This window comes from Hippichthys cyanospilos, chromosome 11, assembly GCF_059441005.1.
Source record: "Hippichthys cyanospilos isolate Australia breed blue-spotted pipefish chromosome 11, RoL_Hcya_1.0, whole genome shotgun sequence".
NCBI classification, from domain to species: domain Eukaryota; kingdom Metazoa; phylum Chordata; class Actinopteri; order Syngnathiformes; family Syngnathidae; genus Hippichthys; species Hippichthys cyanospilos.
The window spans coordinates 19,055,588-19,199,766 of NC_142379.1; the positions used below are offsets into that span (position 1 = coordinate 19,055,588).

Below are 144,179 nucleotides of genomic sequence, written 5' to 3' on the forward strand. Positions count from 1 at the left end.
GCCTTAATCTAGCTTGATGTCACAGCTGGTCGGTGTGTTGTGAAGACTTTGCAAACTTTATCTGTTAGACATGGCTTCTAAAATTGCAAGTGGCGGTAAAGGAAGAAGTAAGAGGATGACGACAATAGAAACGAAGCAGGAGATAATAGAAAAATACGAAGGAGGCGCACACATAGTTAACCTTGCTAGTGAGTATGGCCGTAACCGCTCGGCAATCTTCTAAGGGCAAGATTTTCCTTGCCAGGGGACAGACCTCAGTCAACAACAAAATGGAGAGGCTTCTTCTATTATGGATTAAAGAGAAGGAAATCGCCGGTGATATGTTCTTGTTTAAGAAAAGTTCTCGTTTAAGAAAAAAATAAATGAATTCTGCGGGTTCGTCTCTGCTCCCTCCATCTCCAACCACCACCAGCTCAAGTCACGTCGCCCCAAAGGTAAATGTCATTTTTCCTTTGTATATTTATGTTATTTAATTTAACTGTACAGTAGATTACGTTCCTAATTTTTAATATGTGTATAAAGTCGTGATGTTTTTACCTAAGGTTTTTCATGTGTTGCACGCATTCACTAATTAACATAGGTTTGGATTACCCGTCATACGAGCGATTCGAGTTACGAGCGTTGTCGCTGAACGGATTAAGTTCGTAACACGGGGGCCCACTGTACTGTATTTTCTGGACTATAAGCCGCACCGGTATATATATATATATATATATATATATATATATATATATATATATATATATATATATATATATATATTACTTTCCACAACAGTGCAACACCTACCGTAATATAACACATGTCCGCATCATCACGGGGGTGTAGTGGGGGGTGATGCTGGAGTGGCTTCGCTTTTGTTATGGAAAGTGTAATTGCAATAAAATAAGAATTGTCTTTTTTTTTTCTTTTTTAGACTAAGCTGTAATTCGTATAAACGCTGTACAAAATAATTAACTGTTGTTGAAAGTTGATTAATATTGCTGTTTTCTTTTGTTCATGTTAAAAAGGAAGGAGGTTTATGTCTACTTATACAATCTTTATAGATAGCAATCTTTTTTATAGTCAGCACGTTAAGGTTTTTTTTTTTTGGGGGTGGCAAAAAGTTTTCTCTTTGCTAGGGGGCGCCTTGGCAAAATATAATTGAGAAGCACTGACATAATACAACATTATCAGTGCATAGTGTCCATTTCTGATACGACAGTAAATGTGTAAGGACTAACTTTTACCTTAGGAGACCAATTTAATTCGCATTAACAAAATATCTAAAAATCATTGCCATCACATCTAGCAAGTGAACAACATGCATCGGAGGTTTGAAATAAAGAAATGAACACAATACGTGAACACAATCTTGCTTAACATTTATTTTGAAACCTAAAGTAAAAATGTTATGTATAGAGTTGTTAATTATGAAGTCATTTTGTTTAATTTTTCTTTTTGGGTGTGATTCGAATGATTTAGCCAGCGACCTATGTATGCAAAGTAGTGTCATTGTTGACCACTCTGATTGATTATTGGCAGTACATGCAAATCAGTGCTTAAGATACAAAGGCATTATCTCGTAAATTAAGCTCAGTAAAACCTATTTTGGGACTATCTGGGACTTAGTTCTGCCTATATTACAGATGTATTGTGGTTATGTGTGGATACAGCTTTATGAATCTGCATGGCGTGAGAAACAATGTCTTCGAAGTTATGGAGGATGAAAGAGCAGCGGCGTGGATGCCAGCATGTGCATGTGCTTTCTTTCAAGCCTTACTCTGGTGTCATGGACTGACAGATTGTCGGTCTGTCACTGATGGACGCATGCTTGGTCAACAAACACGAACCAGCAAAACGATGTGAAATGCCCACCTCTAGTGGTGTCAAAGTGATGACGGAAGCATGGGTAAAATAATACGACATACTGATGACTATTGTTTGGCTTGACTTGGAAAAAAAATTCAGGCTGACAATAACAGTTGGGGGTCCTTGCGTTAATAAATGTGAATGAAAGACCAGCAACATTTGTCAATTTTTTTTTGAGTTGTGCTGGGTAACAGAAACTCAGAGCAGCAGACATTACACCGGCATGACTAGACAAATAACAATTGCATGTTCCTAACTAATTTGGCATCGTATAAAAAGAGAATTATCATACTTCCCATAAGGTGTGAAATGTATCGAGTGTGAATGGTGATTTGCCGTAGTTGCCTTGAAACTGACTGGCCCAGAATAGGCTACAGCTACCTCCTGGCCCTGATGAGGACAAGTGTTTGAAGATCGTTGGATGGAATATAAAATATTTTTTATTATCCTTCAAATGGGTTTGTATAAGTAGATGCCTCTATCAATAAACAGTTGAGTAAGCAGAGAAAATGCGTTGAATTAAATCAGTGCTTCTCAATTTCGTTTCCCCTCTAGGAAAAGAAAACATTTCAGAACAGTCCACCATGCGCCACGGTGACTATAAATATGATCATCTATAACGATTCTACGAGTATATCTAAAAGTGTATCCTTTTTAATATTAACAAAAGAAAAAATGCAATATAAATCAACTTTCAACAAACAGTAACTTTATATTTTACAGGTTTTTTACAGATAATCTGTAAAAAAAACAAAGTGCATCAATGCCTGAAATAAAACAAAAGTTGTCAATCCTGAATTAAACCAGATCCATTTTAGACATTTGACGCTGAAAAAATAAGTTATAAATAAAAAATAAGAGCCAATTTCTGAAACACTTGAACATGAAACAAAAGGATAAAATGTGCAGATTTTTTTAAAATCCCAATCAATGTCATTTAAACAAAAAACATGTTGACAGTAGGTTAAAAAAGAGTGTTTATCACACTGCAGACTTTGAGAATGAGAGCGACACTGCATCACCTGGTGCTGTGGATGAATGAATGTGGATGAATTTATTAGCGTTATTCAATTTTAAAATTGTTAAAAGTGCCCTGTTTATTCACCAACAGATTCGATTTGACAACAAGTATATTTGTTACTTTTCAGCTAAGCTGAAGTTTAGAAAATTAAAATTGCAAATTGCATGCCTCCTTTTAGTAAACCAGGTAGATTACCAATTATTTAGTCCAACACACCATTTTAAAATAGAATGTCGCTTTAGCTTTGCTGGCTTCATTGCCTTGTTAGCAAGCAATTGTAGACACAAAACGCATTTTGACTAATTTAAAAATTATTGCATTTTTAAAAATTGATTCAATCCCCGATACTTATGTATTAGATCACCTATCGTATTAAATCAGTGCATCGCAGATTTTTTTTATAATTAAAAAAAAACTCAATAAAAAGCTACATTGCCGATGGGATAAAGGTTTCTTGCATGCCAGACAGGCGAGGAGTAATAAACGCACTTACCACAGACACTCTTTGGACATCCAACTACTGCAGTACACTTATTTACCTACATCTTAAATGATTAAACCTTACACAGTAAATGTAAGTTGAAGTGGCTGGGGTCTCACGGAGAGCTGTGTCTGTCATATTAGCCCACGTAAGGAAGTCTGGTTAAAGTGAACGCTGTAGAAAACATGATAAAAGTCACAGTTTACACTTGAAATTCCAATTCATTACAAAATAAATCTAGGTAAGAAATTTCCTACGGTGAAGCCACGTTCCTCGTCCAAAGAGCCAGCGTGTTTTTTGATTGACATTGAGCTGTTTGCCTTCATCTACATAACAGGAAATTTGGGCGGGAGTAGATTACAAATCCTGCCCCCATTGGTCCTACAGGCGTCACTTTAATTAGATTTCTGTGTGGCGCTACTCCTGCCCCAAATTCCGCTTCTGGTTGTAAGAGACCAGCACCAATCTCAATCAAAGAAATGCATCTCTTACCTATATTTCTTTTGTAATAAATTGGAATTTCAAGTGGAAACTGTAACTTTTAACATGTTTTGTTTTTTTTTGCTTTTTTACAGGGTTCACTTTTATTTGATGTTCTGGTGCTGCTAATATGCTAATATGGCCACAGCTGAGACTACAGCAAACTGGATGGGGAGGGTATGACAGCAGTTACTGTATAGCGTTTAATGATTTAAGCTTTAATTAAATTAATGTACTTTAGTAATATCTTTGTTGTCTGGAATATGTATAGTATGAATGGTATGAAGACTTTTCACATTATTAAATCTGTGGGTGTGTGTGTGTGTGTGTGTGTGTGTGTGTGTGTGTGTGTGTGTGTGTGTGGGGGGGGGGGGGGGGGGGGGGTGGCTATATCACGGTTTTCACTTATCGCGGGGGGGTGTCCTGGTCCCAATTAACCGCAAAAAGTGAGGGATCACTGTACAGCCCAAATTATTTCTTGGACCTCCTGCAGTCAGGTCACTGACCCCACTTTGAGAACCACTGGTATAGCCTACTCACACAAACAACTATATTATGTACATTGGTACAATCAAATGAGATCAAAAGGAAGATTTACAAATATAATAATGTCCCTGACAGACATACTATGGTACAGTAATTCTCCTTGATACAGTAGATAGATGTGCCCAGGATACCTACTGTACTACGTTTTTTTGTTTGTTTGTTTGTTTTGTTTTGTTTTGGTGGGTAGGAGGCCGCATGGTTATTTCTGCTGTCCTTACCATGCAGTGCGATTCATTTTCGGGCCTCCTGCGAGCACTGAGTCAAAACCCGAATGGATGAGCACATAATTGATTCATTGGTTGGATCATTGTAGCTCCTTTGCTATCGCACATCCTCTGCTGGGACATTTTGAGGATTGGGTTGGTGTTCAGCAGAGAAGAGCTGTCTCTCTATCCTTGCAACCTTGACCATGTTGAGCTTCAGGCTACAAGTGTTATGATCGCCCGCCAATATACCAAATTAGATGTGGGTGATAACTTTGGTTTTGCCTCCAAATTTCAAGACCTCATCTATTGTTAAACATTAGTGTTGATCGTAGTGCAGATGACCTTTCCTACCTGTCAAAATCACATTCATTCATGATTTTAACATCAATATATCTGTCTCTTAATGTCTCACTTTGTAACACCTCAGCTGCGATTCTTTGTATTTGTCCCCCTGATTACTTCTCTCAGATCTGCAGTTGTGTAACCCGCCTCCTACCTCCTGCCAGCCAATCTCTATTTGGTTCCTTATATCCTTAGAGATCCATTCCATTCCAAGCAACCTCCTCCTCATCACCATCTGTTAGCCTGGTTGTTTCGTGTGACCCATCCAGGGGGTTCCATCTGTACCTACTGGCTTTGCTCCACTCATGGTGCTGTCTCATTAGGTTTAGGAAACATCATTTGAGGTTACTGATCATGAAGACAAAAAAAATAATAAATATTTAAAGAATATTTCAGTGGCCCACAGTATGAACTAAAAATGACATTTGCGCTGGCTAATATTACTAGTATTATGATGATGATGATGATGATTATTAATATTAATAATAATAATAATAATAGGGTATAAATAGTGTAGAGCTTTCTAACTATGCAAAACATAGAAATACATTTATATAGCTTGTCCCTTTATTTAAGAATAAAAAAAATCTACAATTTATCTTCTACTGGTGAAAAAAAAGACCATTCAACTTTTAAAACAAAATTGGTTTCATCCACTGATGAATGAAACTATGACATTACAGATACTCAAATAACTTTCAAAAATAGACATCTGACTGTGTTACAGCCTGGATAAGAATGAAACAAATGAACACACGAACACAGATGCCTCCTCTTTCGTGGCTCAAGCAAGAATCACTTTTATCCACTGGATATAAGAATTGTTACAAAACAAACTTCAGTACACAGAATACAAACACAAAACTAAACAGTATTAACCTGGGCAACCTACTGTATCTTTAAAGGAACAATATTTTAGATAATAAACATCAATCTGACTTCAACTTTCTGTTCACAAAATGTCCGTTCACACGTTATGGTCGCCGAGGGCGATTTCGGCCGACATGGCGCCAAGTACAAAAAAACGATTCGAACACACTCAAAACGTTGCTGTAATTCAAAACGAACTTTTTCTTTCTCTTCTCTCCACGCTTCTTCATGTCAATGAATGTTTTCAAAGATAGTTTCATACCTGGATAAGAATGAAACAAATGAACACACGAACACAGACGCCTCCTCTTTCGTGGCTCAAGCAAGAATGATGCCTCCTCTTTCGTGGCTCAAGCAAGAATGAGGCATCTGGCCGTGAGTTTCCGCGTTCTTCCTGTCCAGCAGACATGAACAATCGATCAGTCAGAGACCACACTAGTTGATCGTCAAACCCATTGATTGTGACTAATACAACTCAATTATTATTACACATGCACAGTTGTACATAAATAATCATTCTAATACAACTCAATTATTATTGCACTTGCACAGTTGTACATAAATAATCATTCATTACAACTGCAGCTTGTTCTGATCTGAATGTTGGGATGGGATTCCGTTGCTGTTTAGTGGCGGTGTGAATCTGATATCGTGGGACGATGTGCCCCAAATTTTGAGAACTTAAATAATCTCATAACCTTTTTTAAATATTAAATCATGAATGTTGTTTTAAGTGGTTGGATCATTCCTATTTTCTGGATATACGTTACACCTCATGAAAGAGGATTTTGAAGTGAGAGTTGTAGTAAAATTCAACAAGTTTTTTTCAATAGCCTGCTTGTTTTTGTTTTGTTTCTGGTGCCTCCAATGGTGACTAACCATGACATACGGCATGTTGGAAAGCAGTGAATATAGCTATAGAATATAGACTCCCATAGTGTAGAATCTACACTCCAATGCCTGCCACACACATGTACAAAATACATGTATAAACACATGTATAAAATAATATCATGTGAAATAATACATTGCCAAGGACAAATTCATAGGAAAGTGTGCATGCATGAAAAATGAACCTATGCTTAACAAACGGCAGAGCTACAGCTACAGGGATAAACATTGGCAAGCTCGTGTTACTTTTCAAATGAGTAGTGGCGTGATGTTACAATATTTAAATAATGTACTGCGTTGTACTTGGTATGTGCAAATGCTAATGTAACTACATAATACAGAAAAGCCCTAAAACTTTGCATACAGTTGAGTGGAGCATTAAACCGACAATCTTTGCATTGATTCAAGATTCAAGAGTTTTATTTTCATATGCATAGTAATACCACAATATAAAATTATTTTTCTGTTCTCTCCCCCGAGCACAATACATTGCATAACTGAGCAAATAATAATGTAGGCAATAAAACAAAAATCTTTCAAAACAAAACAAAAAAACAACAACAAAAACAGTAATAGAGCAAGAATGGCATTAATAATGAACCACTAATAAATGAATAGATTTACATTCTGAGCATATTGCGGAGTAGATCGAGTGGAAGAAACTGTGTACATATGAGTAAGATGCACTGTGCGCAAGGTTTGTAAGGTACATGAGTGCATGCAGTAAAGTGATGAGGCAGAATGGTGTGGCCCTCAGGGTCCTGGAGCGTCTGCCTGATGGCAGCAGTTCAAACAGGTTGTGTTGTGGGTGCGTATTGTCCCTTATGAGGTTGCATGTCCTCCGCAGAACCCTGGTGTGATAAATGTCCTGCTGTGAGGGGGGGCTGCTCCACAAATGCGTCGTGAGGTCTTGATCACATGCTGGAGAATCTTCCTGTCTTGCAACGGATAAGTTTCATAAATTATATGATGTGGCTGGTGAAATGTTTGACTCCTAAAGCAGCTGATTGAAAGCAAAATATGGCTTAACTGCCTCATTTTCACAAAAAATATAACAGTTACAGAATGCAATGGAATAGTTTCCCCACATGTTGTTCTAATTCTAACACAGTCAAGGAAATCAAAGAATATATTTTTGTCTTTGTGTTAAAATATAATTTCAGGGCTGTATATTTGTAGACAGCACAGCTATGCTAAAGGAGAAACATGGTTACATCTTGATATTGGTGCTCGTGCATTTGAAATTTGACAGACTGCTCCTTTGCCACGTTGAGCATTGGAGATTGAAGTATTTGACCGGGACTTGGACAGCCAGATTATCAACTGTGCAAGCCCATGTAGTGGACTTTGCGCACGTTGCCCAACAACAGCTGTTTCTCCTTACACCATGTCAAGAATGAAAAGAGACACTTCAACTGGCATTGAGTGAAATCAGCGGTTTTTGACCTTACAATTTCCCGAATTATCCTTTTGAATTTAGCATGCTCTCCCAATTCCCACATGCCTGTAGAAAAACCTGAAAGAAGTAATACCAACCTCAGTGTACAGTACACATTAAGGCGGCACCTTGTGCTGTAACATGCGTTGGCATGAAAGACACATCATGTCAATAATATTTTTCTTATTTTCATTTTATTTTGATTCTCTTTTCTAAAGACCTCATACACTACGGCCTACAAAAAAAAAAAAGAAAAACAAAACAAAACATTTCAAGTGGACTTTTTCTGCTTTTTCTTAAAGAAATCCTAAATCAAGTGCAAATATTTTTCCTCCAATTTTTTAGGGGATGAAGGTGCATCACTTCTATTTTTAGGGACACGGGAGACGGTGCATGTTCCAGGGACAGCATAGTAACTACATTGGGGGGACTGTTCCATGCATGCCTTCCCAGCCACATGATGCTGAATCTGCAGTACAATAACTTGCTTGGGTTTGGTTATTCTCTTTGTTCTTGGGTGCGCTATCCCAAAACACTAAACATTTAAATCAATGAGAGGCAGGCACATTGTTAGTACTGACAGACTGTCTGTCAGTTTGTCACAGACGGATGCCCATTTTGCTGACGGACCGACGAATGTAATGAATGCCCAAAAACAACAGCGACTTAAAAATCTCAGAAGTGTACATTTTTACGTCTGTCAGTCAACCACACTCTTTTTTTTTTTTTTGCTTATTTAATTATAACTCAACTGTATACAATCTCACTGACCAAGAATTAAAGGTAATGTTTAGAATCAAGTGTTAAAAGATTTGTTTGTTGTTGTTATTTTGCTTTTTAAAAACGTTTCATATGAAGAAATTACTTTCTGATAAAATAGGGCATTCTTGGATTAACGATGGCTGAGTGAGGTCTTTGTGGGAGCTTCACGGGTGCTGAGAGGCTCAATGAGGACATGTAGTGGTCCTTATTGAAGCACACAATACAATAACACAAAAATATAATTTGTAATCAAAACAATAATTACTGAAAACATGATCCTCTTGTGTCATTTTTGTATGTAAACCAAAGTGGATCTCACCAATACTTTGTTTTACTTGTAGCGTATGTGACAGATGAAATGTAGACATATGTGCGCAAATGTTAACGAAACCGTCTTTTATAGTTGTAGGGCAGACACTTATATAGAGAACTGCAACTCACATTTGTTGAATATGATGTCATGCAAAATAATGCCATCCAGTAGACATGAGTGGTAATTGCCTTCTCATAATCTGCCGGTCGCGTTGCATTTCCATTTCCTGTTTTACTTTCTCTGTGCGTCATTCGGCTCGTTACGGTGACGTAGTGAATGACAGCGTAAGCTCATATTCATAGTTTATTATCATTTATGTTGATAACGCACGCTACTGCCTATGTTTACTAAACGATGAGTGTTTATTCTGTTTATGTGTTCGTTTGTGCAGAGGTTGCACTTTATAGTTAGTAGTTGTTTGTTAGTTGTTGCTAACCCGCTAATGTCAGCTAAAAATACAGTAAATACATAGATTAAAGTTCGGCAAGTGTTTATACAGTATGTTAGTTGACTGACTTTATCATTGTTGTTGATTTATTATTCAACAGATACTACATGATACACCATACATGAGCCAAAATAAACGTGAAGTTCAACATGATGACTTGCGTACTCTTTCACCGGAGTCCTGGTGCAGGTAACCAGTCCTGAGAACAAATTCTCAACAAACTAAGTAATCAATTAATATACAATATTGCTGTATTTGAAATGTAATGCATTACACTACTATTGCATTACTTTTATATCATGCTCAACATCATGACTGGAAATATGGATTTGCCATTCTAAAAGTAGTTCATTACACTCATTACACATACAGTGAAATGTTGGCGAAAGCATAAAACCAGTGCAAATCATTTAATTTGTATTGTATATCTTTAAAGACAAGTTACAAAATATATATTTTTTTATTAGAATTTTAATCCATTTATTACTGAGATTCACTGTATAATGAATCATTGTTTATGCAGTAGGCAATAGTAGTTAGTACGTTTCACAATTTCCATGTTAATATTCATATTCAAGTTCAGTTGGCTAGGTTGGACACATATGTTGAAAAAATAGATGGTTTCGGTGGGGCTAAAGTTAGCAGCAGCTAACCTACAGCATTGTTAAGGTGTTTAACGTAATGGCTAACATGAGTTTTGTATGCTATGATATGCTCAGAATGAAAGTCTATTCATTTATTTGTGGTTCATTATTACCGCTCTAAAAGGTTTTTGTTTTATTGCCTACTTTGTCATTTGTGCGATTATGGAATGTAGTCTGCTTGAGATCATGAACAGAATAAGAATTTCATTGTGTAGTATTACTATGCAAATGACAATAAAACTGTTGAATCTTGAATAATATTGAATAAAATTGTAACTCATCGTACATGCATACTTTCTTTTAAATTAGAAGTTAACCCTGTAAAGTAACCCTAACCCCTTTTCCTTTATAAAGAATGCCAAACAGCTGAGATTGTCTTACTTTCTGTCAAAGTTGGTACAGTGAAATGAAAGTATCATTTATATTACTTTTTAACGAGTTCATTACAGGAGTTGCTGTGAAATCTTAATGATACACACGGCCCAAATAATTGGCTTGCTGACTGGGCTTGACAAAAAAAAATAATAATAATCAAAAATACAAAACCTACATTCGGAAAAGCAGAACAAAACAATGGAACTGGCAAAATCCATTGGGACTTGGGACACATGGCTCAAGACCGGGAAAGTCCTCGGGCATCGATTCACCCTATCCAAGAAAGAAAGGTTTCATAACAAAGTTCCTTGAGCGTAAAAATAGAAGTTGTTGATTTTTATTGCCCAAAGGCTGTTATCCATTCTTCGTCTTGTTTTATAATGACATGCTAGAAGAGTTGACACCATAATAGCAATAGTTAATAATACCAACTCCATATTTACAGCGATACTACATTCATCACATATACTTCATTGCTTTTGTCTACACACTGTAATGTTGACGTACATTGACTGGGGTTTGGGTACAATAGCTGTTTTTTCTTTCCTCTTCATAATAGTTGCATACCTCCAGTGATGGCTTGGCAAAGATCAGAGAAAGCCCAAGAGCACAGCATGAGTCATACCAGCTGATCTGAGATCTGAAGTTAATCCTACACTCCATTGTACTGGAAAAGTAACAGTGATTTGAATTCAGTGTTGGTCAGAATATGATGTTGATTCGTTCTTCAGATAAATAAGTAATCAAATAAATATATTACTATACGTATTGTACTGTATTGTACTTTAATGAAATGCATCAGATGACATTAAAAACACATGAATTCAAGTAAAGTAAAAGTTAAGTGTTGTTTAATAAACAAAAGAGAACAATTCCTTACCTTACCTTGGAGAACCAATAGAGGCAGCTAAGGTTGATAGGTAGATAGTAGCCTCGTTCGAACGACAAATGCTGCGTTCAGATGGTGCGCGTCGTTTACGCTTTACCCGAGGCGTTTTGTCACAAGGTCAAAATGAAGTTCACTTTTCACGCAACGGTATCACGCGAGGGGAGGGGAGTGAGCTTGCTGTGCACTTTAGAGTGGATCTGGAAAGGAGAGCATTGCTGAGAATGTTCACTTTTCCGGAAAATGGCAGAGCCAATATTTTCTCCGACAGCACCTTCATTATTCTTTTTTTAGACTGCGTGTCCCTCGCTTTCACGGCAATACCAAAAAAAACAAAAAACATTTCAATGTCGCAATCAAGTGGCCAATACCGTGTTAAATACTGTACTGTCAGTGCTGCACTATCATTAGCTTAGCACAGTAACTATGGTTCAACAACTGTTAAAAAAGGAAGGAAACGCTGCTCATACCAGTTGTCCCAAGTTCTCCCTTCCGCATTTTTACAAGCCAGGTGAGTGCTCTTGCTTGGCTCCGTTTTGGATTGAAAGCTCAGTTGGATAGCTCCCGGTGACCGCAAAGCAGCCGCCATGATTCGTTTCTGCCCCCTGCTTGAGACGTTGAACGCTCCCAAAGCTGATTGGCCGACGCATCGCTCCATCGCGTCCTTCGCGTCGTTCGACGAGTCAGCGCGCCTGTTGCGCGAACTCCATTGACTACAATACAAAACCGTACGCTCTTCACGCTCCATCTGAACGCGGCAATAGTCCAAGCAATCGGCCAATGTTCTTTGGTGGTCACCGTTTTTAGACCGCTTAATAATATCTAATTTCATGTCCATGGTGATGGCCTTTCTTTTCTTTGATGCACTACCATCAGAAAAATCTGCCAAGCTTCGTAGACATAACGAAGGGCAAAAAAATATATCAAAAATATATCAAACACATGAGAAGAGAACCACAACCTAACAGACGCCATCTTCCTCGCCCACAACCACCACAAGCGTATTCATTCGCTAGAAGCTACTTCGCAATTGTTTACGTTGCTTTACGACGCGTTTGTCAGTGCACCCGTAACCTCAAAACATCATAAGTCGTGACCATCATTACCCGAGGACCCCGTGTACTTCAAAACTGTAATGCATTATTTATTACTTATTACTGCCATTTCAAAGTAATTAGTTGTATTACAACATTACTGTATTTGTAATGTAATTCATTATACTACTATTGGCACCACTTTCAAGCTAAAAATGAATTGTAATGCATTACTTAACTGTCATTTGCAATGAGTACAATATTACTATTTTTTTTGCGTGTGTAATGTACAGTAATACATTACCGCGTTACAGTAAAAAGTAATGCCATGAGGCTCTTCAACTCCACCCGGGGCAGTAAAAGCTCACATTAAACTCTAAACCTCATACTCTGCACTGCACTATTCACTTTATACAAGCACCTTAATTATACTTGCACTAGACTCCAACGATTCACACTATTCTGTTTACACTGTTAACAAGCATCTTAAGTATACTTCTGTACTGGACTTATGTGTATCTTTGTGTATTTTATTTCTCATATTTTATATCTCGACTTGAGGATACTGCTGGAAATGTGAATTTCCCTACGGGGATGAATAAAGTATCTATCTATCTATCTATCTATCTATCTATCTATCTATCTATCTATCTATCTATCTATCTATCTATCTATCTATCTATCTATCTATCTATCTATCTATCTATCTATCTATCTATCTATCTATCTATCTATCTATCTACTTACATTACGTTTGTAATGCATTACTCCCAACACTGTTTGAATTGATTTCTGAATATTCACAACACTGCTGGACAGAATACCCACATGGCTCGCAAAGATCCAGGAACGGCAAATTGTAGTTAACCATAAATGTCGATATCCAACACAGTGGACCCAAGTCAACCCTGTTTTATGGTTTCTAGAATTGTTTTAGTCCTTTTAAGAATGGTTTAACTGACCATTTTCTCTGTACTTTGTTGGCAGGTCGCTTTTTCAGCTTTTTGCTTTTCTTTTGTGTTTTAAATTATTCCTAATTGTGTTATTATCATTCCCTGTAAATGATACACCAGCAAAAAAAACAAAACAAACAAAAAATGTAAAATGCCAACCGCTGTTTTCTTGCCCCATAACTATTCATTCATAATCCAGTCCATCCAGTTTCAAGTGTTACTCTGTGGCTAGGCACAGCTCACTCTTTTCTGTCAGGTGTATGAAGAAGTTTGAGTTGTGGACAACTGTCAGGTTCACCTGTTAGACATTTGAGAAACTATGCACAAAGAAGGAGAGAAGGCATTCTTTCTTTCTCATGCATGAGGAGATTGGAGAGACTGCCCAATGTACAGGTCTCAAGGTACAAAAGTCATACTGGGCAACACATTTGCAACAATCTAAAGAATTGCTTGATGATGATGACGGATGCAGTTTAGAGGCCATGCTGCTATCTTCTTCCTCAGGAACATCAAGCACGACCTCGTTCTGCTTTTGCCCTTTGTTCGGGTCACGAAGCTGTCTCTTGCAACTACTTGAGACGCGTCAAGTCTTCTTCTTTACAACCAACAGCAACAGAAGACATTCATCCTAACCTGCCAACTGATCACATAACAAACCTACTAACTAATTGCACTGCCAACATACTGATCACATAACAAACTAACTGATTGCATCAAACGTACTAAGTGATTTCATCACACATATGGGATAACCTACAGTATATGCAATTATTCTAACTATTCATCCCGTTTGTACTGTAATGTCAGTAAATTCAAATGTAGCCTAAGCATTTTCGATAGACCTGCACCCACACATGCTCACGACTGCTACACACACTCACACAGAGCTGAGGAAACTTCTATTTGAGGTGAAGCGGAGTCTTGTTGTTTCCATGGTAACATCTCAGCAGCAAATCAAGGAGGTGGGCCAACATATCAAATGAGAACACTGCCCCCCTTTGACAAGAAAGTGAAGAATTGTTGAAGGGCATGAAATGAATGAAAAACAAAAGAAGAGGCAAAACAGTATTGTTTGAAATAATGATGAGACAGAGAGCAAAACGGCTTGTGAGTAAATGTCTCTCTCCATTCTGCCGCATGATTGACAGAAAATATTCCGACTCGTTTTTTCTGCGTCATAGCCCAAGTGAAAAAAATCAGCATTGTTGGAAAAGTATTGTGAGGTGAAAACCTAACAGCGTCAGATCTACGTATTCATTTTTGATGTGTTAATCATCATTGTTACTGTTCATATTAGTACGCACCAATTGGCACACCTCCAGTTTTGTTGTTTACATGTGTACAAAGACATTCTATTCTATTCTATTCTATTCTATTCTATTCTATTCTATTCTATTCTATTCTATTCTATTCTATTCTATTCTATTGAGCCGATTTCAAAATTGAGAAACATGCATTCAAACCACTTTGTAGCAATCCTTAAAAAACAATAATAAGATCAAATATTAAGGGTTTTATATAAAAAAAAAATTCCAGTAGCACTTCTGAGTAGCACCTTCTGAAGCAGCAGGGAAAGCATATTTTTCAAGATGTGAAAAATGTGACAGTGTTGTCATGTTAGTGAACTGTCGGTGACATGGAAGATGGTGTTAATCTTTTCTGTTTTTCATTCCCTCACTATAAATATTTTGCAGCACCATTACTGTCGGCTCTATAAATAGCATTATAAACAGCAATCAAATGTATTTGTCCTAAATTAAAGAACATGGATGGATGGATAAATGGACAGACAGATAAATGGGAAAAAACAAATTGGAAATATATCTCCTTTTGCAAGTAAAGGAAATCTTGATGTTTAGAGTAATTAATGAATTATAGTACTGGAAATATGAATTTTATATTGTGCAGTTTTGGGGTAACATTTGGTTTTGGAAAGGCTTTAACCAGTGACAAGGAAAATTGTGTCTTCTTTCTATTGTATTGCTGCATTTATCAACATACAGTGAGCCCTTGATTTTTGCAGTTTAATGGAGTCCAGAATCCTCACGCGATGAGTAAAATCCACAAAGTAGCGCCCCCACTTTTCTCATTAAAAAAAATATATATATATAATGTGATGAGATTAATCCGTTCCGTAGGTGGGTTCGTAAAGGGAAATTACTGTATAGCGGGCAATCGAAACCTAAGTTAAATAGCTAATGCATTTAGAACCCCGGGTAAAAACAAAAACTGTACATACATATTAACATTTGATATCAAAATAGTATAGTAAGTGCTATGTATATATAATATACATGTCTACAAACAGAAAACATCATAAATGAAAAATGTAGAAAGGATTTATTTACCTTTGAGTGGCACTTGTTATGCCCATATTCCTTAGTAAGGCTAGCCTAGGCTAGGCTAGCTCGTATTTCTTAATTATCTCCAGCTTCATTTTCATAGAAATCATCTTCTTACTCCTCTCTTTAACATCACTAGCAAGCTTGGGAATCGCGGCCAACCCATTCAATTTTGAATTAAGCAGTAAAATGCACTATAAATATGGTTTTGTAACCACTCACGATAGAACAAAGCTTTACCATTCTGCCATTTTGAAACGAGTGAGGGAGACCAATAGCAGACCAGCATCTCAGTGAAGAGATGCCGACCAATAGCAGACCAGCATTGTAGTGACGCATACATGGAGGCATTGACGGCAACAGAAATAAGTAATTACCTAAAAACGCCTGCAGATGGAGACAAAACAACACAAATACAGCCAACCCCCTAGGTTCATGAGAGTTGTTTTTGTCACAAAGCAGGGAAAGTACTTTAAAGAGGGGACATAAAAACTCAATATTCCACTTCGCAACATGAAAAAAACGTAAGCTAGGGACACTGTAAGACACTGTAACCCAGGGGGTACATACATAAGTATATATATATATATATATATATATATATATATATATATATATATATATATGCACACTTTTTCCAGGAAATTTCTTACCTAGATTTCTTTAATAATAAAATGGTATTTAAAGCTCTCCATTGTTATCAAGTTTGATCATGTCCAGATTAGACTTTAATTCAATGTCCGGGCCGCTGCTAATATGAGCGCAGCTGTGCGAGACTTCAAAGGAAAGGGCTAACTGTTCAATTACTGTACAGTGTATAAGGTTTAATCATTTAAGATTGAAGTAAATATGTGTACTGCAGTAGTTCCACGTTCGAGGGCCCGTGGCAAAAGCATTTAGAGGTACCGTGTCTGTCTGGCATGCAAGAAACCATCACAGTTTCTACACCAAACCCAGTTTAATCGTGGGGCAAGTTGTACCTATAGTTTATTAGTCTATAGTTTATTGTTGGACTGTGAAGTTAAATTCATTTTAAATATCATCAGACATTTACCTAGTTTGGAGCTCAGAGGCCAGTAAAAGCTCTTCCAAAGAGGAAGTGGTAAAATTAATTTTATTTCTTACATTTTTGTAAGTTTTTGATACTTCAGTCACAACCTTGAAGTCATAATTAGCATTTCGCGTGCCGCTTAAAATGATGTGGCGGGCCAGATTTGGCCCCCGGGCCTTGAGTTTGACACCTGTATGCTACATTCTGATACCATATGACTCCTCCTCAAACAGCGGTGTGACAGAAATACAGTGTATTCCTCTGTTCTGGCAGTTCACCATAAAAATAAATAAATGTGCACAACTTAAACGTGAATTTTCTTACAGACCGTTCGTTTGTTATTCAGTGATCTGTGGAGTGAAAAAAGGTTGACATCGGTGCAGTTTTCCTCTCCCTATTTCTAACCCTCATTCACGTGTCATGATGGAACACAAGTAATCGAAGTGGACAAAAAGCTAAGGCTGACATAGCTAATTGAGATAAATGAGGCCGGTGGTGATCAAGGGATACATGTCCTATTTGTTGCTCCAATGAAAAGAGACAAAATTTGATATGATGCCACAGTCAAGAAACACAATATAATACATCTCCCGCCCACACACTGTTGCTCAATGTCAGAAAACTGACATGGACTTTGGCATGAAGAAACCTCCTGGGATAGCCCTGCTCACAATGCCAACAAAAATTACAAAAGTGGTTACAATTATTGATTGTACTCTTCCACCAAACAATGAACGAACCAAAGTATAAGTTTGTTTCAGCTTCTTCAACAACATTCAACAGTAGTTGAATAGAATTTGGAACAGGCTTCATTGGGAGCCCCTTCTCGTTCTTAGTCCTTTTGTTTGCAACGGTGTGATTGTGCTGCTTATCCTGTTGGAGGACCCACAATCTGCAGGGTGCACCTGAGACCAAGCTTTTTCATGCCTGAACAAATTTAGGAAAAACATTTACAGCAATTTATTATTATTGTTTTTTAACATATGTTGTGATTTGATTAAGTCCAGTAACGAAACAGAAAATTACATTATACCATCGGAAGATTAAAAGCTATTACTTTAATAATGCAAGGACTTTAAAAAGGTTGGCTGAGGGAGGCAACCCTTTTTCAAGGTTTCAAAAATGGTTCAAGTAAGGAAAGACTTAATGTACTACTTGCTGCCATGTATAAATATGCCATTACCAGTATGTATAATGGTGTAAATACTTGTAAGAATAAATATTTAACCAAAAATACTTCATTTTTTTGTACTAGTGTGCATGTTCTTTGTCCATAAATATAACATCCACCTATCCACTTTCTATAGCCGCTTATCCTCACTAAGGGTTGCTGACTTAGGGTTAGGGTTTGTGCCTTTCCCAGCCGTCTTCGGGCAGTAGGAGGGGGGCACCCTGGACTTGTTGAAAGCCAATTTCAGGGCACACAGAACAAAAAAACATTCACCCATATTTTAAAACATCATAGATTATAGAATAATATTTTTCGGGAGAATTTTGTGTTCTATATATTCCCAGACACAACTGCTTCAAGCAGAGACTGAAGGCATAGCGTTGTGGCCTGAATTTCATGTCATGGTATTGATTAAAGATTTCAGTCTTAGCAGTAATGCATAGTGGATAGGTGTAAAACAATCACTGAGGAAATATTTCTCTTTGGGTCCCCTACTGTGAATGTGAAATTTAAATATTTCCTGTTGAATAGGTTAAGAAAGTATTTTTTCAGTTTTTTTTCTGTTTCTTGAAATTAAATGTGTCCCTTTTCAAGAGTTCATGTCTGCTTTTTATTTTGAACAAAAAAAATAGGGTCTTAGTAAAGCTAAAAAACTGTCAAAATTATTTTTAAATTATTTCAAAAATACTTGTTTAATAATTTTAATTTGAAAACTATTTTAATTTAAAATGTAATTTTAAAATGTCAGCACAAACAAATAACATTTCTGGTATTAACTTATGTTTTAAAACATCTGTGTTTTACTCAAAAAATAAATATTGAGATTATTGATACATCAGTATTAATGTCATACAGTGTTTATTAGTGGTGGGGCATTACATATTGTTTTCTTCTAAAACATTATATGTTTCAATGCATATAAGCTAAATTTATGTCACAGACAGTACATTAGGCATAATGGTGACGTGCCAAACAACACTGTGCCTAAAGTGTCATTTTTAATTATGGAAAAGTCAGAAATAAACATTAATATTATTAGTATTAGTATAAGAATTAAACAAATGTAAAGAACACTTTACATGCATATGTCAGCACACATGTGTAGACTGCACCTGAGATGTTTTTACAAAAGCTATGATGTCCATCAATTTATACCTTTAGGCATTCACTTACTCAGTTTGAGTTTGAACTGCCGGCACCTCCTCCTCTCTATTTCTGCCCATTCCAACAAACTGGTGTTTTTTTACCTCTCCAATCCTTTCATGACGTGTGTTATAACTTGTTACCTTGCATGGCACTCAAGCAATGACAGTGCAGTGCACAAAGTTTTTTTTTTGTTTTTGCGATTGTCCCGGGGGCTTACAGAGCTAATAATTTAAGATGATGCTCAACTTGTGGGAGGGGCGACTCTTTATAAAGACTCAGTTTTATATTGAAAGGGTGAAGAGCACTAATTGCACTACTTCTCAGCAAACGCCTCTGTGCTGCATGCAACAAAGCTTGGCATACTGTAACCAAGCAACCTTTATGGGATAGTAGTATTAAAATCAAATACACACACACACACATGCACACACACACGCACGCACGCACATATAAATATATATATATATATATATATATATATATATATATATATATATATATATATATATATATATATATATATATATATATATATATATATAAAACCCTAACCCTAAAAAGCATACAAATACATTGTTAGAACAAATACATATTAGAATTACATAACAAATACATAATAGAATTATATTAGTGCATATTAATCAAAATACAACATGTAAAGAATGATAAAAAACACTCCTAAACCCTTTAAATAATTATATTAATTTTAGCTCTTATAAATATAAAGATATAAAGAATGTACTCCACTTATATATATATATATATATATATATATATATATATATATATATATATATATATATATATATATATATAGAGAGAGAGAGAGAGAGAGAGAGAGAGAGAGAGAGAGAGAGAGAAATAGATACGATAGATTGCAGATACCCCAAACCGAGAGACAATTAGTAAATGCTTAAAAAATCCTAGAACCCAACCCATCTTCTTCACTGATTTACTGATTCCAAATGACCTGAGTGAATTCAAAATATGAAACGAGAAATACTAAATGAATGACGAGAGACATGGTAAATGTGGCCTTGGAGGCAGGGCGGGACAGCAGAGTAATTAGCTGTAGTGATCACTCCTTGGCCTTAATCTCCTTAATTGCTCTGTGCTTAAAGGGGAAGGATATTAATGAGATGTCCTGCTACACAATAACTAATGCATTTTGTTCTTTTGGTCAATAGCCATATGTTAAGACTGAAGCCTTTGCAAGACTCTAATTAGGCTGCAGCACTATCCCAACAGGCGCAGCTTGCGATATTATCGCAAAGTACAGAACGGTGTTAAGGGGGGCAGTTACTTAAATTGAACACGAACAATAAGAACGCACTTTTAAACTGGAACTCACCAAGATACATGGGACAGGATTCCATGACAGTTTTATTTATGCAGGTAAGCTTGTTTAATTATGATAACAATGAATAACAACAACAAAAATAGATATTAGCACAGTGATATTATTATTGCCCAAATAAAGAAAGAGAAAGTGGCTCAGCCATATGAGAGAAAAACATCTATCATTATTTGAAGTGATATTAGACAGAATATGGCACTTTGAATGAAGGTAATGGTGAAACATATTGCTTATGTGTCATTATTCTTCATCATTTTTTTCTCACCAAGATGTCATCATCATAAATATGCAATATGTCCTACATGGTGCTGTCAGATGGTAACAAAGATGACATTAACAGACAGCTCTTGACACTGCAACCTGCAAATAAGGCCAACTTTACAGAGTCTGCTGATAAAAAATGTATCAGTTTGCATGACAACATTCATAAACTGTAATTATTGATGCCATAATGCCAAGGAAGACACGACAACATAGCATAACACACTGCAAACATACTGTGAAGGGCAGTTTCAAAATAAAGACATCATATGATAAATAGAGAACAACATATAAAAAATAGAGAACAATGCAATTCCTTTGGAAGGCTTTCATTTTGAAGTTGGCCTTTGCAATGGCAGTGGCATAGCGGCTGGCTTGACTCATCTTTGCAACTCTGTTGATCCCAATTTCTCATGCCATCAAATAACTATCAACATAATTTTAAATAAAACATCATCTTAAATTCCTGTTCAAGGATGCTAAGAAACCACCATTTACATCGTCCATTGTAACATCTGCAAATATCTAAATCAAATCAAAATCAAATCAAGTTTATTTGAATCACCCAAGTCTCTAAGGAAGAAAGAAAAAGAAGTCCTACAGATATTTCTTTTCACCATAAGTACACAACAGCATCCACTGAAAGCTCCTAGAAGAGGAAGGAAAAACCCAAAAACCCCAATTTGGGGAAAATCAGGAACCTTCAGAAGGGACCACAGGTGGGAAATGCCCCCTTCCACGCTCAACAGGTTGAAGTGGATGCTGAGTGTACAACATACAAACAAATACAGGTAAACACATTGTGCCATATTAGGTGGGAAGCGTCCAGTGCAAAGGTGTCTCCACAGCAGGTGAAGCCACTGGGCAGATCCTCCCCACAGTCCAGACAAGTGGGTCCATCCCAACAAAATCGCCGGAGGAGATGGTCCATCTAATACCCCGCATTGGGCGATCAGCGTAGGGCTGGTTCAAATCATCTCTCACCATTGTGCCCCCTTTCCGAGCTGGGAGAAGGGGGCAGGATGGAGAAGAAGAGAGCTGCAATCAGACAGACCTATTAATTCAATGTTTGCGTGTATAGTCGAGATTTAAAGATTATACTGAGGTGGCTGCGCAAACTTTCATAGGTAGGGCATTCCAGAGTACTGGCGCGGAAATGAAAAAGCCCTTGATCCTGCGGACTTCTTTTTAGACCGTGGGGTCGTTAACAAACCGGTATTTTGTGACAGATGTTGTCAGGACCGAACATACGGTGACACTAAGTCGACGAGATCGGAAGGAGCTAAACCGTGTACAATTTTACAAGTAATTAACACCTTAAAATCACATCTCAGGTGTATTGGAAGCCAATGCAGGTCAGCTAGTATTGGAGTACTATTGCTTATTCATTGTATTTTTTTAATGTGTTCAGTATTGTGAGTAATGGTGCTCCCTCACAGGTTAAATGAAGTAATGATCTAGCAACCTTTTTTTGTCATTTGGGATCATATATTAACCTAGTTATTCATCAATTTCAGTGAAGGACCCTTAAATGATTCCAATTGACCAGCATCCAGGGAAATATGGCGTTATATTTGTGCCACAATTACGCACGCGCGGAAAAAAAAATTGAGCGGAGAAAATCAAACTAAGCGAGCGAAAACAGATTTTGAGAGCAAGAAAAAAACTATTGAGTGCGTAATGATAAGAGTTTGAGCGCGCGCCGATGGAGTTTGAACACAGAAAAAGAAATTGCTCGCTCAAAATTCCTTTTTGCTCGCTCGGGATAGCCCTCTCTCGCTCAACATCTCGCTCTCGCTCGCGATAATCCTTTCTCCCTCACTCAACATCGCGTTTGCTCAACATTGAGCTCTCGCTCGCTCGAGTCGTCCTCTGCGCTCGCTCAGTTCTGCTCACGCGTTACGTTTGTGCCACAAAACCAGCCAATCAGAGCTTGTAAAAGCACTTTGATTGACACAGCTCAGTATCCAATGAGATTGCTTGTACGCTATCCGTTGACGCACTCTCGTTTGCCCTGTGTTCACCTGAACAGGGCAAACGAGAGTGCGTCAACACGGACTTGGGCTGGAGAATTACTTTTATATCATTATTATTACTGTATTGTATCATTTGACAGAAATACCTTGTTAGTTTTTGTACTTTAATAATATTAGCCCACAACTCCCGCCCATGTCGATGTGACGCACTCTCGTTTGCTCCTTCCGGGTGAACACAACAAGCAATCTCATTGGATATCAAGCTGTCAATCAATGTACTTTTACAAGCTCTGATTGGCTGGTTTTGTGGCACAAACGTAACGCGTGAGCAGAACTGAGCGAGCGCAGAGGACGACTCGAGCGAGCGAGAGCTCAATGTTGAGCAAACGCGATGTTGAGTGAAGGAGAAAGGATTATCGCGAGCGAGAGCGAGATGTTGAGCGAGAGAGGGCTATCCCGAGCGAGCAAAAAGGAATTTTGAGCGAGAAACTTCTTTACAAGAACTTTTTTTCTGCGCTCAAAATCTGTTTTCGCTCGCTCAGTTTATTTTCAACGCTCAATTTTTTTTTTCCGCGCGTGCGTAATTGTGGCACAAATATAACGCCATAGGGAAAGTCCCGCTTCCTTGAGGAAGTTGAGGTTTGAGTGTGTGTGCGTGCGTGTAGTTGTGCGCTGCAACGTGTGATATGTTTAAGGACGCTCCGTTAATTAGAAGGTTCTTTTTCTATTTTGTGTAAAGAAAATCTATACGATCGCTGTTAAAAAAAAAAAAAAAAAAAGTGCTGCGAGGAGAGGTGATACTGGTGGTTGAATCATTGTCTCACAGGACCGTTTGACACACTGTGTTACAGTATTATAATGAAGAAAAACATCCAAAATCCACCTGAGTGTCAGTGGTGCATTGAAGCGGCACCTGCACGAGTGGCCCGTCATATATATATATATATATTTACACATACACACATTCAATAATAATGTAAACTATTTTACGGACCCCCTGCAGTCAGCCAAAGAAGACAGTGACGACATCTTCTGAAGTTTAAGAAACATCCATAACCCATAAAATATGTGATATAAGCCTACATAATAAAAGCTTACATAAAATGTGATTTGTGTGATGTTAATCCTAAAAAGGTGTGTTTTTGTGGTTGCATTGATCCAAAAATCACCCCCAATTTTTTTTTTAACAACTGCATATAGAAACAGCCTCTATCACAAACTAATGTTACTTGCTTCAAACTTTAATTGTCAAGCAACATGCTTTTTCATTGGCTGTCTTTATTAACAAGAATACAAATTTTCCTCCTTAAAGAAGAAATTTTGAAGTTGTGTTCTTTTATGCTCTTGATTGCAACACAATGTTGTCAGAAAAGACGCTGACTTTAATTTGGATAAAATGCATGGAGAATTGGTTGTGAATATGAATATGTTTTGTCATTGTGGAATGTTAATCTGGTCCCTGCTGTGCGGCAAACAGAGACATAGCCTATGCTCTCCCATCAGCAACACTTTTTTTCTACATCTATGACACTTAAAAAAAAAAGAAAAACTTGAAACTCATGAAAAAAAGAATTAAGAGTCAAATTCAGGATTTTTTTTTTCTAATCTCAGGAGGAATATACGGTTTGTTGGTCCAGTTGTTCCCAAACCAAAACAAAGATGATTACATTATTGCAACATCCATCCACCATCAAAACAACATTTGCTCCTTATTTGTCACACTTAAAAGTTTCCATCTATTAATTTTCTTCACCGCCAGTTCTCACAAGGGTCTTTCTTGCTGGTACCTATCCCAGCTGTTTTCGAGCAGTAGACAGGGTACACCCTGAACTGGTTCAGACAAACAACAAGAGACAAACAACCATTCACACTCATAAAACAAACATAAGGGCAATTTGGGGTGTCCAAGATATCTACTGAATATGTTTGGGGAGGAAACCAGGAGAAAACCCACATGGGCATGAAGAGAACATACAAATCCCGCAGAGGAAGGCCAGAGCCGGATGCAAACCGGAGACCTCAAATCTGTGAAGCAGACGTGTCAACCACTGTTCCAACCATTAAAAGTTTTCAAACGCATTCAAAGTTTTAAAAAGTAAATCCAAAATGCTGTTTCTATCAATGGAGAAAACAAAGCACTTAGGAGAATTAGAATTCTTGGAGGGAGGACGATCACCTCCAGACCTTCCAGGGAAAGCACCTGTAGCTTTATTCCAGTAAACAATATTACAATTTGTGAGCGAGCTTCACACACCAGTTGTGGCCAGTTGTCGGGGTTGGTGTGTTGAGACCCCAACTAAGTCTTATGACTGGGTGTTTGTAATGAACCATTCATCCCCATTTCCCTCCCATCGTCTTTACCTCGGACTAGTGTTTCATCTTGGAGCCAGGTCTGTGGGTGGAGCTGGCCGGCGAGCGCCATGTGGCCGCGAGCCGGCACCCATGGGACAAACCCGGCACGACCCGAAAACGTGGGCCCCCCTTCCCATGGACTCACCACCTGTGGAAGGGCCCACAGGGGTCTGGTGTTGTGAAATCTGTGTTATGGTCAGGGGTGGAGACCTTGACCCTCCCATCTCTGGCTGCAGAAGTTAGCTCTAGCGACATAGAATGTCACCTCTCCGACAGGTAAGGAGCTTGAGCTGGTGTGCAAGCAGAAAAGTTGTGACCGGACGTATTTGGACTCACCTCGACAAACAGCTTGGGATTCTGGTCCCTACTAAAACTGCTGGCCCCCTGATCTCGGATGAGCGGTAGAAAATGGATGGACATATTTTATGTCCTGTAACTTAAGACATTTAAACGATGATATGAATTGATTTGTAACACAAATCAATGTGTCTATTTTATGAGTAAAACATTAAAACATCAATGTTTTAAGAGAAACAAAAAAATTAAAAGAGTCAGTCTTTTTAACTGTGTTTCTTACTGTGCTCTTTGTGAATTAATGGGTCTCTTTAAAGAACCAAAACGCCCACCACTACTATGTAGTCACTTATGCTTATAATACCTAATCAAATAACTATGCTTCCGTCCTCCAGTTCTTGGTATGTCGCTTAATCAAAATAAAGAATAAACATGCATTTGTTTTCTACAATATTTAATTAAAAAAAAAAAATCAACATTTTTAACTTTTTGTATACCAGCCATTTGCAGTGCTGCCACATCTGTGAGTGCAAAAGAATAACGTCAAGTTGAACAAAAATCCAATTTCTGGGGGAAACAAAAAATCAAACGTTGTGTTAAAAGGTGTATTTTAAGTGAAAGTTCAACTTTGACCAATATTCTTTACTTGTATGACAGCTCAAACGTATCAGTGGTTTTCTTCTAAAAATAAAGTGAGAGATATCTGAAAAGTAATTTTGATTAAAATAAAATACATTTTGAAGAATCCAGCAATTTACAATTTTAGTATTTGCTAAAATGTTTGAACATTGTGCTATTTACAAGGACATGCGGGACACACTCAAAGATTCATGCTAATACGTTTGCTGTTGTATAACTGATTAGATAAAATGGTAATTTCAGTTCGTTGACTCGTGTCTGTGCACTCATTTATTATTTTGCTCATCATCCACTTCACTTTATGAGAAACAGTCTCTTGGCCGTGGCTGTCAGAGGCAAGGACAAAATCCTTTGAGACATTGTACGTCCCAAGAGGGGGCCATAGAATTGTGGGGTTTGGTTTCTGTGTCTTGGTGTGCAAGGTGTTGACAGCATTGGTGTGAAGTATGTTCGGTTTAAATTGTCTCAAAATTTTGTTGAATTGAAAAAAATGAAATGAAAAACTGCTACAGTACTTCAAAATTTGGGAAACAGAAAGGTGGTGAGTATTTAACATGTCTGCCTAACAATTCTCTCATTCACTGTTCAAATATTGCTCCCTTTGCTTGACTTCGACTTCCTCCCGCTTTCCAAAGACATCAAGATTCAAGAGTTTTATTGTTATATGCATTGTAATACAGAATAAAATTCTTATGCCCTATGACTGTAGTGTCATCCGCATACCTCATTGTTCTGGGAGGTGAGACAGTCATAAGTGAAGTGTGTATAGATGCAAGTATGGTAAATGAAAAACAAATGTTCCTTACGTGTGACTATAAGTGCCTTGCTCACCCATGGCTGTCACTCTTATTAGGTTGGATGCATGGGCTGTTTTTGTCGGCTTAAGTCTCAAAGCTTTATGGCACAGAGCACTTACATTCATTTGTACATCCAAGCAAATACAGTCCTCTTTATATTGAGTGATAAGTAGTTTATAACCATTAGCGCTACTGAAAATCGGTTTTGCTAGTAAGATGGTGGTAAAGAATTGAAAGGAAAACATAGTTATAACAAAACCATGCATGTGAGAAAAGAAGAAAAGAAAAAAGAAGCGAGAAGGAATGTACTCAAAACTTGGTGCTGCAGAGAAGTACAAATTACAGTTTTGGGCTGCCTTATTCAACAGCAACTTCGGCAGATTCACATTTGATGTTTTTCTTCCAGCATTCCCTGGCCAACAAGCTACATTCTGACTTTCGTGCTCATTGAAAACATCCGCTTTCTTGCGCATCTCTTAACACACATCTAGTCAAATCAGAATTTAATGAATGTTGTCTGTATTGCGCTTAATAGAATTCATCCAACGACCTTGAACAAGCCCAGTTAAAAAAAAAAATTAAAAAAACAACTGTGTTCTCGTGTAAATTATTTGAGCCATATGAAGTCACACATTAGGCATTCCATGTTTTGTAATACAGTCTCTCTGAACAGACATGTTAGATAAAATGTTGGCCGGATGCTTTAAAATTTGGAATATGTTTTACTTTGATTTATTAAACATATAAATACCACATAATATGAAGGGAATTGAAAAAAACAATAAAAAAAACTAAAATTAAAGAAAAAAAAAACATCGACAATAGATATATAAAATAAAAACTGAAAAAATTGGAAGAAAAAAAAACAATACATACAGCACTTCAGGAGTTTACATGTTCAAAAGGAGAAGGAAGCCTTGCGGGACAAGTTCAAAAAGTTGTCGGGTCATAGCTCTTGATTTCGCTAAATTATTTCATGATATTTAAATACTAGATAAACTACACAAAGTAAAATAATTAAACATGTCATGAAGAAAAATAAACAGAAATACACACACAACTTTCTAGGGAATATCAGGTTTCTTATGTAATCCATGTATTTAAAGAACAAGTTTTTTAAATTGTTCTTTTAAAAAAAAAATGAGGCACGATTTCAGATCAATTCCATAATTATGCCATTAATTAACACCTTTAAAAGAGGCACACGTTTGCTTTATGTTGGTTGATTTTTTTAAAAACACAGCCCTCACAGACTATAACATCCTCCTCTTAAAAAAACTAAACAAAACAAAACTCTGAATGCTATGCAGAGTTGATTGTTATTTTACGTTAAACATTATTTGTGCTCTTTTGAATTCAACCAATTAAAAATATGCGGATGCTTAATTTAATCCATAATGAACTCGTTGGTTCTGTATATTCACAATGGCTGATCATTTGTATATCTTTTTTATTGTACACTTGTCATGTTTTGTTGTGGGTGGGTATTGGAGTTTTTCAGTTCTTTTTGTTGTTGTTGTTGTTGTCTTCTAGTTGTGGGTTATGTGTTATGTGTCACGTTCCTGTTTTGTTTCCCTCTTGTATGTCCTTGTTAGTGTGTTTGTTGGTTTTCCTGCCCCTTGTGTGTCAACCAATTTGCTTCCCTGGTGTTCCTGTCCGACTGTTGCATGTTACTTTGTTAGTGTCGAGTGTATTTAAGTCCCAGTTTGCTTTCAGTTGATTGTCAGGTTATTGTCTGAATCTGTTGCTGTTTTTTGTTTTTGTTGTTGTGTGTATTTTTGCCCCTTCATCCTCGCTTTTAGATTGCTCCAATCCCCCTGCCTTTGTGTCTAGCACATTCCACCATGCCAGGACATAACAATATTGAAGACAGGGATAGTGTTTGTTTTATAAGGGTTTTTTTTCAAGGGTTTACCTGGGCTTGGCAAACAGAATATTGATAATATTCTCATTTTGAAAGGGTTACTGACTATGTAAACGTAGCCATTGACACTCAAATTTATTGTATGGACCCTGTCATCTTGTGTAGGAGGAAAAACCTTTGAACACTTGCCAGAGTTGGGGTCCTTGTTAAGCTCCCCTCAATTCACAAAACTCAGTGCAGGTCTCACATTTAAAGAAACTGCCAATAGTTTAAAACCGTTCATCAAAAAAAGCTCTGTTCATAACGTCAGCGCTTCCCTTTTTGTCTTAACTTGGGAAGTGTCCTGACGTTTCATTCATGTCATCGTTATAGCCTTGCAGCACCCCTTCTACAAAAGCTTTTTACCCTTGTCCCAGGTGGTGTTTTTCCAACTTTGAAAGCCTTTGAGCCAGTTCAACTGTAACACCGGAACTAAAATATAAACACTCCACATGCCCTCTGAAACAGGGCTGCAGCTAGTGGGAGGCCAGAGGTGACCAAGTCTACCCCTTGTCATTCACTGGCAACTCTAACAACTGGGGCAAACTTGTGATATGTCTGATTTTTATGCTATTTTTACATGCCTGCAGTTTTCCTAGACCCTTAGAAAACCATGAAATGCATCTATGAGATATTGTGAAACCCTCACCACCCTATAAAAAATAACTGGCCTTGCACTGCAATGACCTTATATCCCCTAACTGGCATGCACAGCAGTAGATCATATCATCATTATAATTATTGATTTAAAAATTTAACTTTGCTCCTAGACAAATAAAAATGCAATTGGCTGCTATAAATTAAAGAAGTAAAAATTGTTTTGAATATCGCAAGAGTCACGGTCGCGCTGGAGCCTGTATCTGCCAACTTCGAGCAGTGCATGGGTACATGCTGAACCGGTTGCCAGCCTCCCTGCATCTTTACATAAAAATGAACAACCGCTCGTACTCACGATAACACCTAAGGAAAATTAAGTTGTCCAATATACATTACGTATATTTTCTGAAAGTCTGACAAAACCGGAGTGCCTGGAGAAAATCCACGTTGGCATGGGGAGAACATGCAAACTCCAAACCAGAAGCTCGAAGCCTGAAGCAAAACCACACCCTCCGCATGAGATGTGGACATACAAACCACTCTGCTCTGCCATGGTGGCACTGCATCTGTTGAGAATAAAACAAGAAAAAATAATCTGTTATAGTATTAATAATGTCATTTAAAAAAAAAAAAAAAAAACCTGTTATTCACCTACAAAAATGCTCTACAACATTACAAAGTCATCCCCCAAATTAAGTCAATGGATGCACAAAACCGTTAAAAAGATAAACCTGGATACATAAAAATTCTACTGAAGAACATTAACAAAGTATTAGCAGTTCATTACAGGACAGGACATACAGTATCTTTTAATGAACTTTACCTGACCTTCTCAGGTATAACAAAAGAAAAATAATCAAAAATATTGGTCCAATGTCCTGATTTTCAAGCATAGTATACTACCTCAATCTCATGAATGGCTGCAACTTAAAGCTTTGTGTGTCTTGGAGGATTTATTTATTGATGTATTCATTTATTTTTGATTAAAACGTGTGTTATATGAAACAGCTTTTCTCAAAACCCAGCGCATTGTAATGGATGTAAACAAAAACAATGTGTGTGCGTTTGTGTGTGTGTGTGTGTGTGCGCGCGCCTATAGTGATGAACAAGAGGCGATGGTGGGAAAAAAAATGTGGAAGTAACAGAGAGAAATATAGAGCAATGCACAGGGCCAGAGGGAGTATGTAACCGGGAAACCCAATCTGTGACTTGATTGTGCTCCTAAGCACAGAGGCTAAATCAATTTGACTGCTGCTGCCTGCGCACTGAATCGAAGGCGAGCCTGATGGAGTGAGAGGGGGAAGAAGGTAGGGAGGAAAAAGTTGACTAGATAAGGATGGAACAAGAGAACACTGAAAAGAAAGAAAAAATATGAAAGGGAGTCAGAAAGAGATGACAAGGTAGGCATGAGGAGATTAACAAAAGAAGCTAACAGTGCCATAAATGAACTTGGTTCTTAAATTTACTGGCAGACATTCAAATGGAAATGTGAGATGCACTTATGGAACCACTCAGTTGCTCAGTAGTGTTGTTTCTGATAGCAATGACAAAACTTCGAATACATAAATGACCCGACAAACAAGTGGAACAAAACTGGGGCCTAAATGGAACTAAACAAATTAGGGAAACACGGCACAGCTGGATGGGAACAAGAGGCAGGGGAAACCGATTGGATAAAACACCTGGACAGGGACACGTGGACAACAGGTGGAATTATTCCTACTAAATAGACTAACCCAAGGAAAACAGAACATGAACCCAAATGGAAATCCTACAAAACACCCGAAAGCTCAGAACAGAAAGCAAAAACAACTAACGCAAACAGACATGACATGTAAGTGTATAAATTGGTAGCGGTATACTTAAATATGGCACTTTAAGTTTAGCTATTATATATCGAATGAGATTTGTTTTTAGGGGAAGTACGTACATTATTTGTTTGCTTGGATCTTGGAAGGGTTTTTCAAGTTTTCCAAGCTTACATGACTCCTTTCTAACCTCAAATGAGAACCTTTTTTTTAAAGTCAAGTACAGTATATGTGTAATTTTCCCATCACTAGTTGTCAGCTGTGGCTCATACACTTCCTTGTGTCGCAGTATGGTAATAGCACATACACAATGAATGGATTTCAACAGTGCGCTACACTTTAGGTATACTGTAGTGTGAAAGGGCCTTTAGACTCCCTCCATCTGCTATCATTTGTTTGATCATTTCCATTGCACCTGACTGACATCAGCTTCATCGCCATATGTGAAAGTAAGCCATTGAACAAACAAAAAAGAATGAGGAAAAAACATAATAAAGACTACTTATGTGGCATCAAACAAAAAGTGACCTTTATTGCGATGGTAGAGTCTTTGAAGATTGATGTCTCGTAAAGCGATGAGACAACCATTGATCTTTTAAACACTCTCCAGACACAGAGAGCAGTGTAATCCGCAGGTAGTGCAACCACAGGTAGGGGCCATTGATCAGAGCAAAGAAGGAAAAAAAGTACAAACACATACGAAAAGGCAAGTCAAATACACCAGACTGTATACTCATTCAGACTCACTTGACCTCAGACTTTCTGCGACATCATACAGCAAAAATATGCCAATATTTGTTCAACATATGAGGAAACCGATTCAAATAATGCCGTCATTGTAGACACAGGGTGGGGAATTGAGACTTGGAAGTTGTTCATCTGCTTCTGTAGCATTTTGGAATAAGCGGTAAACATGCTTGGACAGATGGATGGAAGTCTATCATAAGACGAGCATGTCCATCTCATTTGAAGACTAGTTGAGAGATGTGACTGGGAGAAATCCACGTGTGTGGCATTGGATGTTTCTGTTTGGTTTACCTTTTCTTACTTGAGCAGTGAAATGGGATCTCACAGCATCGTGTGATCATTTGGGAGTAAATCCGCCATCAACAAGTCTAATTCATCCATGTAGAAAAGCTTTTTACATGATTGAATTAGACTTGTTTTTAAGTATTCATCTGCCAGTCTCTTAATTGACCCTGGATCTTGACGGTAGCAGGTGGTGATATACACAAATGGCCATGGCTGCCCCGCGGGCACGAGAAATTAAATAAATGGGTAATCAACAGGCTTACCAGCAGTATAAAACTCACTGGAGTGTTGTTACGACAAAGAAATAATCTAGTTTTTTTGTTTAGTTTAGTGTAGTAGGACTAGCACCACTATCTCATCAACCAATAATCTCTTCTAGAGGGCACATTGAGGTGGGCCTTATTTATCTTGGATTGGAGAAATGCACCCCAAAAAAGTTTCTTCTTTTGAACAATTATGCATGATGGCCATGCTGTTAGTATACTAGGATTCAAAACAAACATTTTGTTAAGCAAAATTTCAAATACTCCCTACTGATAAAGAGGCCACCAGGCTTTCTTTAATATATCTTTGTCAAATGTTTGGGATCCTTGGAAACATGTGCAGAGGGCGATAACATGGCTGGAATTAGCAGTTCTGCAGATTTTATACTCTGTAATGACATTGATTAATTTGGATTATTTTCAACTACTATCTGGACATGAACACACACACACACACACGTACACGCACACACACAGACAGACAAGAAACAGGAGAGCACGACATTGAGGTTATAAAGTTAAGTTTGAGTCAAAAACTCAAACGGAAAATGAAAAAAATAAAAGAAAAAGACTTTTAATCAACTGTAACTTTCCAATGTCATGAGAGTAATGCCGCGTAGGTCTTTGTTCTTCTTTGCAAATCATGCATGAATACATACAAAAATGTAGTCAGTATATTGTTATTAGTTGCTCATGAGGCTTTATAGGCTCTGTGACCGCTACCTTGTATTCCAGTTACCCAGAGAAGGAGGAGGAGAGGTAAAAAAAAAAAAAAAAACAACAACAAAAAAAAAGAAAACGTGCACTCATCCAGTGTTTCACATTGTCAGGTAGGAGAAGTCTGTTTTTTTTTATTATTATTTTTCTCTTTTTGCTTTTGCTGGTGTTCTCTGTGCACTCTGGTTTCTACACTATCTAAAACCATGTACACGATGTTCAATGATATGGATACCCAATGCCCTTTTTTCCTCAGGATATTGCACTCGGCTGTCTGGGTTTCAGTCTTGGCTTTTTGTATGGAGTTTTCATGTTGTCCGGCTACTCTAGCTACCTGTCATATTAAAAATAAATAAATAAATAAATAAATAAATAAATAAAAGACATGCATATTTTGTCAAATGAATACATTGTTGTCCATATTAGTGAATATGATTTGTTGTTTTCAAATAAGTGTATTGTTAATGACTGGGTAGTTGTCCAGGATATATAGAAGCTCTCTGGATTGATGGAATGACTGTTTATCTGTTCGTGTGCCCCCCAAATATCATGTACTGTTTCAAAAAAAAGTATCCAGTATTGGGCTTGTCATAAAAGTCTCACATTATAGTAAATTTAACTGGCATAATTTCCACATTAGTCCCAGCCCCCAATAGATGACAGCAGTTGCACAGTTGTCATAGTTGACCTCAGTTGTCAATTTAACAAAGAAGTAAGCCAGAAACCCTTTAAGCATCAGATTTGGCTTGAGCCCAATTTTCTCTGGATAAATTGGGTTCTGCAGCTTATGTCACTGGTATTTCTGAGGGCAAACGGATGTATTTGAAAATCAACTCACTGACTGGACTGCCATTTAAGGTGCTAAGGTGCATATTTGACCTTATAAAGAGCTGTTTATGACAAGCAACATGATGCATTGGATTTCCTTCTCACAGAAGTCAAGATTTCATGTTCTCAAGTATGCCCCATAATGGATAACATGCCATGTTTTCTGTCACCTCCACTTTTTCTTCTGTTTATCTTGAAGACCTTTTCACATGTGATGTTTTCAGCTCTTCTCATGTATGTGTGTAAAAATGATCTCTCTTGGTCCTTAACGTCAGATTCGAATGAAGCTCCACAACTGGGCCAGCTCATTGAAGCCAACAAAACTTCATTAGGTGTGAAAGGCAGAAATCTTGTATTCACCAAACCGGACCCCTCAACATCGCTGCTGCGAGTAAAAACATTGGGGGTTGTCAACGACTGTTTATTTGTTTTTTCCAATCTGCCCCCCCCCCCACCCACCCACCCGTTTTTTGGGGGGTGGAGAATTGTGACTTTGGCACTTTTGCACAAGTCAGATAAATGCAACCTGGGCATTTAGACTGAAGTTGCATGTTAAAAGATTGGATACATACTGTATCAGATTTAGAACCACATAGAGATGGCCTGTGCCACATTTGAAAAGATCGGTTCAGTGTCGTTTGCACAGCCTTCAAAAGATCAGATACAGGTCGTATCGGAGGAAAAAAATCGAAATAAGTTCACTTCAGGCTGCAGTGTGAACCCAGTCTTGGCTAAATCTGATACGCATCCAAACCTTTGACGTGCCACGACAGTCTTAATGGCCAAGTCACATTCATCCGACTCAAACATAACAAACAAGCGAAAAATGTCACATTTCTACTCTCAAAAATATGAAAGGAGATTGGAAAAACCTAAACATTAATCACAGACAAGGCATGAAGGGAGAGCAAGGTGTATTTTGTCTCTGTCTCTTTCTCTCTTGCGTACTTGCTCACTCACTGGGAGCAAGCAAAAGAGAGGTTCTGGCACTGCACAAGATGGCATGACAAAAAGTCTCACCCTTCCCACGTTAAATTACGACGTTAAATTTAACAGATTTAAAATTTTCAGGTTCCGCCATGATAGCTATATCAACATGGCCAGGTAAATTCATTGGTTAAGCACGCTTCCTGCCTGTGATGTCATATTGTCCTCAATGCACATGCGGGACAGTTTTGAGCTGTATAGTGTTTCAACATAGGTCACATTCAGGACACAATTATTTGGAAATGTGAAAAACCTAACAAAGTTGGATTTCACTAAAAAAAAAAAAAAAAAAAAAAAAGGGAATTGAGCATTAATCCCTGCGGTGTTAACCTAATTTAAGACTAATGTTTCCTGTCAGTCCTCTAATTTGAGTCAGTGGACTAAATCATATGTGTCAAACCTAGGTCCTCAAGCGCCAGTATCCTGCATGGTTTCTGATTTTCTCTCCCCAACACATCTGATTAAAATTATTAGCTTATTTGCAAACTCTGCAGGAGCTTGAAAATTACCCTAATCATTTGAACCGGGTGTGTTTGAGAGAGGAGGTTTGAAAACATGCATTACTGGCCCTCGAGGATTGGAGTTCGACACCTGAAGACCTAATCATTTCAGAGTCTCCGTCTTTCCAAGTTTACTAATATACCTTGTGTTCTTTAGAACTTTGCGACTGCCAGCCGGAGTACTCTGAGGTAAAGCAGATCTTAAAAGAACACTGTATAAGATTTAGACCGTTTATCATTAAAAGGGAATACATTAAATAATTATACATTTCAAAAACTTGCAAATAATGTGTTCTCATTGAACAACAGTAGGGTCTAGTTATCACTAAATTATATTACATGGAAGGTGGCACTTCTCTGGAGGCTGCAATGTTTATTATCGCTACGGACAATGGTAAATGCAGACCCTCCTGCTGTCCGTAATGAAAAAAGGTCTAAATCTTACACAGTGTCCCTTTAAACTCCGAATTCCCGATTTCACTATTAAGATTTCAATAATGATTAAAGAGACATTCATTTCTATTTATGATCAAGTCTACACTTCATATGTACAAGTTCTTTACCGTCTAAAAAAGTTCTCAGTGTTTCAGTTTAGGAAATGAGGGCAATATTTTGCAGTTTTTTTCATTAAGCCGACCAGGTTAACAAGCATCTGCTGAGGACGGTGTTATCGATGTTTGCTTTCTTTTGTGCTCCTTGAGATCAGAGACCCTTCCTCCATCACATTATCGTGGTGGAGGGGTTTGTGTGTCCCAATGATCATAGGGGCTAAGTTGTCTGGGGCTTTATGCCCCTGGCAGTGTCACCCATGGCAAACAGGTTCTAGGTGAGGGACCAGACTAAGCACAGCTCATAGACGCTTTATGATGAGAAAACCTATTGTACCTAGTTTTCCCTTGCCTGGTGAGGCCATGGAAAGCGACTTCAGAACAGTGTTGAAATTCTGGTCCAACCATCTGGCGTCTCAGTTGGGGGAAGCAGTGCACCAGTGTACAGGGCACTGCTGACCTCTACTTGAGACGCCGTGAGCCAGGGGGAAAAATACTTCCAAAACCTCTTCAGTTCCACCGACAAGTGCTTTGTGGACTTGGAGAAGGTGTTCTACAGTGTCCCTCAGGGAGTTCTGTGAGGAGTGCTTCGGGAGTATGGGGTACGGGACATCCTGATATGGGGTATTTGGTCCCTGTATGACCGATGTTAGAGTTTAGACCACATATCCGGCAGTAAGTCGAATCTGTTTCCATTGAGAGTTGGATCCCACCAAAGCTGCCCCTTGTCACCAATTCTATTCATTACTTTTATAGACAGAATTTCTAGGCGGAGCCAAAGTGCTGACGGGGTCCGGTTTGGGAGTCTCAGCATTGTATCTCTGCTATTTGATGATGTGGTGCTGTTGGCTTCCTCTGACAGTGACCTTCAACTCTCGCTGGAGTGGTTCACAGCTGAATGTGAAGTGGCTGTGAACCACTCCAAATCTCAGACCATGGCCCTCAGTCGGAAAAGGGTGGAGTGCCCTCTCCGGGTCGGGGAAGAGGTCCTGCCCCAACTTGAGCAGTTCAAGTATCTTGAGGTCTTATTCATGAGTGAGGGCAAGATGGAACGGGAGTACAACAGGTGCATCGGTGCATCTACTGTGATGCATACGCTGTACCATTCTGTTGAGGTTAACCAGTCTATTTACGTTCCTGCCCTCACCTATCGTCATGAGCTATGGGTCATAACCGAAAGAACGAGATCCCAGATACAAGCGGCCGAAATGATTTTCCTCCGCAGGGTTTCCTGACTCTCCCATAGAGGTAGGGTGAGAAGCTCCGTCATCCGGGGAGGGACTCTGTGTTGAGCCGCTGTTCCTCTGCGTTGAGAGCAGCCAGTTGAGGTGGCTCAGGCATCTGGTAAGGATGCCTCCCGGACGCCTCCATCAGGAGGTGTTCTGGGCATGTCCTACTAGGAAGACACACTAGAGAGACTATGGGGATCCTCCCAGAGGAGCTGGACGAAGTGGCCAGGGAGAGGGAAATCTGGGCTTGGTTGCTGAAGCTGCGGCCCCCACGACCTGATACCAGATAAAGTGGTAGCTAAAGGATGGATGGATGGAGATAAGGGAAAATGGTAGATGTGTTTTCTATCTACCGCTTTTGTCCTGCCATATAATTTTTTCCTCTTCTAGGTTTGTAAATTTTTGTGTCAGGGTCTGGGGTGACAAGATAGATGTCCTTTACATCTGAAAGTGCATCGTGTGGACATGGCACAGAGGACACACAAAATATGATTTGTCATGGTGGTATTTTATGCAGAATGAAGGCTACTTTCAAGATGGCCCTTTGCACAAATAGAATATCAGTAAAAGGGAGCCCAAGGTTGAAGAAATGTGGCTGAATTCATGAGTCCTTGTTAGATTCCACCCTGCGGGGCTGCCCCTTTTTCTAACAGGGAACTCTTAAAATGGAAAGTGAAACAATTCGAAAACCAGGAACAAGTGGTGAGATTAATACAAAATGAGGTGCAGTAGGCTTAACTGAAGGAAAAAGACTTGGAAAAGTGGCACTTTTTTGGAAGGAAAATATCTCGTTATGAAATGTTGAATTATTCACTTGCTTCAAATTAATTTTTCTACATTGGAAATAAAGGAGGACTATTAAAGGACAACCTTTGTAACCTTTATAAAGGACAACCTTTGTATTGAGGACCCATCCAAGCTTCACTTTTTATTGACAGTATTGTTGCCAAATGTTTTGTCTTTGGTACACATGCTATACAGTTTTCACAAACTTCAATATACGTATGCTGCATCAGTGGTCATTAGATAAATCCCACTTTATTCGTAGTTCTTTGTTCATCGAGGGGTTTACATTCCAGGCTACTCCACCCGATGCAACGGATGAAGTTAGTTAGTCGTTAGACATGTAATTAGATTTGTGGACTAAAAAACATTTATGATTAAGAAAAATTTATGATTAGGTGTTTTAATTATTAAGACAGCAACAACTTTTTGTCTCCTTTCGATGGAAACCACCGCTGTGAGGTTGTATATGTTGCCATGGCAACAACAATTACCATCAGCAATTAAAGCTTATCATCATACATGCCATCACTTAGAATAAGTCATAATAATTTGAAATTATTTGTCCACAAAGTTTTATGAAGTCCACCAAGAGCAGGCAAGCTTTAACAAGAATGTATGCTAAATTACAAATGGCAATTTTATATAGGCGTCACGCCTGGGCATGGTGAGGTGGAAGGAGGAAGGAAGGGGACCCAAAATATGCAGAAAAACTGAGAGATATGTGGCTCAAAAAAGGGAGTTTTAACAAGAAAATGAGGCAGGACCGAACCGGGAGCAAAACCGAACAAAGTATCACCAGACAGGTGGACCAAATCAAATTAATGAGAACGCAGACAATAAAGGCAGACGTGAGCGGAACAGCAACATGAACAAAACCCCACAGCAACAAAAGCCAACCAAACATGACAACTGAATATGAATGACATCAAATGACAAAAACATAATAACTCACACAAAACAGCTGTTCCCAAGTTATTTCAGTACAAAATCCATTCTTCTTTTTTTCCTCAGAAAGACTTTCATGACTTGTTTGTAGAGTTTGTCTCCGTTTCATTTCCAATCTTAAATCCTTTTGTATTGACATGGGCGCCAATGCGGAAAGTCGCACCCGTCAAATTTTCGTTTTGCTTTTCTTCAGCCATTGTGTATTAAAAAGAAAAAAAAAAAGAAAAAAAGCATCCGCAAGTCGGGCTTTGATGCACGCTAACGCTAACGTTAGCTGCTTGAGCAACATGTTGTTTTTTCTTTATTTAACTACTTCCACTGTTAAACATGTAGGATCAATATAGCACCGTCTTTCAGCAGTGAGCATCTACTTACGTCACGTTCTACGTGCAGTTTCCTGAAGGCGTTTTAATGGGTCGATTGACTATTGCAGCTGTCCAACAAAAATATGGGCCTGTACACAATACGTCATTGCACACTGCCTTCTACTTGTTCAAGCGAATGCCCAAGCGCCTCCCAGCTAGGCAGACATGGTCTGCCTGGATGTCTGCCCGGCGACACACGTGAGCTGAATTCTCATTGGCTAAAAAGTCTACACTACAACGGCAGGATTTGTAGGAGTGTAACCATATGGATACAATATGACACGAAAAGAACAGAAAATGGAGAATAATTTTATATATAAAATATATATATTTAGTAAAAATAAATTTTAAATGAAATTGACTTAATATAGTTATAATAATTATATAGTTTATTATCGTTATGATAATTTCAGGTTGTATTAGGCCAGCAGAGAAGAGCACGCTGACCCTGATGGCCCACCCCTGGCTTTTATAGTACGAACTAAGATGAAACAAAAATTATGTGCGTCTGTATCATTAAAAAAGAAAAAGAACAACATACATTGTCGTTTTACAGGTAATTGCAGTAACAAAATGTTATGTGGAAAAATTGTAGCCTGAATGAAAAATATTACTATTTATAAGCGCATTTTTGACAAACAAAATATGAAAATAAACTTTTTCAAGTGAGGAGCTAAATTCAGAATATGGGCAAAGTATAAAATGTCTTCTAGTTTGTTTAGCTCTGAGCATATTGAGAGCATTACACAGTATGTGACAATTTTAACAATTTTTTATTATCAACAGTATTTTCATTCATTTACATGGATGTGGGTAAATAATGTGTGTGTGTGTGTGTGTGTTAATTTGGAGTTTGCATAGCTTGTTTTGTATTTTTTTTGTGTTCTTTTATTTTGAAAACAGGCCGACGTTTTGTCTTGTGTTGATTAATGGCCACTTGCTTTCTGTTCTGTATGAATATTTGTTCCTGGTTAGTGGGTTAAAGTCACATAGGTGAGCAAGAGAGAAAGGTGCATTAGAGCAAAGAGAGTAGAATTCGACTAAATTAATATCTCCATTTTCATTTTCTGAGCTGTATTAATCTCTTACCTCATTCTACACACAATATAACATTATGGCTATGTGGAGAGAAAATAAAACGATGCCTGGCATTCATACCAAAAGGTTCAATCGTTGTCTCATCAGACAAGAAAAAAAATTGTTCCTCTTAGGCTGAGAGTCAGTCAGGTGTCTAACAAATTCCAGACGGCCTGCCATGTTCCTTTTACTAATGAGTGGCTTTCGTCTGACCATTCTACAATATAGCTCTGATTAGAGGATTCCTGCAGGGATGGTTGTCCTTCTGGAAGGCTCTCCTCTCCCCACAAAGAATACTTGAGCTCTGACTGTGTGACCAGCAGGATCTTGGTCACCTTGCTGACGAAGGCCCTTCTCTCCCGATCGCTCAGTTTAGATGGCCGGCCAGCTCTTGGAAGAGTACTGGTGGTTTTAAACATGTTCCCTTTTCAAATGATGGAGACCACTGTGCTCAAAGCAGCAGAATGTTTTCTGTATCCTCACCCAGATTTGTACTTGAAGACAATCCTGATTCGCACATCGACAGACAATTTCTTTGACTGCATGCTTGGTGTTTGTGATCTGACCTGCAGGATCAATTCTGGTACTTTATATAGACAGGTGTGTGCCATTTGAAATTGTGTCCAATCAATGGAATATACAGCTGGTGAACTCCAATTAACCTCTAGAAACATCTCAAGGATGATCAGTGGAAAAAGGATGCACCTTTTGATCTTCATGGCAAAGGCTGTGAATACTAAGATTTCTTAATTTTCTATTTTTGATCAATTCAAATTTTGAGTTAAGAGAAAGCAAAGAGAAAAAGTAAAGTGTTGTGAATACCCTCTAGATGCACTGTAGATATATACATATAGTATATCACAACTACCCATTTAGATAGCTCTTTCATCTTGTAATAAGTATAAATAAGGTAAGTTCACTTCACACTTATAATGAATACCAGTGAGTTTTCTGAAATATCAGTTTTTTTTTCATAGAATTAATTTTCATTTTAACATGATCCTCTTTGAAAAAGTTTCATTACTACCTCATTATCAGTTTTTTATTGTCTCTTGAGTTCATAAACAAGTGTATGATGCTGATACTTATGAGCAGTACTAGCTTTCATTTCCTCCCTTGCAATGGCTGTTGCCCAAAAAGCACCATGCAATTATTGATGAGGTTCATTATCAATAATTCAGCCATACTCTGATTAGCCAAAAGGATTGATGATGGGGTTCTGCGCTGAATCCTCTCAAGTACACATCAATCCTCGACAAAGCCTGAGGCTTGCTGTCTCCCCTCCTGTGTTTATTATTTTGTCGTTTACTTCATTCTGTCTGTTCCATTGCCTTTCTTTCTTTCTCCTCTTTACGCACTTGTGTACCTCTCCTTCTCTTCTCATTCATGCAATTCATCTTCGTTCCAGACATGTCTTGGTCCCCTGAAATACAACACTTGCATCAACAGGTGGCAAATGTCACACTGCCTGCCAGGTATGAGGGTGTGTTTGTGGGTATGTGTCGCAGGGAAAACGAGGAAATGGGAATGACTAATGTAAGAATTGAAACGGAGTTGGGACTTTTTCTCGAAGATTGTGGAGCTTGATAGGCCAGCTTGACCAAGCTCACAAACCCCATAAGGACAGCTGAGTGCAGAAATAATGAGTGAGCATGTGGATGGGGGGCCCAGCCCAATCTCGTTTTGCTCGCTTCTGTCAGTCCTGCTGTGTGTTTGAGTTGTAGTGCATCCTCGTAGAGTTGGCCCCTATTGTTGTTTACAAGACAACACAAAGACTCACAGCAGCAGAGAAATAGGGAAAGAAAACCTGCCAGAATAGAGCCAAAGTGTTAATTACTTATCGATTCAATTTGGCAGATCTAGAAGGCGGAGGGCACCTCATCTCATTTTCAAAAAGGGAGAAAAGTAAAGACAATCTACTGTTCAAAAGTACCACAGTTTCTCATTTCTGGCTGACTAAATATGTACTACTAATTTTACGCTTAAGCTATGCCTGGCCCCACTGCCTAGAAACTCCTTGTCACTTTTTAGCGTGGTGACGCCCCTCCACCTCTGTTTTTAACCATCGTTCCACATTGTCTACTTTCATTTTAATGGCCACATCTCAACAAAGCCCTCTTTTCTTTCCTGTGTTCAGGTTTGTTGTCAGCCTATTTCAGAAGTTAAAATGTACTTTTAAACTAGAGTGCATGCAGCTGCAACATAACCAAGCAAGGAGAATGTTGTTATGCCCCTTTCGAATACTAATCCTTTAGTCAGTGAAGTTGGGATGTAATGTAAAAAGTAAATAAAAGCACATTGCAACAATTTGCAAATCCCTTTTAAACTATCTTCATTTGACTACAAAGACAAAATAATGTTCAAAATGATGAATGTTAATGTGTTTTCAGAGGTGAAAAACAAATGTTCATTGATTCACAAATTGATGATCAAAATAATCAAGTGATTGTTTAGAAACCTAACATTGTCCAAATTGTCAGAATTTCATCAGTATGATGATTTTTTTAGTCCTCTATGAAAGAAGACTGACTTTTACATCAAAAGAACGTATGAATTAATATATACTTTTTACTTTGGAAAACAATTATCCGATTTTATGATATGCTATGGGCCAATACAGTAAATTGAAATTACCGGTAACTCTTTTTTAAAAAATAATTTTCTAAGTCTTAAGAAAATGTCATGTTTTTAGTAAAGTGATGAAAATTCAAATGTCATTTTTTTTAAATATGATTAATCAATGAATCGACTAATTACTCACCAGATCAATATTTTTTTTTAATTGTACGGTAGTTGCAGGCCGAGTTGTTTTGCAAATTTTGTATTCAATGCCTTCAATGCTTTCCAAAGCAGCTGTGGCAGGGGCAACAAGAGAGAAGGAAAGTTTGGGAATGCTAACAAACACAAACAACAATACCTTTTTGGAACATTCCACTGGTTAACAGGGTAGTTGGAAACAGTTGAACGCCATGCGTGTGCACAGTATATAAGAGGAGCATCCCCAAAAGGTTGTATTATCATTTTACTAAAGTCAAAAGTAGAAATTTTGCAGTTTCAAGAAAACCACATTGTCTTCCTAGTGATAATTTGAAGCACATGAAATTTGCGGCATGGAGGTCCAATATAGAACCGTGACATGCCACCCGCACCTGCTGGTAGTGCTAATTTAGGGAATGTTCAGTGATATGAGAGCTTAGGAACAATTGCTGTATCACCTCTGCCAAGCGTTGGCCTTTCTCCTTGTCCATCTGCCACTTCATCTGTCAGCTCGATCATTTTAACACGCACGGGGGCTCAAATTCGTAGGGGGTGTAACATAGCATAAAACTGCACTTGGCGAAGTGAGGTTCACATACTGTGCAGTTTTCAAGCTGCTTGTGTAACCATCCCCTTCCAAATGCTCTCTCTCACTCACCATCCATTTGTTGGTACAACAATATTAGACAAACTACATACTGGTTCTAACTTAGTGTTTTGGCTCTCCAAACTTGCTTTCATATGTTTTCTTTTGTTGTATGAATGTTTGTGTTGTGCTGTCGGTGTGTACAGTATTCATGGGGTTAGTTTACTCACCTGCTATCTATGTGCACCTCTATGTTTGTGTGTGTGTGTGTGTGCGTGTGTGTGTGTATGTGTTCATCATCAAGTGCATTAACCTGTCAAAGTGCAAAGCCAGCTCATATCTTACCTAAGGGCAAGATAGGTAAACCACTCAGCTTTTGATTTTAGGTGAGGAAAGTGGTTTAGCACACCTTTTTCATATATCTCACCAACTCCTCCTCCCCCATATTTGTCAATTTCATTTTTATCCCTGTTGGTCTGACAGCAGGACTGGTGCCTGACTCATCTGTGGATGAGGCTTCATGTGGACTTTATTGTTTTATTTGTTGCAAATGTCATACCTAGAACAGAATATTGCTGTATGTTGTTTTGCTGGAGTTAAAGTATTGCACAAGCTTTTCTTCTACATCTTGAAAATGTTTTTTTGTTTGATTGTTTTTTGCATAAATCATCCAAAATATGTGTCATAGTGTTTTATTTGTTTTATTTATTTATTTATTTTTAATGAATGTTGCCATATAGGTCTAAGTACCAAGGGCTGGAGGAAGAACAAGAGAAATGTGGAGGGTAAAGGAAACAGTGGTACCAGTACCAGGGCACTGGAAGTGGTTACACCCAAGCTGGATGGATGGCTCAGCAGATACCAACCTCTGACACCTCCAACAACATCTCCAACAACATCTGCCGTCATGCCGTCATGCCTCAATCAACGCTTGCTCCAAAAATATCTGTGAAGTAGTGCAGGCAGCAGAGTAAGTCATTTATGAAAACAATTAATGTTTTGGTGGTGAATTAATTTATCATTGGGTATATTATGAGCAATTTCCATTTGTTCAATGTTTTTCTTTTTTTGTCATTTTATTTCCACAAAGATGACAAACACTTGTCATGATGCCACTGTAATGCTTTTGGTTACTTTAGTTAGAAAATGATCAATGACATCTTTGGTGATTTTATTATGCACCAACTTGTCCATTGGCTGACAAAAAGAAAATATCAAAAATAATAAGAATAATAGCTATAGATCATATTATCTATAGCTATTATTCTTATTTTCTTATATTCTTATATTATATTCTTATTATTTTATTATTTAAGGTACCCCAGAAAAGAGTGTGATACTTCAAAACTTCACAAAATAATATTCTCAAAGCTTCTTTTGTTGTATTTCAAGGGTGTTGAAGGCTTTATAGAATCATAGTTCCTCCCACGCTTTGTTCCCACACCCCCATTTATGCAAACATTCTTCATACAACATCTGTTAATGATCAGTCAGCCTCAGGGTAAAAAAAAAAAATCATGCCACCATAGACACATCAATGGTCAAAATAGTGCACCTTCATGTATTGGGCATTGGGTCCACATTCAGCCATAGTAAAGTCATAAATCAACATTTAGTGTGAATTCAGTGTGTGCGGTGCATGTGACAAACGTTTCTGTTCTTGCACTCTTTGACTCCATCGACAGTATAAATATTCATTTTATAGTGAATCTATTACATGTAAGCAATGAGCTGGACTCAACCAGCCATCTTCTTTTGTGTAATCAGACCTTGCCTCCAAAAGTCATCACCTCCCTCTGCTCTCTGGCTCCCATTTACTGTCGCTCAGTCCAAGAAGAAAAAAAAAAAAAGCTTTAATAAAGCGTATTATTGAAGAGGTCCCCAAGTCCTATAATATTTCAGTGGGCTATTTTTGTTTTTCGGAAATAATCTATTATTCTCTCTTTTTCTTTCCTTGGTCTTATACTCCCTCTTTTTTTTGTCTCTATTTGCCAGCTTGCATTTTGATAACATTCAAGACTGTAGAAAAGAGCTAAAAGCAAAAAGGGAAAGGGAGTGATGGTGGGTGGGGAAATGAGTTGAGATTTGCAAACAAATTTAATAACTGCCCCGGCAGAATCGAATCATTTTGCAGTTTGAAATTGCTCATCGCGAAAAAGAATGAGGGGGATGAGAAAAGGGGAAATTGAATATAGAGAGTGTGTGATGGGTTGATGGGAGGGGCTGGAATTTGACACATTACATCAATTTTCGACATTGCAGCTATGAGAGTGTTTGGCTACCACCTGAATACTTAGATGACAGCTGCACGGACAGCATGAGAGCAAAGACAAACAGGCTGGATATAAAAAATTCAACAGGGGAGATGTTTGATATTTTGCAAGAGAAATTAATGTAATAGCTGCATTTATGTCCTCGTTTGGATTACATTTTGTGTTGAGTGATAAAATAAACATTTGATATTGTGCTATTAAGCCTCACTTGTTTGCTTGTTTATGTGTCTTTTTCCATTAACTTGTGAATTAGTGACCAGCTTCAAGAACAAAATTGTTGTAGTGAAGCAGCCACAATTCATCCTGCCCAACTCTCACATGCTCTCGCATACGAAGAGTTGCAGAAAATTGAGATTACAGGTACACGCTCCCAAGATGTCACGTTCGATTATAACACAAATATTAACCCCTTTTTATGCCTGTAGCTCATACGGTAGACCAAGTTGGATACATATTAAAGGAGAGCTGACAAAGAAATTTCTGTTCAACTTGATCACATTGAAAGTGGAATTAGTATGAAATGGTCAAGTTTATCCTTTCATTTTCCAAACCACTGAACCCTTAAAAAAAAAAAAATACACCTTGGAGATAGGGGTAAAACTAAGTGGCAACTGAAACTCCGTTGTGTGCAAGACATGCCATTTTCACCAATCTGACACACAGATCCTTCATTCACTCCTAACTTTTTGAAGTTATACTTCTAAATGATAGGAGGAAGATATGACAACTGACAATAACCCTGAATTATTTTATGTTCACAATGCACCGTATAGCGGGCAATACAAGCCTTTGTTATATAGCTAATGTGTTTAGAACTCCAGGTAAAAACATCAAAATTGTACATATTTGGTACCAAAATAATATAGTAATATAGTAAGTGCTACTTATACATACATATATATATATATATATATATATATATATATATATAATATTCATGTATACAATCAGATAACATCATGAAATCATCAATAAAAAATGTTGATAGGATTTATTTACCTTTGAGTGGCACTTGTTATGCCCATGTTCCCTTGAAAGGGTAGCCTAGGCGGCTAGCTTCGTATTTCTTTATTATCTCCAGCTTCGTATCCATATAAATCATCTTTTTACTTCTTTAACTTCACTAGCAATCTTGGGACCCATGGCTAACCCATTTAAGTTTGAATCAAGCAGTAAAATGCACTATAAATACAGTTTTGTAACCACTCACAATAGAACAAAGCCTTACCATTCTGCCATTTTGAAATGAGTGAGGCCGAGCAATAGCAGACTAGCATCTCCATGAGGAGACGGCAGCCAATAGCAGACCAGCATTGTAGTGACATGTTGCATGGAGGCATTGACAGCAACAGAAAACAAGTGCAATTACCTAAAAAGGCCTGCAGATGGAGAGAAAACAACACAAATACAGCCAACCCCATAGGGTCATGACAGTTGTTTTTGTCGCAAAGCAGGGAAAATACCTTAAAAACGTAAGCCAGGGACGCTCTCTCTCTCTCTCTCTCTCTTTTTATATATATATATATATATATATATATATATATATATATATATATATATATATATATATATATATATTGTAGCCAAGGAGGCACTATTTTATAGTTGCACTTCATCAACACAATAGCTCAGACCAATGAGCGGCCGTACACATATGACTCTACAATGTCACTTTTGTTCCTTGTACAAACTCCACTGCTAAATGTGGAAACTCCAGGGCACTCAACGGGATGGTTTCTCTATCAATGTCCTCCTTTTCTCATGGTGACTGCCTCGTAACTCAACGTTAACTGCAATCACTCACCAATACCAAGTAAACAAGTCTAATACACTCCTCCCTCATAAGACCGTTTAGCTGTGATTTAAATCATTCATACACACAAACACACCTAAGGACAGTGCATACCATCCATGTTTTTTTTTTTGCAGAAAAGAAAAAAAAACATGCAGGCATGGGGAGAACATGCAAATTCTACATAGAAAGACCAAAGCCGGAAACGAAACCGGGACCTCTACTCTGTGAGGCGAATGTGCTTCCACCGTGCCGCCCATTAATTAAGCAGATACAATGATTAAACAAATGCAATTTGCATAAATCCGTTTGTTAAATGGTCACACAGTCATGGTTGCAAGGTCGTCTCCAATTGCACAGTTCACATTCACAGCCATCATCCACAAATGGCTACAGCTGTGTGAAAGTGCACCAATGTGTCATGCACGGACTAACGAGTCTAGTAATTGTGCAATATCAAATTCAGTGTGTGTCTCCCATGCCCTGATTCCTAATTCAAAAGGAATCATGCCAGAATTGGCCTTGACTCTGCTGGTTCCATCCAACAGAGAACTGCAATTGCACATGCGTCCCAGTTATACAATACACAGAGTCGAGGAAATTACCCAAAGAGAGAATACTCCACACATGCAACACATTTAGACTGCACACTGCATCTGATTTGCAACCAGCATAAAAATCAAGCCCTAGGAGCATTTAAATATTGGGATTTTTAAACGCACAAAGTAAAAATAGGTGGTGATAAGTTGGAACGCTAAAGACAAGCATTGTGTGTGTGTATATATATATATATATATATATATATATATATATATATATATATATAGTGCCTCAATACATTGAAGTCTTATATATATATATATATATATATACATATATATATATATATATATATATAGTGCCTCAATACATTGAAGTCTTATTGAAGTGCTAAAGAGAAGCATTGTGTATCTATCGTGCCTCTACTATCAAGTCGATAGAATTGACTATATATTAGAGGCAAGACAAGCATTTTGTATGTATACTGCCTCTAATAAATAGAGGCTCATATATAGTTAGTATTATTGACTATATAGTAGAGGCACTATACATACACAATGCTTCTCTTTAGCACTTCAGTAAGACTTCAATGTAATTGACTCAGTACACTCCATTTTTAAGACATTTCCTGATGAACATTTGCCTGTCTGTTTTGATTCTGTGATGGCAAAATGGTGGCCTGGTGGTGAGCAATCATTCTGAAGTTATTGGTCAGATTCTGGACTGTACACTTCCTGAGTGGACTTTATGTTCTTCCACATTCCATTAAGACGCATACTGAGGTAATTCACTCAAAGTTTCTCTTAAAGTGAAGGTCAATTACGAGTTGAATTCCCTAAAGGTGTCATTCATTTTTCTGCTATCATTCAACACACTCTACTTTCATTCGGAAAGCTGTTTGCTGGAGGGGGCAGCAACACAACTAAGCTTCAATACTTCACAGAATCAAACACCTAAGATTTCATTATCTTAATACGGCCTCTCAAAGGTCTAAAGCCATGAGTGAGAACAGTAGGGAAAATATTCCAGAGTTAATACATTACTTCTCAAGTGAGTTTCAAAACTTTAAATTGGATAAAAATGCATAGGCACAGCAGACGATGTGGAGACAGACAAATAGCATCGGTTTGTGAAAAAAATGTTTAATAACCATATTTGGACATAGATGGCTTCCGCTCAAGAGCATTAGTATGTCCTATGTAACTAGCTAATGACTAGTCCTCGTTCCCATCCCGCACAATAAAGATAATGGAGATTGATCTGTAAAATTTGCAGTTTATGATTTTTTTAATTAAACACAAATAAAACAGACAGTTGTAATTGTACTCAATATTAAAAAGGAAGTTGTCTTTTATTAAATATATGTGCATTTACCTTAAATGTAGACGGTTGAAAATGACACAAATTGGACCTTAATTATTCTGGAGGCTATGACCATAATTACTTAAACCCCTTTGTAATTATTTCCTGGGCAAATGAATAACTCCCCTTTTGTATAGTACACTGGAATAGTGGCCATTTGAGTGGTTAGGGATGTTTTTTTTTTATTGTCACCAATGTGGTTAATTGCAGCCCTGAAATCATTGTAATGAGAACAAATGCTCTCTCCAATATTTCCGTCTCTGTCTGTGTGTCTGTCTGAATTTCTGTCTGCCTGCCTGTGTTTGGGTGTGTGTGTGTCTGTCTGCCGGTCTCTTTCTGTTTCTCTCTCTGCAGCTGTATTGAGAGGATAGATAGGGACTCTCCCATTAACGGGCTACACGATGAACCTTCTTTCTAATTACTGTCCCTGATTACATGTTACAATCATAGAATTTCGGGGAGGCTAAAAGGCTATTATAACATGAACATACAAGACAGATAAAGAGAACAAGATTGAGAATGTCAATGTCTTCATTTTGGGTCCTTGCCAAAGCCCTTAGTCACTTTAATGAGCAGATAATACATCCATCCATACATTTTCTATAACCACTTATCCTGCTTAGAGTCACTGGCTTGCTGGTGCCTATCCCAGGCGTCTTTGGGCAGTAGGCGGTGAATAACTAGGACTCGTTGCTGGCTAATTTCATGGCACACAGATACAACCATTCACACTTATAATCACTATCACACCTACTTGGAGTGTCCAATACACCTACCATCATTTTTTGAGGGGAATGTGGGAGGAGGAGACCAGAGTGCCTGGAGAAGGCCTATGGGAGCACAAGGAGAAGATGCAAACTCCACATACAAACGACCGGGGCGAGCTGGACTTGAACCCGGAACCTCCGAACTGTGAAGCAGACATTCTAACCAGTCTTCCAATGTGCCGCCACATATAATCCATGGTTGATAATTACATTCAAGATTTAACTGGCAACCTCAGATACACAATAGGTCTTGTAAGTAATGACCATTCAATAGCTAGTTTACAAGACACATATGTGATGTAGCCATGGAATGCTGGATTAGGAAACCAGCTGCATTACTATGGTTTATTAAGCCTGTATCAATTTAATACAGTCGGCCCCCGGTTTGCCAACAGCCTCTTTTACGAACATTTTGACTTACAAGCGTGGACCGCGGAGTTTTTTGTCCCCAACTTACGCACAAACCTTCCGTCTTACGAACAATCCGACATGCCGGCCATTGTATTGGTACATTTATTTTCGCTTTGCTACGTCAACTAATTCAGAGGTTGACGCTCATCATGGCAACGTTGAACGCTATTGCTCTAACAATGTCACAGTCACTGTCTCAGTCACGGTGTCAGTCACGGACTCAGTCACGGAGATGCTATTGGCCGGCGTCACGTCAATCACAGAAATGCCGATATGCTATTGGCCGAACGCCTTTATCTAGCTTGATGGCACAGCTGGTCGGGATGGAAGGAAGGAGAGAAAATGAGTGAAAAACGGAAGGAAGGAAAGTTGTGAAGACTTTGCAAACTTTATCTGTTAGACATGGCTTCTAAAATTGCAAGTGGCGGTAAAGGAAGAAATAAGAGGATGATGACAATAGAAACCAAGCAGGAGATAATAAAAAAAATACAAAGGAGGCACACGCATAGTTAACCTTGCTCGTGAGTATGGACGTAACCGTTCGGCAATCTTCTAAGGGCAAGACTTTCCTTGCCAGGGAACAGACCTCGCTCGACAACAAAATGGAGAGGCTTCTTCTATTATGGATTAAAGAGAAGGAAATCGCCCGTGATATGTTCTAGTTTGAGAAAAGTTCTTGTTTAAGAAAATAAATCAATAAATTCTGTGGGTTGGTCTCTGCTCACATCCTTCTCCACTCAGCTCGAGGCACGTCGCCCCAGAGGAGAATGTCATTTTTCCTTTGCATATCCATGTTAATTAAATTAATTATACAATAGATTATGTTGCTAAATTTAGTTATGTGTGCAAACTTGTGATGCTTTTAACTAAGATTTTACCACGAGTTGCCAGTCGGTGTGTACGTACAATTGACCTCGCTTTACTAAATCAACGAAATCATCTGCTCACGCTCAACACGGTAACACTGATATGCTATTGCTCTTACAATGTCACAGTCACTGTTTCAATCACGGTGTCAGTCACGGAAATGCCGATATGCTATTGGTCGAACGCCTTCATCTAGCTTGATGGCACAGCTCGTCGGGACGGAAGGAAGGAGAGAAAATCAGTCAAGAACGGAAGGAAGGCATGTTGTTAAGACTTTGCAAACTTTTCTGTTAGACATGGCTTCTAAAATTGCTAGTGGCGGTAAAGGAAGAAGTAAGAGGATGATGACCATAGAAACGAAGCAGGAGATAATAAAAGAAAATATGAAGGAGGCGCACGCATGGTTAACCTTGCTCGTGAGTATGGACGTAACCGCTCGGATACTTTTTAAGGGCAAGACTTTCCTTGCCGATTATGTTACTCATTTTTAATATGTGTATAAAGTTGTGATGTTTTTGCCTAAGGTTTTTGCACGCGTTGCACGCATTCACTAATTAACATAGGTTTGGATTGCCCGTCATACGAGCAGTTCAAGTTACGAGCGTAGCCGCTGAACGGATTAAGTTCGTAACACGGGGGGCCCACTGTAGTTGATTTTAGTTACAGTGTCTATGCCAGAGGTGTTGCGGGCCATTTTCTAGCGAGAACTTCCTTCATTGGGCCGATATGTTGAGGAAACAAAGTCAATTTTAAATTGTCTCATAGTATTATTACTGTACACAACAAATTGATAGCTTAGTTGTTTTGAAATCAGAAGTAAAGCAGCCTAGTTTGTTCATTTATTGTTTACATTATTGTAACAGAACAAACCAAAAAATCTCAACTTTATTTTTCATTATACACGACAAGCTAAAGTTTAGCAAGGGTCATGGAAACTTACATGATTTACTTTCGCGGGCCACATAAAATGACGTGGCGGGCTGGATTTGGCCCCCGGGCCTTGAGTTTGACACCTCTGGTCTATGCCATACTAAACATAAACTAAAATATTCCAAACTAAGTTTTGAATAGAACCTGAGCTCAAAAATGTCCTATAGAGGAAATATATGGTGGCATCTTCAAAGGGACGTGCTAGCTAGCTATCATTTTGCATTAAACAACTTTACTAACCCCATATTTTCATACACATCAATCAGACAGTGGGCTTTCACAAGCAAAGATGGGGTGAGAATCATCACTTAGTGAACAACTGTGTGAAAAAAGAATCCAACAGTTTAAGAACCATGTTTCTCAGCATTTAATTTAGGGATTCCATCATCTACGGTCCAGAATATCGTCAAAAGATTTCGAGAATGTGGAGAACGGTCTACTTGTAAGCGCCAAGGCTGATAACCAACACTGAATGACCTTCGATCCCTCAGGCGGCACTGCATTAAATCCAACATTAATGTTTCAAGGACATTACTGCATAGGCTCACTCAGGAACACGGCAGAAACCCTTGTCAGTTAACACAGTTTGCCATTATATTTATAAGCGTAAGATACGTCTCTACCATGCAAAGCAAAAGCCCTACATCAACAACATCCAGAAATGCTGGCGCCTTATCTGGAACCAAACTCATTTGAAATGGACAGATGCAAAGCAGATAGGTTTGCTATGGTCTGATAAGTTCCCATTTTGGGGTGTGTTTGTACCCATGGCATGGGCAACTCACACATCTCTGATTGCACCATCAATGCTGAAATTTACATCAAAGTTTTGGGGCAACACATGCTGACATCATCTTTTTCATGGGCATCCTTGTTTATTTCAGCAAGATAATGCCAAACCACATTGTGCCCGTGTTACAACTGCATGTCTACGGAGAAGAAGAGTGTGGATACTAGACTGGGCTGCCAGCAGTCCAGATCCATCTCCCATTGAGAATTTGTGGTGCAAAAGCATTTGACAATGGAGACTCCGCACTGTTGGACAAACAAACTTGTACATCGAGCAGAAATGGGAAAGAATTCCACCTATAAAGCCTCAGATGGAAAGATTGTCAGAAGAAAAAGCTATGTAACAGTGGTGAACATGCCCATCCAAACTTCAGTGGAAAGGGTTGCAGTGGTCAAATTCATAACAAGTAAATACTTGCAAAAAAAACAAGAAATGAAACATTATAAATCTGGTCGTTGTGTTACATCCACAAAAATATAGGTTAAAAATCAATTTTCTAGTTTTGATTAGCATTTCACACAATGTCCCAACCTAATTGTAATTGAGGTTATGTGATTTGGAAATCATTGAGCTTGTTGGAGTGACTTCAGTTACTTGCCAAATTAATGCCTTCTGCATCAACAGTTAAAGTGTAGTTTAGCAGCCTTGTAGGACTAGATGAGATCGGTGTGGAAGATTGGATCCAGTTTCATTTCAGTCAAGCTCCTCAGCTATCAGGAGATTGATCGGTATCAGTCATCCACCTGACAGCTCCAAGATTAAATCTCATTCTGTAAAACTGGCAATTTGCGACTGAGTGAACAGCTAGAGACAAAGGAGGAAGAGGGAAGAGATTGTGAAAACGTGACAGATAAATTAGAAAGAAAAAGATTAAATGATAATGTATCAATGAATTGTATCTATCTTGCTGCCAGAAAGAAATGTGCAAACAAACTGACTTCATCACATTTAAGCATAGAATGTTCAATTTGAGGAGAGTTCTATCGACCAATATTTTTTTCCTTGGGTCTCAATGCAATTTGTGTTTATTATTTCTGGGTTGCTCATCTGTTAGCAATGTAACCTTGTTTTTAAACATATGCATGTAAGCAGAGGACACACTCACTCATATTGAGAGGATACATTAGGATCATATCAACCATTGTTGTTTATTTGACCATTTTAAATGCATGAGCGTTGTGCACACAACAACTTTGATCTAATGTTATGTTTTGTGCATTTGCTATTCATGTAGGTAGGTTAATGATATGAGAACCCTCTTGAAAAGCACATTTAAGGATATGTTCCCTTTATCAAGCACATATTTGGAGAGTCAAGTGCATTAGCAAATGTTTGTGAAGATTTCTCAGCTATTGTAGTTGCATAAACATTGGCAGTGCCATCTAATGGCACCGTGCTGTGGCACACTGGTGATACATCTCTTCAGGGGTATCTCAGTAAACTACACAATTTTACATAATTTTGTCTAAACGTTACTGTGTATTTATTTCAAATAAAGTTTAACTTCGTTCTTCTACAGTATCTTGACTGTGAAGTATTGGGACATTTCCAACTAGTGAATGATCTTCCATTGGAAGAATCTATAATAAAGTACCTGTGTGTCCCAAAACAGCTTCCTGTGAGTACATCTGCTATGTAATTTAAACAGGCAGTTTGTGTGTAAACTGAAAAAAGCGTTATCTCAGTAATTATACTTTTTGTGTCGTTTTGATGTGTGTGCAGTGAGAATGGTTTTTGAACCATTCACACTCACAACCACATTTAAGGAAAATTTAAACTGTCTAAAACACCTTCCATGCATGCTTTTGAAATATGGGAGTGTCTGGAGAAGACCCAAAAGAACCCCACACAGGAAGGCCAGGACAAGCTGGAATTAAAACTGGGACCTCTGAACCGTGAGGCAAATATACTACCCAGTCTTCCCAAAACGCTATGGGAATAATAAAAATGTTACTTTTCCAATTATGACATCCTTTACTTTGACGTGGTTTTTAATGTCAATCCATAATGGATTGAAATGTATTCATTGATTTCTCAAGGCACATTTCAGGTTGCAGCTACACAGTTGTACAATAAACATGACATCCAGATGTTATGGAGGTGCAGTATTTTGAAGTATACCAACAAAAAAAGAGATACACAATGTGTATCCAGGGTGCCTTGCTGAAGGGCACATCATTCCACTCCACATATTATTCCTCAAGAAAGATCCACACAAATCTTAATATCCCCACTAAATAGGATGGGGAGTTGAACGCACTCTTTTTGGCCAATTATAAACTCATATAATGTGATGTTTGCATCATTATTCATTGAAATATTTCCAAATAATAAACCACAAACTCCAATGAAATGCAGTTGAATTCCTACATGCAATATATTACATACTAAGACTTTAATCATACCTTTGGGGAACACGTGATCCCATTCCCACGCATGTAACCATTTGATCCACCGCCAAATGTGGAAAAAAAAAAAAGATGTTAGAATGAGAGAGCTACTGTACATACAGATATAGTGCTGCAGAATGGTTTGGAGCGGTTTGATGCCTTGCTCAAGATCACCTTGACAGTGTTAAGGAAGTGAACATCAAAAACTGAATTCAATCATTTTTTTATGCTTTTTTTTCCTCAGAGTACTCTCTACATACAATTGCTCTTGCCAATTTTCCTCTCCACATTCTCCCTAAGCCTCCCAGCAACCAACCATGTAACTCCACAAAAGTCAAGGTATGGAAACTATAACTAACGGCAGAAAGAGGTAATCAATGCACTGCACGATGCCTGTTAAGCTCCTCTATCCTATTCTCATGCATTACTGGCCCTTCTCCTTCATTACCAATTCAACCTCTTTGGTTCGTTGCATGGCTAATCCTTTCTTTAGCTTGCCATTCCTTTCTCACTATTCACACCTCACGTTAGCCTTCTATTCATTTCACAGATCCTACACCACTATTTTAGTGTAACACCCAGTTTTACTTAACTAGCCCTCAACGCTGTAGCTATTCTGTACGCCTTCAAAGGGCTGTCATTACCACAAAAGCGATAGCAAATCTGGCCTGATCAATAACAATTTACTGTACTCCTTTCAGCCAGCAGGCATGATGTTTCAGCAAAGATACTCAAAGCTACTCAAATCTGATTTAAGATTACCATCATTTGATCATTTTTGATCTCCTCTGGTTACCCTCATTAATATGAGACAGGCTTTGAGCTTTTTTTCCTAAATTACCTCTACATTGTGCTATTCCATTCATACGGATGCGTTTGCACATGTGCATGTGTGTGCAATATGTAACGATTAAATTGAGGGTTAAATCACACCTCAAACCTAAACCGCAAGTTTGAGTATTTAAGCAAAAGTAGCCAGCAAAAGTGAGGTAGGCACGAGAGACGATAAAACAAGCAGAAGAGTGCTGTACAAATTGAATGCATGTTTTAAGTTTGCATGTTCTCTTTTACCTTTATTTACACCATAGGTTAAGTGAATCCGTGATGTGGAACTGTTAATGGGGGGGTCTATGTGCATGAGGGTGTGTGTGTGTGTGTGTGTGTGTGTGTGTGTGTGCGTGTGTGTGTCGAGGGGGCCGGGACTATATGTGTGTGCATGGGGAGGGTAGGAGTCTGGCTCAAAATGAATTCATTTTTGGATTCCTACTGCACTGCAGTGAGTTTTCTGACGTTTGACTATTCTGTCCGCAGTGAATTTTCTGACTTTTGACCTTTCTGTCCATAATGGTCAGAAAATGGTCAACAGTTGCACGTCATCTTCAAAAATTACAGGGGTTCCTCGGGTTACGACGGTCTCGACTTAATGTTTCGAGGTTACGAATACGCACAGTAAACAATTGGCCATCACCATGGAAGTGACATTAAAAATCATTAAGCGGCTTTCACTAAAGGTGAAACGCCGACGAACAAGTTGTTGCGCGCAAGAGAAACATAAGTTCCGTTTTTGGGTTTCGTTGATGTATAAAAAGTGATGGTTGAGATGGACCCTGTTTCCCTGCTGCCATTCTTGCCGGCCGCAGGCACATCCGCACAGCTTGTAACAGAATGAGGGGCGCGAGCACGCCGATGCAAAAATGGCCGCTCTCTCCGGTTGCATGGCCCTTCAAAACAAGAGTACACTACAAAATAAAATGTAAGAACAACCAAAATGGTTGCAAAAAAGGGCAGAACAATAGTACAATACTTTACAGTACAGTACGTATATTCTATATTTATTTTATTTGGTGTTTATGTATTTATTTTTTGTTGTTATTTGTATGTTCTGACACTGAATTACAGGTTGCACCGCGTCTTAAGAACTGATCCACGCCGCAAGCCGAGGACCCCCTGTATACGAATGAAAACATTTTAAAAGACCGGCATTTTATAAGACATTTACAATTTAGGTAAAAAAAACAATGTAGTCAAAAGATCTTTGTGACACAAAGTTTTATGTGTCTATTTTTTTAATGAAAAGAACCCAATAAATGTGATTCTACTCATTTTCCACCAAAGAGAACCCTATGAAAAATAAATAACCATGAGCCATTAATAGCCACCCAAAAAGGTTTATAAATGCCCCCAGATGCCTCAGAATGGTAGTACAATTGTTTTTTTTTTAAATCAGAGAAAAAAAATCCATCTATCCATTCATTCATTTTTTTATAGCTACTTATCCTTACTAGAAAATGACCAGGATAAATGAAGCTGTTACCTTCGGTTTATTGTAGTTGCTTGGTAAGAAACACAGCCAGATGGCACCAAAGCAATATTTCTGATACTATCCCATGGTTTTGTCTTCTACTCAAAAACTGCAAATTGTGAGTGTTCTGTCCTCCCAAGATGTTAAGGAGGCTTTCATCAAGGTAGACAGACAGCAAACAGCAAAATGAGTGAAACTTCTTTAATAGTTGTGTGGTTCTCACTCATTTATATTTTGTAAAACTGCAAAAAAGAATATACACCAAACATAAGTATACATATGTGAAAATCACATCTTACCAAATGTAGACAACTGTGCAAATTAAATCAACATGAAAATGAAAACATGAAAATGCTAATAAGTTACCACGAAAATGCTAACACGAAAATGCTAACGAGACAACACATACAAAAGCAGCACTGTATAACGTGCTGATATAAACTAACTTCAGCCAGCTTATTATCTGTAATAACACAAATGACCAACCATGGGCATATTAACAAAAGTAATATTCCACTAAAGAAAACGACTAACAGACACTCGTGGGTCAGCTCTCATTAGGACAGACAACAACGTGTGGCATGGACATAACTACTTAACTAAGTGGAACACCTCCCCTTCAGAAATGCACTGCTAACAGCGGCCAGAGGTAGCGTCAAAAACAAAAACCAAGGCACAAGTATAACTGTTTTAACTGTTCCGGAACAGTGAGTTTTCCCAAAATGATGATTGCACACACATCAAGTCTAGATTAGAGTTTCACGTTTAGGAAACCAAGGCCAAACTCAAACCGTTGAGCTGTTGAAGACCAAAAACTGGCTTCATATCTTCAATCAAGTGGCAGTCGCACGTCTGTGTCTGGCTGTAAAAGAAGTAATTGATGATGCTGGCAGGTGGCTGGGTCGGCAGGGGAGGATGGCTGGAGATTAGAAAAGATCCTGACAAACTGACAGAAGCTGACAACAGAACAGTCCTCTTTTAGCACTAGTGATGGCATGACATTATTTCAGGCATGTGTGGAGAATCCAGATAAGCAACACAGGGAATTGCACAGGGAATTATTTTGTTACCAAAATAAATATTAGAAAAGAAACTAACAAGTTTTTTTTTTCCTTTAGTGGTGTTTGTCCATTAGTGAACGCAATAGCCCATTGCTAGAGCACGTTTTTTTGTTTTTGTTTTTGTATTAGCACTAACCTGCACTCGGGTTCTTCGAAGCCCACCAAGTCTGAGGCTAAACCTACGTGACGATGTAGGAAAACAAGAAGGGTGTGCAAATTTTGCCATGTCCGCTTGCATCCAGGAGAATGTCACATATTATCATGCAAAAATTGGGTTTAAAATACACAGGAACGTGCATTCCTAGTAACTAGCCAAAAGTGTGTAAATAAGTTGTCAAATGTGAAAATGTTGCAGTTTGCACACCTGACCAAATATATATAAAAAATGCTATTTTGCCATCTAAAACACAATTTCATTATTTGAGTTCATGTTATATAGAAGGGGAGGACTGTTGAAATACTTTAGATGCCACTAAACCAAAAAAAAAAAAAAAAAACGTGCCAAAGTCACTGTTGTGCAGAAAACATTTATCCTTTTTTCCACAATAGCTTGGTGTCACTCATCACCTATTTTCAAATAGTGAATGCTAAAGAATGGAATATAGGACTTTTTCTAATTAAAGAATGGAATCCAGTCTTTTATAGGATATCACCCAGTTTTGCATAAAATAGCAGAAAATTATCTGTCGGCCTTGAAAGATGAGTGAAAATGCTCAACATTGGCTAGCACTATTGTTGCCTTTTTGGATTTAGACTGGCACTGAAAGAGTTCAAAGATTATATTTAAAACCGAAACTACAAATACAAGTTTTCACTTTAATAATATAGTCCAGGATTAAATAACTGACCTCAGCTCTCTGCAGCCCTTGAACTTTTGTTTCTGACCCAATAAATAATTATGGGGGATATAAATAAATACCTATTATCAATCATTATTATGAAGTGTGTGTTGCTCTCTTTTGTGCACACAGGCACCCCATGTTGTCTGAAATTAAGTTTTCATCAGTGACATTTCATACTGTGTTCACAATCTGTTCCATACAAAAGTGTCATACAATCCTATTATGACATTATTATCATGGTAGCAGTCAGCCATCCATGCTTTTATTTGATCTGTAGTGAATGTTGGAGTAAATGATGCGATGAGAAGTGTTTCCTGAGAATTGTATTCATTTATTCAATTCATTATTAACACACTTTTTTTTTATCGTCGGAGCAGAAAGCTGTTCACAATGGAATCAATGTTAAAATGAAAATGGGCAACCTTGGGCCGTCAATCAACTGTGAACACATCTTTCAAAGGATGATGAGAAACTTATTTGTATTAAAACCCTTTTAACTCTAAACAAAAATGTAACATATCCATACCAATAAAAACTAAACTAAAACAAATGATTAAACAAAATATATTTAGAACTATCTGAGCTTTTAAAATAAATGCTCATTTTAATCTAAAATCTAAAATTTCATCCATCCATCCATTTTCTACAGCCACCTATACGCATTAGGGTTGCAGGCCCTCTGCAGTCTCCCTTGCCTCAGGTCAGCCTGGTACCGTTATTAAAGTCTCCGGTCCGTCGCCAGCAACCGGGGAAATCAAAGCATCAACAACTGTCTCCTGAGCCGCCAGTCAAAGCACTGCAGCCATCCCGTGAGCCGCCACTCGCGGCGCTACAGCCATCCCTTGAGCCAAGAGCCACAGCACTGCTCCCTCCCGCGCCGACACCACAGCGGTTAGTCGGTCGCCAACGGTTGCCTATATCCCAGTCTACCACACCAGAGAGGATCCCGGGTGCAAAGAAGCCCCAGCAACATCACTGCAGGATGTAAAATGTTGGCGGGCTAGTCGTACATGAAGCGGCATAACCAGGTAGCAGAAATAGTATACCAGAACATATTTACCAATTTTGGATTGTAGGTCCCAGAATCAAGGTGGCCGACACCTTCAAAGATGGCGGAACACAAACAGGTTAAGACGCAGACCATAATGACAAACTGGTGATGGCCAACCAGCCTGAAATAAAAGTGGTGGCAAAACATCAGAAGACAGCAATCGTGATCGACATAGTCATCCCAAGTGATAGCAAAATCTGGACAAAGGAATGTGAAAAGCTAGAGGAATTGTGAGGGCTGAAGGACTAGAACTAGAGATAAATTAGTGTAAAGACAACAGTGGTACGATAGTAGTACAACAGTAGTGATCGGTATAAACAGTGGCTATCGCCGCCTATGGCCCGGAGGAGTACTACATCAAACGTATGTGCAGAAGGTACAGAGCAGTTGGCGACCCTGCAATGTGTTCATAGTGACTTTCTGAACCGATCTACCAAAGTAATAGGCCGAAGCTGCATGGGGCCACGGCAGCCTATCATCAGGTTTGTGTGAAAGGGCCTAAGGACAATGTCGATTGTCCAAGGCAAGCATTTAGAGGACTGTGGGATGAAACCGGCGTGGGCATGGAGAGAAACAAGCAACTCCATGAAAGCTCCATCCTCCATCCATCTATCTGTAGCCACTTATCCTCACTAGGGTCGCTGGCCCTTGGTTTGGACTCTGGTTCATCTGAATCAACTGAATTTTCTTGTCTGCCGGCGTGCTTTTGGTCATCTGTGCACATTTTTTGATGGTTTTTCCTTCTCTATGACGACTGGAAGAAAATTGCATGGCAATAACATCACGATGGAGAGTTCTTAATGGGTCTTCTTTGCCGTCTGGTCGAACAACAAAAATTGGGAGATCATGTGAGTGATGTTTTACCACAACATGTACATCTGACTACCATGTGTCAGCTAAGAGCAAGCGTTGAATTAACAACTTATCTATCAAATCTATTCTTGTTGCGTTCGGCCGTCTTTGCCATTTCTTTGGCAATATTGTTGTATGACTTGAGATTATGAACATACTCTGAATGGGAAACTGATGAGTGGTCAACTGGCAATTCAAAGGCTAGGTCCACAGGGAGTCTAGGCTGTTGGCCCAACATACGTTCATATCCAGTTAGAGTACTTCATTTTTGTACCATGTACCAAAGGACAGACATGATCACGCCCGTCAGTCTTTTTGCAGTTTTCCAGTGTATCAAGTTGTTGAGGTTGGTTCTTTTAAATAGTTCAACAGTGTTCCTTCTCGGGAGATATGGTGTCGGACCTTTTGAATTTCAGCTAGTTGACAAAGACCTTTTATGGTGTGAGACTCAAAATCTGGACCTTGATCACTATGCAATTTATCTGGAAATCCATATTGTGAAATTGCATTTTCCCTTAGGCACTTGGTAACTGTACAGGCTTTTTGGTTTGAGGTCAGAATTGAAATAGCATTAAACAAATTAAATTAAGCAACTGTCTTATTTGAATAGGAGTGTAGTTTCACAGCCTAGACACTGTGACAAACATGGGTCAATTGTATGATTTCAAACTGCGCGAAGGCTACGAGAGAAACAGCTATTGTCAGTTTCACCACTGAGCTTATGAAACAGACATCTCTCAGCAGTATGAATGTTTTTTTTGTTGTTTTTTTTTCAGAATTAAAAGGTAGTCCTATTTTTCTGACCTTGGCTCTGTGTTGTTCTAAAGGCATTGATCTAACTATGACAGCCTAATGTTTGTGTGTGAAGGAACCAAATGCGATTTAAAGTCGGATCCAAGAAAAGGCAGGAAAAGGAATCGATTTTTTCTTTTAGTCTGATATCCCAGAGGAAGAACAAGAATGCGAATGGCAAGTTTGACTTATGTAATAACAAGACGCAGCACGTGATGAGCCGTGTATGTCCATCCCAGTCCGACTCAGAAAAACTTTTCTCTGTCAGTCTCTCTGGCTGATGTGGCGTCAGCTTGTGAATCATTAAATCTGCCCGCCCATGCATTTGCCTTACTGAGACTGTTTGTCTTTGCCTCGTCTTGTCTGTACCTTTGCACCTGTCAGTGGCTGAAGACATACAATGCAATTTGTTTGTTTTTGCCATCAATACCCACCCTAATCATGGCTGTGATGCTTCAATCCACTAGCCAGTGTGACTCATTCGCATGATCCATCCATCTGCTGTTTTGAACAACAACCGCATCACCCTTTGTATTCCTTCCATTGTGAAAATGTTTAATGTTCTCTTCTGTGCTTCAGACTTGGCTTTACATTTCTGGTATCATTAAACGCCTTTTGCTGGCAGATCGTTGTTCATTCATTATCTGAGGAGTGCAAACTCTCCCCTGGCCTGTGCAATAGTCATGCTTATGATACATGCAGATAATTATCTAGCAGCTCTTGTCTCTCAGGTGGTCAATAATAATATGACATTAGCCTGATGGAGTGGAGTATATACAGTGTTATTGCAACCCCATAGAGATTATGTGTGCATGTTCTGCACCTCCATTGTGACTCCTGAGATGGGGAGCCACACAATTGTCTAATAGGACTTAGGCTGCTTGAAAAGGAAGGAAAAATCTATGCTTGTGGCCATGGGGACAAACATAAAAACCGCATAGCTATGTAATGTATGAGTCGAGGAAACAAGGAGGGTGAGGGTATAAAATGGATGATGACAGAAAATGGAAATAGTAATACATTTCTGGTGTCCAGAGACGTATACAGTACAAAACCACTGTAGTACATATATTTTTCCCCTGTTTTGTATTCTCTTAACATAAAATGAAATAGTGCTCATCTGAGGCCTGTTTAGTGAAAACTGTGAATCATGTATGCTTTATTACCTGTATATTGGCACTGTTGGTGGGGGGGCGGCTTGATTGCAGAGTGTTTAGCACGTCCACCTCACAGTTCAATTCCATCTTGCTCTGGTCTTCCTTTGTGGAATTTGTATGGTTTGCCCCCTCATTCAAAAAAGATGTATGATAGGTGTACTGTATTGGACACTCCACTTTGCCCTTATGTGTGGTTGTGAATGTGAATAGTTGATTGTCTAGGTGTACCCTTCAATTGGCTGGCAACCAGTTCAGGGTATACCCCACCTACTGCCCGTAGACATCTGGGATAGGCGCCGGCAGGCTAGTGACCTGAGTGAGGATGAACAGCTATTGAAAATGGATGGATGGATGTCACTGTTGAGTGTAATCTAATCCTATGCTTCTACCGAAATTAGTATCCACTACTTTTGTACAAGTTATTTTTATGGTGGCCCTGAAGTGCAATTCAAAGAAACAATCAACTAACCAAACAAAAAAAGTTAATGGAAAACAAAAAACAAAATTACTACAAATAATGGAACACAAACAAATAAAGACAAATCAAAATGATCTGCACAGAATCAGATGAAAAAGGGAATTCAGTAGGAGTAAATGATGATGTGACTGACTTTTTCCAGTGTCACTTGCCAGAGATAATATTTGATCATAAAATCAAGAAAACTAAAAAGATGCTTTTGAAGGCAAAAGTCAGGACTAAAAAATAACGGACAAAAATCGTAGCTTCATGGTGAAGTTATGAAACAACGGGATACAAGCTTAAAATTTATGAATGGAACCTGGGTTATTCTTTGGCTCTTTGCTGGGTTTTGTTTGTGCCAAGTTCTATTCAGTGCTCTGTCTCCCCTTACTCTTTTGTGGCTACCAAATGGTTCATTTGTTATAGTGGCTTCAAGGTTTTTTCTTTTTTTAACTGCCAAATAAGCAGGAATTTAATTACTAATTAGAAATTGCTTCATCAAATTAGTGTTATATGAATTTATATTGCTTTGATAACTGATACTCAGGGTACTACTAAAAATAAACTTCAAAATACAAATACATTCAAACTATTGTTAACTACTGTTAAACTATTGATGCAGCGACAACAATTGCAGGATGTGCACTGGCACATTTATTCACAGCAAGGTTGCCTGCCTAATGCAGGTTGTTTTTAGAACCTCCCTGATGGGAAATTTTAATTTTGCAAAGTCTGCACTCTGTCCTTGAATCTATTCTTAATTAATCTATTTATTTCAAAATGTGTCCAAATTTGCCTTTGCTTTTTGGCATTCATAATTTAGCCTTAGCTTTACTTCTTGGCATTCATTATTTCACCTTAGCTATGTGTAGTCACTTGCACTGTCACACTCTCTTGTCTCTCAATCACTTCTTTTTGTATACTCCTTGTCCTGTGTGTCTATGACATTCCCTTTTCTGCCTGACGTGGACAGACAGACACCACCACACACCTTGACCAATCTAATGGGGGCTTGAACAGACACAAAGAAGATGAACAAGAAAAAAAAAAGCTGATTACACCTCGATACATAGAATACGAATGCCTCAAGGAAGGTGTGATGTGAGACCTGCTGTGTAGACTGTATGAAAACCTGTCAGCAATGGTTTTATTATTCTTTATGTTTTACGCTGTTTGTGATTCCAATTCATGGACGTCACAATGTTGTATGTATTATTTATTTTGAGAACAGTTTTGAGGGCCTTGATATATTTTATTTCCCCTTTAACTCACTCTAATATTAATGTGTTCCAGCTAAAATGAAAGAAAGGGCATACAAGACTGTGGCGGGATCGGCAAAGCTTTTTGGCCTGGAGACAGTGCCACTCAGGAAAAGACAAGAGGCTAAGCAGAGGATAACAGACATGAAGAAGCTGAGGTTCTCTTTGTGAGTGACCAGGATGTATAGGGTCAGGAAATATTACATCATAGGGAAAGTGAATGTTACAGGTTTTGGAGATCAAGTCAGAGAGGCCAAACTGAGATGGTTCAGAAATGTTCAGAGGAGAAATGGTGTATAAAAGAAAGTAGAAGGATGCCAAGTTTTAAATCACCAGGCACGAGGCCTAGAGGAGGACCAAAGAGGAGGTTTATAGATGTAGTGAAAAGGGAAATAAAGGTAGTTTGTGTGAGAGAAGAGAATGCAGTAGGCATGCTTGGATGGAGACAATTGATTACTGTGGCAACCCCTAAAAGGAAAGGCCAAAAGGAGAAGAAGAAGGTGGTAGTGTTAGACCACAGTTCAGCCTGAGTCACCTGAAGCTATAGTCTAGGGCGCATGTGAAAAACTGTTTCCTCACAGCCGCTGAGAATTGGAAAACAACAGAAAACTCTCCCACTGTCTCAATACTTTAGCCCTTGTTTCAGATGGCTAAAGCTTTTGCACATTATAATATCACTATCGCGGTAAAAGAACAACCTCAGGACCCTACACAGACAGGTGGGAGTAGAAACTGGCTTTTTATTCATATACAAGGAAGTCAGAATGGCTGACCTGTACTTGAGAGTGTGAGGGGCAGGAGCCAAGCAGGCAGAATTGTCTTTTAGGAGGGACTATCAGAAACGCGGAAAATCAGATGCGACAGGTCTTCTTACCGGAAAAGCTGTGTTGCACTGGTCAGGAACAAGCTGGGTCGAGACAAGAATGGTCACTCACCCTCACCCATGGCGATATCTAAAGAATTTCGTAGAGTTTGTCCACAAAAAGAACAAGTCATGGCGGACGGTATGCTTACTGTGTAAGCCAAATCACCGGGAGGTGCTTGCATTCAAGAACTCTTCATCGAACCTCACAGTCTGTAGCTAACATTAGCTATATATATATATATATATATATATATATATATATATATATATATATGTGTCATCATTGTTTTTCCTCGCTGTTTTTTTTTTTTTTTTTCCCCTCTCGCTGTCGGATGTTGCCCGTTCCTTCTGTCCAAGTTCCTCCGATCTATCTGTCTTTGCCTCCCTGCTGTGCACTGTGAGTAATTTTCCTTTTCTAGTTTATTTGTTACTTTGTACATTTTGTTTCCATTGCCCCTAGCTCGGTTTTCTTTATTAAACCATTATTTCGTTTGAGCTACTTGGGACTCTGAACTGTGAAATGGACATGCTAACCACTCTTCCACTATGCCGCCCTTAAAATATATCAAGATCTCAATTTATATTTCTGCCAACATAATCCTGGTTCTGTGAAAATGCATATCTCTCTCTCTCTCTCTCTCTCTCTCTATATATATATATATATATATATATATTATATATATATATATATATATATATATATATATATATATATATATATATATATATATACAGTGGTACCTCGGTACTCGACCATAATCCGTTCTGAGGTGGTGGTCGAGCACCGATTTGTTCGAACACCGAAACCAATTTTCCCATAAGAAATAATGGAAAGTATGTGTGCACAAGTAAATGTGCACAAGTAGTACACGATAAAGATAAAGATAAATAAAGCATTATAAACCATTTTGTATAATTTACTTACGTTTTGGAGAGTGGTTGATGGCATACAGGAATGGATGTGGAGAGGACGGGAGGGAGTTACTCCTTCCATAATGACGCTAGCTAACTGCGACGCGAAGTCGGACACTCGTACACCACGTTCATATTTTGCTATAATTTCCTTCTTCGGTTCAATAGTGGTCCTCATTGTTTTCCTCTTTGCCTTCCCCTTATCACTGTCTTTCTTTGGATCCATTATTAAGGGCTAGAGCAACATGAAAAAGTTTAAATCCGGGAAGAAATACTCGGAACAAAAGTCTTACTCCGCTGGCGGTCTGGGTTGAACTAGCGCTTACCTGCTGGCCGAGAAGGGCCGAGGAGCGCGTTCGGGTCGGCTCGGCTCGACTCGGCTAGTCGAGAACCGAAAATCTGTTCGAGGTCCGATGCATTATCTACTTGAATTTTTTGGTCGAGCACCGATTTGGTCGAGTATAGAGGCGGTCGAGTACCGAGGTACCACTGTATATATATATATATATATATATATATATATATATATATATATATATATATATATATATATATATATAAACACCTGTCAATAAAGCAATTTTTTGGGTTAAAAACTGATTATGAATATTGATGAATATAAATGAAAAATGAAATGGTAAAAATGTATCCACCAATTCTGGTCATCTGGGCTTCTGCTTATTTAAATAGTCAGAAATGAAGCCATTTTACTATGCGTCAGGTTATCATCTTCATTAAACGTTACCTTGTCACTGTTGTAAATTGAGAATAGTAATTGTGCAGAGGTGTAATAACTGTCATAAGGAGTCTGCAAAATGTGGTGGGAGTTCTCCCTGGCCCTTGTAAAAAAAATGTTTCTTCAGGATCTACTTTTCTTCTGCCGCATTGCTCTGTATTGAGCCATCATAATAATGACATTTGAAACATAGCTGTTTGTATTTTCATACATTTTCAGTGTTTGCTTTTATGCCCTCCTATCATCCCCAACCTTTTTATCACCATGGGCCGGTCAAAGCTTTAGATTCTTATTGCGTTATTGCGGAAGGTGGGGGGGGGGGGGGGGGGGGGGGGTGCCGGCTGCTCATCACAACCACATCATCCTTCTCACTATGTATGAAATATCAACAGCGGCCAGAGGCGGCGCCAAAAAAAAACAAAGATCAAGCACAAGTGGATGAACTTTTAAACTAAATAATCTCCAAAACATTATTTCGGGTGCAGCCCACGCGGCCCTGTACCAGTTGATCCACGGACCGGTACCAGTGGTTGGGGACAACTGCCCTAAAAGACTTACCCAGTTCCATGTAGCTCCACAAAATATCTTCATTTTTCAAGCAACTGACAGCACACAGAGATGAATAGCTTCAGTTTTTGCTTTGAATCTCTCACTACTTGGCAATTTAAACCAAGGTTTACAGAGATATACAGTAAAGTGTGCATAAAAAGCATATATCAGATTGTGAAATAGAATGAGAGAAAGCTAGAGTTGACCTCTGAGAACGTCCACTGAGTCCCTGCCAATCCCCTTCATCAGTAGTCAAAAAGACATGACCATAAATGCATTACAAATAAATAATGACAAAATGACATAGACTACTCTATGAGTGCTCATGTACTAGTTATGGTGGTTCCCTGCAAACAATCAAGTAAGTTAACACAAAAGTGCTAGCAAATGTCACAATTCAGTGAATCACTTTCTGTTATTAATCAGCACTCGTCTTATTTCAAGGTCATTGACACCCTGTCTGAAAATTCAGCATTATGAATGGTTGAATTGAAAAATAAACTGCACTCAAGGTTGGTTGATCGAGTTGGCTTGTATTTTTTACTTAATTTGATCACAGTGTTACAGCGCAGTTACAGGGGAAAGATTCTAACATGATGTGCTAATAGAATTAAAGAATAACCTTCAAGCAACATTTAATTAAGGAGCATCGCATGGGAGGAAGTTCCCTTATGTTGAATACTTGCACAGCTGTGCATTTTATTTATTTAATCATCTTTCTATGTATCTCATTTGGCTAGACAGTTACCAGAAAGCAAATTTCCTAGTAAGCAAGCTCTTTTGATTATTTATTGCCTCTATTTGGATAAGATGAGCAACTCCTTCCAACTAGAGTAAATAATGTGATATATTTTGTTGTTAGAACTTAATAAAACTATAGGCAGGAATAATATAACAAATTTTCATACAAATAAGATACATAAAACTGTGTGGCTCAATGATTTTTTTTCCTCAGTCACAATCTGCTTTCATTTGGATCAAGTATGGCAGAGACCTACTACAACCAGTAAGTTACACTGTGTCGAGAATCGGCGCCTGGTCTGTAATTGAAACACCAAATACAAGGATGGACTTTTGTTGTAGTTTGTTGTTGTTGTTGTTTTTGTATGCATGTTTAGTTATTCCACTAGAAATATTACCACTTCAAAAAGTATTTCTATGCTGGATTTATTTTACAATCTTGAACCAGGAGAGTGTGCTGAAACTTTTGTTTTGACATTTTTTAATGTACCACTTAACAAAGCGCAAATCACAATCTCTAATGCAGGAGTGTCAAACTCATTTTAGCGCTGGGGCCACAGAGGAAAATCTATTCTTAAGTGGGTCTGACTGGTAAAATTATGGTATGTAATGATTAGTGTCAATTATTTATTGATTTTTTTCAACTACTAACGATAAATATATTGTTGAAAATAAGATATTTTATTCGTTTGGACATTGGACTAATGGGTTCGGTCTTTTTCATTTATTTCATGCTTCATAAAATCATCCCCTAAACCAGATTAAACCTTCTTGCAGGCCATATCTGGCCCAGGGCCTCGTGTTGACACTCCTGCTCTAATGCAGGTGCATAAAACCATGTGAATACCAAATGTGTAAGCCTGACCTCTGTGTAGCATGTGGTGAGAAAAAAACTCTAGGGCACAAATAAAAGGATTACATCTTTTTACATCAAGGTTGCAACTGGTGTGAAGTGTGCTGTGTAAGTCAGTGGCTCTTTGTACATGTTGGGAAAATGTGTGTGACAGCTTGGGGAAAGCATATTCCAAGGGAGAAGGAGGTTCACCGCATATCTGTCCCTGCTATTAACCTGCTGTTACTCAGGTATTCCTGGTGAGATTGAGACGTTCCCAGGTTTGCACATTTGCCAGTGGAGCAGATGTGTAAAGTATTTGCCACAATCAAGATCAATGAATTTGGTTTAAAGCTCTTATTCCAATTTCACCAACAGGGTGTCCACCTGAAGATGTTATGTTATGCTTTATGTAGAATTAAATAGGTGCATTATTGATTTATACGTTGTTCTAATGAATTAGGTTTTTCTCAAGAAAAATATTTGGAGTGTTACATTTGGTAGCTCAAACTAATGACTACATACAACATAACAACACTATAAATTGAATGTGAGTGCTGAACTGCATCGTTGCTGAGCTGTACCCAAAAAAAAAAAAAATTAAATGAATAATATGTGCATTATTAAACAGCACATCATCGTGATTCCAACCACGATAGCATATCAATATACTTCAAGGCAAAGTCTAATAAAGAGCACGACTAAAATGACACACAAATGCATTCCTGCTTTTTTTCTCAGTATTCAAAGAATGAAGACCTCAAAAATAGATTGTCCAGGTATTTTAAACTCTAGAGGAAATCTTGGGGAAAGCCCCGTCTAGCAATATTACTGTTAAATAACTGATGAGCGAGAGAGTGAAACGGAATGATTGCTAATGCCATGTGTGTTTATGTCCTATTTGACAAGAGTCTTTTTAATTATGTAGTAAATCTTTGTATTTAGTCAAGTTACATGTAACGATAACATTAGACAGACTGGCTGTCCTACATTTCCACCTGCTCCTCTCCCTCTTTCTTTCTCTTCTCAGTGCCTTTATGTAAGGCATGCCAGTCAGGTTCAACATTCATTTCATAGCCAGATCATACTTCATTTAAGGTAGTCCTGCACGAGCTTTTCAGTTGTCCTCTATTTGCTTATTTACTGTTCACGATGGTCCTGCACCACACCAGGGTGCCTAAAGCCTCGCCACCCAGCCTCTGTATGTGAAGAGTAAAAAATAGAAAGGAAAAAAAAAACAAAGAAAAGAAGAACAAAAAAGCTTAAGTGGTTTATATTTTTGCAAGTTCTTGTTTTCACACAATGGACCAAACTTTTGACCAGGTGAGACATGATTGACTATTCATTGGTCGTCATGTTGAGTATGATGACCCCAGCACTGACTATCAGTTTTAGAAGTGTTATTTGTGTAGATGTTTATTGTGGTCTAACTGGGCGAAATTGAATTCAAGGTTGGTACATTTGAACCAAACATCTGTTGCATTCAATTTGTAATACCGGGTCATTTTAAATAAAGCCACCAGTGAGTATAGAACTCACCAGTACTGTAGTATTAAAACATAATAATATAAATTTAATAAGACACATTGAAAATCATGTCATGGTAGACTCATCTATCTCACAATATTTCTTATTTGGTCAGAGGATTACTCACCCTGTAGATCTCACACGTCTCTGCTCCTTGTCAAGATCCGCCCCATTCAACTTGATACAAGTTGAGCCTATTATTGCGTAGTATTTACACTAGTGTGTTTATCGGTCTTGTCCGAATGAAAAGAACGTGGGAAACACTCTCATGATTGGAAGTTTCCTAATATTGGAGTTGGCGGATATCTGATTCATAGCAAAGTTTCCCAAACGGGTGCAGCTTAATTGGATAACAAGCTGCCGTTCTTTTTTGGAGTCGTTTGGGCGAGTGAACAACACTCATACTGGTGTGGCAAGTGGATCTGAGCGCAACTTGAATGTGGTTGTACTGTAAATTCAGAACAGAACAGCTGTCATCACGGAGAAGTTGTTGCTTTGCCTCAATGTAATTCATTGCTAATTTGGCTAATTGAAGCCCTGAGTCTCATGCTATGGACTCAACACCGCCCACATTGTTTGTCTGCCTACTCCCAAAACAACTGTTATCTGCACCCTCTCTCCTCGATTGAATTTTTCCAGACACTACAAATCCACATGCCCCCCTACTACCAAGTGCCTTGGACTAATAAAAAGACTACACCTTTTCCAACTGGGACAGTATGGTTGGTGTATCAGCTGAAGGACATGCTGACAAACACAAACACAGACACCACATCAAGTGTCATAACAACACCTCTGGCATTCCTGAATTCACCTGCATGACGTGACTGCCGCTGAGAAAGTGTTGGACCAGGCCGCTACGTCCCCCAGCATCCCTCTTCTAGCCATCTACATGTTGTGCGAGACACTTTGTAATGTCTTTTATTTGGTGCACATGCGGTGTTTTTTTTTTTTTTTTTCCAGACTTTAGCCATGCTAACTATAAGGGGCATGGCAAAAGACCCGTCCATGTAAGCTCATCCCTGCTAAGGTCTTGGAGCATTCAGTGGTCTTTACGGTCTGTCTCCATGTCAGTCAATTATATGGTATGTTTCTTGGACAGTTCGAGATTGTTAAGTCAAAATTTCACACAATTTCATACCTTGTACTTGTGCAGGTGTATTGATTAGGCCACCTATCTATCTGTCTGTCTGTCTGTGATCCAGCGAAGCCAATCTTTTCTACCAGACGGACGGACGGACTGTCTTTCGGGCTTTAGTTCCCCTAAATGATGCTTTCTACTGTTTTACAGAGTTGCCTTGAGATGCGAGTTCAGATTTTTCCTTGATTAAAAGTGTAATTTAAAAGGCCAGCTCTAAGAGCAATGTATCTTGCTCTTGATATTAGCCTAAAAAACTGGTATTTCTGTCGTGTTAACTTTTTATGTCCACTATTCCATTGTTTGGTTATCTGCATGGCGTGCCTGAGAATGACTGCTACAGTACTACGACAGCACAAACTACCTCGCGATAAAAAAATGATAAAACTTTGTCTACGGCAGTGTCAATCAAAAAGTGTTATTTTTGGAAATGTAAGTTCCTTGATGCAGCTCTTGCATTGGATTGCCATACATTTTGTGCAACTGTCTGGGGAGCTGAATTTTTACAAGATGATTTTCTTGTTTGTTAATGCTCTATCAACTTAGTTTAAAATCCATGAAATTCTCTACTTTGACATCGATGTGAAGATCAAGGGACCTTCAGAGGCAAAAACGTTTGACATTTGTATCATTTTTGTGCTGCTGGCCTGACTTTTTTTTTTTGCCTCAAGTAGGTCAGGCTGTTGCTTCGGCGTGTGCTTTCATGGGGAGCGAACACATCACAGGTGAGAAAAAGTTCAACCTGTCACCGAGTCATAGTGCATAAGTAGAACTTGTTTCTCACATGTACTTATTTCTCACATTTTGCTTTCTATCTCTTCAATCTTTCATTCAATTTGTATAGTCCTCTCACATTCTCTTCTGCGCACACACACACACACACACACACACACACACACACACACACACACACGATGAGTTGAAAGTCAGATACTCTGTGATTCAGACACCAGACAGTGGGTTTTCTAAGCCTCACAACTTTTAAAAAATTCAACAACTTGAACATCTGAGAATTATATTTGACTTTTGGCGCAGAGCTGTGTGTGCGTGTGTGTGTACGTGTGTGCGTACGTGCGTGCGTGTGTGCGTGTGCACGTTAACCTGGGAAAGAAAATTTGCATATTTAAATATCAAAATGCTTTCATGCGTCATTCATGTTCATCTGTAAAATGTGTCAAGAAACACAAGAATACCACAGTTTCTGTTTGTTTGTTTTTTGAGGAACTTAGAAGGCAAAAAAATGTTTTACAATTCTGCTTCCAAGAGATAAAACCTATTTGCTTGCGATGTGCTTCTAATATGATTGTGAAATGTATAATTTAAGTAGCAAAGCAGTTGTCTAAAACATCAGCAACCATGAGTGCCATTCTACTCCACTGCAACTTAATAAACAAACTGTCTAAACCTCTCGGACTATGTCAATCAAAACTCCTCACCATTTTCTTTGTAAAGGCAGAAGTTCTCATACAGCTTGTGTATTAAGTTGTCTGCATGTCATGAGGAGCTATGGGTTAGCATTACGTGCATATGTATGTGTGGGTGTGCGTGAGTGTACATAAAAAACACTCAAAGTAATTTAAAACGCTCATTGAAATTTACATTAGCGTTCAGTGTCTCATTACAAGAAAAATAAGGAGAATTCCTCCTGTGAGTTTGTGTTGGGGCATGGCCTTTCCGCATAGCGCAAATTATATGTTGTCTGCTTAAACTAAGACATATCCTTAATAAAAATGAAATACTCATCAATTAGAACTGCAAAATTGACATGCTCATCCCTACACAGGAGGTCATTGCAGACTGAAGTGCAGTGCAGTGCTCATAAAGATTGCAGGAAAGAGTTTCTTGTTCAAGGACTCTTGAGAAACATTGGTTGTTTGGCTTTGACAAGGTCCTCAAGAATTGTGCTGTGTAAGAACACTTGTAATATCTTATTTGTGACTTGAGCTGCTTGGTAGGATTTCCTTGCACTTTCACTCAGGACCTTTTCACCTATGAAGAAAACATGAGTTGTCCTTCAAGTGCATTTGTTGTTACGAGACAAGTAAAATGAAAATACATTTTTGTGATTTCTGAAGACACATCATTTCGGTGACTTTGACGCGAAAACATTTGTATTTACCCTTGCAAGATAAATATATATCGCTAAAACGTAACCTCAAAAGTCTTTGCTGCATTCACACAGAACGCGTAAAGTTTAAAGACAGCACGTTTTGAATTGGGGTCAATGTAAGTTTGTGCAACATGGCACGAAAGCACGTTGGGCGGCGCGAAGGACGCGTATTGAGTCACGTGACACAGAAAGTGACACAAAAATTCTGCTCTTTTGCCTGGTCCCTTTGCCACGCTTTTCTGGCAAACTTTTGGGAACTTTCAACGTTTCACACAGGGGGCTGAAATGAATCTTGGCGGCCGGTTTGCGAACACCCGGAGCGATGCAACACTGCCAGTAGAGCTTTCAATACAAAAACTGAGCCAAGCAAGAGTGCTCGTCTGTCTTGTAGGATAGGGGTTCTCAAACGTTTGAGTCAGGGACCTCTATTTTCAAAGATGATTTTCCCAGGAACCCCGTTGCAAATGTTTGCAGAAAAAAAACAAAACAAAAACATTTAAATTCAATTAAATTTGACAACAAGTATATGTGTTACTTTTCAGCCATACTTAAGTTTACAAATGAAATATTGCAAACTGCATGATTCCCTTTGACAAACTGGGTACATTTTCCCCAAACAGGTTGCTGCCAAACATTTCGGGACTAAAAAATCAAGTATAATAAATAATCAAATAATCAATGTAATATGAAATTAAATGAAATTAACAAAAGCATATATCTTTTTATTAAAAATCCAAACTATTTCTCGGGCCCCTTGCAGTCCGGCCACAGATCACCAGGGGTTTGCAGCCCCACTTTGAAAACCACTGATTTAGAATGGTGGAGGAGGAAAATAGGATACCTGGTATGTGCAGTATTGACTTCCATTATTTAACAGCTGTAGAATTGTAGTTACTGTGCCAAGATAGCGATAGTGGGGCATTAACCGCACAGTATTTAACACAATATCAGTCACTTGATTACAAAGTTTTTTTAGCATAACATAACAACTTCAGAAAAACATTTTATTTCAGACGAGGTTTTACGCAAAGCAAGTGTCACGCAAAGTAAAAAAGAGAACAATGGTGCTGTGGTAGAAAAGATTGGCTTTGCTAGATCACAGATAATAACTGAAAGTTCTCAGGGGTGCTCTCCTTTCCCAATCCATTGTAATCTGCACATCAACGCCACCCCGCCTCTCACCTGAATATGTGAACAAGCCAAATGCCAGCAGTTAACACCCAGCCACTGACAGACTAGCAAATGAATGTAGGCATCCTCAGTTATTATATGATAATGTTTATATAAGAGCAATGCATCTGACCCAGTGATGCTGTGCCGTAACATGGCTTGGGGTGAAACAAAATGCATGCAATAATGTTGCAAATGTATTTCCTTTATAATTACAAGAGCACACAATTATATCAATGGTTCAAGGAAACACAGGGTTACAATTTTAATGTTGAGTGAAAGATGTCAATTTTATTGGAACCCTTGACTCCTTTCAATTTAGTAGAAGGGCAGATTTTCCTACAGTTAGTGTAGTACAAAAGTCAACAAGTGATTGTCACAAATAGCTCAATGGGCCACTGTGCCTCCTCTCGTAGGCTCATATTTGTGATATAGCGAGCAATCCAAGTGATCAGTGCTGCCTTTTGAGCCATGAGAGCTTGTGTCTTAAAGCTATTTTGGCAAGGTAAAATACTGCTTGTCATCAGTTAAGTTATTCAAGCAAATTACAGGGCAAAAGATATAGTTGGCTTTCCTAACATTCTATTTAAATGGAAGTCAGAGGGAATACGTTGAATTAAGATGTGACTGTTTGGCTCGGGTTATTGTTAAATTTAAAATTATGTTCTGTTGTATTCTGCTTGTGTTTTATTGTTGGGGTTTTCTGTTCTAGATTTTTGTTGTGCTTTAATTCGTTTTTTTCACATAATAGGTTGTTTGATCTTTTGTTCATGTCCCCCTTGCATCAGTGTTAAATGTTTTGTCTTTCCTGGGGGGGATTGCAAAAGGAAATTGAGAAGCACTATTTAGAGCCAAGTGTATGTGAATCACACAACTGCAGTGATGTAGCTGTACCTTTAGAAGAGGATATATTCCAAATGTCACAATTTTTTGAGTAAAACAAAAAGGACAGCTTTTTTACAACCAATGACCAATGATATAAGACAACTATAAGCAGAAATCTGTCCCTTCTGCTCAGTATTATAAAATGATCATAACATAATTAGGAACATTTTCTAGTTACAGTATTACTGGTCACACAGCCAGAATGTATGAATGTAAAATGTAGTCATCTTGAGGTTTTGATTAATTTTGGACATTTAGCGGAATTCTTCATTTTTTTTCCATACTCTACAGGTCTGGATAGTAATTACTAATTTCTACATAACAAACATCCTACATAACAAAACAAAAACAATATATCTCCCTGTCTCTTTCACACACTACTGTGATAACAACAGTCTTCAAGCAAGACATGCCCCCCTTTACATTAACAATCCGCAACACCAAGTGGTCACCTGTTGGGAGTCGAGAGGGTAAACAGCAGGCTGCCCACTTCTACAAATATACCATACCTTGTTCTGAGAAGATTACAGCTGGTGGTGTATTGGCAGGAAGAGACTCAAACATTTGTGGCAGAAGTTCTAGCCTCGGCCACTCTTGTTCAGCAGCTCCTGATATGAAGTTACCAGGCAGGCGTTCAGCAGGGTCCCCGCTGCTTGCTTGTCGGAACCCAGAAACCATCTTCCAACGAGGTCATCTTGTTAAAAGAAGCAAGCAAAGACCCCAACTACTCACACCTCAACGCCCCGGGCAATAACCAGCCATTTGCCGCTTGCACTACCGGATAATAAGGCCACCAGCTCCCATCGCTATCATCTGGTCAGTGACCAGCAACGGCTCCATAGCCAGGACATCCAGTCTCGGGAAGCACTTACTATCTTTCTCCATACCCGTTGTCCTTTAAAAAGGGAATAGGAGTAGTTTTATCCCCAATGGTCATTGGTATATATGGCCAGCATGCCAAGCTTGACTGGCTCCAATGCGCACATGGAAAACACAACACAAGCAACAATCAAATGGCACATGACATATTAATCGCACCCCAAGTTCCATCACATACATTTTCATTGCCATCCGTTCCAACACATTAAAAGACAGCCTGGTTAGACCTAAATATTGTTTTAGGCTAAATCTCAAACTAGTTGTCCCATTCTTGTGTTTAAATTTACTCCAACTATCTGCCTAGCGACTGAAGTCAAAATAGATCAACATGAGCTCAATTACTTTTATAGTAACTAGGCTGGTTGGTATTCTCTCTCGCTTTCTCCGGTTAGCAAAGGGTAGGTAACTTGTCTTATAACAAACACACTTCATCAATCAATTTCACTGTACATTAGCAGAGCCACAGCATCAAGTGGAATCCAGCTCAGTCCTTTCAACGGGCATGCACCTAAACTGCCAAAGCTGCGAGGTAGAAGCCGTGTTTCTGCAGTTACGGCTACTCTCGCAGCATCTAGCTAGCTTAGCCTGCATTTAGCCGACTCACAGAGTTCTACCATTGGTGACAAAATCATATCTCTGGATGTGCATTTGTAATGCCAGTCTTTCAAAACTATGTTTGATTTGGGAACCATCATAAAACATCCCTCAGAGAGAACATTTTACAAGTCATATGAGGAAACAAAATCTGGATTGTCGCATGTTGATTTAAGGGCCAGGAGATACAATATTTACTCGATTGGCACCACACCACGGCCAAGCAAAAAAGTTGGATAATGTTAAATGTGAATGTTTGTTGATAGTGATTGTTTAGCACTAGTGAAATCTTAACTTTTAGGTGAGTCAATGACACAACTAATTATTATATATAGTTCTGGGTGAGAGTTTATTGTACTTGATTTTCAGTTAATTTGCAGTGTCCCGGATTTTAATTTTGAAAGTAGGTCACCTTACTCTACATTCCTTTAAATTTGATGCACTTAAGTTGGTGCATCTGCAGGCAGTAGGTAGCATGGTGATGGTGAAGTGGTCTTCCACTAAACTGAAAATGGTGTGTTTGATTCTGATACATTACAGCTATGTTAAAGTGTCCTTTGAGCAAGATACTGAATCTCCGGCTGCTCCTGCTGACACACCAATACGTCATTAAGGAGACAGCGGTAAAATGATTCAGGTACCTTGGAGATACAAGAGCATGACAAGCGAAAGCCCATTTACCATTTAACTTCAAACAAGAAATTATCTGATGAGACTTAAGGACACTCCATAAAAAATAAAGCAGAAAATAAACTGTCAACAGGCGGAGTTTGTACATCTGAACAATTGCAACCTTGTAAAGATACCAGACATGTTGTTTCGTATGGAAGAAGCAAATACGTATACCTGATACAAACTCAGTACTTTTGCCAGGTCTGACTATGCATTGATGTCTATTATGCGTGTGACCGTGTCCTCACATCCGAATTTATATGAAGCAGAGCAAATCACAGCATCTATGTATGGACCCTCCTGTGGGAGTCCATGTTTAATTTTGCATGCCTGCAGAGAGTGTCATAACATATTCATAACACACAAGCTCAACAAGCTCACTGGGTCAGAATAAAGAAGAGTACAACTGTGCATTAGCCTGCTGAGCTTGTAAATTCTAACACACTTGCTGTTATGCAAGTATGTAGATGACATGTGGGCATCCAGCCTTCATGAAGAGGCATTGCTGATGCCAATGGCCATCATCAGAGTCATCTAATGTGGCCTGTGTTTCAGTTACTGAATAGGCTAGAGGGGAAAATATACCAATTAAATGTATAAAAAAAATTCATTTTAAATGCATTTAATGACTAAATCAACTTTAAGTGTTTACAAATCTTCTGATTGTTGCAAATGCAAAGATATTAGCAATGTATTAATGATGTGTATTTAAATTGATTTTTGATTATATTGGTATATACAGCATTTTCTAAATGTATAGAAATAAATCATTTTAACTACTAAAGTATGTGCCTGGAATGGGAGAGCAACAGGCGGATTGGTTCAGTGTTTATTGGGCTGCGGACTATATTGGTCTGTTGTGGCAAAGAAAGAGCTGAGCTGAAAGGCAAAGCTCTCGATTTACAGGTCGATCAACGTTCCTGCCCTCACCTATGGTCACGAGCTGTGGATTGTGACCGAAAGAACGAGATTCCGGATACAAACAACCGAAATGATTTTTTTGGTTGTCTGGGGATGTCTGGGCTTTCCCAGATATAGGGGTCATCCGGGTGGGGCTCATTGTTGAGCCTCTGCTATTTTGTGTTGAGAGGAGCCAGTTGAGATAGTTTGGGTGTCGTTAGGAACCTTAGTGAGGGCTTGTCCCAATAGGCTAAGGCACTGGGGAAGACCCAGGACATGCTGGAGAGACCAGGTCTCTCGGCTGGCCTGGGAACGACTGGGCATCCTCCTGGAGGAGCTGGTTGAAGTGGCCGGGTAGAGGGAAGTCTAGGCTTCCCTGCTAAACTGCTACGACCCTGGAGCCAATTCCAACCGACTTAAAGTAAAAGGCAGATTAAGTTGCACCTTTTGCCATCCGAGAGCAAGGCTGGTGTAGTAACATGTAGCCCTGTAAAATGTTGGTTAGTATGTATTTCTACCAAAGAGTTCATTATTTATTTCCAGTTACTCCATTTCCTCCCACATTCCAAACCATACATATTAGATTGTATTAAATACAGTCCATGCTGTTTATCTATATGTGACCCGTGAATGGTTGGTGATGGGGACAGGCTGTACCCAGATGCTTGCCCTACAAAGCACATTCTTTAAAGACAATACATTGATGGATATTTTGTAACTTAGGAAGACAAATGCCAATGAATACTTTTAATGGAAAGAAATTTTTAAAAAATACACAGGTAAGGATAACACGGTCCTTGCAAGCACAACGCACATCTAAAGCATTTAACACATCACAAAGTGACTCTCACATTTGCTTTGTATAATACATTAGCTGGCACACACCCACACAGAATATACAGTGTGTGTTATGGCACTCAGAAGCACATACTACAGCACATTTACGCACATACATAAGACAGATTGAGGTCAGGCTATTGTTAAGGACTGCTGGAAGATAATTAACATGCTTTGTTCACACCCTGCATTTGCCATTTTCCCATCACTATTCTCAGGCAGTCATTTGCTTTTAGGGTCATTAAAAAACAGTGATATAGAGGAACTGACTCATTTGTGCACAATCTGTGTGATTTCATCATGTTTTGTCATGCAGTACAACTTGCTGCAGAAAGTCCACAGAGGCCTTGAGATACACAATTTGCTCTTTCTGTCTCTATGATATCTTTCTTCCCCATTCACTTCTCCAGCAAAATGATGAGGTCAGCATTAGTTGTTGTCCGGCCTCAAATGCCTATCTACATGTTCACAAGTAAACTTCCCGTTGCAGTGCGTGTGCATAGCACATTACATCATGAAAGACAGCAATGAATAACATTCTAAACAGCCTAAATCCCAGAACAGGTTCACTAAAAATTTGATGAATATTATCCTTTCTCTGAAAAGTAACTTTTCATAAAAATGAACAATCTATATAAAATTATTATAAAAACTGAATGCTCAAACTGGGTGGGTCTTTGCTTAATGAATCACACATCTTGCAAAGTTTCCCTTCAAGTCAGTATGGTAGAGCTTTTGGGACCATTTTGACAAATAAGAAATGTTTCAGTCCACATTTAGTTTTTATTGGGAGTCTTGTTTGCTATAGATTCACGACAAAGAGGAAAGTGCAAGGATCTTTATCTCAATGGTCGATGTGCTTTGATCTTGTTCCTACTTCTTTACCTACTGTGAGTTCAATGTGCAACTACTCTTAAGTTGATGAGTCTGCATAGAAAATGTCTCACTAGAGTAAATAGATGTGATAATTAATCACTTTAGTCATCAACACATTGGCAAATATTTTAAAAATCAAGACAAGTATCCTATACAAGCAACATCAATTCACATGCATAACACTTTCACTCTGATTTTCACATTGACCCCTTCATATTACAGTATTCTTTGTCTGTATGTTTTAATAAATATTTCAAACTTGGATAAAAATGGAACTAATGATAACTTAGAAGACAAGCATAAATAATATTGTTGATAGGTCAGGTGCAATGCAGGTGAGATCCATTAGGTGTTCCACTCATCTACACAGTGAGATGCAGTACCAACATAGTATTAATGCTATTTGCCAATGATACGCTTCAGGAGGCCTCACTGGTTCGCTACTATTTAATAATATTTTCTGCTGACTTTCTGATTTATATGGGGGAAATATATATATATATATATATATATATATATATATATATATATATATATAACGGACCCCATCAATGGTGCTTCCATGCATCACATTTGCAAGCTGAAAATGATGTCCAGTCAAAGATAGACTTAGTTAAAAGCAAAAATTACTAATTTAATCATAAGGTTATGAAACTGCATGGTTTATTCATTATTCTTACCAATAATGTAAATGTCTGTCGCGCCTCCTAATTCAGTACGTCATGGTGGCGAAACAACGTGTTGGGGAAACTTAGCCTGAATTTTTTAAGCACTGTGCACGCACAAAATTATATAAAACTAAAAAAAAAAAATAATAATCCAAATGAAAGTATTGTGTTTGGTGCTGAGAATTAGATCGATAAATGTAAAAGACACAGTTCACATTAAAGAAACAAACTATCATTTTCAAACAATTTGAATGAAAAAAAACAGAAGTTTTACAGTGGTAAGATATTCAGATTTTTTGTTTATGTGTGTCTCTTGCTTTCATGAAAAATATGGACACATATCCCAGGTAAGCCATCAAAAGTGCAACATTGCCCTGCCAAAGTGGGGATGCGGGCATGAAAGACACGAGCGCTCTCACGGGCACATTATTAAGTTAGTCAGAAAAACATGCACCCTTTTTACGTAATAGCAACAAAAAGATATTTTCTCCTTTGTTGCATCCTCCTTGTTTCAATTGGAGCAAGCAACAAGGGGTCCAGAAAAGCAAAGACTTTTTTTAAGGCCAAACAGAACAATATTTAATCATTTGTGGGTTATTTTTCCTTGGAGTTAATCTCAATGCTGTTGATTAGCGTGTGGCAATGTGCTTTACTATCTTTTACAAGAGAAAAGGAAGCACCAACAAGAAGGAATACAGAATAATGAAACAAACAATGTACTTATCCTGGGATCTCAGGAGAAATACCACGCACCTTTCCCAAAAAAAAAATACACTTCCAGTTTGCCTTAGAGAATAAAGAAAGGAAAATTAAAAGGGCGACAATGAACAACCAGATAAAAACGGATGGATGTTAAACTGCCTTATCATTATACTGTACATGTTAAATTACATTGATTAGAAAAGTTTCTGTGAAAGCAATGGTCAGTGGAAAAAAAAAATCTCTAAATTAACCCAGACTTCCCTCTCCCCAGCCATTTCCCCAGCCAAGTGACATAGTCCCTCCAGTGTGCCCTGGGTCATCCCCGTGTCCTCCTCCAGGTGGGACACGTGCGGGATGCCTCACCAGGGAGGCGTCCAGGAAGCACCCTAACCAGATACCCGAGCCACTTCAACTAGCTCCCCTAAACACGGAGGAGCAGCAGGTTAACACTGAGCCTCTTCCGGATGATCGAGCTCAACCTATCTGTAAGGAAGAGCCCGGACACCCTGCGGAGGAAATTCTTTTCGGCCACTTGTATTCGGGATCTCTTTCGGGATAGCTTGTGACCACAGGTGAGGTCAGGAAAGTAGATCAACCAGAAAATATAGAGCTGAGCCGACGAATATTTTACTAGGGGTGGGAAACTTTGGCTGTCTCACAACTCAATTTGATTTGGGGCTCTTTGATTTGATTGAATATCGATTTTCGATTTTTAGCAAATTTTGCTTCAAAATTATTTGATTCAATTAATTTAAATTTAATTCTGCTTCAACCTATAGAGGTGCAAAGAATCATCACACTATGTGGGTCAACTTTAGTGACAGAATAACAAAATAGAGACTGTATTCTTTTTTTTTACATTTATTAAGTTTTGATTTGTAAAGAGCATGCCTTTTTACATGAAAATAGCATGTGGACAACTGCTATTTTTGAAGATACCTATAAACTTTAGCTTTTTATCGTATTAAAATAAAATTAAACAAAAATCAAAAAAGTAGAAGATACATTGTTATTTCATAGGAAATGGCAGTACCAAAATAGTTTGTGAAAAACTGTTGCCCGAATGAAAAATGTCTCAGTACGCTTATGACAAACAGGATATGGAAATGAACTTTTTCAAGTGAGAAGCTAAATTGGTAATATGGGCAAAACATAAAATGTGTGTCAGTCGGTTCATCTCTGAGCATATGGGGAGTATTATACAGCAAGTCACAACCGAAACAATATTTCATTCGAAAGAGACAATATTTTCATTCATTTAAATGTAAGTAACAGGTGTTTGTGAATTGAGTTGGGGTTTGCATACATTGTTTTGTGGACATGCTAAGGTTTTACATTGTGTTGATCATTTGCTTTCTGTTCTGTATGAATATTTTTTTCATGGTTGGCTCATTTATTTCGCGTTTGCAAGCGAAAGCGGAGAAAACATAAATGAACGCTATTCCTGTCATTGTTGATCTATTTAGTATGAAGACGGCAGAAATATTTGTCACAACAACATTGTAATTAACGTACTTTCAATGTAATTGAAAGTAGCTTTGAATGCACATTTTGGCATCATCAAAAGTAGGGGGAAACGAAAAAGATGACTCCAATCAGCCATGTTCTTCGAAAACAATCTTTCACAGCAGGTGTGAATAAGAACTTGAAACTTAAATTAGCAAACAATTCAACAGCAATTACCTTAAACTAACATCAACTTTAGCTTTCAAATATCACTTTAACAATCTAACGAACAACATAATGCATACAGGTGTTGTCCCTGTATGAGTTTCAGACATGTCATACATGTCTTGATGGGTATGGATTCAATCACATTTTCATTCCCCCCCACACTGTGGAACTCAAATGCTCACAGGGTGACCACACTTCCTGTTTACAGTTTGCGGTAAAATAAAAGCATAGCTTCAAAATAAGAATTCGCTCGAACGAATTAACTGAAATGCGCCTCAAAGACAAAATAACAAACATTTAAACTTGTGGCCGTGTGAAACCGACAAGACTGCTTCCAAGCAGCGCAAGCTTGACAATCTCGAATGGGCTGCATGGTGACGTCATGGCACACCGCTCAGGACGGAAGCTGACAGGTCTGTTTAATTTTAATATCGATTTCATGACCTTTTATATCGATTGAACTCATAGTAAATGAGAATCGCGATTCTGATGAAAATAGATTTTTTGGCACACCCCTCTTCTTTACCACAACAAACCAGTACAGAGTCCTAATCACAACAGACGCTGAACCAGTCTGTTTGTCGATCTCCCGTTCCAGCCTACCCTCTCTCTTGAACAAGATCCAAAGATACTTGAACTCCTCCACTTGGGGTAGGACCTCATGCCTGAGCTGGAGTGGGCACTCCACTCTTTTCTGACTGAAGACCATGGTCTCACATTTGGAGGTGTTGATCTTTCCAGACGCTTCACACTCAGCTATAAATTACTCCAGTGAGAGTTTGAGGTCACGGCCTGAAGAAGCCAACTGCACCACATCATTGGCAGAGATGCATTGCTGTGACCCCAAACTGGACCCCCTCAACGCTTTGACTGAAATTTCTGAAATTCTGTCCAGAAAGATAATGAATAGAAACGGTGACAAAGAGCAGCCTTGGCAGAGTCCAACGCTCAATGGAAACAAATTCGACTCACTGCTAAACTCTGACATCGGTGGCGCAGGGACCGAACAGCCCGCATCAGGGGATTTAGTACACCATACTCCCGAAGCCTCCCCCACAGAACTCCCCGAGGGACATAGTCGAACGTGTTCTCCAAGTCCACAAAACACATGTAGACCAACTGGGTGAACTCCAATGCACCCTGCTGAGGGTGCAGAGTTGTTCTACTGCCCCACGGCCAGGACAAAAACTGCAGCTCCTCCTGAATCCAAGGTTCAACTTCCTGACGGATCCTCCTCTCCAGCACCCATGAATAGACCTTACCAATTCAATTGTGAGCAGAACAAGGGAAGCTATTAAATGTCGCTGCTGTCGCGTTAGCACTGCAACTATATCACAAATTATTCATGGTTATTTTCTTCAGATCAATTATACCAGAGAAATAATTAGTTTTAGCTCAAATGAGAGCAACTTTTTGTTTTAGAAAGCTATCGCTTGGGGCTGTTTTCTTTGGTCTATCACCAAGTAACTAAAAAATAATGTTGCAATAAAACATTATCCATCCTCTCGGTGACGGATCACAGACTTGCTTAAGTCCGGAGTGTTCTCGAATGTAGTGACAGAGAGCTTCGCTATGGCTCACTACATTAGTGTCTTTAGCCATATTAGCTATGGCTGTAGTGGCAACGGGGTGTTTTGCATTTACATGACAGGCTAAACTTGAGCTGCTACTGCGGTAAGCATGCTCCTTACAAAAATTGCATTTCACTCTACCTTCATCAAAGTGACCGTTGAGGCTTTTTTCATTTTCTTTTTGTAAGTTATGTTCACCATTCAACGCTCACATGCTTTTACATCTTTCTTTTGCTCCTGAACTCTGTCTCCCACCCAGAACAGGAGCCTGTGGGGTTATGTCAAACCCAGTGACAGCCAATCAGTTTCTACTTCAGCATGTGATTAACTTTGGTGTTCCGATGCCCAGCAGCACAAGAAGCCCGATGCATAAAAATAGAGACTTAATCATTGTACAGAAAGCATAAAGTTAGATTTTACAAATTAACATGATATAAAACAATAACTGCTTAACTATGATGGTAATTCATCCATTACAGTTGAGATGTTAAAGTGACACCCCTAATTTGATTATTCAATGACCATTTGATGCTTTAAAAAATATAGGAAAACGTTTGAAAAAATAAATTGGTCCAAAACATTGCCCTAGAATGGACCACTCATACAATAGTTTTACCAAACGTTTGAACACCCAACATGCCTTTGTGTGACACACTTCAAAAAACCAGAACATTTTATGACTTGTATGCAAGCAAGGTGCCAACTCATTCGATTCATTCAGCAAAAGGTTGATTGATTTTATTTCCAAATTCATTATCTCACGATTAAAAAAAAGACCACACATTCAGACTGTGGGATACAAACACTGGGAGCGCTTTATATTGTTTGAATTTGTGCTATTGTACCTCACTGTTCTCAACATTACAAATGAAAGGCAATTTAAAGGTATGTTCCCACAATGCGAGGTATACCTGCAACACACAAACATGCACACACACGCTCCTATGCACACACAAACACATTCACAGCCCTCCAGTCACTTCCACTTCAAAGGCCCTTTGCTTGATTGGGCCACAAGAGGTTTCGGGTAAAGACGGGACAAAGCTACTCCTCAGAGGAAAGGTTTTCTTGTCTGCGTCATTAAAACCAATCTGTAAAACAGAGCTTGAGGCTTTAGCGGTAAATAACAGAAATAAAAAGTGAATTAAAGCATTCATTTCTAGTTTTTAGTGTCAATATTCCTGTTATCTAAAAACACACTAATAGATGTATGCTCATTTGCAATTGGAGACAGTTTTAAATCAATTTCAACATAAAAAAAAAACTTTTGTTAAATTTAATTGCTCATTTATGAAAATTTATGCACTTATCAGGGTAACTTGACCTTGCACAGCTTGAGCGTATAATTTTAATTGATGTTTTACAATTTGAAATAATTCTGTCGAAGAGATGTGACTGAGCGCAATTTCTCTCTAGTAATTAGATGCTGGTCCTCATTAAAACAGAAATGACTTTGTGACAGTCATTCCTCTCACCATTACTTGGGCATTTTATTTCTATAAATAGCAGTCTTATTATAATGTGACATCCATCAGTGCAAGCATTTGCACATTATACATCAAAGATATCAAATGCAAAGAGTTCAGATTTTGCTACATCCTCGCATATGCATCTTGTATTCATGTTTTTTGCTGAGCAACATATAAGGAGATCATGACAACCGTTTCCGATTGCGCCTGACACAATAATGACAGAAAGCAGAGAAAAGTTTCACATAAGTCTCAAACCTGATTCAAATGATTGGGATAATTTTCCATCTCCTGCCAGTGCTTGCTGATGAGCTAAAAAAAAATGGAACAGGCGTGTTTAAGACAGAAGCATCGAAAACATTCAGGATTGCGGTCCTCGAGGATCGGAGTTTGAGACCTAAGTTTTAGACCCTGTGAAACCGGATCTAAGTTTCAGTGCAGGTGCTTTAAAGCCATTTTAGTGTATTTCATCCAGGCGCTGGCAGACATACTGTGTTCTGCTGAGGTGTGGGGGATGTCATCATATTTCATTCAGAAATATGTCAAAAGCATATATACCACTGAATCATTGGGGAAATGAATCATCTGCCATTTGTTGACTCCACCCAATATTTCTGAAACCAGACAGAGCACTCCCCAAACACAGTTTAAATAAAAGCTATGTACGTTTATGACTATGTGCAGTGTTTACTCGAAATATAAAGCAACAGTTCTATCGGACAAAAGCAAAAGACCGAACATTGAATATGAGCAGCTATGAAAATAATTTTGTGTCAATGATCAGACAAGAGAGAGAAAAAAAGATGAAATCCATAAAATGTAAATCAATAGAAAAAAAAAAAAACTTGGCATGCATTGGCATTGCAAGCGTGCAAAATGGTAATGGCTGCAATATTTTTTTTCTTTGGACATAAAGCAGAGTAAGACTCTTTTACAGCAAAGTCTGTCTCATTGCAAAGGAGCACATAAAGGTAAGCTTTTTTATTGATTATGGTAGTCACCTCAGTTATTTCACTCGATATGGAAAGGACTGAGTTATATTGGAGAAGTCTTTCTGTTATGTGTTCGTTTCTGCTTGGATACCTGTGGTGCACTCTCCAAAGACACCCTTTTTTTGATTAAGTATCCACTTTGCCGGCTTGCCATGGCACCATATCCACTTTAACTTTATATTACTTACACTCTTAAACACTCGTTCCCCAGTGAATGAACCCTTGTGACCTAAAGAATCATTACAGTCATAAGTCACTTTATACATGTTCTTTTATGTTATTTCTGAGGTTATTAAAGTTGCAGTGAATGCCCATCCACCACTCGTTCTCAGAGGTGGAGGTACGTAGTGACCAGGAATGACCATATATATATATATATATATATATATATATATATATATATATATATATATATATATATATATGTACACACACACAAATTGTTTTTAGTGACAGTATTGAGAAGCCAGTTGTGTGAGTAAGTTTTATAGGCGAGGAGGCTTATTTTTGGGGTGGTGTCAGTGTTTTTTCTTTCTTTCATATCTTGGGTGTGTGTTAGGTTTTTGTTTTTTCTTTCATGTTCCAGATTAGAGTTTGTTTTGTTGTTAATTGTTCTTGTTCCTTGTGTAAGTGTCCACCTGTTTTTGTCAACTTGTTCCCTTGTGTCATTCAATCAGGTCCCTGCTCCACTTTTTTCTTGTCCAGCAGTTTATCATTGTCTCATCAGTTTGATTCGTGTATTTATTTGCATGTTTCCATTCACTTCTTTCCAGGGGTCCTTTACAGAAAGCGGATTTTGTGAGAATTCTAAGTTTCTTAACCCTGAAATGAGGGAAACCCTGAGTTTTTGGTTCCAGGAAGAGAGGTAACAAACTGCATCTATTACTGCAGTAACTAACTCTGTCAACCTAAGCTGCTCGCTGGCAGATTTGATCATCTAAACACTGGTTTTACCGCTGTCTCCTTCCTCCTGTTGAGCCCGAAACGTGGGGTGGTTGTTCATCCGAGATCCTGACGATTTTGAAGCGGAAATAACCCGCAGAGCCTTGCATCACTAAAGGTTTTTCCGACCACGGATCGATATATGGTCATTGTCGGACGAATACTTAATTGTAAATTCCTGTTTCTTATCCAACTCCATCATTTATATGAAAAACACGTTCCGACCCCAGATTCGTAATCTCACACACCGCGGACATGCTTTGAGGACAGGGCAAATTTTTTGCGATGCTTTACGTTTTTTTGGAACTGGTAGTTTTCTTTATATTATTGGCGACGCAGAACATTTGGGCAAAGCAACTGTCTGCCTATGGAGGACCGAAAGTGCCAAAAATCAATAAATAAATGTACCATTCAAATAAAAGTTTAATTAAATAATTATTATTTCATTAAATAATTATTTCATTAATTATATAAAATTGTCATTCATTAAATAAATTTTTCATTAATTAAATAAAACATTTAATTAATGCCACATTCAATTAATTATTGAAGGGTTTATTTAATGAATTACTGTATATGCTCCATAATTTTGTGGTGTACACAATCCTTTAACGATAATTAAGGAGGAATTAGACCTGTTAATCTAAACTGGACACAGCTACGACACGGTGAAATGGCCACTGAATGATACGTATGCGACTTTTTTTAATATTTTAAATATATTTCCAGCTGAAGGGAGTTACAATCAAGGGCCTCTGGAGCAAATTGTGCCTTGCCTGTTTGAATGATGTTTTTATATTTCATTTTCATTTGCTGCCTAGCATGCTTTCCGCCTGTAAGATTGCACATAAATGACAATTAAATTTATACCTGAACTGTTTTCACCTGTAATATTATATGACAGTGTGATTAAATGTTAAATGAGTACTGCATTGTCCGCATTGACTCGGGCAGCAATTGTCTCCCGAACCGATTGTCTCTCCTTAGTTGCAGTGTTGCTTGTTTTCTTAAATATGTCTTCATACTCACCATAAGCATAGGCTAGTACTTCCAGAAGTAGCGGAGTGAGATCCTAAGTTGATGTTTTTTTGGTCTCATTCGCCATAGTGAATCGTAGTATCGATGCTCCATTGATGAGGACTTGTTATTGTCATCATACACATGTTTAAGAGTTTGAACTAATACAGATCAGCTGTTCTGTAACCGAAAACCCATCTCGGGGTAAGTCAACTCAGATCTCAGGGTTAAATTCAGAGTTTGTTGAACCCGCTTTCTGGAACGGACCCCAGGTCATTGCCAGAGGTGGGCACTTCATCAGTGCTGACGGACTGTCTGTAAGTTCGTCACCGACCGATGCCTGTTTTACCGATGGACTGACGATTGATGGAAATGCTAAAAAAAACAAATAAACAAACAACGGATTCAACATTTTGGAATAGCAATTTTCATCTGTTGCTGTAATTGTCAGGATAGACATTATGTCAGAAGTCCGTATTAAGTCCGTCAGTCCGCCACACCCCTTTTTTCTTACTGAATTATAATTAAACTTGCTTTATTTGCTATATTGCTATATCTTTATAGTACAAACTGCAATCAGCCTGCAGTCAATGTGACAATAAACTACAAAACCAACACGCTAAAAACATGTACAGTTGAGTCGAAAAACCTGGGTTGATTCAAGTCACTACTTGTCATTCACAGCTATTAAACAGCTGACTTAACCGGAGATTTATATGTAGTTGCTCCCTTTTTCAGCCCTGCTTTCAGTTTTTTCATGGTAAGAGCATTCTGGGAATGCAGAACAAATTTACATTCTTATTCTGATTGGTTGTTGGCCAGGAAATGCAAGATGGAGGTTTTATAGTTCCCTAATTAAGGACTTTTTTTTAAAGTAAATTCAACTTCAATACTTTGCGTTACTTGTAGTGTATGTGACAGATGAGAAATGTTAATGAAACCGTCCTCTGTAGTTGTCGGGCAGGCAGTTATCAACGAGAATGGACATCCACCAATTAAATGTCATGTAAAGCAAGCAAATGCCATCCAGTGGACATGATTGTCAATGGCACTCCAGTCTCCTGCATTCCTCAAATGTTGGATATTAAACATGATGGTATTATAGACTAGAGTTAAACCTCTTTGCTGTTGTTTTTTTGTTTGGGTTTTTTTTGTGTTACACCCATATTACTCTGTTGTTTTTCAGTTGCAGTGAGAGCTGTAGAGCCACATACATGGTGTTGACTTTAAGTGTGAGTATTAAACTGAAAAATTAATTATTGTTTGTGCAGACAGTAGTCGAGCACCTGACGAATGACGGTACAGAAAAAAAAAAAAAAGTCAAACGTCGCCCTCTAACGGTGGCGGATATTTGGGTAAAAATACACCGACGGACTCACAGACCGAGAGTCTGACTTGAATAAATGACGGACCGATGGTAACGGAAAGGTGGTGGGTCTCTGAAAAATATCAAATCAGCAAATATATGTAAGTTGCCCATCTCTGGTCATCGCAAATGTGTATTGTTCGTTGTCGCTGCTCCACTCTTGTCATCTGCATAGTCCATGCAGTCTCCATAAACTATATTTCTGTTTTTTGTGCGTCTCTTTTCCCTGATTTCTGTACTGACTTTATTTCTGGGTTTTATTATGTTCGCCTTTTGTGTTGCTTTTTGACTTTGTTTGCTTTATTTAGTCACCTAATTCAACTATTATTTTGACCACTCTAGTCTCCCTCCTTCCCTACACTTGGGTCCATAACCCTCCACAACCACCACATCCATGCTGAACCATGATAGGCTCAGCCCTCAGGATGTGAAAGAGTTCAACACATTTTACAAACGACTGCATAAAAGATTAAAGTCGTAAATGAGATTTACAGTGTTATTTCAGTCTGTTTAATATATATCACAAGCACAGTAAAAATGTCTATCAAAGATCACCCCCCCCCAAAAAATATATATATATATATATATATATATGTACACAGTGTATGCAACTGTGTGCAAAGAAAATTATGTGGTCACAAATTAAGCTCCTTTACTTTCATTTAACAAACAACAACAAAAACAGAACAAATGTACCTTCTTAATACTGTAATCAAAATCATTCAAAAGCTAAATTCAACAGCTACTGTTGATTGGAAACATTAGAGAATGGTGAATGTTTTCAACAGTGGCCAATTGGAAGACGACTGTTGTAATTTGGCTGTCGAATCGCATTTAATTACATTTTGGCAAACAGCACAGTAACTGCTCCTAAATACGTAGCTGCAGGGATTACATTTTGTTGCAATGTGCCTAAATGAATAATGATGGTAAAAAAAAAAAAAGGCTGTCTTGGCAGGCTAATTTGGTTTTAAATCTTGGCTTATTCCATTTTCTAGGAATTATTTTTATTTACCGAAATAAATTTTCATGTCACACAAGTTATACAATAAATGAGGCATCTTGTCTAAATTATTTATATCAATATTGAATTGCATTTGACTACCAGTCTGAAAATGACATTATTCTGTAAAATGCTTTCGACTTAGATTCTTGAATTCTGCTGTTAGGCAAGAGCTTTAACTAATTATTACAACTGATTCCTGCAATAATGAAGACTTGCCTTCTTAATTCTATCCAAGTTTTTTTTTAAACACGTCCCTGCTCTTAACTACTATTTGCTAACAAGGCAAGCAATCGCGTTGTGACTGGAGTAACAATGTAGTTTAGAACTTCACAGAAGCTGCAGTCAACTTCACTACTGCGAGATGTATAAGTGAAGTCAACAAAAGTCATTTTATGTTACCATATGCCCATACAAGTCAGGTCATGGAAAAATCATGACCTGGATTCATAGTAAATATGGACATTAAATATTTGATTAAGTGGAAAAAGTAAAATAATGACACATGGCAAGGACGTCCTGAAGAAAGGGGAAAACCCACATATTTATGATCATATTTAAGAGAAGAATAAAGAATTAGGTGTACAGTGTAATCACTTAAATTATCTTTGCAGCCATTTATTAAACGTTTATTTTTGCAAATAAAATAAAAATACATTAGAATGAAAACTAAAAAATGTATTTGTGTGGGTGTTAGGCCCCTTGCCTAACAACACCACTGCATCACGCCCATCAGAAGGCCTAGACATAATACAAACCGCTCAACTCCCTTTAAATCTTTATATAAACTTCCAAATGATGCATATAAATTGGTAAAATATGGTGGGGTGGCATGTTGGAAGAGTGGCAAGCACGTACGCCTCATAGTTCAGAGTTCAATTTCAGTTATCTCTATCCTTCCTGTGTGTTGTTTGCGTGTTCTCCCCATGCGCACATGGGTCTCCCTCCAAGCACTGCGGCTTCCTCTCATACTCCAAAATCATGCATGGTAGGTGTATTTTACACTCTAAATTGTCTTTAAATGTGATTGGGTGCGTGAATGGTTGTTCGTCCCTGTGTGTCTTGCAATTGGCTGGCAACCATTTCAGGGTGTCCTGAACTGCCCTGCTAACTGTTCATAGACAACCAGAATAGGCACCAGCAAGCCAGCGACCCTAGTGTGGATAAGCGGCCGTAGAAAATGGATGGATGTAAAATATTGTATGGCGGATGCTTGATGCTGTGAGCAGTGAAGGCCCCGGTCCAAATTTAAGACACATTCTCCCATGTGCTTAAGTCAGAAGCACAAAGCTCTACATAATTGTGATGATGATTATTTACAGTAGCAAGATTCATAGAAATGGTCAAAGACCATTTTATTTCCATTTTGTGAAACATGAGTGAAGATTATCTGCCCTTTTGTTGCCAAAAGGAGTGTACAAATTATTAACTTCAGAGGAGCTAAAATTTGTGGCACACATGATTTGATGCAAAAGAATGAGTTCTTAATGTGGGAATATTTTTCCCCAAAGAAAAAATATACAGTGGTACTTCTGCTTATGAAAACTAATTTGTTCCAGAAGTTATTTCGTTATGTGAAGCTTTCATAAGTAGAGCGGCTTTTTACATAGCTGAATCCATTCCAAGCCCCCCAAAATGCTCCTAAACCTTTTAAATCAATATTATTATAGAAATGCAACAAAAATGGAAACAAAAACATATTAACATTATATATATATATATATATATATATATATATATATATATATATATATATATATATATATATATATATATGCGCTCCAAACTGAATGCAGTTCACTTGTTTGCCTTGAGATGGTGCTGATGTGTTGGTGATGAGTGCAGGGAGAAACATATTTTTAGGATGTTTTATTTCCACAGGAGCAATAAGTCCACAGGAGCAATATTTATTTTTGGATTATTTTGAGCATGTGAGTTTAGTTTGGGTTCATGCCAAGTGCTTTCTGTGTTATGTCATTGCTAGAGTGCTAACAACGCTAAAGTCAGATGCGGCAGCCCAAAGTGGTGTGTTACAAATTTGTTTTTATGTAAATATGTACAATGTTAGCCATAGCAATTGTCAATTTTATGTTTCTTAGTCCTATGGTGTAAATTGTTGTTGGGAAGTGTGGATGAAAAGTGGAAGGCCATCAATGCAAAAAACTATTCTCTAATATCAATTGTAAAAATGCATCACAAACTAGACGATAGACATCATGAGTTGTGATAACGTATTACATTACAGTCATGTTGCTGACTGGTGTCCTATATTATGCCAAAAATGTCGCCCTTTGCATCTTGAATTTTCTTTCGTTACTAAGGAACATGTTTTTCCGCCGTGGCCTTGTTTTAAGCTGTACTTTCATAACAAGATGCATTCATATGAACAGGCATTACTGTAATTGAATAAGAAGTGTTTTACTTGAATACACTTTTTTTTAATTATTTTAATGTTGGTACTATGTTATTAAAAAAATAATTCATCAGAAGTTAAAGGTACCTGCACCACAGTGTACACACAGTGAAACCTGGCTGCATTTACTGGAGGTGGCCGAGTGTTTGTTTGGTCCACCTTGCTGTGTGCTTGGTGTGGGTTTCAATGGACCAAATATCTCTCTAGATGTGTATTGGCCAATAATTAAAAATGCAGTGGCTGAAATTCCCCCAAAGCTACCTTAACAAGGAGACTCTCCTTGCAAAAGTCATATATGCATACAAATAACTGGTTCACCTTTCGGCATTAAAAGTTTAATTCATATGGTTGCTCCCAGATTACAGCGGACCATTTAAATTGAATTTAAACAAGGCCCCAAACTTACTTTTATTATATTTCCTTGCACACACACCTTCCCCCATTTATTTATTTTTTGGTTTATAGTCATTGCCTTCTTTTTTATTTCTCTCTCTTACAATCAGTCAGTTCAATTTACTCTAGGAGAGACTGCAGGCTTGAAGCAGCTGAGCTGTCACAATGAATTTGTGTGCTCTAAACAAGATTAACTACTGCTATTTGTATCCCCATATCTCTGAAAGGGTAATCAACGCAGGTGGTTTAGCTTGCTAATTTTCACCATGGTAACCACTTAAAAAAAGCCCATCACGGCAAATAGATTGGCTTCAAATAGCATGGCTATTACGTGTGCGTGTATGTTTTACAGAGGTGTGTGTTTCGAGGGGGATGCAAGATTTTTGACCTCTGAGAACCTTTTTTTGGCCACGTGGATTAGGATTAGGGTAAAACCTGTATTCTGGGATGATTCCATGCAATAAAGAGCAAGATCACATATTGATACATGTATTATTTGAAAAGAGGTTTGACCTGCATTCATTTCAATCCCGTGATAATCAGAGCAAGTAGACATACCATTAGTGAGACACATTGGAGAAGTTGGCAACTCATGCCCACTTCTGCCTTGCTCAAGGGTGCAATTTAGACCACCACTCCTTTTGTCTGCCCCAGACAGTCTATCGATATGATAGGTCTTATTTTGTTTGCCATTGTTGCTATGTTGTCCTTTGTTTCCCCTTTACTGACAACTCAATGGCTAAACCAGAAAATCAGCAGCTTTTTGCACTTGAAGAGCCACTGCGGAAGGATGCAGCTTTTGTTTCCATGGGAACACTGTAGAATCTTGTATGATGTAAAGATTGACTGTTGTTGATCGTTTTTGTGAATACCTGTCTGTTGATTGTCCTCACCTCGTCAGTTCAATCAATACAGTTGTTTCCCTGCTGTTTCTCCACCAAGTAGCACAAGTCTGTCATGTGCACGTGGACACCAGGCAGTTTTGTGAATCAAAACTTGCCATACAATATTTCACTTTCACAATAGCCTCCAAAGTGTAAAAGGGGAAAGGTGTTTAATTAGGACACATATCCCACAAGTCAAGATGTTGATGATCTCACAAGATTGAGTGCACAAGAATGAGTAGAGATTTTTGCAAATGTTGTTATTGAAACTATGTCTTATTAATATAGTTATAAGATTTTTGCAATTCTCTTTTTACTCATCAGCTAGCAAAAAAAACATCTAACATGCAAAATGTAAACAAAAAAGAGTCAAGCTCATTTGGCAGTTGCAACGACTGATTTTTTTTATTGTATTGAGTATATTGTTCTTCTGACAGAAATGAGGAGTTGCTCAGTGAAAAAAATGTACACACAGAAAACCAAATAACTAATTTTCAGTTAATTATGACTGACCAACCTTTAAAGGTTTTTGATACTTAAAACACTGTGAGATTTTAGACAACACTCTACCCGTAGATTTTTGGTTTTTTTTCAAAGTTTTGCCACATTCATTGTTCAAATATCCATGGTAACCAGGTAGTGTTGAATGCTCACTGGGAAATACATTCCAATAGCAGGTAAGGACATCATCTGAGATTTGAACACTTGAAAAATATGGGGAAGTTTGACATCTCAAAAATTGAAAAAATTCATTGTTTGGCCTCAACAACCACAGCACATTTTCCATTGAGCTTCACTCCTGAGGCATCATCTGCCAAAAGTTTGCTTGTTTTACTTTTGGTACTTGCGTTTTTTTGGGGGGTTTTTTATGTCATATTATTGCAATCGGAAGTTTGATTTCTGATTTTTCTGTCAGTTAAAAGATGACTGTCAATTGGTACGGCGGAGCTGTGACAAGAATGTTTTATTGTGGATATAATATCCAAAAGGCAGTTGGCCACAAAAAGTAAATTAAATTTTGATGACATTTTGACGGCTCAACACTGTTTTGTTTTGATTCAGTTTCTCAACGTAATAAGTAACACATCAACATTGCACGAATTACAAGTCGCTCAAGCGCTGCCTTCAAATTAGGGTTAGGGGAGGGAGAATGGCTTTGCAATGACATTTGTGATAATCTTTTCATCTTCGGGTTTCTTACCATACCTCATATTTGATTTGACCGTATTCTCTGCATTATAAGGCACACTTAAATGTATGTGATGCGTTATTAATAAGTAAATGTCACTGGAACTGAGAAATCTAACATTAATTATTTATGTTATTATTAAAATATTTTACTAGAGTACATTATTACCACAAAAGGAATTTCTAATTTTTTTTTTGTTTAAAAAGAAAAAAGAAAAAATTCTGTTTTCTCCGTGGTGAAAGGGGCTGCTTTCATGTAAACAAGGAACACAATTGTGACATAACTTACTTTAATGCATGAAAGAAGTATTAAATTAAAAGCTCGCCGATGTTTGGATGATATGATGATCTACTCAAGCTGTACATCCGCCTGGCTTCTGTTTGAGGACGTGCTGGTGATTTTGACTGTAATTGATCACGTTGTCCAATCATTTGTCAAATGACGTTCAAAATGAGGAACTGTGGGTCATTCGAGGCAACTTCACAGGAATGTGCTAGCTATCGTGTTGGATTAAAAACACCTTAGCAACGGTGCGCATCAAAAACAAATCCCTTATTTTCATACACTTTGGTTACAATTTGACTCGTTTGGCTCAAGAAAATGAAATGACTTGTATTGTGAAAACACATCATATATGTTCATTTTTTCTGATTTCACTTGTGATATATGATTCTTCAACAGCAATCTTCAGAATTCATTGTGCTAGATTATTTGAAAAGAAGATAAAAAAGGAAAGATAAACACCATCACTGACCTTTAATGCCTCATTCTTATGTAAATGTTGTTGTTTTTTTTCACAATTATATGCTGCCACTTACGCGTGTGAACTACACAATGTTATTTAAACTAACCAATGGTGGATATATAACCACATTTCACATCACATTAGCTCCTTTCAAGCGTTTACCGCAGCAGGTAGGAGCTCATGAATAAATCTTGCATTTATCATCCTTAAATGATGGGTGGTAAATAAGCCCTAAATAAGATCAAAGACGATTACTTCAAGGTATTTGTCTACAACCAGTTGCTGCGTATTTAGGCTTTTTCATCATGTGCAAAGAAACACAGTATTTTATAGTTTGGGATTGAGGAGGATTAGTCAAATAATGCTGACACTGTGTCCTAATGAGCAATTCAGGAAATGCACAAACATGTTCAGCGCTGTCAAATAATCTGAAAGATGGAGCGAAGAAATTTAATTTAGCTTGTAGGGGTGCCAGATTTGTGCCAAAGAAAGACAAAATTATGTTTGTCCTCTGTGAATATGGAATCTTCGCAAATCCTCAGGCATGACAGATTAAAGGTGAGGAGTTTGCTCATATCTCTAAAAGGAAAACTGGATATCGTGGATTCCAGCAACTATAATAAGAGATTCAATGGATTTACAGATTTAAGACCTTCCACTTTTTATATGAGTTCATTTCAAAGCTGATTTGAAGTGCTAACACCAAAAGTCCTCACATATGTCTCAGGCTCTCCAACTGTGATCCTGTTTTCATTCAGTAGGATGTTGGCTAGGTGACAATGAAAAACGCAATAAAAACTGAAAGAAGGGAAACTTACTTCACGAAGGGAAGACAGCAGCCAATCCTTTTTGAAGCTTCTGTTTAGGCTTGAAGATCCCACTCTTACATCTTTGATCAGCATGCAACATAGAGGGCGAGAAGGAAGAGGTGCGAGAAAGTGAGAAACCCTTGAGCGCAACACTTTTGGATGTTAGAAATCTATTCATTGACATGGAGCTTTTTTTTTTTCTGGGACCGTCCATTGATTACCTGATGAGAGTCGGACAAGCACGCGCAAGGTGTGATACCAATTAGGGAGAGAGAAAAATGTTTCAAGAAACCCAACTTGCTTGCACAGACGTCCAAGTCGCAAAAGACGACAGACTTTCATGCTAGGGCCTCGCTGCGTATCTTCTGCTCAAAATGGAAGCGCGCTGCAGATTTTCCCACCGATAAAAATAACCTCAATAACAGGTGTAAGTTGAGCTCATTGTGCAGGTGCTGAAAGACAGCTAAAAGAATTATACCGACTGTTGCTCTGCCACAAAAATATCATTAACACAAACCTTTTTTCGTTCATTCTGTATGTCAAGTGGAAATGACTGTATAGTCATGTTTTGCAAAGGTAATCAATAAAACACACCACTTGAATTGAACAGGTTGAAGATATTAAAGTGACTCAAGCTCAATATATTCTTCTGTATGAATTTCATTTATAGTTTCTAAAACAATATCCCATTCAATATTTACTTGCTGAGTGAGAGACGCAATGGCAGTAAGAGTGTCTTATGGGTTGCACAAGGCAAACTTGACTAAAGACTAAAGGAGAGCTAGCTTGGCCATATGGGAAGAGAAGAGATGATGCTGGGTGAAGAGGAGGTGTGAAAAGGAGGGAAAATGGCATGAGGTTGGTGAAATGAACAGTGAGAGATCATAAGAGCCCCCGGGGTAGTTACAATTGAGGCATAAAAGAGCTTTGGAGATGAGGGGAGGGGGTTGATGCAAACTTCACATCCACTTTATCCGTCTCAGAATTTTTATCTGAACTTGTTAGCTGTCTGCAACTCCCTTCTTTCTCCATTTGTCTTAACTTTCCTTTTTTTCTTGTAATTCTGCCGTTCAAGGATTCTCGTTTCTGATGAAAAAAAATAATGACAGACTACACAGTGACTACAAAGATTCCACTGTATATACTGTATTAATGAAGTTGAACGCTTTCGAGCTGCACACGTCAGCATTTCGGTCTATTTCAGCAACACACTGATTTTGGTTGCTTGTTTTAAATGTGTTAACACTTTGCATGTCAACATTTTTCAGAAACGGATGATGCATCTGTTTTTTCTAACCTAATTTCAAAAGGTAAACATAACTTCTACAGATATGCATTCCATCAGGTTTTGCAATGCCAGGGACCATTTAGAATCTATTACCAACTCTTCGCAAGTAGTGTACTCACTGTTAGACAACTGAGAAGAGTGTAAGTGTTGCAGGTACCAGGACGCCACTGGACCAACAGATATATGTATATTTTACATTAGACAGGTTACAACTGTTAGAGAAATGTAGACAGCGAAATGCACACGGCTGTTTTCGCCGAATCTCCGGCAATTCTCTTTTTATTCACACTGGTTATGAAAAATTCACAATTATTCAATAAACTTTCAAATACAAGAACCATTCTGTCATCATCACATATCTGTAATACTATTCCAAAAATCCGTTTTTGGTCTTTACTTGTTTTATATAAAGATGCTAAAAGCATCACAAGGACTCATAAAATGCATTAAATGCACCATGGTCTCAAACCATTTATTTTTGTATATGAAATACTTAGATGGGGGTAGCCATTACCCAAAACAATGCCCAAAGTCGCAAACACGTGACGGAACAAGGGCAATGTATGGAAGGCGCCATGTTACCGAGCCCACGGTAAACACAGCTACCCCAACTCTTTCCTTTCTACAAGCTAAATCAACACATGAACTCGACACCAAACAACACACAAACGTTCCCAAATGTGACATAAGGATCAAGTGATTTCCCTGAGTGCTGTGTGACAGACTACCCACCTGTAAACAGGTTACAACTGTTAGAGAAAGCGAAATGCACACGGCTGTTTTCGTCGAATCCCCGGCAATTAAAGGAGACCGGCTGCGCATGCGTATAGGGCCTCTCATGCACCATCAGGATTAGGAACAGGTAAACATTACTGTCACCTGGTGCACAAAACATGTACTGCTCTTGGAGAGAACGCAAAAGAAATATACTGAGACTGGGACTCAAAAGAAGAACAAAAAATAAAAATAAAAAATAGAGACACTTTCAAAATACTGAAACCAAATAAAACAATCACACTAATGTGATGACGCTTTAGTGGGCATCACATAAGCACCAGTGGTGTGGTGCCTTTATACTATGGGTTCACGTCCCAAAGATTTTTTTTTTTATCGTCTTCATTTATTTATTTATTTATTTATTTATTTATGTATTTATTTATTTATTCATATTTTGTGATGTTGACCATTCTTGAGGTAAATAAAGAGTGTTCTCAGTTGTTTTTCGTATTTATTGATAACGAAGACTTAAGCCAAAATCGTTCCCAGATGAGACAGAGTATTTACTCACATTTTGGTGTACTAATGTTGCTAAATGAATAAATAAGAATGTTGCTGAAGTGTTGTTGTCCAAGTCCATTAGTCCAAATCCTGTGTGATTTCGAATGAAAACAGGAATATGATGAGCAAACAGCAGCTTTGTGTAGCTTCTTATTACTGTATCGCTTCACATAATTAATGCTTCATTTTCCGCTCATCTTTTTATGTACTTGCACACTTGAACTGGTCATCATTGGTTTTGGTGCTTGAGTGCCTGGGAGTGACAGTTAGGAACTTTAAGATGAAAACCACATGAACAAGACCATGCCAAGTTGCTCCCCAGAGACCAGTTAACATGGCCCTCTGATACCGGTTTTGATCACCAAGTAGGCCTACCACTGGCGGGCCGTGACTTTCACGTGTACGCCTTTTGTGATGTCAGACTCTCGAATAATATCCCCAATGCGCACATGTAGGGATTACTGGGCTACACAGGCTATTTTCACGAGCTTTTAAACTTCAATGAACCTGCGTCAGCCATTAAAACTCGTCATTATAAGTGATCTGTCAAAACTGTAAAAAAATAATAATAATTTAAAATAAATATCCATTAAATTTTCAAGTCAAAATTACAAATCACAATATAATATAAAAAGAACATAATTTTATTTCTTTTCTCTTAATTGAATATGAATGAAATAAGATAACACAAACATATTAAAAATGAAAACATAAATAAAGAAAAGGCTTGCACTTACCAAAAGAAATGGCAGTCACAATCGATTAGTCTTTTCAATATCTCCAGATTTTTCTTGACCTCTTCAGGCTAAAGCTTTCACTTGGCACTGAGATGTACAGTGCATCCACTCAGGTGTTCCCAAAAGTTTTAAAAAAAACATAGTGCATTGAGGAGCTCTCTTTACCTTCGAACTGAGATGTACTATACTGTATATCCACAAGCGTGTCCGCATAGGTTTTTAAAAGCACCATAGTGCGTGTGTCCAGCCGTGCTTTGGTGTCTCGTTGTTAAGTTAATAAGAACTCATCTAATTAATGTTTTGTATTGAAATCAATACTGTTTGTAATTCAGTTATATGATTGACTTAAACAATGTAATTTGCGTACATTTTTGTACATTTTGAACCCCCCGGTCCGCTCAATCGTTGACTGGTCCATGGTGTTAAAAAGGTTAGGGACCACAGGGCTAAAGCATTTCTAATATTTCAGCACAGCGAACACACAATTTGTTAATTTTACCTTCCACGTCGACGTTGAAGGTAGGTCTCAAATGCTCAACTTTCTTCACTCCTGCCTGAATTGTGATGATTCAAGGACGTCCTGGAGTTGAGAAGCCAGTGTTAAATAAAGCGGAGGTAAACGTCATTAGTCTGGCTTGCCAGAGAGTGTTTAACGTTTGAGAAAAGCTGCTCTTCCTCCTTTCCTTTCAGACTTTTTTCAATCCTGCCCTCCATCTCTTTTCCGCCATCTTTCCCAAACAACTCCGGTGTCCTCTGGCTGAACCAGTGCTGTTTAATACGGGTGCACATGTGTGTGAGTTGGTGCATCACTGTGCGAGAGCAAAGCGTGCACGGCTCGTGTGTGTTTGTGTGTGTGTTCATGCTAAGCCATCAATCAATTCTCAGAGTGTAGCTGAGGCTTCTGCTTTAACTCTGCAGCCTCAAAAAGTTGATTTACTTCAAACCTCAGACACAATGTGACTGGATAATAGCGGCTTCTACAGACAATTAGATTTTCCGAAAGTATATTTGAATTAAGTTTATCTTATAACTGTGCATTAAACAGCAAGTTCAATTTCAGTTTTTAAGAATTGGGCATTTTCTCCTCAAAATGGCATGTATCATACCAAGACTTCAATTTGTTAACCAATGTGCATAAACGTTGAATTTTGTTTCACCAACATTTTTTCCTTTTACATTTGTATCTCGTGGTTGATTATTAGTGCTGGTTATTGTTTCTTAAAAGTGTATTGTGATATATTGCAATGCATATCATGATATATTGGGCATTTTTTGTAAAAATAAAATCTATGGCATTTATATGAATGAAAAAAAACCGGAAGGAAATTATTAGCATAATACAAATTCTACTCATTTTTTTTCAGAAGCCACACACCATAATGTGTGTCTATGAGCACACATTAAACATTTTTTTATTTTGTTAAAGCAGCATGTCCACATTTGTCTTTCAAGAATGCTCTTGACTGTGTTAATATGCCTCCAGCAGTTAGGAATACTCTTTCAGATAGCACTCATGTGACAGGAATACCCAGATAGCACTTTGCCATACGTGCCAGCACAGGAAACGGGTGACACATGTGAATACACATATCGCGTCACTTCATATCACGAAATACCAATATCATCACTCAGCACTATAATTTATGTACTTAGGTTTGTGTTTTCTTTTAATGGTGAGTCTTCAAAGTAATAGTTTTATTGTATTCATTATGACAGTCTGATCTTTACTGAGATGTTACTTTCTGTCTTTTCATGCTGCTTGAGGTTGCAAAGAGAGTTAGTGGGGCTCACCACGCTTGAAGCACTGTGTGTTGTAAAAGAAAGTAAAATTTGTTGTGAGCCCACACTAGAAGGGATCCACGTTGCCTCGTCGTACTGTGCGTCCTGGTGCTCGCCCATGAGCCCCATCTCCAGGTCTGGCTACAGAAGGCACTCCGGTGACCCACGAGAAAATGCGATCCAATAAATGTGTTAATCCTAAGGGGTCTGTGATTTGATTCTTCTCCTATTAAAATAGTAATTATTTGCATCCTTATACTCTTATACTGTATATCATGCATAGGAAATGAAGTCTGAGCAATGCTGCCATGTCAGTTCTACAATCATCAGCCTTGTCACTGATGTTCGTTTCAATGTGAAGAATCAATTAAAAAAAAAATAAAACAAACTATGAGGTATAACGTTTTTATATATGTTTTGAGCACATTTCTGATGTAGGAAAGCCAGAAGAAGATTGTTGAGCTGAAAGTGTGGATCGAGGGATACATACAGGCTTTTTGGGAGTGGATTAGGAAAAAAAAAGCAGCTTGTTTCTAAATGACACTCTTATGGATTGTTTTATTTACATGGACTTCAATGAAGTGGTTCATATTAGTTAGGGAACTTGTTTATTTATTTGGGATTCATCAGAGGGTTACCAGTTTGATCCATGATTGAGCTCTAAATAATGTTCTTGTAACACTTGAGAGCAGCACTGTGGAAGATTGGTTAGCGCGACTGCCTCACAATGTAAAGGTTGTGGTTTCGTTTCCAGCTTGGGCCTTCTTGTGTTGTTTGCTTGTTCTCCACTTGCCTCCATGGGTTTTCTCTGGGTATCCCAACTTCCATGCTCCATCAATATGTATGGTAGGTTAATTGAACACTCTAAATTGCCCTTAGATATGTTTGTGAACGTGAATGTTCTTCTTTGTGTGTCCTGTTACTGGCTCGCAACCAGTTCACAATGTAGCCTGCCTACTACTTGAAGACCCATGTATCCAATATGTGTACAGTAATGTCCAGTATCAAAAGACGCCTCTGTTGTATCACAATATAGCTCAATACACTTTTAAGACACAATACCCAGCACTAGTACTGAGCTGTGATTGGGTGTGTGAATGGATGTTCGTCTCTGTGTTCCATGCAAATGGCTGGCAACCAGTTCAGGGTGTCCCCAGCCTATTGCCTGAAGTCAGCTTCAAGCTTTCCCATGACCCTGGTGAGGATAAGCGGCTAAGATAATTGATGGATGGATGTACAACTCTCTGTTGGTTACACCTTGGATTTTGACTTTCAATAATGTTGTTTATCTTTTACTGTAGCAAGTTTGTAAAGATAGCAAAGAATATTGTGGAATGGAATGTTGGAATGTTAATGCTGATATATTGTAACCCTCACAAATAAATCTACTTATACCAAACAGCTCACTTTCAGATTTAGTAGGGAAATTATGTCTGATTAAAGAGCTTTTACACAAGGCCAGATGGAGTTTTAGGTCAGCAGCAAAACAATGCCGTCACCTAAACCTTTTGATATTGTTCCGCAGCGTTCTTAGAAAACATGTAGAGTGACCTTTTGAGTAAGGCCTTGTCTACATGTAACCAGCTAATTTAAATCCACATAGACTCCCCCTTGTCGTCATTGTTTCTTTATTTTAAAAAGTCGCGTCTATATGAAACTGCATTGTGTGGTTTCAAATTTGTGTACAACCATGCCAAGTCGCTAGGCAGCAGTAATGTCGCAAATTCTGTCCAATCAGAAAGAACTTCTGACTCTAACGTTTTCAGTCAGAAAGAACTTCCGCATATGACACCACCGATATCCACGTCTTCGGCGGGAAAAAAAAGAGTAGCGCCATGACGCAAATCCTCGTTGAAGCTGGTCACACGCAACCATGAAACCGCCGGCTTGGGCCAATCTCCATGTTGGCCGGAGGTTTTGAAACATTCGATTTTGATGAAAAAAAAAAAAAGTCTGGACACATATAGCAAATGAGGCAAAATGGAGAAATGTACTGCCCATTTTTACTGCAAGAACTCCGGCTACATGTAGTGTAACTCAATCTGCTGATCCATCCATTCATTTTCGATAACTGCTTATCCAGGTAGATGCAATCACAGTGACGTGACACTGACACAGGGGGAACAGAAACATTAATTTATGAATTGATGAATAATTAAGAACATGAACAAAAGACCAAACAAGCCGGAATGTGAAAAGACAAATTAAAGCCCAACATAAACCTAGAATAGAAAACCCTGACACTAACCAAAACACCGGAGAACATAACTTGTAAAGTCTATGAATGATACAATGTATTTTAAAGTTATAGGGCAGTTGCACACTGCATCTGTGAATCCATACAGTTAATTTTCAATGTATAATAAGTTTCGTAGAAAAAGGTATACAGTGATCTCTCCTACTTTGGGTCTCAAATATTGCTTCTCAGTACTTCGCGTTTTTTTTCCCGGGAAAAAAAAATATATTTCAAACTAAAAAATCATTTAAAAAATGTGCAAACGTACAAAAATTGAAAAAAGCAAAAAAGTACTATATAGAGTACTGTATTAATCAAACAACGAAGTAATATTAGTTAATAACTATGTTAAGAATTCTTCAAGTGTTAGAGTTTGTGACTTTTTTTATCTTATTTTGAAATGCATGCTTTTAATTTGTCGGGCCGCGTTGTATTTCCGTTTTCGGTTTTACGTTCTCTGTGAGTCATTCGGCTCGTTACGGTGACATAGTGAATGACAACGTAAGCTCATATTTATAGTTTATTATCATTTATGTTGATAACGCACGCTACTGCCTATGTTTAGTAAGCGATGAGTGTTTATTCTGTTTATGTGTTCGTTTGTATAGAGGTTGCACTTTATAGTTAGTAGTTGTTGTTAGTTGTTGCTAACCCGCTAATGTCGGCCGGCTAAAAATACAGTAAATTCCTAGATTAAGTGTTTACATGTTAGTTGACTGACTTTAAGATTGTTGTTGATTTATTATTCAACAGATACTACATGATACACCATACATGAGCCAAAATAAATGTGAAGTTCAACGTGATGACTTGCGTACTCTTTCACCGGAGTCTTGGTGTAGATAACCAGTCCTGAGAACAAATTCTCAACAAATTAAGTAGTATTAGTTATTTAATGAATATACAATAACGTTAATAATGTTAGTTAAATAAGGATAATGTAATGTTAAATAATAGGAGAAAGGAAATAAAATAGGCAAAAAAAAAGGATTGTTTATGGTTACTGCGGCTATATTGGGGCGTACCGTACATAGAAATCTAGGAACTGATACCCTACTTCGCGGGTTTCAGACTTCGCGGGGGGTTGACAGCCCCCATTAACAGCGAAACAAGAGGGATCACTGTATACAATATGTCTACTGTATATGGATATGTGTGGGAGTTCATGGCCATACCAGCCTGAGAACATCCTAATTTCAAAAGCAAAGCAGGGATTTACCTTGCGGGTACTTGGATCGGAGACCGCCGGGGAATACCCGGTGCTAGGTTTGTGTGTATGTATAGTTGTTTTGCACAGAATCGTGGTGGCCTGACACTTTAATGTTACGTGAGAAGGGTAGGCAGTAGGAGCCTCAGCTTCTGTCTACATCTTTTGGTCTCTGTGTCTTGTTTCTTTGCTCTTTTTGACTTCTGATTTGATTGGGCCAAATCAAACTACTACTACTATTACTGCATGAGTTTCCCGGCACGCACCGTGGGCCAGGGAGCAGGATGGCACAGGGACAAGGACGGTACGTTCAATACTTGCCTTCATTGTTGTCAGCCCTGTAAATTTGTTGTCCCTTTCTGCCCAGACCAAAAAAAAAAAAACAAGTTGATGCACCTGAAAGCAATAATAGTCACTATAGTGACCACATTTTGAACTGTTGCTGGCAGCACATATACACAGTGAATAGGTTACTAGACTGAAATGCGGTGTGAAAAGGGACTTTCAGTGCTTATATTACCTCTGAAAGTGTTGGGTCCTCGGGACTTGCAACACTAAAAAAACTATGGGTCCCAATGGAAATGTTTGGAGTCCCAAAAATCACGCAGTAAAAATTACAAAATGTAAAGGTCAAACTGTACTTACAAGATGTGAGCAAATTCCAACAACACATGTTAACAAATGTCACAGTAAAATTTATTAAAATAATAAAATGAACTTACATGTCCATTTTGGTAGAAAAGTCCGTTCAGCTTCAATATGTCACAATGTGTTCCTCTTCTCCATCTTCCAAAGCGTTTCGTTTTGGCTCATTGTAGCCTGAGTGTGTAACTTGACTTTTCACTGATACTAATTGCAGAGTTGATGTTGTTTCGGGCGTAAAGCTAGCACTTTTAGGAGCCTTTTTTTTTTATATAACCAGAGCCTGCAGACGAAATGTCATGACAAGATCACAAGTAAAAAAAAAAAAAAGAAAACATGACCTGAGAGATTCAAACAAACTGGTGGACGAAGTTGTAAAAAATGTTAGTGAGTGATTGAGTTAAGCTGAATAAAAGAGTAAATGGACAATAACTAATACAGTGGGCCCCAGTGTTACGAACTTCAGCGGCTATGCTCGTAACTCGAATTGCTCGTATGACGGGCAGTCCAAACCTATGTTAATTAGTGAATGCGTGCAAAAACCTTAGGTAAAAACATCACGACTTTATACACATTTTAAAAATTAGTAGCATAATCTACTGTACAGTTAAATTAAATAACATAAATCTTCAAAGGAAAATGGCATTTAACTTTGGGGCAACATGACTTGAGCTGGGTGAGGGCGGAGGGGAGCAGAGACCAACCCGCAGAATTCTTTTATTTATTTTCTTAAACGAGAACTTTTCTCAAACTAGAACATATCACCGGCGATTTCCTTCTCTTTAATCCATAATAGAAGAAGCCTCTCCATTTTGTTGTTGACCGAGGTCCGTCCCCTGGCAAGGAAAGTCTTGCCCTTAGAAGATTGCTGAGCGGTTACGGTCATACTCACTAGCAAGGTTAACTATGTGTGCGCCTCCTTCGTATTTTTTTTTTTTTTAATTATCTCCTGCTTCATTTCTATTGTCATCATCCTCTTACTTCTTCCTTTACCGCCACTAGCAAGTTTAGAAGCCATGTCTAACAGATAAAGTTTGCAAAGTCTTCACAACAGACCGACCAGCTGTGCCATCAAGCTAGATGAAGGCGTTAGGCCAATAGCATATCGGCATTTCTGTGATTGACGTGATGCCGGCCAATAGCATATCCGCATCTCCGTGACTGAGACCGTGACTGTGAACTTAATCGACCAATAGCATATCGGCATCTCCATGACTGACACCGTGACTGAGACAGTGACTGTGACATTGTAAGAGCAATAGCATATCGGCGTTACCGCGACACGCGGGAACAGTTCATTTTGGTGATGCAGCCAAGCGAAAAAAATAGTGTGGAAACATTAACCGGCATGTTAGATTGTTTGTAAGATGAAAGGGTTGTGCGTAAGAGGGGGACAAAAAACGCCGCGGTCCACGTTCGTAAGATGATATGTTCGTAAAAGAGGGAGTTCGTAAACCGGGGGCTCACTGTATTTTTGTTCCCAAAAATTGGGTTGGGAGTTTTTTACTGTCCGATTTTAGGTTCTCCAATTCAAAATGATTTGATCCAATCAAAAATTATTTCCGCTTCAATGTATAGATTTTCAAAGAATTATCAAACTCTTTTTGGGTAAAAAGCCATTTTCCTATAAAGGATATATCATATCGGAAAATGACAATTTTGAAAGATAACTGATTCTAAACTAACTACCATCGAGTGATAGAAGATTATTTCAAATCAATCCTTCAACTACAATGTGTATTCACTAATAGTACGATGTGAATGATATCATCTTATGTCGATGAGAGTCTATTTCCCTCTTAATACCCTTGTTCTGTTTGTCAGTCTTGCATTGGCGCGGGTCGTTTTTTTTTTTTTTAAGACAAAAACATCTCAGACAGCTGACTTCATTTGTTTGGAAAAGTTTGATTGGTTTACCTTCTTGACCCACACTTTAGCTCAATAGACGGCTCACGTCCTTCCTTGAAAGATATCCGATAAAAAGCTCTGTGAAAGTAGCATTAACGTAGCTACTGGCTATGGCAGCCATAGAGTGTGAGTCACGTCAAGAGAACAGTAAACTAAAAAGGAAACGTGAGAACGTGATTGGTTAAGGCAGCCAAAGAGCATGAGTCATCTTGAGAGAATAACCCCGATTGCAGGCTGCATTTATCTCATGTGAAACAATTGTTTAGCAATGCCCTTACAAAAAACAAAAAAAAAAACTGCGTACCAGGGATGCACGTTGAATTGAAATTATGCATTCCATGGCATGACGCATGTATTGGGGAGGCAGGAAAATGCCTTTAGTAAGGATAGAGGCTACATACAGTATTACACGAGTCTGCATTGATTGGGTCGCAAACTTGGAAATTTTATTCAAGAAGAAACATTAAAAATCATCAATTTGATTGTTAGAAGAAACAGAAAGCACAACGTTCAACAACCACTGTAGCTCAACCATCTGGTAGCGTGGCATTAGGACAGATGCTTTCAGTGAGCTATTAAAAAAAACAACTGGTTTTCAGCGATCTTCATAATTGGTTTTGAAAAATAAATGGTAATTAGAAAGAATGAGTTAAGTCAATAAAAGAGATTTAGAAATGATGCAATTTTAATGATCAATTAAATGAGATCAAAACGCAATGCATCGAAATAAAGATGTTAAAAATCGATCAAGAAAAGACATTTATTTGTATCCTTCATTTCTTGTATCAATTTTAGGACTTTTAAAGCCCCTCTATCAATAATGTTTATGGCCGTCTGTCCTTCAGCGGGTGAGGAACTATTACGTTCATGCTGAGTTGCAAAGCTGTCAACCTGAAATGAAACTGGCTCATTTGGGGGTGAAATGACCTGAGTTGCCCTTGTGAAAGGCCTGCACTTCATGACCTCAACTCATAGAAAATGCATGGAAAGACATTGGATCACCTTTGACATTAGATTGATTCTATCACATGTCACTGGCAAGAAAGAATTGATTTGTTTGAAAACTAACAAGCCCTGACAATTGACATGGCTCAAAATACAAAATGCTTCCTGGGAAGGAAAACTGTTTGAATCAAGGAGAAGAGAGTGAAAATTCTTATTTTCAGTACATAACAATCAATACATCCTCCAGCACAAAGACTTTGGACAAATGGTTGCTCAGAAAGAGATCCAAGGAGGAACACAAAATAAATCACGTGCTGAAATAGAAATCTGAAAAAGTGCCACCTACATCCACTCACACATACAGTACACATACTATACATCAAACACACAGACCTCCTTAATGGGTGTCCCCTCAGCTTAATTTTGGGGTTAGGTTATGTAGGTAGCAATAAAGCAGAGCTAACAAAATCTCTTAATACACCCCTCGAAAATGTAAACTAAACTGGACCCCGATCCAACCCCCCTTCACACCATCTTCGGCTGTGCTGCAGCTTGGCAAGTGAGGTGTCAAACAAAAAAAAAGATAATACTACTTTGATCAATTAATTGATTTCTGTAATGACTCATGGGGTCGAAGGCAAGTGTTGTTTTATTTAGGAATGAAATACAAGGATGTCCATTACATATGTTCATGGAGCCCAGAATCTACCAGCACCTTGATAAAATTGACCAAAATCTTATTACACAACCTATGCCACAACCTTTAGCAGTAAACAAGAATTATAAGATAGTACTGCATTTTTCAGACTATAAACTGCAAAAACAGACATTTCACAGAAAGTCTATTTTTGTCATGTATAGGCTGCAGCAGACTATAACCTGCAGGGTGAAAACATCAATATTTACACAGAAAGTTTTTTTTTTTTAATTTTTGGTTTTAGTTACTGTATTTCTCCGAGTACAAGTCGGTTTTTGTTTTTTAATGTTTTTTTTGTTTTTTTTTAATCATTTTCAACCCGCATACTAGGGGGGTCGACTTATGCTCTGATCTCACAACAGTGGCTTGAGTAAAGATCATCTCAAGTAAGATGATCAGCAAATCTCAGAAGACCTCCATTTCAAACTAAATGGATTGGTCCGAAGATGACCACCCGTGGAAGAGTAACGAGGATATTTGAACAATTGACGAAGAGATAGGAGAGGGCATACGGGTGACTTGTGCATGCCCAAAGAAATACGGTAAATCTTTTATTCATTTATTTTCTTTCAAACTGCTTGGTCACAGCAACATCATGTCTTCAACACTGTAACATGTCATGTCCGGTGTGGTGTTTTTTTGTGTCCAGTCAGGGTCAAACAGTGGCCGCCTCCGTCTCCAATCAGCTTCAATCATCCAGTCAAGGTCCTGTGGCCTACTCATCTGCAGCATTTGCATCGCTGTTCTGTCTGAAACGCCCGGGCGTCCCTCTTCTGGTGGTCAGATCACACCCCGGTCTGGTGCCCAGGACGGCCTCCAGAATCACCCTGTTGGGGAGCACCTCGTCTAGCACCAATGAAGCCATCTTGACTGTCCCTGTTACTTGGGCCTCGTTTCCACCTCCTCTTCCGCCCGTTTTTTATTTATGTTCTGAGATGTCTGGGCTCCATGCCTTCTGTCAATGTCTAGTTAGTGTGATTGCGTCCACCTGTCCTTGTCAACCTACTTCCCTTGTGTCTGCCAATCAGCTCCCTACACCCAATTTTGTCTTGTCCAGGTGTTCATTGTTTTCTCGTCAGTTTTTAGTGTATTTGGTTTCCTGTTTCCTTTCAGTTTTTGTCGGGTCACTTTCGTTGTCTCTGTATCCTGTTGTTTCTGTCACTATCACATAATTTTGTTGTTTTCATGCCAGTTTTTTGTTGTATATATTTCCTTATTTTTGAGTTCTTACTTTGGTTAGGTTTGTTAACTTGTTTATTTTGCCATTCCTCGCCATTATAAATTATTATTGTGAGCACACACCGCCTGTCTGTCTCCCTGTATTTTCTTCCACTATGTCATCAGATGACAGAACATTCCTGTACATTGAGAAATAAGGACATCACCACCACATTTTCAACATGACACAGACAAACTTGGGTTCTTCGAATACTGCACCAACACACATCAGCACACCTGATTGTGTTTGTTAGTGGAGCGTGCCCCATGGTTGCGAGTAAAACCAGTTCAAACTCAAAATCAATACCCCCCCCCCAAAAAAAAAATAAAATAAAAATAAAAAATCATTGGTGGTGTCCTATAATAGAATGTTTCCTTCAATGACTTGTGAGATGTTTACCATGATCACAATGTTTGCTGATGTAGAGTTTTTACATCTAATTTTGACCATACATTACTGTACATAAAGGAAAATTCAAACAAGCAAAGCCACACAATAAAAGTATTGATTTAACTGTAATTATTAAAGTGGCGCTTGCAATTTCAGAATTTTAACTGAGCATTTATTACATTGACAATATGAAAGAATAATTTGAACGTAGCAAACAGCAAAGAATGTTTTGATTGCCCTCTAAACTGAGCTTTATTACACCAGTTAAAGTATTGCATCAGTACCCTGGTTCTCCCACCACCTCCGCTCCTCTCCGTTCACATAGCACCAGTGCCACCTTCTGTTTGCCCATCCTGTCCAACACAATAGGCTCTGGCCATCTTTTGTGTGAAATACCAACATTTTTTAAAAACTAATTTAAACTCCTTACCTCTTATTCCTGTATTAGGTTACCACCCACTCAACATCAACTCTGGAGACCTCATGAGCCTGCAGATGTCATCAGCGGAAAATATGTTCTTAGTTTAATTATCCTTATTTATATCCATTGTGAATCACCATTAATTAATATGTTATTCAAATTCAATGACATAATCTCCTTCTGATGGCTTTTATGATTGTATTTGCACAATATATATCTTCAAATGAAAGAACATAAGGATATATCAAATAAATCAGGTTTCAAACTTAGATAAAGAAAGCAATTGTTTTGATATAAGGACCACAATCTGAAGAGATAAATGCAAGAGGAGCAATTTTTTTCTACACGTTCAGTGTGTTGCTAACTACTCTGTGATACTGATGTTAAATCTACAAGGGCACTGTCACAAGATTCACACAGCTCCTCCTGATTAAAATTTAATAGGTTCTTTGCGATCATAAGTCACAACTAGCTTGGGTGGAAAAAGGCAGAACAAGTGCATGAGATCTCCCGTGGATTTTGTAAAGATTGCAAAGGACAAGTAATGGGTTGTAATTAGTGGATATTCAATTATTAGGTTGTTACCCCAAAGGCTTCCAGAAAGATTGTTTTCGAAGTATACTGTTGGTAGGAGCACACTTGAACAAACCTAGAAAATATGTGGTGATACCAATGTTGTTGGAGAATAGTGAAAATCCAAATAATATTTCTCTAAAAGTATGTGCTTATGATAAGGAGCTTTCTGTTGATGCATCAATTGCCATGTAGTTGCTATATTTTGTTTATTTTTATTTTTTTATTGATGTCATTTTCCATGTTTGTGGATTTCTATAGATTTTTGGATTTTCAAGTTGTCCCTAAGTCAGTGTCTTGTTAGTATGATTGTGTATTTTAAGCTCTCGTTCTAAGTAACTTTAGCAAATTTATGTCTCGGACGTAAACAGAAAACAAAACGTTGTGCAATCTCCAATCTGACTGAAGTTAAAAACAAAACAATTAAAAAAAAAAACTAAGAAAAAAGAAAGAAAGAAATTGCCAAATCTAGTAAAATAAACATTCATTTTCATGGTTACGTAAAATTTCTTGCAAAATGCCTTTCACTTTGCTTCATCCATGTTTCATCTTTACTACTTTTATCCTGTCATCAAGTGTTAAGCTTGTGTCAATTGACGTTATTCCGACATCCACGCTCCTCCACGTGGAGTCCAGGCAGAACAGATATTCCGCTTACGCGCGCCTTCCAGAATTTCTTTGCAAGCAGACAACATGTCGAACGAACTATTGATTACGGAAGTTAGCCGGTAAAATCACCATTATGATGCGTCTGAAAATGAATAACGTTATCTAAATACAGTAAACAACTTCTGGAGAGCATCACATTGGGGAGAGATGAGTAGTCTGTTTAAAATCACTTGGAAAAATTTAGATCGTTTGAATCCACTGGGATTCTTTACCTCTGTTAAAGAGTACTGTTGTTTCTATGCTTTAGAGTCCACATACTGCCACCTATAGTATGGGAGCATATCATCTGACTGCAGGAAAGCCGCTCCGAGTATTAACGTGCTGCAAAAGGCGCGCTGGCACGTTCAGTATAAACCAAGCTAGACTTTTGCTGCAGGCTTGTTTTCACCATCATGAATTTCAGCGCAGCGTAAATGCAGAAAAAGATATTTTGTATTATGCAACAAGGTTGTTGTTTTTTTCATTGTATGAGGAAGTAAGAATGAGGGAAATGTTTCAATGCCTGGACTTTTTTTGCACATGCAGGTTTCCTTGTAGAGGAGTTTTACTGTATATATCTGAGTTAACCAAAAAAAAAATTGGCCTAGTCTAAACCAAGATAAAAGAAACAAAAGGAACATAACCATAATTAAGGACATTGCTAACACTTGTAAAGCTCATAGTATTTTCTCATTTATTATTCCCTAATGACTGAGAATATCTCAACATGTAACAACATTGCAGGAACCTTTGTGCAGTCCTGTTTTTCTTTTTCTTTATATTACTTGTTTAAAGCCCTAGAGACATACGGTACTGTGCCTCAAGGAAGTAGGCTAACACCTTCTTTTATACACCATGGCGCCATGTGGCATTAGACACACAACTGCAAATGCACGGGGACCTAAAGACAGTCAATTCAACCACAAGATGTTCCAAATCATCAAAAAATACCTTGGAAATAATTATGGTCTCCAATTTAAAACAAGATTGGGGGAAGTAGAAGAGGCTTTATTTTCTCATGGTTGTCTGAGTGAAAGTGTAGTTAAATGCAAGGTGTAGGGGGCAGAGGGAAGAGAAAGAAGTGGATATTTAGAAAGATGGCAGCTAAATGAAGCTGTGGAGTGTGGTACAGATGGAGAATGGCTTCAGACACAAGGTAATTATTTTGTGGCTGGTGGAATGGAAGGAGCAAGGGCTCCATCATTAACTGGCTGTTCATTACTGATGGATCAAGGGACGGACACACTTGTGGCCATACATGCATTTACGCACACACACATTTTCACCAAGGAATACCAAGAACAGAACGTGGAAAACATTTCTACAAAACTATATGACCTTTTTTTTTGCCCTGGATTGCATTAAAATGCATCTGAAATTATTTATTTAAAACTTCAATGATACCTCTACTTAAGAACGCCTCTTGTTACGAAAAATTCAGCTTACGAAACGCCTCAGCGTAAAAATATTGTCTCTAGTAATGAGAGAAAATTCAAGATACAAAAGGCAACGTAGTTGACATATAAGACACCAGTGCTCGCGCCAACATGACTGTCATGTAATACACTATCACAACCCATGATATTGATCATAATTGTTAGTTTGTGATGCATTTTTATAATTTATTAAAATGCCAGCTTACCCCACACTCGCTACGGTGCTTTTAAAAACCTATGCGAACACCCTTGTGGATATACAGTATTGTACATCTCAGTTCGAAGGTAAAGAGGGCTCCTCAATGCGCAACAATGCTTTTAAAAAAGTTTTGGAACACCTGAGTGGATACACTGTAATAATGAAAAGGTGAAGAAAAATCAGGAGATATTGAAAAGATTGATCGATTGTGAACACCATTTGTTTTGATGAGTGCAAGCCTTTTCTATATTTATTGTTTCATTCATATTCAATTAATATTCAATTAATAGTAAAGAAATAAAAATATGTTCTTTTTATATTAAACTGCCATTTGTGATTTGGGCATCATAAAATTTCATGGATATTTTTATTTAATCATTATTAATTCTTTAAAGTTTTGACAACATGACGTATAATGACAAGTTTTAATGGCTGATGCAGGTTTATTGCCATTTAAAAGCTCCGGAAAATCGCCTGTATAGCCCAATAATGCATACATGTGTGCATGGGGGCTATTTATTCGAGTCTTACATCACAGAAGGCGTATGTGTGAAAGTCATGGCCCACCACTGGAACTAACAAACATAAAATTGACATTAGCTACAGCTAACATTGTACATATTCACATAAAAACACATATGTAACATACCACTTTGGGCTGTCGCGTCTGACATTAGCGTTGATAGCCTGTCATTAGCACTTTAGCAATGACATCACACAGGGAAGCATTTGGCATAACTATAAACTAAATTTAAGTAAACTTACATGCTCAAAACTATTGCTCCTGTGGACTTGTAAATGATTCCTGGATCACTGAAAACGTCAACTAAAAATTGTATAAATTAAACATGCAAAAAAGGTCTCTCTCTCTCTCTCTCTCTCTCTCTCTCTCTCTCTCTCTCTCTCTCTCGCTCTCTCTCTCTGCACTCATCACCAAGACACCTGCACCATCTTAAAGCAAACAAGTGAACTGCATTCATATTGTCAACCGCTGCAATTAATATGACTAATTTAAATGGTTTTGGAGTGTTTATCATTTTTACGTGATATATTTTGATTATTATTATGTATTTGCTGCTGGTGGTTTTTTTGTTTTTGTTTTTTTATCATAAAATAATATTCATTAAAAGGGTTTAGGAGCATTTTGGGGGGGTTGGAACAGATTAGGCTATTTACATGTAAAAAGAGGCTCTACTTATGAAAGATTCACATGACAAAATTAGTTAGCCCATCTCCCTCAAATGTGGAGGTCGATAGTTGGTTTCTAGCTCTGGCCTTCCAGTGTGGAGTCTGCATATTCTCCCTATGCCTGCATGGGTTTTCTCCAGGTACTCTGCTTTCCTCCCACATTCAAAATCATGCAGGTGAGGCATATTGGAGACTCTAAATTGTCCTTTGATGCGTTTGCTGGTGTGAATGGTTGTTTGCCTTTGGCTTTATTCACATTGCATCCTAAAGGGACCCAATTGATTTTTTTCCCTCTCTCTGAGCTGTATCTGATCTTTTCATGGCAGTGTGGATGACACAATCCGAGTTTTTTCAAATGCCACTTTGTTCGGTGGTCCTAAATTGAACATGTACTCAATCTTTGACATTGACTTTATTCTGAACAGCCAGGTCGCATTCATCCGACTCACATGCAACAATCAAGGAGCAAACGTCACAATTCTGTGCTCAAAAAAGGTGGGAGTAGATAGGAAAAAAAAAAAAAAAACTGAACTGAGCATTGAAACCTGACGTGTGAATCTAGTCTAAGGGTGCCTTCAACTGGCTGGCAGTTAGCTCAGGGTGTATCCCACCTACTGTCCAAGGAGAGCTGGGATAAGCTCCAGCATGCCAGTGTCTAGGTTAGGAACACATAACTCAGAAAAAGATGGTTTTGGTGGGGCTAACGTTAGCAGCCTACATCCTTGCTAAGGTGTTTAACATGCTGTCTAACATGAGTTTTGTATGCTTCATCTTGATACACATTGACCAGAACTATTCATAGAGTATTATTAATATCAATTGTATAGTGAAAATTAGCATTAGCTTACCTTGTCATTATTGCGAGTTAAGGCAGGGATCTTGCTGACAAGGTTTCGAAGTGGTGAATCCACTGTGGAAAGTGGCAGCATATCTCCAAACGAATCTCTTAACCTTTTTGATGTCGAAGTGGCAACCTTCAGCGAGAGAGTGCAATCCTCTGCATGTTTTCATTTCGCTAACTTCACGTAACTATGACACCGCTCTAAATTGTTTGTCAAATTACTGGTCTTATTTGCCAAAGTGGACAACTAGTTAGGTGTCATGCAGAAAGTGCACTCAACAATTACTGTATATTCTTGTTGTCCTTATCTCTGACAAAGTGAAAGTAATGGGCATAAGTCCATCTTGTGTACATTTTGTCCATATTCAACCTGATATGATTGGATGACAAATGACAGAGCGACATTTAGAATGGTAAATCCATATTTCCAGTTATGTTGGTGGGAGTAATATACTGTAAAAGTAATGCAATAGTAGTGTAATGGCTTGCATTTCAAATACAGTAATGTTGTAATGTAACTAATTACTTTGAAATGACAGTAATAATAAGTAATAAATAATGCATTACAGTTTTATAACCAGCCCAACACTGCAAGTAATAAGATGATTTTTGTATTAGCTCTGACTTGGGGGAGTTCTACAGGTATGTATCTTCAGTACGTCATTATGTATAATGTAAACCATAGCCCCATGCTACTGCAATATTTAGTAAATATACATTAAAAAAAAAAAATAAACATACAAAGTGCGCAATTTGTTACCTCCTAGGTACAGCAGTAGAGATGGCATTTTTTAGGACAAAAGTGGCACCTTCATTAAAATATTGTTGCTTTATGCATTCAGATACAGTATTTTTTGGGGCAATATGGTACACTGAAATATAAGGAATGTTCTCAATGAACAAAAACAAAATATGGTAATTAGATGCATGGTGTCATCAGCACGATTACTTTTAGGACAATGGGGCATGAGTCTTGAGTGTTCTTTGTGATTTGAAGTACAGTCTTATGACCACTCAGCAGGGTAGAGTATCACTAAGTTCATTAGTTTCAAAGAGAGAGTTTCTTGCTTTATGTTGGAAGACTAGAGAAAGAGTTGGGAGGGGTGATGGTTGCCTTGTTTATGCCTCTCATAAAGAGCTTGTCAGCTCTGTCATCCCAAAGGAGACAAACCAATTTGCAAGCTGACACCATGTGACGTGTGTGTGCATGTGCATGTGTGTGCGTGCCTGTGTGTGCATCGCAATTACCAAAACTATTCCATCAATATTATTCAAATTGCCACAAGTACGCTATTGTTATACATACCTAATACCAGCTATACAATGACTAACAAATTGTATGCATAAGACAAATGGAAACTTGCATCTGCACACCTTAGCAATGTGGTGACACGCACAAGCCAACAAATAGACAAACAAGTTATGAGCCTGAATGCAAATGAGTGTCAGGATGAAGGATGCTGCAGGCTGTCCATTTAGGAGAGTCATCACCTCTTTCCCATCTGTGATACCTGGAGACAACATAGTCAGTTCTCATCTATCTCATACAGACAGAGGTACATACATAAACAAAACAAAACAAAGAACAGAAGTTAAATTGATTTGCACATGCGAGCCTGTTTCAAATGTGTTTTCTTTATTGTTTTGGTTCAGATAATGTGTTAATGAATTTTATTAGATTTGATTTTATGTTTTTTACTATGGTGAAAATTTGGGAACAGACGGTCACTGATTGCTCTTAATATAGTTTTCAGAGGAAAATGTCAGTAATTTGTTCAATTAATTTGACACATGTTGTATATATTTTTTACATATTTGTGATATAATGAAATAATTCAGAGGTACTATCATGTTGTTGTAGTAGATGATTTTTACAATAATTCAGACACACTCTTTTGTACATATGCCATTTAAACCCATGCAGCGCCCCTCCTCACCCCAATAGTTTTGCTCATGGAGACCACTTTTGTTACATTTATGTATAAATACGACAATATCCACAAACATATCATAGACCACAGAATCCTTGTGCCTGTGCCTAATCCACCAAATCCACTAAACAGACCACCTTTTTGTCCAAAATCTAGTCAAGTGATTTGTGATTTGTCAAGCAAAGAATAACATTAGTACCTCTCAGTGAACCACCTCTCATTTGTCTTGGGCATAAAACTTTCATTGCTACCTGTTTATCTACAGTAACAGTTGAAAATCCATTAAAAGAAGCATGTACTGTATATTTAGACTGAGGTATAAAAATCAACGGTGCAGTCTGTGCAGTGCACTGGGGCTACAGACTGTGTAGGGAAAAAATACGCTGAGAATTACGTGGTAAATTGAATGGGAGGAAGACATGATCGTTTGTTCAATCATCTGACCGTGGCACCTGTCAGTCGCAATGAGTTTCGATGATGTGCCAGGTGTTGAATGAAAAAAAACATAGTGGATTGCAAGTGGATGAAAGCGCGACTGTCATCAAGCTTACTAAACTCAAACAAAAAAGTGGCGTTCAAAATTGAAAATTAAAAAAACAAAACAAAAAAAAAAAAACCTTGACAAAGCTAGGCCTAAAACATCTAAAGTAGATGTGTTTTTAGTCCGGGCCAGGCAGAAATTCATCATCCTGCCAATGTGGCTCCTGCTGGAGTCAAGTGGTTTCCAGCTAGCTCAATCGCAGAAGTGTCACTGACCTTCCTGTCACTTCCCACTTCTGCATGTGGTCAAAGGGCATCATTCCTGCCACCTGCATGGTCTCAAGGGATGAATTTATCGGATTCGGCTGTAATGGACCTATTATAGTCTCAGAAAATAATTTGCTGAGCACAAGTACCGCAAGATGAGTTTCTAATGAGTCAGTACAGCTTCTTTTTGTTATGAAGAGGAATTAGTGAGACTGAATACTATAAATCACGAGTCACTTTCCTGTTTTGTTTTAGTTTTTTTTTTTGGTTCTGTGATGATCCTTTGACATGCTCAAACTGATTTAAAAGTTACAAAACACAATACAATAAGTATTCTCAAGTACGGACAGCTGTCAAATGGAAATTCCCCAACCCGGGAAAAAAAATGAATGCGTTAGTTTTTCACGATTATGACAACGGTGAGCTCCTCCTTTCAAGCTAATATGGACCCAAACTGTCCAATATTATGGTGGACATTAATTGGAAATTAATATTGTAAAGAATGACATTCCGACATGTAATAAATAATTATGCATGACGCGAGAAGTTAAAAATTTTTAACCTTTGTCGTGTCAGCCAATCAGCTTTGGGAATGTTCAAAGGCTCACTCGGGGAGCAGGAATGAATCATGGCGGCTGCTTTGCGGTCACCCGGAGTTACCCAACACAGCCAGCTGAGCTTTCAATACAAAAACGGAGCCAAGCAAGAGCATTCACCTGGCTTGTAGAATGGCGGAAGGGAGAACTTGGGACAACTGGTATGTGCAGCGTTTGCTTCCTATTTTAACAGCTGTTGAACCGTAGTAACTGTGCTCAGATAACAATAGTGCAGCACTGACAGCATAGTATTTAGCACGGTATCAACCACTTGATTGCGACGTTGAAACTTTTATTTTTTTATTTTTTGACAGACGAGTATTGCGGTAAAGCAAGAGACACGCATTGTAAAAAAAAAAGAAGAATAAAGGTGCTGTCGGAGAAAATATTGGCTCTTCCACTAAGTGAAAGTTCTCAGCAATGCTCTCCTTTCCGGATCTACTGTAAAGTGCACAGCAAGCTCACTCCCCTCCCCTCGCGTGACACTGTTGCATCCACCCTCCATCTTGGCCGTGCTAGCTTTAACATCAGCAGCATGAAACTATAGAATAAATTGTTTTCCAACCAAGATGCCTGAGTCCAAGAGGTCTTCATTTTCATCACCAACAAGCAGGGCCAGAACCACTCCAAGCTTTAAAGAAATTCACCACAAATTGTATTGGATTGAGCGAAGAGCGATACAGAGTAAAAAAAAAAGACATTCAAGACACTTGGAGTCGGAAAGACTCAAATCTACGAGACTTTGAAAAACAAGGAATCTATTCTTGCTCAGTATAATTCTGGCAATATACCTTCTCAGAGAAAAATGCTTGTTGCGCGACGCACAATCATCACCAGACATCAGCGATGATCAACCAGACAGTTATTTTCAATTAGCAACACAACTGTATGATATGTTGGCAAACATTTTCATTAAGCAAAATAATGAAGCCAACACAACATCAAAACTTGATCCCAAGCTGGACAAAACTCAACATTAAAAATATAGTACAGTATCAATACCATTGTTAAGTACAGTACTGTACTGTCTTAGAGTTATTCTATAAACAGTATAGTTTTTGGACCATGTTTGCATTTCCAGTATTATGTTCATATACCATAAATGATTTGAATAATGCAGTTTTTTTTTTTTTTTTTTTTTTAATGAACAGGTTTTGGACAATATACTTCTGCATCTTATTACAACATTGGCGTGAATCTCAGTTGTATATAAGGCCGCTGAAACACTGGATCATCTACCCTACACGTATTTTTAGTTAGTCTTTCTGACGTTTTGAATGATGCAGTCTTCCAGAAAGCGTTCGCCTGTGCAAGCATTTTGACTTGGTGCCACCAAATAAGGTAAAATTCGCTCACTTTCGGTGTTAATTCAATAGGGAGGTATAAGGATGATGTCACCACTGTGTCAACCCTGATTAAAACATCACTAGCATATTATATGAAAAGCTTAGCCAAATCAAGCATGGCTTGTCAGACACATCTTCATACAGTAGACATGATCTATTTATCGTATAAATGGGAACCCAGATACTTTATCAGATAGTAACATTGAATAGGCCCTTCTGCTGTGCAAAAATGATTGTCCCTCAATAAAACACCTGACTCACACAAGCATTGAACTGAAACAGTCAGTTCTCTACGCATAATCCCAAAGAAAATCGGAATGACAAATAAGAATTCAAAATGTAAGTTTATTTTTTGTGTTTGTTGCTTTGTGACTGTAATTAATACTAAGGGGTACAAATAACAAATTCATACAACAGTTGCATTGCAGCCATTTGATTAATTGCCACATTAAATATTGATATGTTAATAAGTGTTTCATATTTTCAGGGGTTTATTCGAATGATCAATCGAAATCCAGTAGATGTCCCTCAAGTGTACTGTACGAATCTTTGGGTAATGAATCACTTTATGACAGTGGTTCAAAAAGTTTCTGAGCTTCAGAGATCCTCATTTTGCCATCACTAGTCAGACACAGGTCGCCGGATGGTCAGGGTCAGAATCCAGACAGACTGAAAGATTGAACCCAAGAAAGCTTGGCAGGAGGAGCTAGACAATCTGGCGGGTACTGGCAAGAAGAGGCAGGTTTATACACTGGGCAGGTAATTTATTACACCTGGTGGTGATTGGACTGATTGGGTGGAATAAGGTCAGACACGGTGATGATTGAGAATGAGCTGGGCACTAAAGAATCAACACTGGCCTGGTTTTTACTTGTGGTGTAAGCTCAAAAACATAGAGGGATTTTTGATTTACACTGCCCTGATCTTGGTGGATTAGTAAGTAGTTTTCAATGCTCAAATTAGACTGACCACATGGAAGTTATCAGAAATTTACGTGGTAGAAATAAATAGCAATCAGCTTGATAGTTTGCAGTTCCAAACTGGAAAAAACAGCTATGTAACAAACTCAAATGTATGATATTGTTTGGACACAATAAGATATATTGTATCAACCCATGTCTTTTCATCCTTCACAGAGCCATTGGAATCAGAAAAGTAATTCAGTCCAAATAGAGGGGAACAAAACTCAGGCTATGTGCTGGTCCACAAAAGAAATGTTGACTTCTTTTTACTCAGTTTTGTCTATTTGATGCCACCATAAAAAAAAAAAAAGCCAAGTTGTTACGTGCTGTTTTATTATTTTTTTTAATAAATCAATATCCTAGTACAAGTATAAACCATTACCATAAAGAAATGCATCATATAATGTGATCTCATTTTTTTGGTCATATGACACAGCTGTAGCATCAGTTCAATTTGGAAGGCATCATACTAAGCAATCTTGTGAACAAAATGGGCCTGTGCCTTACATTCAAAAGATATCCGGTACTATTTAACGATATTTACTTATATTCAATGTTAATTTGCAATTCAACAAACTTATCTGCCATGTCTTAGCATAAATCTGCTATGCTGCTTCACACATAATGACTCATTGCATGATTGCATCCTCACTTTGGTGAAATTGGAGGTGAAAGCAAGGCCAGCAATTGACTGTCTCATAACTCAGCTTCCTTTTCTACTTTAGCCCTTACTTAAATATTCTACACTTTCTCCCTTCATTCAGTGCAATGAGTGCATAGAGTATAGTTGGCTCATTGTATGTGACAAAACCAATCATGGGTGGCCAACATATAGTATACCAACCCTCCTTCCCAATGTAAAATGAAAGGTATGTCCTAAATGAGCAAGCTCAATGAATATTAGTAATACTGTACATAACAATATTAGGGTTGGTTAGTGAAGAAGATCAATAACAACTTTCATTCGATTCAATATTTTGTCAGATTAATTGTTTTTTAATGGTAATTTCATATGATTGATGTTTTTATGTGAAAGTATAGTTTACAGTTTGTTAAAGTTGATCATTTTTTTTCACACAATGGCAACGGTATAATGATAATAATGTGTATTACAGTTCTAACTGTTGAAGTTCACCTTAGTTTGACTTAAAATACAGTAAACAGTGTCTACTGCCCTGACATATTTATTCCATCTAATATTCTCTCACATCTCCCTCCAGTCTATCGCTGTGTTCTTACAATCTCCTGCTCTAGTCCAAAATGTTGTATTTCCCCCCCCTCAGGATAATGTTCATTAGTATGATACATCACCCTGGCCCTCTTTCAGATTGCAGTCACTTTCTAATGAGACAAACACGCAGACCAAAACAAATCTTAAGGCAATGGTGTCATGATCAAAGTTTAGCATCATCCAGAGAATGCAAGGTAGGTGCCCTAAGGAGTTATCATAAAAAAAATAAAAAATGAAAAAAAAACTTTGAAGTTTGCATCAAAGGTTGTCCAATTTGAGGTTTGACCAAAAAATGTAGTAGACAGGCCTAATGTAGTTATTACCTATGTGCAGAGGTGTGTGCAAGAAGTTCTTTTTGTGTATGTGACTTTCCTCTTCAGTGCCTCTTAAGAGTTTGTGGAGTGACGCTCCTTTCAAGGGTCATTTCTAATTAATGAAAAAGTCAGAATATCTCTTTCTGCCTCTGCTCCTTGGCTTCCCTCTGTTGCCTTCCTCAACCAGGAGCTTGACCCTTACCGGCCACACGCATTCACATAACTCTTTATACTGTAGGATACCTCCCTGTTCACACACTTGCACACTGAAAGCCTCCCTTTCCTATTCACCTAGAGCCGAGGGACAGATTAGCTGTGACATTGTGTTGCCCTAGCATCTGCGACCTTTTACAAACTTCTGAAAGTGCAAGCCCTCGGCACCTTACCTGTTTATTTAAATCCAATTATGAGAAGAGAAGGACATGGGAGTGTGTGATTTTAAACACACACACACATGCACAAACACACAATGTCTTTACCTCTAATTGAATATGAACGAAATAAAATTACAAAAATATATTAAAAATGAAAAAATACACTTGCACTGCTTGCACTCACCCACTTCCTTCTATACAAAATCCATTCTTCTTTCTTTCCTCAGAAAGACTTCAATGACTTGCTTGTAGAGTTTGTCTGTGTGTTACATTTCCTCTAATACATTCTTTTCTATTGAAATAGACGCCAATGCTGAAAGTCGCAACTGTCCAATTTACGTTTTGCTCTTAGCCATTCTGGCTTAAAAAAGAGCGAGCGGATTTGATTTTTCTGCTAAATGTCTGTGTGTCTGGCTTCCTTGTACACTTTTTTTTTCTATAACTTTATTTAAAAACTTAAAATTTTCAACGTTAAACACAGTTGATCAAGATAGCACTGCCTCCCTGCAGTGAGTATCCAATCATGTCACCTTCAACGTGAAGATTCTAGAAGACCACATTATGACTCAATGGACTGCTGCAACTGTCTTTTAAGTAAATGGGCCCGTTCGCATGTCTTTGCACACTGCAAATATGTCTTTGTACACTGTTCAGAAGCCCGCAACTGTAGCTTGTGAATGTCCTCAAATGGGTCTGATTGCAGGCAGATTTCACATGGCCTGGCGACACAAGTTAGCTGAATTCTAATGGGGTTAAAAACTTTAAACCAAAACACTGGAAGGAGTATAAAAATGGATATTGTATGACATGAAAAAACAGAATATGGAGAATAATTATATATATATATATATATATATATATATATATATATATATATATATATATATATATATATATATATATATATATATACACCGTATTTTCCACACTATAAGGCGTACCTAAAAGCCTTAATTTTTTTAAAAAGCGGATGGTGCGCCTTATACATGGATCAATATTGAGATTGGGTTTCGTAGATGGGAAATTAACTGATAAAGTGAGCTTTACCTGTTTCTTTTGTGTGTTTACAGTTGAACAAGGTTGGTCATATTGACATTTAGTTATTATGCTATTGAGAGTTTAGAATTATTATTTTAGTTATTATTGTTATTACTTTGAGTATTACTACATTGTGATTGAAAAGGTTTTAAAATATGTCATTAATTGAGGGTGCGCCTTATAATCCGGTGCACCTTATATATGGAAAAAGTTTTAAAATATGTCATTAATTGAGGGTACGCCTTATGATCCGGTGCGTCTTACAGTGCAAAAAATACGGTATTGGTAAAAGGATTGGTAAAACTTCAGTTGTGCTGATAATTTAAATTAGGTGAGTTGGAGGATGGAGAGATTAAAAACATGCAGGGTAATGGCCCTTGAGGACTGGGTTTGGACACCTCTGATGTATTCTATTAATGTAATGTAAATAAGGTAATGTCTTGATCACTCCTCAATGTCGTCATTCATGCCACGTTGATTGATGACACACCATGCACATACAGTATCGCTAACCAATCCTTCGGCGAAATGGTAGATTTACTACCACTACAAATGTCCACTTCGTGCTCGTATAAGTTGGATGAAAATTGTAATGAAAATAATGTAAATTAAATATGAGCTATGAAATACAAAACCTGAAGGTGAAAAAGATGATCGCGACAGTCATTCCGTTTCTCTCAAAGTGTGTTTGTTTTATAATGCCTGTAGCAAAATGCACGGTAGCCATGTCAGCTAATGAAATACAAGCCATTTTAGGATTTTTAGTTTGTTTTACCACTGACTTGTAACAAAAGTCTAGTGTTTATATAAGTTTCACTGAACTTTCAAAACTGCCTATTCCATATTCATGAATATCGCGATTGCTTCTTTAATCTCCCTTTTGAAGGTCGTAAAAAAAAAGAAAAATCCCTTTATCTTATCTTAACACATCTATATCGATTAGTGAATCATAGTTCAGGTAGCTTTTATCAAAGGTGTGCAGAGTCTTAGATGTAAGGCTCGATGTCACATTTTTCTCCTCAAGGGCCCACAGCTGCTTCATAATCAACATTATCAGCAGTAAAATCACTTTGCCTAGGATATGGTATCACCTTCAATTCTGTTCACATTGATGAAGAACCTTCTGCTCTTAAGTATATATAGGGCAACCAACCAGGTCTATAGCTAAAGCCCTCAACTCTTTAAGAATATGTGTATTGCTCCTGCAGTTTAGTTGATTAAAAAGCAATGCATATCAAACATCATACAGAGGACTATGTTCTATTTAAAACACTTCAACGATCTCTTTCTCCTCCAACATCAGCACACAGTGTCCCTTTTTTTTTTTTTTTTTTGCTCTTCCCCAAGGAATCAAAGACACTATAGTCTTCAAAAAACTACTACTTCTTTTTTTGGCAAAAAGAACAGGAAAAAGAATTCTTGTAATTCTCCTTATATACTAAGCCATGCTTGTCGTGTCGTTCTACTAAGACTGTCAGTGTTTGTGTGCAAGTGCCTGCACATTAGCAGATACAGGTTGTACAACCAAGACAGGTTTTGTATCCTGAGGACATAATCTGACTTTAATTCCAATCACTCGCATGACTAGTCAGCCCCCCAGCCCACCCCCTACACACACGTATAAACACATGCAAACAGGCACATAGACACATGCAAAGATCAATTGGATTTTTTTTTTTTTGCTTTGCCATTCTGGATTATTTAATCCAATAAACTCTTGAATTTTTGTGTTTCTTATTGTTCTAGTCAGAAGTGCACATTAATGAGCATTAAAATTATATATTAATTTGTGTCCGTTTTTCCTAGCTATGTTGCATTGTCATGATGCCACATAATAGGCATTGCAAATGGCTACATGCAACAAATCCCTCAGTGATGCCACCAGTGCCAAAAATAAAATCCTGTCAAAATAAAAAAAACAAAACAAAACTAAAAATGGGATTTAAAGACTCATAATATGGCATTTTCACTAGTTGATGGAATACATAAATTTGGACATTACTGAAACAAAAATTTAACCCACCCCAAAGTGGGGTGTTTAGTCATTTTTGCTGAAAAAGTCATGTCCACAGTCTTAATGAAAAAATAAATCATTTTTGACAAAGTGTGAAGGCAAATTAAGTTTGAGGTATCCCAGTTTAAAAAAATAGCTTTTTACTCCTATTTTAAATAACTACAAATTCCACTTTCTGTCATTTGTGTCCTGAAAATAGATTGAGATGTTCATTCTTATATTATATGTGACACCTGTACAAATAAACACCTGCTACCTCACCAACATGTTGCGCTCAAAGTAATCCAAGTTTTCTCATTATCTCTACAATAGAAGCCTATTAAACACGATGCATCAACAACTCAGGTCATTAACTACAATTATAATTCAATAAGCGCTGATTTACTTTTGTTTTAATTAGCTGGTTGCATGTGTTAACAGCAACGACCACGTTCTTGTTGCTGACGCCTGTTGTCATTGCTAATGCGGTTGATATTGTTTGTTGGGTTTCTGTGCTTGGCTTCGAATGGCGTTCTGAAGAGCCCATCAATCTCCTCCTCCTCCGCCTCAGTGTTGACTCTCAACATCTCAGTACAGTCATTCATAACAGGCCTGACTTTTGAACAACAAGCCGAGCTTTTATTTATGATACTTTGTCCTTCAGGGTTTTTTTTTTCACTGTTGATTTGTGATTGTTAGAAAGTTGTTTAGAAAAACAGAAAAAACATAATTTCTACCTTGATAGAACACCTGTGAGCAACACAAGTTCGAAGCTGATAAAAGTAAAAGGAATGTGTATTGAGTATATCCAGAAAAGCTGGATGATGGTTTAAAGCAATGGTTCTGAAATGGGGTACTTAAACCCCTTGGGTACATGTATGAAGGCCCTCCAGTGGCCTGGCTCGAATTAAAACAGTTTCGCTTCACTGTTTGAGACGTACATTTTGGACTCTCATCTCTTGTAAACACATGGATTTGTTAAATTGAGAATCAAGAACCCACATGCGGTCCCAATGGTTTTGAAATGACTCTACCTTTTTTGTTAAAAGACTGCCAGGTTTTGTTAGACTTTATTTGCGATCTGTATGGAATACTCACGAAGGCTCTTAGGCTGCACATGGTTTGTGGATTGCTGTGAAAAAAAAAAAAAAGTGTGTTCTCCTGCAGCATCTATGTTCAACAGACATTTGATTTTGGAGCAAAAACTCTTGTGGGATGGTGTTGGTTTTTCTGTGTCTTTTTTTGTTTTGTAGTTTCAACTTGTGGGTTTTGTGGTTCATGTGGCACAACTTCCTCCAAGCTTCTTTCATTTTTTGGATCCACTATCTTCCATGCATCTTCTTATTCCATGCCGAATTATGGCATGTATGGGAGGATTTCAGCAACTATAGGTGGTAAACAAGTCCTTGCCTTTCGCAGGTGATTAAAAAAATATGCAAGGATTTTTTATTTCCAATTTCTGTTCATACGTTTATGTCAGAAGTACCCCAACCTGCCAAGTAAGTCACAACAGCACAAAGTAACACACCACCAACGGGTTCCAGATGTCAGCTTCAAAACAGACACTCCTAATATATGTACATATTGGTCAATGCACTCGCCCTTTCAGGCATATGTTTTGAAATTTTCCTTGGAGCCGTTGTTACATTCCAATTATCATCCTCACGACACCTTTAGGCCAAATCATTGCCATCACATCACAGAGCTATCAACATCAACACACTACTCTACCCAGCTCTACACCAAGAACGTGACCGTCTCCACGGCGACCACTATCCCCCTCCCCACATCACCGGTGATGAAGTAAAACAAATGTTTGTAATCTTCGAACATATGGTTAGCATTGCCGTTAACCCATCAATTGCAAATGAATACAATGTTTCCACCTTAGCCAAGTGTTACATAAACAATCACATGTAGCAATGTTAGAACAGGGAGTAGAAAGTAAAATGGGGACTCACCGCAATGCGATCAGAGATTTACAATGAAGTAAAACAAATGTTTGTAATTTTCGAATGTATGGTTAGCCCACAGCAATTGCAAATAAATACAATGTTTCCACCTTTGCTAACAATTACCTCAACAAACGGGAGATTTCTTGGTGGAGGTTGTGCTTTTGTAGAGTAGAGTAGGGTAGATATCGCAGGAGGAGATGGCCCTTAAAAAGCCATTCATAAGTAATGCGGTCATACAGCACAAGTATCCTCTCAATTCAGGTCCTGTTGGATATTTCAAATTCACACAAAAAAATGCTATAGATGCAGGCTGAGAACCACTTCTCTTGTACAATGACAATCTCAAATTAGCCAAGGAATTGTCTTACGTAGTAGGTTGCCTGTTGGTTAAATGATGACTACTGATTTATATGAATTCCAAATGTATAGATGTCTATATAACTAATGTAATTAGTGTTTTTTTGTTATTTTTTTGTTTTTGTTTTTTTTTGATAGTGTGTTTTCCAGAGATAGTTACTGTACTTAAGTAAATTTTGCCTGAACATTTTCTTTTCTGATAACTTTTTACTTATACTCCCTACTTTTAAAACACAAATATCAAACTTTTTACTCGCTACATTTTTTAAAAAGTGCCTTTTCTTATTTTTATTTTTTTTGCACATTTCACAATAAAAGTTCTTGTTACTTTTCTTTTAGCTTTGTTGCACAAACTACGTAAACCGTGTATAGCAGGGGTGTCCAAACTTTTTGCAAAGTGGGCCAGATGTGGTGTGTTAAAAATGTAGGGGGGCCAATCTTGGCAGGCGTTCTTTACATACAGTATAGCAGCAATTAATTTAAATACATTTCAGCGAGCCGTTCTGTGTTAACATTTGCTGTTTTATTTTCATTACAGCTATCTTTAGCATGTGATTTTCTTAATTTGAAGCATGCATATCAAAATTGAATTGACATTAAATATTGAAATTGAATATTCACTTAACTTCACTTTTTTAACACTTTAACCCTTATATAACAGTTGAACAGAAGTAATTGTGCTCTTGGGTGCAAATTACATTTGAAACATAAAAAACATATCCCACCATGGCAGTTTAATATTTATAAGATTTTTAAACACAATAACAGACAAATGAGCAAGTCATAGTCATATCAACAAGTGCAGGGCTCATTTAAAAAATGAAATAAGTGCAGGGCTCATTTAAAATATGAAATTAGTAACTCTAAATGTTGATTGGATTTTTAAATGTGTATTATTCTGAAGTGAAAAACGTTTTCAGACTTATCATAATTGAAAAATGACTTGTCCGCATGAGTGTGATGCGTGAAACTGAGATCTGGAGTGCAGGACAAAGGCCAGGTGTGGCTGTATGGCTTTAGTATGGATGCGCAAGATGTCTTGTAAGTGAGAGTCCGGTAGCCGTGTCATCACACGGCTCTTATTTAAGTTCATAACCGAGAATGTCTTCTCACACAAATACGTCGACCCGAACAAGCTAAGCATTTTCTTACCAAATGCTTGAATTTCTCGGGAACTTGTACTTCTCCAGCTGTCAGCAAAAGTTGGTGATATAAAGCTGCTGATCGAGCTGCAGTTCAACTTTCCTCCTTTTGTTGAATGTCGCCATTTTAGAAAATTAAGGGCTCATACAGTCAATTACACATATACTAATTTGCTGTTCCTAATTGAGCCTATAGATGACAGCATTTAGCACAGGCAGGTAACAGCGCTGCTGCCCAATGTATTCATTCTCCATGAGGGCCAGACGTTATTGATTTTATGACGGAGGCTGCGGGCCGGATGGAAATTGACAACGAGCCGCATTTGGCTCCCGGGCCGGACTTTGGACATGTCTGGTGTATAGTATGACCAATTAGCCTGGCTGCTGCTAAATTTAAAAAAAAAACATACAGACGTCCCACAACTGTCAGCGCCACATAACCCGGAGACCAGTAGGTTGTCTATGCTAGAAGCTAGTGTCGAATAACACATGGAAAAATAATTCCATTTATCATCATTAGTCATTTAGGTCAACATTGAATCATTCAGAGATCCTCACTGATCTTCTGGACAGAGTTTTCTGCACTGAAAGTAAAAGGGCTGAATGATTTTGCACGCCCAATTTTTCATTTTTTATTTGTTAAAAAAGTTTAAAATATCCAATAAAGTGTGTTCGACTTCATGATTGTGTCCCACTTGTTGTTGATTCTTCACAAGAAATTAGTTTTATATCTTTATGTTTGAAGCCTGAAATGTGGCAAAAGGTCACAAAGTTCAAGGGGGCCAAATAATTTCACAAGCCACTGTATTTTGGACAGTATTAAAAACAGAATAATACATCTGAAGTTTTAATGTTATATAAAAAATATAAAAAAATATTAAATATATATATATATATATATATATATATATATATATATATATATATATATATATATATATATATATATATATATATATATATATATATATATATATATATATATATATATATACCATGATCTTATTTGTCTGTCCCGCTTGGTGACCTGCAAGGTAAAACGAGTTTGACCACCCCTGACTTCCTATGTGATTATGACCATTTAGAGTGTCCAATACAGCTTCCATGCACCAAGCATAACATAATTGACAATATTTACCTTAACTTACTTCAAAAAAATCAATTTGAATTGTGATCTTTGAATAGCGGAAAAAAAAAGTTGTACTTTTTTATTGTACTTTAAAGTACATTTGAGAGCCTGTACTTTTACTTTTAATAGAGTGGCTTTTTGGTTCAGCAATTTTACTCTTGCTCGAGTCATTTTTTACATAGAGTATCTTACTCTTACTCAAGTAAACAATCTGTGTACTTTGCCCATTACTGGAGTTTTCCCACTGAATCTTAAAAAATGTTAAACTGGCATCACATTACGTTTCAATTTAATTAGGCAATGAGCACTCTATGGCAAAAAATCATCAAGGAGGAGTAACAAAAGAGACAAATAGGCCTGACAAAAAAGTAGAGCAAACTCTAAAGGTTGATTTTGTTAAATAATTACAACTGGTGGACTCTTGAGAAAACTGATCAATGCACTAATTATCATAATGAAGTAAATTGTGTCAAATAATGGAAGACAATAGTCATCTTCCCATCAAGCAGAACCATTTAGGTTGATTTGATATGTTTTGTATTCCAAACTCTGTATCTGGTTTGGGATGCCAACTGTGGATGTAGGAAGGGACATGATGACTGTTTCGACCCTTGTGAGATCACTGAATCATTTGTGTCACACAAAAATCTATCAAAATACAGACAAGACTGATTGTTCTTGAAAATACAACTCAAAGCTTGTGGCAAACCTTGTAAAACAATGTCATGTTTAAAGACTATTTGAAAAGATTTTCACACTTATGAGCCGTGGTTTATTTCACCATCTTCAAACTTGCCTTCCTTTAGGTCTTTTCCCTTGTTACTGCATGCCTACACTGATAATAGTCACGCTACTTGAGGAGAAACAAAATCCCGGAGTGGTACAACACTCTTAGCTCAGTGTGACTAATGATGAATATCCTGTCAGGTTGAATTAAAGTCTTAAACAGCACCACATACGATCTGCCTGGAGTAGCGCCCAATATGAGCAGTCATTCCTGAGAATAGGAGAGGTGGAAGGGAAAGGAAAAAAGCAGAAACACAGACTAAATAAAAACAAGATACGATACTTGTAAAAAAAATAAAAGTCTTAAACATAATAATGAGGCATCTTGTAATACATCGGCAGCATTTTGTTTTTTTGAATGAAATTTATAGTCAAAAAGAAAGCAGATTAATGTTTGAATGTTTTTATGCCTTACCCAGTACACATGGCTTTGTGTGCTTTGTGTGCTTTTATTTTTGCTACATGGTAGGGGCTCATATCATAGTGTGTGTGTGTCCTTGATTTTTGGTGTGTGTGCGTGCGTGCGTGTGTGTGTGTGTGTGTGTGTGTGTGTGTGTGTGTGTGTGTGTGTGTGTGAGTGAGTCCTTGTTTTTTGCTACATGGTAGGACCAAATCCTGGCCTTTACTGTCTTTGGTGGCAATTGTGGGGACTGTTTTAGTGGACCCCACAATTTAAAACCTTTTTTTGAGGGTCATGACTTGTTTTTCGAATATATGTTTGAATTGGATTTGGATTGAGGTTAGGGTAAAGATATAGGGAATCTTATGTGATGCTTAAGGTCAGGGTTATGGACAAGTAACTAGCAAATACATTGGCAATAGGGTGTCCTCATTACGATAGAATAAAAAAAAACCTTTGTGTGTGTGTGTCATTAATGATTGAGATGGAAAGAGAGCTCCTTAGATAAAAAATTTAGCTGAATCAACAACTTCTGAATGCATCACATACAGTATACAGTCGACACAAATGCACACACAGATGCAGAGGCCCGTGTGGTGTACAAGCTCCTTTCATATCTGTCCCCCAGAAACACTAACACCGCTAATCCCACATTCCAACAGGAAGTGCTGATTCAGTTGTGATTAAGTAAAGCACGTGCCTGCATGCCCTCATAAACAATAAATCCAAATCAAATGTCAAAAGAAATAGATATGCAAAAACAAAAGACAAAGACACAAAAAGCACACTGATATCAGAAATCAGAGTGGCCTTTATAGTCATTCATAAATGGACATGAAAGCCAAGCCACTTGAAACCTTAAAAGTGACAGTATTTCTCAGACTAGTAGGCACACTCAAGATCTTTGTTTTTTTCTAAAAAAAAAAATAATAATAGTGTATCTTATGGATGGATGTCAAAATTAAATTCTAATGACATGAGTTTGAATTAAAGTCAACGCAGTTGATGCGGTGGAGCGCAATAGTGCTGAAGACGATTTTGGAGCCATGGAAAGCAGGATTGCGGCACGATACTGCTTATTTTGCTTTTTTTCCAACGGTAAATAAGTGGAAGGTTTTTTTTCTGTTCTTGTTGCGACAGACAATCAGCTTTGGGAGCGTTCAACATCATACCTACGGGGCAGGAGTTGCTCATTGAGGCCGGTTTATGGACACTTAACAAAGCGTTCAATATTCACTCAAATGGCCAATTAGCAAGTGTTACCTGAATGCAGCATGTGTACAACGGTGTCTCAAAGAGACAGAGTGTTTGGTGGGTGAATGAACTCAAATGTGTAGAATAACTAGTCATTCTTAACTTCCAGACCGATCGTTGTGCACCGTCGTGAAACTTGTGCTTAGAGCGGAAACCACCATATCCCATTTCTTTGTTTTTTATTTACAATTGCATTTCAAACACTTCCCTTTTTTTCCGTTTTTATATGCGATTGACATACAAATGATAGACTCGCTCGGCTGTACACAAGAGGCAAACTGACATCCAAAATGTGACGTGAATTACGTTGGCAAAAGTTTCCCTCATTTGCTTTTCGTAGCTTAAAGAACCATGATAACCTTGTTGATTTGAGTGTGTGTTTTTTCACCTTATTGAAATTTATAGGTACGGCTAGGTGGAGCAGGAGTTAGCAGGTCCGCCTCACAGTTCAGGGACCCGAGTTCAAATCGACCTTGCTTCGGCCTTCCTGTTTGGCGATTGCATTTTCTCCCCGTTCCCGCATGGGTTCCCTCTGGGCACTCCGGCTTGCTCCCACATGCCAAAAACATGCATGACAGGTCTATCGGACATACCAAACTGTCCCAAGGTGTGATTGGGTGCGTGAATGGTTGTTCGTCTCTCTTTGCACTGCAATTAGTTGGCAACCGGTTCAGAGTGTCCTCTTACTACAGCTCGAAGTCAGCTGGGATAGGCACCAGCTAGCCTGCAATCCTTGTGAGAATAAGCGGCTCTAGAAAATGGATGGATGGATTGAATGTATTGTGGGTTTTGGAAATTAATAACTTTCTAAATATTACATTGCCCCATCAGTGTTTCCCTTTAAGTCAGTCCCCCCAGAAAAAAGAAAAAACTTATCGCACCTACCCACTCAATGAAATTGTATGAGAATACCTAAACCTGTATCGTTCGTAATATTAACAAAAAAGGTATATAAATCAACTTTCAACAACAGTTATTTTTTACAGTCTTTATATGGTGCACAGTTTAGTCTAAAACTGAAAAAAACAAGTGCATCAAAGTGCCTGAAACTAAAAAAAAAAAAAAAAAGATGAAAATTCTTATTTTAATGTTTTTAACATGACAAAATCAAAGCGTTTTCCCTGGGGTCATCCGTGCCCCCTCCTGGCATCACCGGGGTAGCCCACCCCACTATTTGAGAAGCACTGCTTTAAGTGGTGTAAAACTATTTGTGTGTCTATCCCGCTGACATCTTTTCCATACATCAGAGAGTGGGGAATTTCCCCTTGAGGGATTTTAATGAGTAAAAAAAAAAAGAGCTTTCTCATTTGTCAAGGGTAAAAGAAATGACCCTAAACCCTTGAACATAAGTTCTTCAAGCAGCACAATCAATCGCTTTGTTTCAAGCATGAAGTGTGACATGTCTACATTGATGTGTGTGTATTTGCTGAGTGAGACACAAATGGACTTGTTTTGTCAGTTATTGACTCAGATGAAAAAAAAAAAAACAGACCAGCTGACTCATTATTTTGACAGTTACAAACTGCCTCTTGAGTACCTTCTTAGACCCACAAACACGGGACACATGGAAAATGAGCTTAAAAAACAACTTTCCACAATGACTCACAGTGACCTTGATGTGAGATCAACCACCTTATGACAGCATAAAAAAGTTCATACTGGCATAATTAGCACCAGAGTTGCCAACTGTATTGTATATATTCAAGAAAGTATCATTAATGGTTTATGCAGCTGTACACTTGTGACGTCTTTTGATGCAAAAAAAAAAAAAAAAGTGGGGGGGATTTCATTTGCTTATGACAAACAGAAGTTATGGAGACAAATAGCTAGCGAAGTCAAGATAACAATCAAGAGGGCTCACAAGGTTCAGATGACAGGAGTGGCTGATTTAATAAAAGGGGGTGAAGATTGTCCATAAACGCCGAGGAGGAAATCGGATAAAGAAATATTAAGATGGGCATTTCAGAAGATGAGCAAACAGCAGGATGCCAATGTGAAAGGCAGTAGCTACAAATGGTGCAGTGTGACAAAGCACATAAGATGAGGTACAAGTTCTTGTCTCTACAGTCACAATTGACTGCATTCTTAAATTAGGTTGTCATTAGCACACTCATTAGAGTGTCATTAAGAAATAAATGGCAGTTGTCTCTTCACATGCCTCTTTTGAAAACAGTGTCCAGATTTTACATTATTCTGTTTGTAATAAACCTTACCAAATAAACAGAAATTGTTTGGCCTTGGAAAAAATATGAAACTATCCATCTAAAGATAAAAACAACAAACATGTACTTATACTTTATAGAGAATTTTGATGCAAAGTATCTGTGGAAGGAGATGGGACCCAATGAAGGGAAGGAAGAATTGACCATATTAATTGTGTCCTCATTAATCGTGGTTGAATAACAAGCAATTAGCTATCAATCAGTCAGCATTAATCTGCTATTTTAGGCTCAACTCTTGAACCTTGAGGGATTATATATTGCCTGGATTCTCTGTCTCTATGCAACCATTCTTTGGAGCCGTTAAAAGACCCTCTGAGGTCGTCACAAAGCTGTGAGAGAATAAAATGTGGACAAACCATGCTTTGTTTGTGAAACTCAATTGTAACTTAATTCAAATGTCATTTAGCTGACCAAAAAAAAAAAAAAAAGGCAAGGCCCAAAGTCCATTTCTCTCATGCAATATTTCTTAATTCAAAGCTATTTTCAGGATTATGAATCACACAGATGACATATATCAGTTCATTATAAAGCTTTGTGATATTTCAACTCTCAGAAACATCATTATAATGATAATTGTTTGGATTAGCTTTTCTCTACATTCAATTAGTATTGACTAGAGTGCTGGGTAAAACCGATGCCCGATATATTGGAAACGGAAGGTCATATTGCAATACGCTTATTGCATCACTTCATATTGCAATATTTTGATATTATCACCCAGCACTAGTATTGACTTCCTAATCTTTATGGGACACGTTTATTCATTACAGTATGTTGCAATGGCGAGAACACCAAACCTCTATCCGGAAAACCAACCAAACAAAAGTGCACGCTGTTTGTTACTTCTTGCCTGTGGATAGTCACACCAAATAAACGAAAAGAATGAGCAATGCTGTCTAATCTTTCGAGCCGTCCCCTATACCCACTTAGCTCTCTCAAACAGAGAAAAAATACTAACTTTGACAGTATAAGCCCAGTAGGATTGTGTTTCCTCACTCCACTGCGTTGGCAAGATTGTAGATGAGGAGTTTGAGTCACTTCACATTTGTATGAAGAAGTCCACGGGGGAGCAGCATTGTAAAATGATCCCACTGGCAGTAGATTAGTTCCTGCTTGAGCAATGGGCCCAGCTCCTGCTCGCTCTGCTGTTCTAAATCAATTATACTACCTGCTAAATCAGGCTCTTACAGCACAACACGCAGGTTTCCAAAGCCGTCTTCTCACCCTCAAAGTCTTTCATTCATCCCGCCAATGTCTGGGGTTTGTGTCGTACTTTTGTTTTTCTTGTTTTCTTTCTGACTGTTATTAGAAATTAGCAATGGAGCAATGCATAAAAGTTATTCTGGTGCCATCCATTGGTGTACGATCAAGGCTGCGCTCGTGTCAATGTCAGTGAAAAGTTGTCTCCTTAGCGCAAGAGCAAATGAAAGAGGGTGATCATTCACCAAGCTGCCGCCAACATGACATGTTTACATTTCTCTATTTGTATCAGTTTCCCTCCCAGAGAAGGCTGAGGCAAACTTTTCATTTTGTTTGTGCAAAATACTACATTATGATTGGTGTTCATCCTCTTCTGTGGCTACACTCAGTCATGTATACCTAATCTAGACTGTCTTGCTGGCCCTTTCTTCCTTGCACACTGTGATTTCTTTTTAGACTCCTTTATGCTCAAGAAAGAAAACACAAATTTTCCAGAGTTTGAATTCATTCAAAATAACATCAGGGATTGTAATCACATCAAAATCGTGAATTTATCAATATTTTATTGCAATGTTGAATAAGGACATGCATTTTCTTCCAAATCCTTTTATTACACTCTATGCGTCTGAACACAAACCTACAGCATAATTAGAGTTTTAGTGATAATAATGCTGATAACACGTAAGAAAGTTTAGCATTCCAATCTATTTTACCACCACTAGTGCGGATAATTGAGATTGTGTTGTGATGTGTGAACACAACAGTCACCCGTTTTTGGATCAGTGCTCTACAGTCAGAGAAAGTGCTGAGATAGTATTCATCTGCTTTCCAAATGCAGACAAGCATGCTCAAACAAAAAAAGAAATGCAAAGCAAAGATGAAATGATTCTTTTGTTCTTGGGATTTAAACATGTCATTGTATTTTGCATCTTTTTTTTTTCACATATCACAATATCATAATAATGGAGGCAAATGAGACAAAGGCTATCTACTTATCAGCCAAGCTAATCTAACAACGCATAATCAGTGTTGAGAGTAATATAATTACTGTAAGACACGACACATCACCATGTTTGGACAAAAAATGGCTCTGCTTTTGAGGTGTCATAACAAAGGCACTTTTTTTATTCATTTGTTTTTTTTTACTTTCAACTGTTATATTCAGTGTTATATTCAAAAATATTCAGTGGGATCAGAACTATTTATACATATCTAGATTTAAAAAAAAAGATAACGCGTTAAGCATTTATGGACAATAATAGCAGAATTATGCTACTAGGAAAACTAACTAACTATATATATATATATATATATATATATATATATATATATATATATATATATATATATATATATATATATATATATATATATATATATATATACAGTTGAACATTTCAAAATAAAGACTAGTGTACGAGCTGCTGGAAACATCCACATTCAACAACATACATTTTCAATCATCCATCTATCCATTTTCTAGAGCCGCTTATCCTCACAAGGCTCATAGGCTTGCTGGTGCCTATCGCAGCTGGCTTTGGGCAGTAGGCGGGGGACACCCTCACCTGGTTGCCAGTTGCAGGGTACACAGTGTGATTGGGTGCAGGAATGGTTGTTCATCTAACCATTCCCGCACCCAATCACACTTAGAGACAATTTAGTATGTCGAATTGCAACCCATGTGGGTATGTGGCGTTGAGCAAATATCCAATGATTAGTTCTTTTCCTTCTCTTTTATTGATTTTTTCTCTTCTGCAAACTGCAACACTGGGGAAGACAATGAAGGACGGTTTGTCTTTCTGAGCTGTGCATCTGCCTCACTCAGAGTAAAACTACAACTGAGACAGCTATCTATATCAAACAAACAACATCGTCATTGATAAAGAAATAAACCTATATACACATATATACAATATGTTCACAGCCAATCAATAAAATAACATTTCTTTATCCCTCCTGTAACTCCCCAAAACAAAAACTCCCCAAATTACGGAAACAATGTCACCCAGTGGCTAGGACTCGGCAGTGTACTAAATGAATAAAAGGACTAAATGAAAATAAACTGCAGAACGTCGGCAATAAACATAAAACATACCTGTGGAAGACAATAAAGGGTAGTTTGTCTTCCTGAGCTGCGCATCGGCTTCCTCGAGTCATAAAACATGCATGTTTATAATGCGAATAAAAACACTTTCCATTGTCAGCTATGTAGCAAAAGAAAACAGGATTCGCGCCAAAAAGAAAACAATAATAACTATACAGTAACTTTTACCCTATATAAACGCCCTCCCCCCACATAATAACAATACATCCCTCTGTATCCATCAATAACAATGTGTACCCGAAAGAAATCGAACTTTCATTTAATTTCACTAAGAAAACAGAGACAGAGCGCAAAGGCAGCTCACCCTCAGAGAGTAAAACTACAACTGAGGGGATGCCGGTCAATCACGGAAGTACACGTCAAGCGTTGAGGAGGCAGAATGCACGAGAAATAAACAAACATCACTAAAAATAAAATGACTCATTGAGATCACATTCAAATTATAACTAAGATAAAAAAATAACAACATGTAAATGTTTAATTCTGTTACACAATACACCTGCCATGCATGCTTTTTGGAGTGTGGGAGGAAAACCGAAGTGGCCGGAGAGAACCCACGCGGGCTCGGGGAGAACATGCAAACTCCACACAGCAAAGCCAGAGCCAGGTGGATTTGAACTCAGGTCCTTTTAACTGTGAGGCGGACATGCTATTCACTACGCCATCGAACCGCCCCTTTTTCAATCAGTGGACCAATCACTCTGCAGTTCATTTATTTTTATCAGGCCAGCCCATCAGCCACTACGCAAGTTTTTGTAAAGGCCTACGACTACAGGTGTGCACAAAGTTTTTATCGAACGCTTGAAAACACCCTCATCCAATAGGATTCCTATTCAAACAATGGATGAATAGTTGATGCTTACCCTTCAGTCATTCTGCACTTTTTGTCTGCGCACTGACACCTGACATCACGCACACTGTCTGTAATGTCACCTTACACAAGTACTAAATTGAGCAGAAAGCAAACAGCAGACACGCTCTCAAGCAACACTTTTGCAGACATTGAGGCCCACTTTTAAGACTTGCAGGCCCAACTACAAAATATCTCAGCCTGAATCAAGACTCGCAGGCTACCCTCTTTTGGACATGCAAAACTATCACAGACACGGACCTTTGCATTAGTGTAGGGATCATTTGTGCGTTGCTCAACTGGCTTATCTCAGCGGCTATAGCCCCAATAAATTCAAAATTGACATTACAGTTTTGCGTTATTACATTTTGGCAACAAGTTAATGATACAATTGGATATAGCAATTTGAGAATTTTTGTGATAGCTTTTGAGCAAAAGTAGTGTAGGATCCATTGTTTCTTTATTTAATTGTTGTTGCATAAGTGGTCACTGGGTGGCGGTATAGGTGGGCAGGATAGGGTTGAGGAGATAATTGGGAACTTATTTAAGGACAGCTGTGTTGGCAGCATGGAAATGAGTGACGGGGAGATCATACGGTTTTTACCGCAACACCGCAAACAACACCAACAACACCGCAACAACGCCAACACCACCAACAACGCAAAGAACGCAAGGAAAACGCCACACCACGCCGCCAAACAATTCAAGCGCTCAATGCTATGCATAACTAATAAATAACTGGAAACATCACAGGCATAAGATCTGGATTCGAGCACATCATTTGCACATCGTGTACTCACCAT

The 144,179-nt window shown here is 38.1% G+C and overlaps 2 long non-coding RNA genes across 2 annotated transcripts in view; both read right to left on the reverse strand.

Moving 5' to 3' along the window:
* LOC148416262 (uncharacterized) overlaps positions 1 to 5,267 on the reverse strand; it is a 6,417-nt gene extending 1,150 nt beyond the window's left edge. Inside the window, exon 1 of the long non-coding RNA XR_015867272.1 lies at positions 5,082 to 5,267. This is a non-coding gene — a long non-coding RNA (uncharacterized LOC148416262). The remainder of the gene's footprint in view (positions 1 to 5,081) is intronic.
* A 22,293-nt stretch (positions 5,268 to 27,560) lies between these two features.
* Positions 27,561 to 101,896, reverse strand: LOC148416263 (uncharacterized). The gene is made up of 4 exons (XR_015867308.1): positions 101,834 to 101,896; positions 99,823 to 99,893; positions 44,722 to 44,801; positions 27,561 to 29,993 (listed from the first exon to the last, which is right to left on the reverse strand). It is a non-coding gene; the product is annotated as an uncharacterized LOC148416263 (long non-coding RNA).
* Between the last annotated feature and the right edge of the window lie 42,283 nt (positions 101,897 to 144,179).